The following is a 140,706-nucleotide window of genomic DNA, read 5'->3' as shown; positions in this document are numbered from 1 at the left end:
GCTCGTTTACAATGGCTCCCTTTTAGCAAAGGCTCGTTTACAATGGCTCCCTTTTTGCAAAGGCTCGTTTACAATGGCTCCCTTTTAACAAAGGCTCGTCTACAATGGCTCCCTTTTAGCAAAGGCTCGTTTACAATGGCTCCCTTTTAGCAAAGGCTCGTTTGCTATTTCTTATTTCTTAAAAAAATACGATCTACCTCTACTGACGTAACAGCATAAATACGACGTTGTTTTCGATGGAAAATGGCCGAGGTGTTCCGAAAGGTCTATCGGACAGTTTTTGATCAGATATTGGTCCTTTTTTTGTTTCATTTGTCATTTAATCTTTGACAAGTAAAATATAGTTCGAGATTATCTCACTGATCACATAATTATATATATATCAATAAAGAATCATTTATAAAGGCATATTTTGGTTTAAGCGAGTAGAAGTGGTTTGTGAAAGGCACAAAGGGTGTAGAAATTCACATGCAACAGTGGATGAAGTTATGGATGAAAAAGTGATATCCTAAGCTTTATATATATTTCACAATTATCAGTAACCGTCACGGTTAAGATATTCGAATAGTATATATTTCATAATGTTATGATCACGTTAAAAACCATAGCAACTTAGGAAGTAGTTCAAGCATATAAATCACGTTCGACATAAATGATATTTCATTAATGGCAAATATACGAGTATATCAAAATATATGCATGAAAGGAATATATTAAAACTAACGCGCATGAATACATTTTATGATAAATAGGTTTAAATTGTTTAAGGAAGTTTAAAATCTGAAACCGATATTTGCACATAATTTTTTATTCGCCTGCTGCACACTGCAGCCGTAATCCATATAAGGGTAGTTTTGAATAAGGTAAGAAAAACCTCTTTTATTCGGGTTGAAACATTAATTACCTAGCGAGTGCGTGTATAGAATATAAAATCTCCGTCGCCGTTTTGTAAAATTCACTATAAAGTCGATTATGGGAGTATATTGTTAAAAAAGGTAAGTCTATTTACAATTTCAGTTTTGCTGTTGATTACATACATTTTTAAAACATGTTGAATATGTTTTTAAAACATTCATTGACATTCAAGTAAAAATATTATGATGAATATTTTCATTTATCCTAGCGCAAGGGTTTGTGACGTCATTATTTACTCGGTGTCGAGTTTTAATTTGCCAGTCAGAACTCCTCGGCCAATTTTCATCGAAAACAGCCTCTGACATATCATGCTGGTACATCAGTAGAAGTCGATCGAAGCATTTTAAATAATAGCATTAATTAAAAGTAGTGTTGAATGTGTATTTTGTGTTACTAAGTTGAAATTGATTACCAGTGAGTTGTATAATTGCATAAATAATAAACATTCCCAAGAGTAAGATCATCAAGTTAAACTGCTAAATTTAAATTACTACGCGATCTACTTGCAGCGTATTCAAACTAAGTATATTTCCGACATTGTAAACCGTCCATATACATCAGAGGTTGTTTTCGATGGCAAATGGCCGAGGTGTTCCGAATGTAAACCGCCCATATACATCAGAGGTTGTTTTCGATGGCAAATGGCCGAGGTGTTCCGAATGTTAATTTGCATGGGGTATGTGCACCTGCAATTGGAATGAAATGTATCTTGGTCTAACAAACGTAATTGCCCTTAATAATGGTCAGTTGGACCACGGTTTGGGTCTTTCATCTTGTGTCTTTTCCGCTTCCACACCAGTTGAAGGATATGCCGAAACATGGAGTACGTGTCAAGTTTTGACGAAGTGCAGAACAAATTTAGGATCGTTTACAATGGCTCCTTTTTAAAAAGGCTCGTTTATAAAACTATATACTCTTTTAACAAGGGCTAGTTCACAAAGGCATCTTTTTAACAAAGGGTCGTTTAAAATGACTCCATTTTAACAAAGGCTCGTCAACAATGGCCCCTTTTTAACAAAGGATCGTTTACAATGACCACCCTCTAACAAAGGTTCGTTTTTAATGGGTCCTTTTTAACAAAGGCCCATTTACAATGACCCCCCTCTAACAAAGGCTCGTTTTCAATGGGTCCTTTTTAACAAAGGCCCATTTACAATGACCCCCCTCTAACAAAGGCCCGATTACAATGGCTCCCTTTTTACAAAAGTTCGTCTACAATGGCTTTTTTAACAAAGGTTCGTCTGCAATGGCTTTTTAACAAAGGCTCGTTTACAATGGACCCTCTTTAACGAAGGCTTGTTTACAATGGCTCCTTATTAACAAGGGCTCGTTTACAAAAGCCCTTTTTAACAAAGACCCGTTTACAATGGCTCCTTTTTATCAAAGGCTTGTCAACAATGGTCCCTTTTTAACGATGTTTAATCTACAATTTCTCCTTTCTTAAAAAGGTTCGCTAACAATGGTTCCTTTTAACATAGGCCTGTTTACAATGGTTCCTTTTTAACAAAGGTTCGTCTACAATGGCTACTTTTAACCACGGCTCGTCTACAATGGGCATTTTTTAACAAAGGCTTGTTTACAATGGCTCCTTTTAGACAAGGGCTCGTTTACAAAGGCACCTTTTTAACAAAGGTTCGTTAACAATGACTCCTTTTTAACAAAGCCTTGTTTATAATGACTTCCTTCTAACAAAGCCTCGTCTACAATGACTCCTTTTTAACAAAGCCTTGTTTATAATGGCTTCTTTTTAACAAAGGTTCGTTAACAATGACTCCTTTTTAACAAAGATTCGTTAACAATGACTCCTTTTTAACAAAGGTTCGTTAACAATGACTCCTTTTTAACAAAGGTTCGTTAACAATGACTCCTTTTTAACAAAGGCTCGTTAACAATGACTCCTTTTTAACAAAGGTTCGTTAACAATGACTCCTTTTTAACAAAGCCTTGTTTATAATGACTTCTTTTTAACAAAGCCTCGTCTACAATGACTCCTTTTTAACAAAGCCTTGTTTATAATGGGTTCTTTTTAACAAAGCCTTGTCTACAATGACTTCTTTTTAACAAAGCCTCGTCTACAATGGCTCCTTTTTAACAAAGCCTTGTTTATAATGGCTTCTTTTTAATAAAGCCTCGTCTACAATGGCTCCTTTTTAACAAAGTCTTGTTTATAATGGCTTCTTTTTAACAAATGCTCGTCAACAATAGCTCCGTTTAAACAAATGCTCGTCTACAATGGCTTCTTTTTAACAAATGCTCGTCAACAATGGCTAATTTTTAACAAATGCTCGTCTACAATGGCTCCTTTTAAACAAAGGCTAGTCTACAATGGCTTCTTTTAAGAAAGTCTCGTTTACAATGCCTCCCTTTTAACAAAGGCTCGTTTTCAATGGATCCTTTCTAACACTGGCCAGATTAGCTATGGCTCCCTTCAAACAAAGGCTCGTCTACAATGGCTTCTTTTAAGAAAGTCTCGTTTACAATGCCTCCCTTTTAACAAAGGCTCGTTTTCAATGGATCCTTTCTAACACTGGCCAGATTAACTATGGCTCCCTTTCAACAAAGGCTCGTCTACAATGGGTTTTTTATAAAGGCTCGTCTACAATGGACCATTTTTAACAAAGGCTTGTTTACAATGGCTCCTTTTTAACAAAGGCCTGTAAACAATGGCTCCTTTTAAACGAAGGCCTGTTTACAATGGCTCCTTTTTAACGAAGGCTCGTTTACAATTGCTCCTTTTTAACGAAGGCCTGTTTACATTGGCTCATTTTTAACATAGGCTGTTTAAATAGTGCCCATTTAACAAAGGTTAGTTAACAATGGTTCCTTTTTAACATAGGCTGTTTAAATAGTGCCCATTTAACAAAGGTTCGTTAACAATGGTTCCTTTTTAACATAGGCCTGTTTAAATAGTGCCCATTTAACAAAGGTTAGTTTACAATGGTTCCTTTTTAATATAGGCCTGTTTAAATAGTGCCCATTTACAAAGGTTCGTTAACAATGGTTCCTTTTTACATAGGCCTGTTTAAATAGTGCCCATTTAACAAAGGTCGTTAACAATGGTTCTTTTTAACATAGGCCTGTTTAAATAGTGCCCATTTAACAAAGGTTCGTTAACAATGGTTCCTTTTTAACATAGGCCTGTTTAATAGTGCCCATTTAACAAAGGTTCGTTAACAATGGTTCCTTTTTAACATAGGCCTGTTTAAATAGTGCCCATTTAACAAAGGTTCGTTAACAATGGTTCCTTTTTAACATAGGCCTGTTTAAAAGTGCCCATTTAACAAAGGTTAGTTAACAATGGTTCCTTTTTAACATAGGCCTGTTTAAATAGTGCCCATTTAACAAAGGTTAGTTAACAATGGTTCCTTTTTAACATAGGCCTGTTTAAATAGTGCCCATTTACAAAGGTTCGTTAACAATGGTTCCTTTTTAACATAGGCCTGTTTGAATAGTGCCCATTTAAAAAGGTTAGTTAACAATGGTTCCTTTTTAACATAGGCCTGTTTAAATAGTGCCCATTTAACAAAGGTTCGTAAACAATGGTTCCTTTTTAACATAGGCCTGTCTAAATAGTGCCCATTTAACAAAGGTTCGTTAACAATGGTTCCTTTTTAACATAGGCCTGTTTAAATAGTGCCCATTTAACAAAGGTTCGTTAACAATGGTTCCTTTTTAACATAGGCCTGTTTAAATAGTGCCCATTTAACAAAGGTTCGTTAACAATGGTTCCTTTTAACATAGGCCTGTTTAAATAGTGCCCATTTAACAAAGGTTCGTTAACAATGGTTCCTTTTTAACATAGGCCTGTTTAAATAGTGCCCATTTAACAAAGGTTCGTTAACAATGGTTCCATTTTAACATAGGCCTGTTTAAATAATGCCCATTTAACAAAGGTTCGTTAACAATGGTTCCTTTTTAACATAGGCCTGTTTAAATAGTGCCCATTTAACAAAGGTTCGTTAACAATGGTTCCTTTTTAACATAGGCCTGTTTAAACAGTGCCCATTTAACAAAGGTTCGTAAACAATGGTCCTTTTTAACATAGGCCTGTTTAAACAGTGCCCATTTAACAAAGGTTCGTTAACAATGGTTCCTTTTTAACATAGGCCTGTTTAAATAGTGCCCATTTAACAAAGGTTCGTTAACAATGGTTCCTTTTTAACATAGGCCTGTTTAAATAGTGCCCATTTAACAAAGGTTCGTTAACAATGGTTCCTTTTTAACATAGGCCTGTTTAAATAGTGCCCATTTTACAAAGGTTCGTTAACAATGGTTCCTTTTTAACATAGGCCTGTTTAAATAGTGCCCATTTAACAAAGGTTCGTTAACAATGGTCCTTTTTAACATAGGCCTGTTTAAATAGTGCCCATTTAACAAAAGTTCGTAAACAATGGTTCCTTTTAACATAGGCCTGTTTAAATAGTGCCCATTTACAAAGGTTCGTAAACAATGGTTCCTTTTTAACAAGGCCTGTTTAAATAGTGCCCATTTAACAAAGGTTAGTTAACAATGGTTCCTTTTTAACATAGACCTGTTTAAATAGTGCCCATTTAAAAGGTTCGTTAACAATGGTTCCTTTTTTTTACATAGGCCTGTTTAAATAGTGCCCATTTAACAAAGGTTCGTTAACAATGGTTCCTTTTTTTTACATAGGCCTGTTTAAATAGTGCCCATTTAACAAAGGTTCGTTAACAATGGTTCCTTTTTAACATAGGCCTGTTTAAATAGTGCCCATTTAACAAAGGTTCGTTAACAATGGTTCCTTTTTAACATAGGCCTGTTTAATAGTGCCCATTTAACAAAGGTTCGTTAACAATGGTTCCTTTTTAAATAGGCCTGTTTAAATAGTGCCCATTTAACAAAGGTTCGTTAACAATGGTTCCTTTTTTTACATAGGCCTGTTTAAATAGTGCCATTTAACAAGGTTCGTTAACAATGGTTCCTTTTTAACATAGGCCTGTTTAAATAGTGCCCATTAACAAAGGTTCGTTAACAATGGTTCCTTTTTAACATAGGCCTGTTTAAATAGTGCCATTTAACAAAGTTCGTTAACAATGGTTCCTTTTTAACATAGGCCTGTTTAAATAGTGCCCATTTAACAAAGGTTAGTTAACAATGGTTCCTTTTTAACATAGGCCTGTTTAAATAGTGCCCATTTAACAAAGGTTCGTTAACAATGGTTCCTTTTTAACATAGGCCTGTTTAAATAGTGCCCATTTAACAAAGGTTCGTTAACAATGGTTCCTTTTTAACATAGGCCTGTTTAAATAGTGCCCATTTAACAAAGGTTCGTTAACAATGGTTCCTTTTAACATAGGCCTGTTTAAATAGTGCCCATTTAACAAAGGTTAGTTAACAATGGTTCCTTTTAACATAGGCCTGTTTAAATAGTGCCCATTTAACAAAGGTTCGTTAACAATGGTTCCTTTTTAAACATAGGCTTGTTTAAATAGTGCCCATTTAACAAAGGTTCGTTAACAATGGTTCCTTTTTAACATAGGCCTGTTTAAATAGTGCCCATTTAACAAAGGTTCGTTAACAATGGTTCCTTTTTTAATATAGGCCTGTTTAAATAGTGCCCATTTAACAAAGGTTCGTTAACAATGGTTCCTTTTTAACATAGGCCTGTTTAAATAGTGCCCATTTAACAAAGGTTCGTTAACAATGGTTCCTTTTTAACATAGGCCTGTTTAAATAGTGCCCATTTAACAAAGGTTCGTTAACAATGGTTCCTTTTTAACATAGGCCTGTTTTAATAGTGCCCATTTAACAAAGGTTCGTTAACAATGGTTCCTTTTAACATAGGCCTGTTTAAATAGTGCCCATTTAACAAAGGTTCGTAAACAATGTTTCCTTTTTAACATAGGCCTGTTTAAAAGTGCCCATTTAACAAAGGTTAGTTAACAATGGTTCCTTTTTAACATAGGCCTGTTTAAATAGTGCCCATTTAACAAAGGTTAGTTAACAATGGTTCCTTTTTAACATAGGCCTGTTTAAATAGTGCCCATTTAACAAAGGTTCGTTAACAATGGTTCCTTTTTAACATAGGCCTGTTTGAATAGTGCCCATTTAACAAAGGTTAGTTAACAATGGTTCCTTTTTAACATAGGCCTGTTTAAATAGTGCCCATTTAACAAAGGTTCGTAAACAATGGTTCCTTTTTAACATAGGCCTGTCTAAATAGTGCCCATTTAACAAAGGTTCGTTAACAATGGTTCCTTTTTAACATAGGCCTGTTTAAATAGTGCCCATTTAACAAAGGTTCGTTAACAATGGTTCCTTTTTAACATAGGCCTGTTTAAATAGTGCCCATTTAACAAAGGTTCGTTAACAATGGTTCCTTTTTAACATAGGCCTGTTTAAATAGTGCCCATTTAACAAAGGTTCGTTAACAATGGTTCCTTTTTAACATAGGCCTGTTTAAATAGTGCCCATTTAACAAAGGTTCGTTAACAATGGTTCCTTTTTAACATAGGCCTGTTAAATAGTGCCCATTTAACAAAGGTTCGTTAACAATGGTTCCTTTTTAACATAGGCCTGTTTAAATAGTGCCCATTTAACAAAGGTTCGTTAACAATGGTTCCTTTTTAACATAGGCCTGTTTAAATAGTGCCCATTTAACAAAGGTTCGTTAACAATGGCTCCTTTTTAACATAGGCCTGTTTAAATAGTGCCCATTTAACAAAGGTTCGTTAACAATGGCTCCTTTTTAACATAGGCCTGTTTAAATAGTGCCCATTTAACAAAGGTTCGTCAAGAATGGTTCCTGTTTAACATAGGTCTGTTTAAATAGTGCCCATTTAACAAAGGTTCGTCTACAATGGCTCCTTTTTAACCAGCGAACTTAAACATGGCCGAGGAGTTCCGAATGATTCTGATTATCAGAGGTTTGGTAATGATAAACCTAACGCATTACATCATCGCTCTTGTGTACGAGAATGAGTATTATAGATTTCAAAAGGTGTTTTCTTCTAAAGAAGGAATGTTAGCTCAGCATTTTACCATATCTAAAATATTCTCCTGATGAAATGGAACTGTCTATCCTGGCATGCTATTATTTAGTGTATCATGTTGCCAGCCGGACGTCCCTTGCAGTACTTCGTTTTATTTTAGTGTGAAGGATTTTATCCACTGTAATGATCTGCCCTCTGTCCGTGCACATAGGCTTTGTTTATGGCCTAACTTGACAACGTCTAAATAATAGCATTAATTAAAATTAGTGATGAATGTGTATTTTGTGTTACTAAGTTGAAATTGACTACCAGTGAGTTGTATAATTGCAAATAAAAACATTCCCAAGAGTAAGATCATAAAGTTACACTGCTAAATTTGAATTACTACGCGATCTACTTGCAGCGTATATAAACTAAGTATATTTCCGACATTGTAAACCGTCCATATACATCAGAGGTTGTTTTCGATGGCAAATGGCCGAGGTGTTCCGAATGTTAATTTGCATGGGGTATGTGCACCTGCAATTGGAATGAAATGTATCTTGGTCTAACAAACGTAATTGCCCTTAGTTGTATGAACAATTGTCAGTTGGACCACGGTTTGGGTCTTTCAGCTCGTGTCTTTTCCACTTCCACACCATTTGAAGGATATTGCTGAAACATGGACTACGTGTCAAGTTCTAACAAAGGCTCGTTTACAATGGCTCCCTTTTAGCAAAGGCTCGTTTACAATGGCTCCCTTTTAGCAAAGGCTCGTTTACAATGGCTCCCTTTTAGCAAAGGCTCGTTTACAACGGCCCCCTTTTAACAAAGGCTCGTTTTCAATGGCATTTTTACAAAGGCTCGTCTATAATGGACCCTTTTTAACGAAGGCTTTCTTATAATGGCTCCTTTTTAACAAAGGCTCGTCAACAATGGCCCCTTTTTAACAAAGGCTTGTCAACAATGGCCCCTTTTTAACAACGGATAATTTACAATGGCTCCTTTCTTACAAAGGTTCGTTTACAGTGGTTTCTTTTTAACATAGGCCTGTTTAAAATGGTTCCCTTTTAATAAAGGTTCGTCTAAAATGGCCTTTTTAAAAAAGGTTCGTCTACAATTGCTCCTTTTTAACCAAGGCTCGACTAAACTGGACATTTTTTAACGAAGGCTTGTTTACAATGGCTCCTTTTCAACAAGGGCTCGTTTACAAAGGCCCTTTTTAACAAAGGTTCGTTAACAATGACCCATTTTTTAACAAAGGCTCGTTTACAATGGCTCATCTTTAACAAAGGCTCGTCTAAAATGTCTCCTTTTTAATTAAGGCCCGATTACAACGGCTCCCTTTTTACAAAGGTTCGTCTACAATGGCTTTTTTAACAAAGGTTCGTCTACAATGACTATTTAACAAAGGTTCGTCTACAATGGCTTCATTTAAAAAAAGGTTCGTCTACAATGACTATTTAACAAATGTTGGTCTACAATGGCTTCATTTAAAAAAAGGTTCGTCTACAATGACTATTTAACAAAGGTTCGTCTACAATGGCTTCATTTAAAAAAAGGTTCGTCTACAATGACTATTTAACAAATGTTCGTCTACAATGGCTTTTTTAACAAAGGTTCGTCTGCAATGACTATTTAACAAATGTTCGTCTACAATGGCTTTTTTAACAAAGGTTCGTCTACAATGACTATTTAATAAATGTTCGTCTACAATGGCTTTTTTAACAAAGGTTCGTCTACAATGACTATTTATCAAAGGTTCGTCTACAATGGCTTCATTTAAAAAAAGGTTCGTCTACAATGACTCCATTTAAAAAAAGGTTCGTCTACAATGGCTCCATTTAAAAAAAGGTTCGTCTACAATGGACCCTTTTTAACGAAGGCTCGTTAACAATGACCACATCTTAAAAAGGCTCGTCTACAATGGCCTATTTCTAACAAAGGCTCGTTAACAATGGCCTACTTCTAACAAAGGCTCGTTTACAATGGCCTACTTCTAACAAAGGCTCGTTTACAATGGCCTACTTCTAACAAAGACTCGTTTACAATGGCCTTCTTCTAGCAAAGGCTCGTTTACAATGGCCTACTTTTAACAAAGGCTCGTTTACAATGGCTTCTACAAAACGAATGTACACGTTGATATGTTCCATGTTCCTCAAATATATTTTCAACGTTTTCAAAGTTGCACTCTCAAAAATAGACGGTTTTAACAACTTTTATGTATTTTTTTTTTTTTGAATCCGCCAGTGTTTCTTAAATGTCTCGACAGCAGTGATACAAGACTGCTGACAAAGATCAGATCACAGTTGTGATTAATGTTCGAAAATTGATATAATGTGTGGGTTAAAAGCGTTCCTAACGCTTTAAGAAAAATGAATATAAACCCGGCAGTTTCCTAAACAATTTAGATCTGTTCTATTGTGAGCTTTTCATTGAAGGCATTGATACCAAAATTTGCTGATTATGATACAAAAAAAAGTTGTCAATTTGTAAGAGTGCGGCTTTAAGTTGTTAAGTTGTTAGTCTGGTTGGTGAAAAATGCATCCATTCATATAGCAGACGAAGGGAAAATGATTATTTCAGTTTATGACTATCTTTCATGTGCATTGGGTCCCTTACCTGCATGCATGTTGGCAGACGAGGGCATGGGAATTGACCCTCTCCAAACAGCTGGGCGATTTCATTGTTCTAAACCATTTGTTGCTCTACAAATTCAATTTTCAACTTTTATTTCAAATTAAGATAAAGTTGTTCTATGCAGAATAACATAAGCATTCACGCACAACAAAAAAATGAAGTCGATTCATCAAACCGTATCCAGCCGATAGCGGACACTTATCGTTTACTTTTCAGATACATATTGATTAAGATATCGGATTTACTGCTTTGTTTATCGGCTACAAGTCGGACAGCTATCGTATCGGATACTCATCGGGATATCCGCCATATAATCGCCATTGGACAGACAGTCTATGTATGTACATGTATATTTTATTTTGGACGCGCTTTATTTGTAAGAAACCTACAAGGCATTGAAGTGTTAAATTTTAGTGAGATTTATTTGAAGTTACAGGGTTACAATTCTGATATTTCTGAATATTTTTTGAATATAAGTACAGGGGCGGATCCTTGGTTTGATGTTAGTGAGGGCGTAAACTAGGGGTGTAGCCTTTTGTAATGGCCCTCGCTCAAAACAAAATTAATTGTGTTTAAAGTGTTGAGAATGGGGTTTGGGTCTCCCCAAGAAAATTTTAATAATTTCTAGTCCGAAATGGTGCAATTTGTCGTATTTCTTTATGCTGTTACCCCTTTATATCTCCTATGCCCCCTCCCTCACCCCTGGATCCGCTAGTGTAGTATTCAACTAAGTTCCAGCTGATTTTACGGTAATTTGTCGTACGCACGCTCGTTGATTACATGACCCCTGGATGAACACCTTTGTTGTATGTACTCTTAAAGGGACTAGATACCAGATAGTCCCAAAGTCGGTAAATACAGTATTTCTTCAAAACAAGCCTAGAATTGTTAATATGAGCTAGTAATCCCAACTTTAATACCTTAGACATGGACCCCGTTGGAAATAAGCTTTTGTACTTATGCAAAGCTTTACGGGTTATTCTGCGCAATGTCATTTATTATGTTAAACTTAATTAGGTTATAAATTAGAAAGCTTTATCATTAACACCAGAGGAAATACTTGTTTTAGTAGATCTAGTATTATGTATTTCATGTTAAACTTTCTGTGATATAACTTATTAGGATTCTAAATATCATGCAAATACAATATGTGATATACCTTATATTGATGTCAAATGTACTGTTATTGACATAGTGCACAAATAAAACTACTACTACTACTACTAGTATGAGGCCGATAATACATCACATTTTATGATTAAAATTTCGTCGCTATCTGAACTGAGTTTACTCACAGGCGCCTGGCTCATTGTCTGTGTCTAAAATGTTGGTCAATATTATTTTGGGTACTTCTTATAATTTAAGACACAAACAATGAGCCAGACGCCTGTGAATTTACCAGCATATTGGTTTCCCAGTTTATAGTGTGTATATTTAGCATGGGAAAGTCACGTGAATGGTACAGATAAATAAACCGGTGCTATTTTTAAATCAACTGGTATTTACATGGTAGACAAACCCAGTAAATTTCGATTTCTAAACATACGCAAACATTGCGAAAGATACATGTGTCGTAGGCGATGTGATACATCAGTGAGTAAAATTTAATGCGTTGTACGCAACGATATCAATTTTATGAAAGTTTTTGACAATTTTCTTTATTTTTTCTTACAATGGTTTCATCTGGTGTCTAGTCCCTTTAAGGAAGTAAATGTACAATTATGTTGGTCATTGCTCTGAGCCATTGGTTATAAAGAAACATTTTGATGCCTTTGTGGTTTTGTTATTATTTGAAAAGGGAATTGCACTCTGACTACATGTAATGTAAAATAAGTATCCGTAAAAACGTTTTAAATGAGTTACTAGAGGTTCTTAGTTTTGGTCTGTGTTTCAATAGAAATCGGACGTGAAAGTACTTTTTGTGTTAAAAGTCGCATTTCCAATATGTTTTTCAGTAAACATTTTACATATTATGTGTCTACTTTTAAAATTTTCCAAATGATACCCCAATTATATAGGTTCACCAAATGATTTGTTTTTGTTTGACGAAAAAGAGTTTGGAAAATCATTAAGAAAGTTAAAGCTAAAATACCGACGGCTGTAACCCTTCAACAAAATTAATGTTGATCATATGCTCAAATATTGTCTTTATAGTCCACGATTTTGAATAACGTTTGTAACACGATTCAACAGGCTTAAAGATTAAGATATCCTTATATGCGGTATAAATCTTTGTGGGCGTGAGGTTTTGCTGTCAGTTTTCTATTATTTTTTATTGACAGTACCGGCTAGGGTTAGCGGTTTAGCACCCCAAGCAAACTAGAATATTTGTTCAGACTTTTAGCGTGCTTGTTTCTGCAAATTCGATAATAAAGACTAAAATATAATATAAGTGTTTTCTGATACACTTCCGGGAAAAAGCGGTGCCAAAACATGAGCGAGTTCCATTAAGTTACAATAAGGAACAACAACTCTCACTCACAATCTAACTCGGCATATGTACGTAGGGGACACCCAAGTGATCACTTGAGTGGAACAAATGATCTGATCCAATCACACGCCTCGCCACGGTTCTATAAACCATGACCATATAAACACTCCACTTCATCAAGTAACCGATACAGACATATTTATACATGTATGAATTCAAAATAGTTTGATTGTGCTGAGGTCTACAATATACAATGTAAACATATGTTTATTTGCGATTTGTGTACCTTATTGTTAGAAAAGGCTACAAACAAACGACACTATTTAATATTTTGGAACTGAAATTAACATTTTAAAATAAATGGTTAATAAAAATATAAAAAATCCGGTATGTTTATTGCAACTAAAGAAAAATTGGGCGAATGGGATAAAATACCACCACACCACCACCACCACCACCACACCAATCGCACTATAAAAATAATAATAATAATAATAAAATAATAAAAATAATAACAATAATAATAATAATAATAATAATAATAATAATAATAATAATAATAATAATAATAATTATAATAATAATTATCAAAAAATAATAAATAATATAATAATAATAATAATAATATAATAATAATAATAATATAATAATAATAATAATAATAATAATAATAATAATAATAATAATAAAAATAATATTTTGAAGTGATTTGTTGCTATATACCATAAGTGTGTATATCAAAGGGCGACCAATGAATGGCTGAATTTGAAACGCTCTAAATTGATGATAGTGCATTAGAGAATGGGCTTCTTGTGATATGTGTCTTAAGACATAACGTTCTTTTTTGAGAATTTAAAATATCGTTGATTGGCTTTGGATCAAACTAATGTAAATAATTTAAGAAAATTATAATATGTGCCAGACACACCGTCCAGTTGCTCAACTTCAAGGTCAATGTCACACATGAATGTTAAGTATTTTATAGGTGCATATATCACTTACAGTGACATCCCAAGTTTTCACTTTGAAATGTACTCAGATCAATTGACCATTTTCCATCGCAAACAACCTCGGATGTATACGGACGATTCACATTGTCAGAAATCTACCTACGCTGCAAGTAGATCGCGTAGTAATTTCAATTTAGCAGTTAAACTTAATGACGTTACTCTTGGGAATCTTAATTAGTTATGCAATAATACACTTCACTCGCAATCATTTTAAACTAGGACATAAAAATACGCTAATAACACTACAATTACTAAATACTTTTTTTTTAAATTACGAACTACTTCTACTAATTTACCGGCAAGTATTCGAGGTTGTTTTCGATGGAAATTAACCAAGGAGTTCCTTATGCGATAAATACAAGGAAATAGAGATTCTGTTATACGATGACTCATACGACATCAAAAGCTCTCCAGTTCATGTACGCTGCTTTATGCCATTTCTCGTCAAACCCTTCCGTACTATGTAACTATGTAAGTCACATGGAATATACTCATTAAATGAGTAACATCTGAAGCCACTTATTAATGGTTAAAGATTGCTTTAATGCACTTAAAAGGAAAATGGTTTCATTGCGACTCAGTCGCATAACCATTTATTTTGTGTTGTAAGTTTTTTAGTGGTCTACATTATATTTTTGAAACTGCCCACTAACTCGGCTAGCCACTGTTTTATTTACCGCTTCACCTGATTAAAATCAAAAACGGCTATCTGCTGATTCACTGAAATAAGTGTACAGGCTCCACTTGTGAACAAAACATCAAACAACGTTAGAAAAAAGTTACGTTTCTCTTATAAAAATAAATGTTAAAATTGGTTGAACATAGCCACTGTTTCCGGTGAAATGACCATATTTGGTGTACGAGGACTATTAATGCGGTGAAAATATGAAAAAAGGTTGATCACGTAGATCCAGCAAGTCCCTTATATGACTGAAAGGGACTTTAAAAGGAATTTCTATCTACGATCAGCACAATAATCTAAGTTGTAATATAAAAAAGTATTTTTAAGCCAAATGAAATCGGAGCCTTAAACGTGATAAGTTATTATTTTGCGAGAAATCGATTTGAAATTGCATTTAAAGGGAATCAGCGTTCATTATTTTTTTCATTTCGAGTTTTAATTATATATAATGGGGTGATCATTATGTATGCTCTCGTCCGTCCATGTCGTGAAATGATTAAATTTGATACTTATTCCCCTCGAGCTCAAAGTCCGTATCCGTTTCCGTATTCCGTTTCCGTATACCGTATCCGCAATCCGTATCCGCCATCCGTATCCGCAATCCGTATCCGCAATCCGTATCCGCAATCCGTATTCGTAATCCGTATTCGTAATCCGTATCCGCAATCCGTATCCGCAATCCGTATTCGTAATCCGGCCGTTTCCGCAATCCGTATCCGCAATCCGTTGCCCGTATCAGCAATCCGTATCCGCATTCCGTACCACACAAACAAAATGGTGTGTCCTTATTTCTAAATTGTGACGTATTAATTTCCTGTAATTATGATGCATATCGAATGCGGACTCTAATTTTCAAGTGTTTACATTCGATTTTTTTTTGTACTTAACAACATGCGGAAAGACAAACTTGAATAGCCATGACTTTAAGTGTCCGGGCAATCTAAATATATCCGTGAGAAGTCGACGACTAAGAGTCGTTATGTTTAATTGTAATATGCATGTACACACTAATAGGAAAGTAGATGTGTTAAGTGACTTTCTTGCATCTCTTTAAATATTATAATATTTATATACACAAATTGAAATATAATAAAAAATGATTGATATTGTCATCATTACTTCGGACGTAAATAAAGTTTATTGTTGACGGTTTTTGGAACAAAGTGATCATTTTGTTGATCGATTATCATTCGTTGCTTTTCTCACGACGGTAAGATTATTTTGTAAACTGCATGAAATAAATTACAAATTACGAAGTGTGTTTAAAATTGGACTCAGTATACTAATGTATAAAGTCGGTGGAGTTTTCGGATTGGTCAAAGTTATCAAAAATGGTAATTGATTGGTCAATATTTATAGAACACTTACTATTCAAACAATCGAATTGTTTTAATGAACTAACTAGCCAAAAGATAATCTGTGGACAAATAATTAAAGTTTTAAACAATTGGCTACTGATTTTTAAAAAGATGTATTATACAAGTAAACGCTAACGTGTTTCATTTTTGTTCAATTTAACAACTTTTACAAACTAAATACAACCAAAGCGCATTTAAAGCTACACTCTCACAGATTGAACGTTTTGACAACTTTTTTTTCTTTTTTTCATGGAACGAGCCATTTTTGCGTAAATACTGCAAACCAGTTATATAGACTGCTGACAAAAGATCAGATCGCAGCTTTTCATATTTCCGTCCCAAAATTGATGTTTTATGCATTTTTCTTAAACCGTTAGTAACGGTTTTAGCCATAAAACATTAAATCTCACACTAACCATAACCATAAGATCAATGCTACAGACACCCTTTTTACGGACAAGTTTTTAGTGGTGTAATATTTTGTAAAGAACCTAATACACGGCCTGTAAACGCCAGCTCCACCACTTTACGGTGGTGCAAAAAAAGAGCTGTCGACACTTCCGTGGTGGAGCTGTGCCCTATGTTTACATGAACAAACGTGAGTATGACTTATATTTTATTTGATAATTTCATTTAACGGACATATTTCGAAAATTGGAGAATGTGGTACCGTGTAAGAACACTTCTACTGTAGGCTGGTTACTATTTCGTTTCAATATTGTGCAAACTGTGGTGCCAGAGCTTTTCTCCCGAATCAGACTTGTGCATATTTTGAGATCTGATTGCATAGCAAGTACATTTCGGTGCTTACACACCCCGTAAGAACATTCTCACGCATGCAAACATAACTGTTATGTAAAGTACCTATGCCGGAACACAATAAAACTAATAAGCACTTCTTAAAAAGGAAAAATGCACATATTTATAAAAGTGGTGGCGCTGTTGCCTTAGTGGTGGCGCTGTCGAGTAGTGGTGGCGCTATCGAGTATGTTTTGCGTATGAAGTATTATAAAAATGTAACGCTTTTGGAATGAATACAAAAGTTGCTATGTTTATCATTCATTGAACATTAGGCTGGTATGCATACTACTTGCGGAAACAAAACTCTCCGCGAATTATCTTAACCTTACTTAAAACTATTTCGAAAACAAACGGCTAGGTGCTGTTAATTTTACCATAGAACTATAAGTATCTACCATGTGTGTCCGGTTTTGAGGGAGGTATTCTTGCATACCGGACGTGTGTTTCCGGTCATTTGTCCAGTGCTGGAAAACGCATCTTACACCCCCCATGTAAGATGAGTTACGCGCAACGCGCTTCTTCTTATTTCTTTTATTGTATGGTTTATGAAAAGTACATTATTTCATTTCAATAAAGCGCAATCAAATAAATAAGTATGCAATTAATTAAAACAGATAATGAATAATCGTAAAAACGCGATTTAAATAGTTACTATTTGACATCAATAGTGATTTAAAATTACTGCGCTTTATGACGTCAGTAAACAAGGTTTCACGCGCTTTTTTGGTAAAATGTACGAAAGTGCCTTTTCTACGTCAATTCTTACACAAACTGATAATTTTAGAATTGCAAGAAAAAATATCAATCATGTTTTTCCGGTCCGGACCGAAAAATCCGTCCTTCGGTCACGCTGCGTGGCCTGTAACTCGGCAAGCCTAGTTTCCGGCTTACGAGCGTGCACTCGGGTCGGATTTTTCCATCCGTACCGGGCACACATGGTAGATACTTATAGTTCTATGGTAAAATTAACAGCACCTAGCCGTTTGTTTTCGAAATAGTTTTAAGTAAGGTTAAGATAATTCGCGAAGAGTTTTGTTTCTGCAAGTAGTATGCATAACCAGCATAATGTTCAATGAATGATAAACATAGCAACTTAAATATTTATTCCAAAAGCGTTAACTTTTTATATTACTTCATACGCAAAACATACTCGATAGCGCCACCACTACTCGACAGCGCAACCACTAGGGCAACAGCGCCACCACTTTTATAAATATGTGCATTTTTCCTTTTTAAGAAGTGCTTATTAGTTTTGTTGTGTTCCGGCTTAGGTACAATACATAACAGTTGTGTTTGCATGCGTGAGAATGTTCTTACGGGGTGTGTAAGCACCGAAATGTACTTGCTATGCAATCAGATCTCAAATATGCACAAGTCTGATTCGGGAGAAAAGCTCCTGGCACCACAGTTTGCACATATTGAAACGAAATAGTAACCAGCCTACAGTAGAAGTGTTCTTACACGGTACCACATTCTCCGATTTCCGAAATATGTCCGTTAAATGAAATTATCAATAAAATATAAATCATACTCACGTTTGTTCATGTAAACATAGGGCACAGCTCCACCACGGAAGTGTCGACAGCTCTTTTCTTTGCACCACCGTAAAGTGGTGGAGCTGGCGTTTACAGGCCGTGTAATAACTTGGCCAGCCACAGTTTATATCTACCGCTTCACCTGATTGAATTCAATAACGGCTGACTGCTGATTTACTGAAATATAAATGTATCAGAATATTTGAGATATACTGCCTTTTCGATCTACAACACAGTATGTTGACCACTTAATATATTAAAATATATTGATATTAATCGGTTTATTCCTTGAAAAAGCTTGAGGATAAAAAGGGTACATTTATTTTTGATTTTCCAATTGTCGTAAGCTAACTTCGTGCAGCTTTTTGTTATCGCTATTGAGTCTAAAAAAGGATCAATATCATATTACACATTTTGATATCAAATGCAACTTAGGGAGATGATTTTATATCCAGATGTATTTTATAGATGTGAGAATCCACTTGAAACGCAGTATATGACCACATCTGATAACGTCCCGCGTTTCCTTCTCTTGTTACCCACTCCAATACTAGGTGATCATGACTTTCAAAAAACAATATCCTTGAACTTGTATAGGGAAAATACTTAAGTACATGTTTTATCCTTAAGTTTTTCTAGGAATAAACATAAATGGTCAACATACTATTTTGTCAATTGAAATGGCAGTATTTCTGATACATTTATATTTCACTATATCAACAGTCAGCTGTTGTTGACTTGAAAAAGGTGAAGCGGTAGATATCAACAGTGGCTGGCCATGTTCTTGGGTATTTGACAAGCGGAGTCTCACATCTAACTTTTTTACCACGTGGATACAAAATCATCTATTCTAAATATATGACTATATATGAGAATATATAGACAGTACTAAGGGCATATTTATGAAAAAAAATCAATATCTTTTTACAATTTTTGGCATTGTAATTTTTAGTTTGGAATTATAGGATTTTTTTCGTTTTAAAAAAATGTGTTTGAAAATCCGGTGCCAAGTGAGTTCAAAAACCGAGTGTACTGCGTTATATTTTGTTGAAATTGGTAATACAATAAAGAATATACATGATTTGTCTCTTCGAATCGGGCCGCGCGTTTTTTAAAGGCGATATCCAAATGTGGCATCACATACCACATGACACAATGTTAGGGCTGTTCTTCCATGACTCCGTGTGCGCACTCCGCATACGTGTTCCGCATCCGCAAATCCGAAAAGGCAAATCCATTTTTTTTTCTTTTCCATGAGTCCATTTGCGCGTTTGCACTAAGGTCGCGTCCGAATTGAACGTGATTTTTCTACGCAGTCGTGGACTATTTGCGGACGGGACGCCAATATGAACATAAAAGAAAAAACAACAACAAAATAATAAAATCAGAGAATGTTCAATTCTGTAAGAGTAATGCACCAGTCAATTGTAACCACGGCCAACAGGTCCGGGGGTATACCGGGGGTAGCCAGGAAATGGGCTGTGTTTTTATCTTCTATGAGGCCCCATAGCGCCGGGTGAATGCGGTAGTTTTCTCTTCGCGCAAAAAAATAGCGGGGAATGGGTCTTACCTAGGGTCCCTGGAATTGTCAAAAACAACATAAAATTGACATGGTTGTGTACAACGCGTTGAATCTTACTTACTGATGTATGACATCGCTTACGACATATGCAACTTTCGCAGTTTTTGCGCATTTTCCAATTCAAAGTTTACTGCGGTAGTTTACCAATTTAATCCCAGTAAGTTTAAATTAGTGATGGTATATTTATCTGTTCATATATATTTATCTGTTCTCGTCAGATAATTATGACTTTAACAAGGAAACCGTTGTACGCTTATTTTAAACGGAGATATACAGCTGGGACAGCAACACAATTCATTCGGAACTCCTCGGCCATTTTTAGAAAACAACATTCGGAACTCCTCGGCCATTTTTTTAGAAAACAACCTCGAATATATGCCGGTACATCAGTTGAAGTAGTTCGTATTTTTTTTTGAATTATATCATTAATTAAAATTAGTGTTTTAGAGTTGTTTTTATTGATCTCAGTTTAAATATATTGCCAGTGAAGTGTATTATTGCAAGCATAATTAAGATTTCCAAGTGTTAAGACATAAAGTTTAACTGCTAAATAAAATTACTACGCGATCTACTTGCAGTGGACTTAAACGTACCTCTTTTTGAGTATGTAAACCGTCCAAATACATCCGAGTTTGTTTTCTAAAAAAATGACCGAGGAGTTCCGAATTCAACACGATTGTTGCGTTTATTATTTTAACCATGTTAAGTGATGTATAATCGGCCTCCTACTAGCTTGCATTGACAATTCAAGGCTTGTTTTGAGAAAATACTGTTCTTGCCGATTTGTTGACCATCTGGTGTCTATCCCCTTTACAGGGATGTGATTGACCTGGCAGCTGGAGGGCTGAAACCATTTCGGCCATGGGTTCTTGGGGAACTTTTGGGGTCAAAAGCACACTTTTTAGAAGCTGGGGTTTTTGAGGGTTCTTCTGACTTTAAATTTGAAGCAAACTGGGGTATCAACTCTGTCAACCAAAAGCACACTAGTAACTTTTTTAATCAGCTAAAAAAATATTTCATTTTTTTATATTTTATTTTATTTATTTTTTATGGGGGGGGGGGGGGGGTCCCTGGGCCATTAGATCCGCGGAATTCCGCGAATCCGCGGACAAATCACATCCCTGCTTTTGAAACCGTATTTTTCAACTATCAGGTTACAGTTTGGAATCGTCATAAAAAGTTATCAAATTCCCAATTCAACCCGCTTCGTGAAACATTATCAAATATTTTGACCAGCGTAGGAGAGCTGCTTTAATGACTTAATATGTTGTAGGTCATATTTCTTTTGATCGTCCGTTAATACCCCCATTCAAAAGATTTAAAATACTATAGCCTTGTGTGGTAAACATTGCCTGACCACAGCTTTTAAAGGCTTTATAATAACAGGTTTAAATATTGACCAATCATCTTTGAAATTAGTTTATCTGTCAATACACGTGTGTTCCCTTCGCCATAACAAGTTTCACATCGATATCAATACATGAACATTGAAATCTACCCGGAATAAACGCAGCGGATCCATAATCAGTTTTAACTGGCACGGAACAATACTGTCTGAGCAGTTATTCAGTCAATTTAGGATATTCAGTTCATTCGGTGAGCTTTTTAAATGTTTGTTTCTTTAACTAGGATTTTGTCAATTAATATTTTGGTATTTTTTTCGGTATATTTAAACCGACCGATTTTTCATGACATGAAAGTATGTTGGTAGATTTTTAAAGGCAACGGCACTTGTTTTAAGGAATTCAAATCCCCTTCCCATTTGTTGGAATTTATTTTCAATTTATAAACTGATGCATTAATGCTTTGTTGGGCTTTTCGTTTATATGAAGGAATACATAATTTATTTTATTTCTTCTTGTGTCGATTTTGTATAGCGAGATTTACGCTCGGGTTGACATATAAAACATCATTAATGTAATAAGTTAGTAAAGATAAATTTTATTTTTTACGTTATTAAAAATTCTCGGCTGGCTGTTTCTTCAAATGAATAAAACGTCTGAAATACCATGTTTATAAATGTTGCAAACATTTATATACATAAATTAAAAAGCTACCCACTCATATGTCTATAGAAGGGATTATCCACCGGTTCACTTATTTGCTTTATGTCTTTCCAACATGCATGTCATTTCGTAAGATGTATTTCAGATTTACATTTTACCTGTATGCCAGCTTTAGTACTATTGATTAATATGCGGACCGGTGATTATATTTTTGTACTTGGTGACGTACTCCGAGCATTGAATGAAAACAAGTTCATTCAAATTATACTTCAGTTCTAAGGCTTTATAAATACTAGTACGTAAATAGGCAAAATAAAATTATATGCTGCTTTTGCTAGCTTTTAATTTGTCTTTATTTATATAAAGTTGTTTTCTAAAATTGTTTTGATATACATTTTATTCTTACAGTATTTCAATATTTTTTGTCTGCTTTCTGCTATTTAAGACATAGTTATTGGAGTCGTATGCGGGCATTGTGGTTTATCTATTTGAAACAGCAGTCTGTCTGTCTATCACAATTCGAGTTTCAAAAGTATTAATCAAAATTCTTTAGTATTGTGCGCTAAAATTGGCCCTTTTAATCAACAGGGAATAATTAGTAAAAAGAAATTAAAGATAACTGCTCTCTGAGTAAGCAACCAATCAAAAACAACCAAGGGCAAACACTTGAGCCAGATACGCCGAAACACAAAATATGACAAAAAACTAGATACGCCGAAACACAAAATATACCCAAAGTAATAACAACTTTATCGAATCAGCCAATAAGAAATCAAAATGCACTAAGACTGTTTAATTGTTCATTGCTAAATACAAGTTAAAATAAAAGAATTCTATTGCTAAAATTGTTTACGGACACACGTTCTTTCTGGATTGCGATAAGGGTAACAGTTGCGGTTTATCTTATACATGATTGAACAAAATAGGTATTTTTCAACTTTGGGGTTAATACTACTAAAAATGTAGTGATTCGATGAACGTAAACCGGATATTGGCACGTAGAGTACATCTAGGGCTCAAACCGGATACTGACACATAGGGGACATATAGGTATCAAACCTGATACTTGCACGTAGGGGACATCTAGGGCTCAAACCGGGTACCCGACAATAAAGGTGATAAACATATGCTTTTAAGATATAATTTTGAAACACATTTTTATTCTTATTTTATTTCGAGAGTAAAACAAACATTGACACGTAGAGTTTATGTAAGAATGACTTTTTGGGGAATACACGCATATGCCCTTATTATTTCCCTATGATAGAATGAAATGAAACATAAAATAACTCTTCGTATTACTTTAATTTTCACTAGCAATTGCTTAGCACTGGGAACAAATTCTACTCCCCAGGTTAGCAGTATCTCTCTATTTTTAAGTCGATAGCTAATTGGTCAGCACTTAAGTACGACTGGAAGGAAAACAAAGCAGGACCGTATAACACCAAACAGCCAAGTCCGAAAACAGAACAGAACAAAACAGAACAGAACAATATTTTATTAGGCATAAACATTAACATGTTCGTAGCCAAATGCATATATATATACATTCACAATGTGAAAACAATATGTACACCATTCTTGGCGTTTTACTCGTTGTGTTTACCCGTAAAGGATGATCTATTCCACTTTTCCTTTTTTCGCAGGGAAATCAAATCATTCAACTTCAGAGATACTTTAAAGGGCTCGTTTCCGATACTCCTTCATTGTATTTGACTATTTTACAATGACCAATGTGATTTCTAGTTTAAGTTTATAATGCCTTTTGTAAATTTTAATTCTATTCAGTTCATTTCCGTGAGCACAGGAAGTTAGACTTTTAACGGCCGAAAAACAATGTATGGATTTAAGTAGACTTAATAAGTACAGACCATAAATATTGTAGCCTGGGGCATTTTATTCCGTCTAAGTTATAAACACGTTAAATCATAAACGTTTCATGTTGTCCACAGGATATTTGATTTGTTTCACTTCAATCGTTCATTGTTAGCATAGATGAAAACAATGGACAATATTGACAAGTTATTACAACATTAGCTACGCTGTGAGAAACAATATTGGAAAATAGATGCTCTGTTCAAACACGACTTGGGTGTAAAATTTCAAGGACTTGTGTGTGCTAAATATTTTATGTGTACACAGATTGACTCACTAACGTATTACTAATTGAATGGACGCTTAGTAAAGTCTATCCCACTAGAAGAGGATGTAACATTCCACTTACCCTGGCATTAAAAGGACTAGACACCAGGTGGTCCAAAAATCGGCAAATACAGTAGTTCCTTAAAACAAGCCTAGATCTGTCAATGCAAGCTAGTAAAAGCCCGATTATACTTCACTTTAATTGGTCAAAATGATAAATGCAACAATCAAGATGCTGTCTCGTCTGTGTTTCCCGGTTTAAAATAACGTATTTTAATCATACAATTTTATGACTACGGATAAATATATCGACACCTTTTTAACATACTGGGATTTACGTTGTAGAAAACCATAGTAAATTTCAAATTTGAAAAATGCGCACAAACTGCGAGAGATGCATGTGTTGTAAGAGATGTGATACGTCAGTAATACATATATATTAAATATTGCATGTATGGATTATCAGAATGAATACTTTTGCAATATAATATTAACAATCATGTTATACGATATCTTATGCTCAAGCTAATTAAACAGTACTGTATGTGAGGATGTCTTTAGGGGTGATTTATAAAATTATTCAAGTCTCTTATTTTAAACGCTTTAGTACAAAATCGCTAATCTTATTAACAGAGGTTTATCATCAGAATTAAGTAATGATTTAAGTTTTACCATACTCGGATTTCTGACATCATAGTAAAATCTAGGAATACATTCTGCCTTATATCATTAGACATTGAACGAACTAAAACAAAATCGAATTCATCTTAAATATTGTTTAAATAACACACTGTGCATTTCCTATCTTGTCCATGAATATTACTATGTCTCCCATGTTCAATATTTAAACATGTAAATAGGGACATCATATAAATGCACGTATCGTACGATTGCCTTTTCTCACACCCCAGTTTGATCACAGGTATAGATAAGAAGTACCCGTATGTAAAAATAATAAGTTTTTTTTACATTTTGTTAAACTGAGGTGGGAGAAAAAGCATCTACCATGGCCGATCTGCCGAAACTCGGTAAACCTTGTTTCCGCAAAACACCTAACGCTCGGGTTAACTCGGTAAACCTCGTTTCCGCAGAACACCTAACGCTCGAGTTAACTTGGTTAACCTCATTTCCGCAAAACGACCTATGCTCGGGTTAATTCGGTAAACCTCGTTTACGCTAAACACCATACGCTCGGGTAAACTCGGTAAACTTCGTTGCAGCAAAACACAATACGCTTGGGTTAACTCGGTAAACCTCGTTTCCTCAAAACACCCTACGCTCGGGTTCGTATGAACCTATCTCACACGAGTGCCCATGGATACTTTTTAAGGCATATTACACCAATTCGGAAATGCCTACTCATAGTTACATGCCTTATTTCTATTAAATTTACACATGGCAGTGTTTCAAAGAATGGTTATACCATCTCAGACCATATTCTTTTTTCCATATTTATAAGTTTTGAAGTAAAATGGTTTGTGATTTCAAAAAACAGGCTAAACATACTTGATGTACTTGATCTGCTATTTGTGTTTACATTTCAACCGCATTGTTTGTACTCGTACACCGGATGTGCGGTTTTTTTTCGAATACACAGCGGTTACGTTCAACCAATTCTTATATTTTTCTTATAAGAAAACGTAACTTATTTTATAACGTTGTTTAATGTTTAGTACACATGTGGAGTTTTCCCCTCATATATGGTGTTGAGGTTCGTGAAGGACTTCAAATCAGTGTTATCTTGCGAGTAAATCGGTCAATTGACTATAGAATATAATCTACCACAGTTAACCTAAAATGTTAAAATTATAGGAACTTCTTTTATGCGCAGTCTCCCTATGTCGCTTATGAGTTTATCAGATCTTGTCATTTTTCAGTTTAATTTCATCCCGTCCAACCATCCAGTATTTGTCTTTTGGAGTAACGATTAATTATACGAAATTAACTTAGTGGTGTCTGATCTATATTCCGGTTAAATGAAGCAGATAAAATAGATCGTTAAGATAAAAAAAAAATAATCACGTTATCCAATGTTTTGTATACCAAAACAGGGCGATATTTTATTTGCAGATAAAAAAACATTTTGAAATTATGTTGTCATGTGAATATTACTTTCAATTTACAATAAAGTGTCAATCTGTTTTTTTTTTAATTTGAGCAAACACAGTTTTATAAAACGTAATATTTGAGCATAGTTTTGCAAAAATGTTTATAATTGTTAAATCAATATGCTTTACAGCCGCGCTTTATGAGATAACGCCAATCATTTTATTGACAAGACCTCCTCTTTTGTTTATCGTTCTGAGAGCCGACAAGTCTAAAATGTGTGTAGGCTGGCCAGGTTGGGAAACTTTTTAAAACTGTTCTCATTTAAGAGGCACTCAAAAGTCACCGGGGTGCGTGGGTATTTGGCGGGGATTTCACCAGCAGTTTGTTATCGCAGGGCGGGGTATTTACCTTGGATTGGCTGGACCGAAAGTCAAAGTCCCCGCTATTCCCCGGACCTGGAGACCATGGTTACAAATGATTGGAGCGTATGTGAACAGATAAAATAAGCTTGATAAAACGGGTTTTCGAACTAATAGCTAATTAAACACAACATCTCCAGTTAAAAAAGCGCCAAAATATCGGGGTTTTTATCTTTAAACAAACCAAAAAGTTTTTGGTTTTTTTTGCATCAACTTAGATCGTGCCCAAGTTTCTATAAAATGATAAAAAAAATCGTAGAGAGTACCCCTAAAGCCCTTAATCATTGATTAATTTCAAATGAGTTAAGCAATGATAATGCATAAGGAGGATGCACACTTTTTACAGTAATTTGTCCACAAAACTAAGTCTTAGAAGCTGAGTCTTCGTCCAGGACCCATGGTTCTAAAATAGACAAAGAAACGCACTCAACAAATTTTAAAACGAATCAGGGCAAACTTTGAATTTACCATCTTTTCGTTCAAGGGAAGTAACCTTCCTTTGTCATGCCGAAGGAAGAAACATTTTTCAGATCTGCTTGAGTTCACAGTAACTCATCCATTCAGAAATCCTCGACCATTTTGAATTGAAAACAACCTCGGATGTATATGGGCGGTTTACAATGTCAGAAATATGTACACTTTAACTGCGCTGCAAGAAGATCGCGTAGTAATTTCAAGTTAGCAGTTAAACTTAATGACTTAAAACTTGGGAATCTTATTTTTGCAATAATTTTCTTCACTGGCAATTAATTTAAACTTAGATACACAAATACACGTTAAAGTGACACTCTTATTCAAATATAAATTTTGACTGATAAACCTTTTACTAATTACTAAATAATGCATCTATGGAAAATATTAATTATTTATAACAAGATTGTAACCTTGTATGTAATGGCAGAAAGCGCAAAAATATTAAATGATTGGTGAATGCTAAAAGATTTACTGTGGTCTTCTGTAGTATCATAAGGTATCATAAGGTAGATATACTGTGCTTTATGCTAATTTCTTTCCAATTAAACTCGGTATCCTTCATAAGAACCATTGTTTTTGACATTAATTAATCCTTTTTGGAATATTAAAACAATATTATTAACTGTGGTAACTCTTATCAGGGAGTAAGAGTGCATCTTAAAAATTATACGATCTACTTCTACTGATGCCCATTCGGAACTCCTCGGCCTTTTTCTATCGAACAACGTTGTTTTCAATTGAAAATGACCGAGGAGTTCAGAATGTAACTCATGATCGGAGATCCCCCGATACCATTACTACTGCTATACTTCGTTGTGTACCGTGGGCAATTCGGCAAGGAAAATATCTTGTTCATAAATAATAAATGAGGCAGTTTCATTGGGTTCGCAATGTACCAGATTCTTTCCTCAAAATTGATAACTTTACTCACGCCAACGCCTGTGTTTCAATATTTAGTCATGTTTTGATGTTGAAAGGAAATCCGTTTGTTTATCAATTGAGCAAGCCTTAAATTTCGTGTGTCCTGAATTTCAAATGCTGCCGGAGTTGGGCGGAATTTTTTCCCACTAACCCGACCGACCCCTTTTTCGTCCCGACCCTACACTTTTTTGCCGAAGTGTGAATTTTTTTTTTAAATTTCCTACAAAATGTACATTTTTAGCTCGACTATTCGAAGAATAAGGAGAGCTATCCTAGTCACCCGAGCGTCGGCGTCGGCGTCGGCGTCGGCGTAACCACTTATGTTTTGTAAGTTTTTGTAAGAGTTTGTGTACCACCTCAAATATTGACATATGGCTTTGAAACTTTGCACACTTGTTCAACATCATGCCCCTAACCTGTACACAGGAGGAGGTAACTCTATCAAGCATTTTGACAAAATTATGCCCCTTTTTTACTTAGAATTTACGTTAAAGTTTGCGTACCACCTCAAATATTTTCAAAGTCCATTGACATCTGGCTTTGAAACTTTGTACACCTGTTCAACATCATGCCCCAAACCTGTACACAGGAGGAGGTAACTCTATCAAGCATTTTGACAAAATTATGCCCCTTCTTCGACTTAGAATTAACGTTAAAGCTTGCGTACCACCTCAAATTTTTTCCATTCAATTTATGCAAATATCTCAGCACATCTTGTATTGCATTGAAATCTAATCTAACAGTGATCCATGCATGTTTCGCCAAAACTTTTTAATCCATACACGAAAAAGCGGCGAAATAGTCGAGCGCGCTGTCTCTATGACAGCTCTTGTTGAGTTAACAATTTCAAGGCTGACCATTTTATATCTATTTATTTTTCTGCAATAGTGATATACCCTGAAATAGGTCGGTTTGGTACAAAATTCCGGTTCTCAAAAAAGAAAAAAGATATTCCTACCTATCGTACTACCTGCCTGCCGACGTGACCACCTACCCACGTGACCACCTACCCACCTTTTTTATTGGAGTTGTAAGTGGGTACAAAATAATGAAACTACGACATTAAAATAATTCAATTAACGACTAGAACTGACTGCGATCTTTATTGAACCGCATACATTTAGGCGCATACGTTAAAGCTGCACTCTCACAGATTGACCGTTTTGACAACTTTTTATTGCATTAGTCTTGGAATGAGCCTTGCGTAAATGTCTTGAAACCAATGATATAAGACTGCGGATCTAGGAGCTGATCGCAGTTTTCATATTTACGTTCGAAAATTGATGGCTTAAAGTGACACTCTTATTTAAAATCAATACATACACATGTATAACAAACATCAATTTTGACTGATAACCTTTAACTACTTTCTAAATAATGCATTTATGGAAAATATTGATTACTGATAACAAGATTGTAACCTTGTTTTTAATAGCAAAAAACGCAGTAATATTAAATGAATTCTGAATGCTAAAAGATTTACTGTGATCTACTATAGTCTCATAAGGTAGAAATACCGTGTTTTATGCTAATTTCGTTCAAAATAAACTCGTTAGCCTTCATAAGAACCATTGGTTTCGACATTTATTCACCCGTTTTGGATTATTATAACAATATTAGTAATTGTGGTAAATCTTATATTAGAGTAAGAGTGCACCTTTAAAGCGTTACTAACACTAAAAGAAAAATGAAAATTTTCGGCAGTTTTCCAAACAATTGTGATCTAATCTTTTGTGAGTTATCTTGTTATATGACCGAATTGAAAGCATTGATGCCAAAATCTGCTGATTCTGAGACAAAAAAATGAAAGTTGTCAAATCGGTCTATCTGTAGGAGTGCAGCTTTAAGGGGAATATATGAAACTAACCTGTTGACGATAATGAATAATAATTTTATGTGATACTTAAAACTGTGCATGACTGCTGACAAACTATGAAAGTATTCTCAAGCGTTTTAAATTTCCTATCGTGTTTTAATGTAAAGGCCATGTTTCGAAATACTTCAATTTAAAAAATTATACGCCTAAAATAACTTTAAAATCGTTGTTTACCATTGTTGTTTTCAAGCACATATTGAAGAGTTTTAATCACCCATATTCTCAAGTTTAAACTCTGGCTAAATTTTGAATATTTCATTTAAGAAAATTATAATACATGTTCTAGTAATCGAAAGGAAGTTAGAATACATGTCCTAGTAATCGAAAGAAAGTTAGAATAAATGTTCTAGTAATCGAAAGCAAGTTAGAATACATGTCCAAGTAATCGAAAGCAAGTTAGAATACATGTTCTAGTAATCGAAAGCAAGCTGAGTATACATGTCCTAGTAATCGACAGAAAGTTAGAAGTAATCGAAAGCAAGCTGAGTATACATGTTCTAGTAATCGAAAGAAAGAAAGTTAGAATACATGTCCTAGTAATCGAAAGCAAGCTGAGTATACATGTCCTAGTAATCGAAAGCAAGCTGAGTATACATGTTCTAGTAATCGAAAGCAAGTTAGCATACATGTCCTGGTAATCGAAAGAAAGTTATAATACATGTCCTAGTAATCGAAAGCAAGTTAGAATACATGTTCTAGTAATCGAACGAAAGTTAGAATACATGTTCTAGTAATCGAAAGAAAGTTGGTATACATGTTCTAGTAATCGAAAACAAGCTGAGTATACATGTCCTAGTAATCGAAAGAAAGTTAGAATACATGTCCTGGTAATCAAACGCAAGTTTATAATACACGTTCTAGTAAACGAACGAATGTTGTAATACATTTATAGTAATCGAAAATCAGTCTAGAATACATGTACTAATAATCGAAAGCATGTTTAGAATACATGTACACATGCTAATCGATAGCACAATTAGAATACAGGTACTAATTATCGAAAGCAAGTTTAAACTGTAGTACGAGTTATCGAACGCAAGTTTAGAAAACGTTTACTGGCAGTCGAAACAAGATAAGAATGCATGTACGAGTAATCGGAATCAAGATAGGAATACATGTAGTAGTAATCGGGATCAAGATAGGAAGACATGTACTAGTAATCGGGATCAAGATAGGAATACATGTACTAGTAATCGGAATCAAGATAGGAATACATGTACTAGTAATCGGAATCAAGATAGGAAGACATGTACTAGTAATCGGGATCAAGATAGGAATACATGTACTAGTAATCGGAATCAAGATAGGAAGACATGTACTAGTAATCCGAATCAAGATAGAAAGACATGTACTAGTAATCGGAATCAAGATAGGAAGACATGTACTAGTAATCGGAATCAAGATAGGAAGACATGTACTAGTAATCGGAATCAAGATAGGAAGGCATGTACTAGTAATCGGAATCAAGATAGGAAGACATGTACTAGTAATCCGAATCAAGATAGGAAGACATGTACTAGTAATCCGAATCAAGATAGGAAGACATGTACTAGTAATCCGAATCAAGATAGGAAGACATGTACTAGTAATCCGAATCAAGATAGGAAGGCATGTACTAGTAATCGGAATCAAGATAGGAAGACATGTACTAGTAATCCGAATCAAGATAGGAAGGCATGTACTAGTAATCGGAATCAAGATAGGAATACATGTACTAGTAATCGGAATCAAGATAGGAAGGCATGTACTAGTAATCCGAATCAAGATAGGAAGACATGTACTAGTAATCCGAATCAAGATAGGAAGACATGTACTAGTAATCGGGATCAAGATAGGAAGACATGTACTAGTAATCGGGATCAAGATAGGAATACATGCACTAGTAATCGGGATCAAGATAGGAATACATGTACTAGTAATCGGGATCAAGATAGGAATACATGTACTAGTAATCGGAATCAAGATAGGAATACATGTACTAGTAATCGGAATCAAGATAGGAATACATGTACTAATGATCGGGATCAAGATAGGAATACATGTACTAGTAATCGGGATCAAGATAGGAATACATGTACTAGTAATCGGGATCAAGATAGGAATACATGTACTAGTAATCGGGATCAAGATAGGAATACATGTACTAGTAATCGGGATCAAGATAGGAATACATGTACTAGTAATCGGGATCAAGATAGGAATACATGTACTAGTAATCGGGATCAAGATAGGAATGTACTAGTAATCGGAATCAAGATAGGGAGACATGTACTAGTAATCGGAATCAAGATAGGAAAACATGTACTAGTAATCGAAATCACATGTACTAGTAATCGGGATCAAGATAGGAATACATGTACTAGTAATCGGGATCAAGATAGGAATACATGTACTAGTAATCGGGATAAAATAGGAATGTACTAGTAATCGGGATCAAGATAGGAAGACATGTACTAGTAATAGGGATCAAGATAGGAAGACATGTACTAATAATCGGGATCAAGATAGGAATACATGTACTAGTAATCGGGATCAAGATAGGAATACATGTACTAGAAATCGGAATCAAGATAGGAAGACATGTACTAGAAATCGGAATCAAGATAGGAATACATGTACTAGAAATCGGAATCAAGATAGGAATACATGTACTAGTAATCGGAATCAAGATAGGAAGACATGTACTAGTAATCGGAATCAAGATAGGAATACATGTACTAGAAATCGGAATCAAGATAGGAAAAAATGTACTAGTAATCGGGATCAAGATAGGAATACATGTACTAGAAATCGGAATCAAGATAGGAATACATGTACTAGAAATCGGGATCATGATAGGAATACATGTACTAGTAATCGGGATCATGATAGGAATACATGTACTAGTAATCGGAATCAAGATAGGAATACATGTACTAGTAATCGGAATCAAGATAGGAATACATGTACTAGAAATCGGGATCAAGATAGGAATACATGTACTAGTAATCGGGATCATGATAGGAATACTTGTACTAGTAATCGGAATCAAGATAGGAATACATGTACTAGTAATCGGAATCAAGATAGGAAGACATGTACTAGTAATCGGAATCAAGATAGGAATACATGTACTAGAAATCGGAATCAAGATAGGAATACATGTACTAGTAATCGGGATCAAGATAGGAATACATGTACTAGTAATCGGGATAAAAATAGGAATACATGTACTTGTAATCGGGATCAAGATAGGAAGACATGTACTAGTAATCGGAATCAAGATAGGAAGACATGTACTAGTAATCGGAATCAAGATAGGAATACATGTACTAGAAATCGGAATCAAGATAGGAAGACATGTACTAGTAATCGGAATCAAGATAGGAAGACATGTACTAGAAATCGGAATCAAGATAGGAATACATGTACTAGAAATCGGAATCAAGATAGGAATACATGTACTAGAAATCGGAATCAAGATAGGAATACATGTACTAGAAATCGGAATCAAGATAGGAATACATGTACTAGTAATCGGAATCAAGATAGGAAGACATGTACTAGTAATCGGAATCAAGATAGGAAGACATGTACTAGAAATCGGAATCAAGATAGGAATACATGTACTAGAAATCGGAATCAAGATAGGAATACATGTACTAGTAATCGGAATCAAGATAGGAATACATGTACTAGTAATCGGAATCAAGATAGGAATACATGTACTAGAAATCGGAATCAAGATAGGAAGACATGTACTAGTAATCGGAATCAAGATAGGAATACATGTACTAGAAATCGGAATCAAGATAGGAATACATGTACTAGAAATCGGAATCAAGATAGGAATACATGTACTAGTAATCGGGATCAAGATAGGAATACATGTACTAGTAATCGGGATCAAGATAGGAATACATGTACTAGTAATCGGGATCAAGATAGGAATACATGTACTAGTAATCGGGATCAAGATAGGAATACATGTACTAGTAATCGGGATCAAGATAGGAATACATGTACTAGTAATCGGAATCAAGATAGGAATACATGTACTAGAAATCGGAATCAAGATAGGAATACATGTACTAGAAATCGGAATCAAGATAGGAAGACATGTACTAGTAATCGGAATCAAGATAGGAATACATGTACTAGTAATCGGAATCAAGATAGGAATACATGTTGGATTATTCGAAAGCATGTTAAGAATGCCTGTACTGGAAATCGAACACAAATATTGTGTACATGTGCTTCGATCATTTAATTGTCAGCTCTTATTTCGCTAAAACGTCCACTTATTTGGTCTTTCGTCAATGAATTTGATGGCTGTGAACCCCTTAAGGAGCGTTTCTCTTGTAGAGAAAGAATGCTTGAATTGATAACAAAAACTATCACCAAAATGTTCAAAGTTAGAGGTTTTGGCAATTAAATGAATAGATCACCTTTTATCCTACTTTTGAACAATCTGTCCAGAAGTCTAACAGTCGCGCATTACATAAGATAACCGAAGTTCTTAATTAAATATATCAGAGTTTTATCGGAACGCAGTTCGCAGGGTTATCTACATACAACATGTTCAATGTCGCACTCAATTTTGACCTTGCGTTTTTGTATTTCAAGTACTATGACAACATGCAGTTTAAAGATATGATGTTAGATAATTTAGTATGTTTGGATGTAAACGCTCTTAATTTATCTGTTTTCGAACATGATTTTGGTCACGTATCACGTGCGCATCAAGGGTGTTTGTTCTTGACTCAAAGATCCCAATTTCTTAAATTTTAAGCTTAACAGTCTTAAGTGTCTTATTCTTTTTCAGTCAAATTACTTAGTTTAACTTGATGTTACAGTTTTATATAGTTTATCATGCTTACCATACAGATTGTTAGCTTTCAGGGTTTGGAATTCATGGAAATGATAATATTTCCAAAATATTCCAAATCAAAAATAGTGCAATTAGCTAAATCCTATTATATATTGTTCGATAACTTTGGGCCTAGTCCAGTAATGACTATCCTTGTCCTTAGGCATTCCATTCAGCCTATTGGTCAGTTAAATATACATGCCAATCAAAACACTTAGTTTCTACTCTTAAATTTATGAATAATTTAAGATGCTTCTTGAATGCGAACCCAGGTCTGGTATTCAATATTCAACTTAATTTAATATTATTGTCAACAATCTTAAGAGTCTTATTCTTATTCAGTCAAATTACCTCATTTCACTTGATGTTACATTTTCTATCGTCTACAATGCTTACCATACAGATATTTATCTTTAAAGGCTCGGAACTCATGGTAATGGGAGTTTTTCACAAAATATTCCAAATCAAAAATAGTGCTAGTATCTTATTGTTCGAAAAATGTGGGCCTGTTTCTGCACCATATTTTAATACGTTCTAAAGAGCAATGACACTGACCTTTTTCTTCCATAGTGGTATGAAGTTTTGTAAATTTGATTGTATCGAATGCCTCTTTTCTTTAAAGCTTTTTACATAATTAGAGAAAAAAATAGTATATAACTATGAAAGAGTCTCATATTATGTCTGCTAAATTCCCGAGGTTCACAAGATGATTTATTAAAAAGAAATGTATAGGAAATACCAACAAAATTCCAAACTGGTCCACTGACTAACTATATGCTAATCAGGCAGACCAGTGGGCGGAGCATAACATCAATGTTCTTTAATGAAAACTCGCAGATAGTTACTCGCTCATGTTTTATAAAATACATGTTTTGTGTATGTCGAAATTAAGTGTTGCAAATCATTAGGGGCGTTAAAACTTAAATGCTAAAAGCTTAAACCCTTCAGCAAATGTTGATATTTGCTCAAATACTGTCTTTAAGGACCATAATGTTAATGTTATTCAATGTGTCATTGGTTTTATTGACATGTTCACGTGATGTTATTAATTATATGGTTAAAATGCCAAAATATAAACTAAGTGTTTTCATATGCATTACCGGGCAAACATTTGTTATCAAAAGCTTCTTACTTAAAATAATGTAGTCATTAGTATATAAATCAAAGGTATATATACATTTGAAGTACAAGTATTCAGAAAGTCATGTGATATGCAAAATTCGCAATGACGTTGTGTGCGCTATATATATATATATTACTTAAATTATACTTCCGGTTTTGATGCATTTTGTAATTGCATGTGTTATCATTCAAGACGTTGAAAAGATCAAACAGGTTAATACAATGTATATATATATACAAGGTTCTAGTTCACGACAAGCTCATTCACATCTATTGTATTTTGACCGATGTCTTGAGTCAATGCCAAAGGTTGAAAATAAAAGAACCATCACTATGAGAAACAAAACGCTTTCACTTCCCCCTTTTCCCGTCTTCTGTAGATCTAACTTCTTTTTGGTGAAGTAAAATAAAACACATTCCGTGCCCTTTATTTAAAACGGCTTTCAGGCGAAGTAAAATAAAATGATTTTCGTGTCCTATTTATCTAGATCTGTTGGTCTGGTAAGGTAAAATTGTCCATAAAAGCACCATACTTAAACAAAAAAGCATATATTAGAATCCGGTACCGTATAAAATCGCGGAACAAAATATCAACACTTTATTAGATGTACTATTGTCGTTTTCCCTCAAAAGTCAAGGTCACGTGACATGAGCTCATGGGCATTTTTTCAGTGTACCTGCCATTAATCAACGCGGAAAGTTATTAGGTTTCAATAAAAGTAAAGGAAAGTAAAAAAAAAAACTAAAATCAATTGCTAAATAGTGTACTGTGGCGCCCTTATATTCGCGGTACATGTACATGAATAGTAGAGATCGCCTGAACGAAACAGAGCGGCGGCGCCAGGGCAATTAAATATGTATATGTATCATTTATTTAAAATGTATATCTAGAGAAAACACACTTAATAGCCAATTAAATACATTATTCGTGTTTTCAGGCATAACCATGACCCGTTTCGCTGCATGCGGTAAGATCTCGCGGGCTGGTACGAGATTTTCCGAGCAAGTGACGTCACTCTTTTACGCGATTGGCTCGTCGATAAAGCACGTGCTGGCATGCGCACTGCTTGTCTTTTGCATCTACTTGGTAAACTTGCTATTCGGCACACAAGCAGATCAAAGTCACCTGAGGCCCCTGGAATGGTACGGGAGGTTTTGGTGTATAATCCTGTATACTATGCGATGTATACCTTACCTGTCAGTGCCTTTCGCCATCACTAATCTACTCGGTGAGTACGATAATGAATGGTGTTTTAACTGTTGCCTGCTCCGTGGTCACCAGCCATACCCGTATACCCGACTGTAAATAAATATTCTTGAATCTTGTATCTTCACTAATCTTGTAATAGCCTGGGCTGGTATTCATAACACATCTTAAGGTATGACGTCACCATTGCGTCATTATGTACTTCCGTTGTGTGGAAAATTCTCAATAAAAAAATAATGTTTTTAATGACCGAAAGACATGTTTTCACATGCTCAATACACTGTAAATCAAAAATATGATTATTCCTGAAACTTTTATACCTTGAGTATCTATTTTTGATTTATCATTTAGAATAGAGATTTAAGCATAAACTGCTACCTTTTTTTATTGGCTTAAAAGGTAATTTAAAGCTTGTACTTTAAGAATATATATGTTTATCATAGTCAGCATTCGCTCGAAATGCCTTTAAATGTTGTCTAAAAATAATCATTTCACATTGAATAATAGAGGAAATGACAATGGTTGTGTGTAACCTTAAAGCTGGCACTCTCACAAATTTACCGTTTTGACAAAACAAGAATTGTCTTGGAATCAGCCATTTTTCTTTTCGTAAATTCTAACAACCAGACTGCTGACAAAAGATCAGATCGCAGATTTTCATATAAACGTTCAAAAATTAATGTTTTATGACTGAAAGCGTTACTAACGCTTTTTGAAAAATGCATAAAACATGCAATTTTTGAATATAAATATGAAAACCTGCGTTCTGATTTTTGTCAGCAGTCTTATATCACTGGTTTCAATGCATTTTCCCAAAAATTGACTCGTTCCAAGACATAAATATATATAAAAAAAGTTAACAAAACGTTCAATCTGTGAGAGTGCAGCTTTAAGTTATTTCTTAACTTTAGTCGATTCGTATAATTTTCATTGTCAAAATAGAAGCAGAGAACAACTGTTTTTAAAATAGGAGTATGTATTTTTGCATAAAAGCAATGAAAATCAATTATTTATCGCATTTTTTATTTATTATATCATACTACCAGTGAGATACATACATGACTTAAGTAAGAACAAGATTTAAGATGTTTTATGAATCGGTCGAAGCTGTGATATCATTGAAGTTCCAGACTTATGGAACCAAAGCAATATAAAATGATCTTGTCTTTAGTTTTAGAAATTATCAGTTTTTAGCATCTGCTCAAATATATTGATCACAAAAAGAAACGATGTATAAATATTTGCCCTTCTAGCCGTGTCACTCATGGTTACTGACACAACAAACTTAATGGCGCGGTACATGGACTAGTTACCGACACAACAAGTCTTCAAGTGCTATTGATTACCTATAATATTACAGACAAATAAACACTTTGCTCATTCCTGATTTTTTTTCTATTCAAATCCAAAAAAAAACCTCTAGATGGTAGAACTGCAATGTTTTATCTTCTATATGCCAACCACATCGGCATTGTAAGTCTAACAGCAATATTACATCGGTGTAAACTAGCAAAAACCATCGTTGTTCCTCAAAACACTTGTAGGAATATGCATGGACTTGGACCTCGTGAAATGAAAGGGGCTAGACACCAGATGGACTCAAAATAATACATCATTTTATTTGATTTAAAGAATATTTTGTCTCTGTCTCAGCTGAGTTAACCCGTTTAAAATAAGCGCATAATGGTTTCCTAGTTAATAGTGCATAAATTTAGCATGTGAAGGCCACGTGATCCGTACATATACACATATCGACGCTTTTTAACCAGGTTTTCACATAGTGAAACCTGGTTATTAGAATGGCGAACGTTGTTGTTTGGGCGGGCGGGTGGATTGGCCGGGCGGCGTCAAACTCACCTATGAAACTGAATAACGTTAGTAAGGGATGACATATCTTGACCAAACTTGGTCTATAGAAAGAGTTTATGGGTACCTTTCATGGGATTGCGTTTGGGGTCCCTAGATTCAAGGTCAAGGTCACTGTTACTAAAAATAGAAAAACGGTTGAAACTGAATAACTTTAGTTAGGGTTGACATATCTTGACCAAACTTGGTCAATAGGAAGAGTTTATAGATACCTTTCATGGGATTGCGTTTGGGGTCCCTATGGTCAAGGTCAAGGTCACTGTTACTCAAAATAAAAAAAAACGGTTGAAACTGAATAACTTTAGTTAGTGATGACATATCTTGACTAAGCTTGGTCTATAGGAAGAGTTTATGGAGTCCTTTCATGGGATTGCGTTTGGGGTCCCTAGGTTAAAGGTCAAGGTGACTGTTACTAAAAATAGATAAATGGTTGAAACTGAATAACTTTAGTAATGGTTGACATATCTTGACCAAACTTGGTCTACAGAAAGAGTTTATGGATATCTTTCATGGGATTGCGATTGGGGTCCCTAGGTTCAAGGTCAAGGTCACTGTTACTTAAAATAGAAAAACGGTTGAAACTAAATAACTTTAGTTCGGGATGACATATCTTGACTAAACTTGGTGTACAGGAAGAGTTTATGGGTACCTTTCATGGGATTGCATTTGGGGTCCCTAGACTCAAGGTCACTGTTACTAAAAATAGAAAAACGGTTGAAACTGAATAACTTTAGTTAGGGTCTACATATCTTGACTAAACCAGGTATAAAGTAAGAGTTTATGGATACCTTTCATGGGGATTGCGTTTTGGGGTCCCTAGATTCAAGGTCAAGGTCAATGTTACTAAAAATAGAAAAACAGTTGAAACTGAATAATTTTAGTCAGGGTCTACATATCTTGACTAAACCAGGTATAAAGTAAGAGTTTATGGATACCTTTCATGGGATTGCGTTTTGGGTCCCTAGATTCAAGGTCAAGGTCACTGTTACTAAAAATAGAAAAACAGTTGAAACTGAATAACATAAGTTAGGGTTGACATATCCTGACACAACTTGGTATAAAGGAAAAGTTTATGGATACCTTTCAATGGATTGCATTTGGGGTCCCTAGGTTCAAGGTCACTGAACATTACTAAAATAGAAAAACAGACACAGGCTGAAGTTCTTCTGTCAATCATTAAAAACCTGGTTTCGTCGCATTGCGGCGTTTCTTGTTTTTAAATTAAATGGAATTTACGTGGTAGAAAACCCCAGTCAACTGAAAAATACGCAAAAACTGCGAAAGATACATGTATCGTAGGCGAAGTGATACATCAGTAAATAAGATCCAATGCGTTGTACACAATGATATCAATTTTGACAATTGTCCTTTCTTCTGCACTTGTGTCTAGTCCCTTAAAGGTATTTTACCGTAATAAATGTAGCAGTAACTAAAGATAGACATAAAACTCGAATACACTGATGATATATCCTTGTGAGTTTCTTTGCACACATGATATAAATTGAATTGTCCTTCCGCAACTAGCATCCAATATGGCAGCATATACGAATTGTATTTCTTTCATCTTTAACATTTTTTTTTTATATCAAATAAGAATCATTATTTGTGCAAGTGTACTAAACTGGCTACTAATATTATTATGGCACCAGGAGCAAAAAGACTGCTTATTGGATCTGATTCTCCCGTTTTTTGTTTGATAAGTAGCACACATCTATGTTACAAATGATTGCCGTTAATATCGTTTATGTTCAAATCGTTTCAGGCATAGTCACCATGAACACATTCCCCCGCCCTCCAACCCTTAAAGTTGCCCTGGCCAAAATCCCGTTCATGTGTTTCCGGGTGGTCACTAGGGGTTCGTACCCGGATCTCGTCAGAACCAACGTGGAGAGAAACATCAAAACTTGCTACAAGATTGGCCTGGATAATTTCAAGTTTGAAGTTGTCACAGACAAAGCTTTAAATCTCCCGAAATCTTCCTTAGTCCGCGAGCTCGTTGTGCCAAATGAATACCGAACCAAGAATAATTCGTTGTTCAAAGCCCGCGCCCTACATTACTGTAACGAGCCCGCAGTGAATATTTTGTCGAACGATGACTGGGTGATACATTTAGATGAAGAAACGCTGCTGACAGAATCTTCGACAATCGGATTGGCTAATTTTGCTACTCAAGGTGAAGGTGACATTGGACAAGGTGTGATTTCTTATGCAAATGAGGAGATTGTTAATTGGTTAACAACCCTAGCGGACAGTGTACGCGTGTCTGTTGATCTTGGAATGATGCGTTTCTCATTCCGGAAGTTAGGCTGCCCTTTAATGGGATTTAAGGGGTCGTACATCATAGTTCGTGAATCCGTCGAAAAGGATATCGGATTTGACTTTGGCCCTAAGGGCAGTGTAGCCGAAGATGTTATGTTTGCACTTATTGCATGGGGAAAAGGGTACAAGTTCAACTTCGTTGAAGGCGAAATGTGGGAAAAAAGTCCATTCACTATTGGAGACTATATCAAACAGCGAAAGCGTTGGTTTGTTGGTCACGTGTACACACTTCTCAGCAGTGAAATTCCTCTAAAGTGTAAGCTGGGTATGATCCCTACGGACCTAGGATGGTTCCTTCTTTTTGGAAATATTTTAAATTTGCCATTATCTATCGTGTTTCCAGTTCCGCTTCCGGTATTTATGAACGTCATTGCCGGAAGTATGGGTGGAACTATTCTATTTTTGTTCGTGTTTGGTTCAATTAAGTCGTTCAGTATCAGAAAGCACGGTCTCTTCAAGAAAATTCTTCTCATATTTGCGAATGTCCTAATAATCCCCTTGGCGGCTTGCCTAGACGCCATTGCCTCTCTTTACGGCTACTATACCCGCGACTCGGGCGGTTTCCACATTGTGCTAAAGGAAACGCAGAAGACACAGACGGACAGAAACCAACAAAACGCCCAATTGCGATTGGACGTGGTTTAAACTGTCCACTTAAACATTTTGTGGTATAACTCGAAGTAAGATTTTCATCCTAAAGACATCGATTTTATGTAACAACTGTTGCTAAGTCCACGACAATGGAACCATCAGCCTCGTCGTTAAAATAACTTCAACCTCGGCCAAATTAGACATAAAACACAATTTTAAGTAATAATTACTAAATTTGTAACACTACGCACAATCTTTCTTAAATCGTCTGTGAATTAAACTACGTATGTTTCCATTTTAATTAAAATCAGGACTTGAATGTTTTCTTAAATTACTTATATTGTGAAGCAGCTCCTGTTCTATTAACTCGTTATATTGTTTAAACTGGCTTTACGATGTTTACTCCTGGCACCTCCAAGTTGAATATATTGTCCCATTAATCCAAAGAAATTGTCTTTGGAATATATTTATTTCGTTGTTCTTAAAACACTGACATTATTAATGTTTGTATATAAGAAAAATACAAATGTAAGGATTTAACAGTTGTTTGTTTTATTTTTCTTTAAATACTCAATAAATACTCATTCTCATTCATCAGATACTTGATAATGACCAATGTTCGCTTAGCATTATCCGTTGTGAGTATACCACGTGATAAATTACGTCATAAATGTTACGTTGGAAGGCAATGTTTTGCTTCAAATGAAGTCTTTAAACAAAGATAACTTTACTATTTAAATGAGATATAACGCAGAAAAGAAATGTCAAAAATGACAATTATTGAGAGTGCAGCTTTAATGATAAGATTAGAATCCAAGTATTTTGATTGGAATGTAAAAATAACCGGCCAATGGAGTGGATGGATTCAGTGATGCGTGTTAAGGGATGCGAATTAGGATAAAGAGATGGTTTTTAAGATACATGTACTATCCAATTTCTAAAAGGCAAAGACTATCAAAATTAAACTATATCCAATTATTATAGCAAAAGCTGTGGAACCACTCTACAGGTCATTCATCGCATTTTTCGCGGCCCTTTGGGCACAAAATTACTCCTTTGGCGGATGTCCCATCAACCGGTGGCGGCAAAATTCCCTCGTTTGGGGTGCGGGGTGATATAGGAATCCAGTGGATTTCACGTGAAATCCACTCAAAACGTGAAATCCACTCAGAACTCAGTTATTTTAATTAATAAATTTTTTTTGTATACATATTAGAAAGTGCCTCATGAAGGGTTTATATTTCAAATTTTATTGAAATTGGTCAAAAAATAAAGAAGTTAGAGCAATTTTTCATTTTTTTCCAAAAATAGATCGGAAATCGAGGTGAAATCCAGATTCCGATAGGTGAAATCCACTCATAACTCATATACTACTCAAAGTTTGCTAAGCACCAAAACTATACACATGCATACCTTATACTACATTTGAAATACAGTTTTGAAAAGTATTTATACTTTTAGATAGATGATTTATTTAATGATGTCGACAGTTTTTAAAGGATTTTTTTTGTTCTCTGTGACTTTTTAGAAGTTTAGTAGGGTGACCCTTGAAAATAAAAAAAATGATTGAATGTGAAATATTGTAAATTTGCTAAAAAAGGAATATTGTAAGCTGGTATAGGATTAATATCGGGTATGTGACCCGTTGCTGTTAATAACAGCTTCACATCGCCTCCTCATGCTCCCTATAAGGTTCCTGATGGTTCTTTGTGGAATATTGTTCAATTCTTGGACCAACATAACACTAAGCTCCTGGAGACTTCTTGGTTGGACCTGACGTGCTGAAAGTCTAACCTGTAGCTCATTCCACATGTGTTCGGTGGGATTGAGGTCAGGGGATCGTGCTGGCCAGTCCATACGTGTTATACCCTCTATGTACAGATACCTCTGTACAATATGGGCAGTATGGGGGCGGGCATTATCGTCCATTAAAATGAACTGATCACCCACTGCACCAGCATAGAATCTCACCTGGGTATCCAGGATCTCATATGATACCGATGGGCAGTCAGTGTACCTTGGTTAAGGACCACGAGATCCGTGCGTCCATCCCAGCTGATCCCGCCCCAGACCATAATGGAGCCGCCGCCATAGCGATCATGTTCAGCAATGTTTGCCGCATGGAATCTCTCGCCTGGTCTCCGCCACACCCTTGCACGCCGATTGGTGTAATAAAGGCAATGTCGCGAGACGACTTCTGCGAGCCTGAATAACCACAAAACGGTCTTCAGCTGCAGTTGTTGCCCTTTCTCTCCCACCAGCATGTCTCCTAAGTGGTGTACCATACTGAAGAAACCTCGCCCAGGCCCTGGTGACAACTGTATGGTGCACACCAAGGGCCTCCTCTACCTGGCGATGGGTAGCCCCTTGTTCCACCATCCCAACTGCCCGCCACATTTCTCCATTTGACAAATGTCTTCTAACATTTCCGTTTTCCATAATTAACTCATACAACTTCAGATTTTTAAGTCGAAGTGAAGATTAAATACCCTACACATTTCGAGTACATGTTTTCAATGCACCTAAAAAACGTGAAAACCGAGGGGTACATCATTTCCATGCCATGCACGAATGATTTACCCGTTATTGACGCTTATGTGTACACTGGTAATCATGTCAATACATCACCAAACCGTATCCAATAAGCATATCGCAAATATATTAAATGCATACTTCATAGTGGTGTGGGCATTTTTTGGTGCTTAGCAAATTTTGAGTAGTATAGTATATATGCATTCATAGCCAAAACAGTGAAAACTTAGATCTGTAACATACTATGTTAAGCAAACAGATTTGACCCTGATAAGACAGCTCATTGAGATGTCTTATCAGGGTCTACTCTGTGTGCAAAGGCATGCCAAAGGGTTTCTGAGGTAAAGGGTAAACATCACAGAGACAAAATATCAATTTATTAGATTCAGTGATTTATGCAATGCATAAAACTATGTCTGTGATAACCTTATATGTTTTATATCTGGAGCTCTTTTTATCTAAATGACCACAGTTCCTACTTTATTTATTAAAAGCAAACTGATCAAATAACCCAGATAAGAGATCGCCCCTTCATTCTTCTATCTGCTTTAATTATAGTATCGGGCACCTTACTAAGTGTAATGTCAATGGTTCTTCATACAGAAAATTAATTTTAATCCTTTAAAACATTAAAATCGAAGGTCCAAAAATGAAACGTTTTAATATGACGTTCGGTATTTGAGAGAGACGAAGTATTTAAATCCATTCACTCAGCATAATGATTCACGCTTCGTCGGCATTATTTTGCCTTAATTCGTCCGATTCAAATAAACCTTGTATATGTGTATAGATAGTCTTTTGAATTACGAAAATCTCGGTGCCAAAACTGTTATTCTCGGTCGAGGCATTATTTGTTTTACGATGGCCCTTTTACGATATCTAAACAACCATACAACTTACCGAACATTTAGCTTCAAGTCGGACATTTTCTCGCTCGCCATGTAAATCGATGAAAAGACTTTTTATTGTTGTTTGCGAATGGGCAACTTTAATGACACTACAACCGTCGAAGTGCGAACATTTGTCTATTTTTATGGCTATCAAATGCGTAACAGACGTCGTCTGCGCAGGGCCAGCCATCTTCGACACGGCCGTATAAAAAACACGTCACGAATATAATATTACTGTCGGATAGCGCGGTTTACTCTTCGGCGCCGGGACCGGGAATCCCGGCTCACTTTACGCTAATAATAAAAAACGGTCTTTACGCTATAAAAAAAAAAACGGTCGGGGGGTAAAAAGTAGGGTCGGTCGGGTGACCAGAAACAAGACATTTTTTTTATTTGGCCTTAAAGATGGATTTATAAAAAAATTTATGCGGCGTGAAGACGGATCTGTATACTACATTCTCTGATGAGATGCAAAACATTTGATTTCTTCATTCGGAATACCTCGGGCAATTTTCATCGAAAACAAACTCGAAAGTATATTGGCGGTACAATGTCAGAAATCTTAATATTTAACCTCGCTGCATGTAGATCGCGTAGTAGTTTCAATTTAGTAGTTAAAGGGACTATACACCAGCTTGGCACCAAAAAAGTTTTTTTTCTGTGACGAATCTCAGGACAATTAATTAATAAAATGTTTTACTCTTTGATATCATAATTGTAAAAAAATACCAAAATGTAAAAAAAATCGAGTCGGAGACCGGGTTCGAACCGGTGTCGCCAAAATTTCAGTCCAGTGTTTATCCACTGTGCTGCGAAGGCTTATCCTACACGGTTAGAATATTAAACTAGGTAGACATACCTAGTAATCATTTTTAATAGAAAATAAGAAAAAACTGCGAAAAGTAAATTAATTGTAAACTATGTGGTACTTCAGTTAGTAAGTTTCAATGCATTGTACACATCGATACCATTTTTATGTCACTTCGACAATTTTCTTTTTTGTTGTCGCTATTTCATCATACGGAGTACAGCCCCTTTAAACTTAATGATTTTACTCTTGTGAATCATAATTATTTATGAAATATTACACTTCAAAGGCAATCAATATAAACTTAATAATACACGGTAAAACACTCCAATTAATTAAAACTATTATTCATTTTTTTATTTTTATTTAATTACTTCTACTGATGTACCGAAGTACATTGTTTTTGATGGAAAATGGCCGAGAAGTTCCGAGTGTGATTTCTTTAGAAATCTCTTCACCAAAGGACCAACCACAACCCTTACGTTCGTCCAAAGTACAAGAAAATTTTATATTATACTCCATATTACCGTTTTAAAGGCACACACTTTAGGCTGATGCCAAATGGTTTTTTTTTAATTATAGTGCATTTTCATGTTTGACTCACCTTTTTAAGTTGCTTTCAATTCATTGACTAATACCTACGTCTAAATGAGTATTGACATACAGTCGAAACCCGTTTGCTCGATATCCCAGGGACCGGCCAGAATACTTTGAGCCTCGCAAATATCGAGCCAAGCGGGAATGTTTACATAGAGTAAAACAAAATGGGTTCTTTACATCAATTTCGAGCCAACGAGGAAATCGAGCCAAGCAATATCGAGCCAACGGATTTCGACTGTATGTGAAGTGATTTAATTGACCTTTAATTGACTACTGTGTTTATCAAAATACAACAACACAACAACTTCTACTACTAATACATGTTATACAGTTTCTTTAATGTAATAATACCATTGAGAGCTAAAACTTAATTTTAAAATAACAGCATGCCTTTGCCGATTAGCATAAAGACGAACGCGAACGAATGGGATAAAAAGGGAACCAGAAATTTGGTATTCAGCGACTGCAGGACAAATGACATAAATCCGGAAGTGCATACTCGTTGTTATGTGCGTTATTTCTTTAAATTGACACGTGACAGTGATTCAAAGCATAGGCTATTGGCTACCTTCCATATTTATAGGATTTGAAGCTGAATGGTTTGTGATTTCAAAAACAGGCTGTTGCTGGATTTCTTGATATTCTTTTTATTGTTTACATTTTCACTGCATCGTTTGTCCTCGTACACCGGATATCGGCATTGTACCGTATACACAGTGGTTACGTTCAACCAATTTTCTTTTTCTTCGGAGAAACGTTACTTTTTTTCCAACGTTGTTGAACGTCTAGTTCACAAGTGAGAAAAATACAATTGGTTGAACGTCACCAAATTGTAAATGTAAATGTAAACAACAAAAATGTAAATTGACGTTTCATGGATGAGTGTATGTTCTTTAAATCATATTTTGTTACTGAAGCAGTTTCAAGTTTCTCGAAAAACAACTAACATGTCTTTAATATAGCAATAAATATATTTCAAGTAGTTGTTGAAAAGTCTTCAAAAAAGGGTTGAAAAGTTCAACCAGGTAGGGGTTGAAAAGTCTTCAAAAAAGGGTTGAAAAGTCCAACCAGGTAGGGGTTAAAAAGTCTTCAAAAAAAGGTTGAAAAGTCCAACCAGGTAGGGGTTGAAAAGTCTAAGAATTGAAAAAGTCTTGGGGTTGAAAGTCCTGTCCCAGACAATTTAAACATTTTATTTCAATTGAACAAAAATGTCTGCCTATGTGAACATTTGCTTCAGTTTATAGAGTCTTGCTTATAAATAATAAAACATACACGAGTTGAATGCACATACATAGTGCATGTTGTGAGTCTGGTTTAGTTATTTATGGGAATTGTATAAATGTCATGAAATGTAATGAAATCAATGACTTGAAGCCATCGATATATCGATTTGTCTTGTCCTTTACCACAAGCGTTTGAATGTATTCGAGGATATATAACTATTTAATCATACGAGGGGTGTCACATAAATTCGCGGAATTGTATAACAACTTTTGCAGTACTGGTTATTTTTAACAAAAAAAATCAGCATGACCATATTTCATATTTGGAAACATAAATGTATAAATATCAAAAGCTTGCAATAAACATAAATCCATTATCGGATGTACAGAATCTACCCATCACGCAATACCCGGAGCACAAACGACGTCGTGGACATCAGCTGACGTCACAATTAAAGTCCCTTGTTAACCTTTTCAACGTAATCTCCATCCGTGTTCACACAATTCCGGTGTCTGCTGATCCTTTTCTGGAATGTTTCGTATATGTCATTGTCACTGCGGGCACTAAGTGGGAAGGCACTAGCGGATCCAGGGGGCGCCCCAGAGTGTGTTCGCCCTAACCTCTCCCAAGTTTAAATTTTATTTCAATATAGGAGAAAAAAAGTAATAAAATACAACAAAAATGCACCATTTTGAATAAGAATTTTTTTCTTGAGGGAGTAGCCCCCCCCCCCCCCCCCCGCAAACGCTTCCAGCAAAATAGATTTCGATTCTGAGGAAGGGGTGCAAGCAAAAGATTTCACCCCTATGGTACACCCCCTCTAACGTCGAATCCTGGATCCGACCCTGGAAGGTAGCATGGGATGGTCGTGTGGGGTTCGTTAACTTTAAGCGTCTTGTACCGGTCAACTGTACATCTTTAACAGGAAACAGCTAGATTATCGATATACTGATTTCCGTCAGCTTATGCCATGAGTAAACAAACTATAATGCTAACACTAAAATAAACATTTACCACACGTCTAGGCAAATAAAGTTGTCCCTTGGGCGCAATCTCGAGGAGTACCTAATAACCCCTTCATGTTTCCCTAAGTGAGCAAAACACACAGTCATAAGTGGCTATATTGAGTATGGATGATCACCACTTGCTGTCTCTGTATAAATACATGTTTAACATCTTATAACAATAATAATAAAACTCCCATTCATGTGACACGGTACGAAAGAGGTTGGTGAGATGTTACACGCTAGACAAGAGGGTGTTACGTGGTACGCAAGAGAGTTGTACGCAATACGCAAGAAAGTCGTACGTGTTATTCAAGAGATGTGTACGCAATAAGCAAGAGGATGGTACGCAATAAGCAAGAGGGTGGTACGGGGTATGCATGAGAGTGGTTCGCAATACGTAGAAGTGTGGTACGTGGTATGCAATACGCAAGCGACATTATGTATTCAAGAGAGATGTACGCAATAAGCAAGAGAGTGGTAGGCAAGAAGCAAGAGGATGGTACGTGGTATGCAAAAAGGTTGTATACGCAATGTGCGAGCGTGTGGAACGTGGTATTCAAGTGAGCGGTACGCAATACGAAACAAGCCTGTAGGTGGTACGCAAGAGACTGGTACGTGGTATGCAATAGGGTGGTACGCAATACCCAAGGGAGTGGTACGCGGAAAACAAGAGAGTGGTAAACGGTACACAAGTGGGTGGTATGCGGTACGGAAAACAGTGGTATGCGGTACGGAAAACAGTGTTACCAGTGTTGAAACTAAAATACTGACGACTGGAACCCTTCAACAAATGTTGATATACCTGTATGCTCAAATATCGTCGTTGAAGTCCAAGATTTTGAATAGCGTTAGTAACGCGATTTAAAAAAAGCATTTAATGTCAAAAATATCCTTGAAAACGAGTTTGAGTTCTTGTGGGTGGGAGGTTTTGTTGCCATATTTCTACTTTTCCTTTCTGTACCGGCGTTGATACGTACCCCGCTAAAAGCAGATTATTTTTTATACTTTAAATGTTGTTTTTTCTGCTATTTTGGTTTCAAAGCGTACACTATTTAATATAAATGTTAGATGCATAACATGGAAAAATAGTACCAAATCATGAGCGAGTCTCTTAAAGGGCAGGTTGTAATGCATCTTTTGTGTCTGAAAATTGCAACTGCACTCAAATCAATACCACATACATCAGAATGCATTATGCAGAGCCACATTATTGGACTGTTTATCACGTCATGGGATACATCAACAGCTTATCAGTATTAAAAGATAATATTTCCACATACTGGCAACTACAAGGCCACTAAACGCCAGCTCCACCAAATAATCCTATAAATAATTGCTGACTTGAAAGGTTTCTAATCGCGGAGAGCGCTTTAATGTTATCATGATTCCACAACAATACCTCGGCCCACAAGCATAGCTTAATATTTTAATTCATGGCCACTAAACGCCAGCTCCACCAATTAACAGTGGTGCACTGTCGACACTTCCGTGGTGCAGCTGTGCCCTGTGTTTACCTCTACCCACGTGAATGTGTTATATATTTTATTTGATAATTTTATTAAACGGACATATTTCGAAAATCGGAGAATGTGGTACCGTGTACAAACACTTTTACTGCAGGCTGGCTGTGATTTCGTTTCAATATATTGCGAACTGTGGTGCCAAGAGCTTTTCTCCTGAATCGGACTTATGCATATTTTGAAATCTGCTAGCATTTCAAGTACACTTCGTTGCTTACATACACCATAAAAGTATAAATCATACTCAAGTGTGTAGAAGTAAACGCAAGGCACAGCTGCACCATTTTTTTCGCACCACCGTAAATTGGTGGAGCTGGCGTTTAGTGGCCGTGAACTAAATATATTAAGCTATGCTTGTGTGTTGAGGTATTGTTGTGGTATCATGTTACCATTAAAGCGCTCTTTGCGATTCGATTCGAAACCTTTCAAGTCAGCAATTATTTATGGGATGATTTTACCTCGTAGCTCGTTTCAAACGCCATTGATTGCCATGATATATTCATGAAAACGTGATTATTGATACAGGCACTGCCTTGCGTATAATTAATGCGATTGTTATCGTTAAAATTAATGCTCTTTGATAATGCACCAATCAATGAACTCACCATTGAAAAGCAGTCTAAAGACACCGACTTCCTCTCGTGGGAGTGCATTACTCCATACAAAGTCCCACAGACGGTTTCGCCCCCACACCCCTTAAATCGTTCAATGATTGAATACATTAAAAAAGGTAGTTAAATACGCCAAAAACGATCATTTACTGTAAATATTTCCTTGAAGGAGTCGTCCCGAGACCCCCCCCCCCCCCGCAAATACTTTTAACCGAAAAATGTGTGGTTCGGAGGAAGGGGCGCAAGTCAGAAGGTAACGCCCCCGAGTTCCGCCCCCCTGTGTCCTATATTTCATTCATACTTCTAACTCGTTTATTAAGTGACTGGATCCTGTAACAATTATTCGAACAAATATATCCTAAATGTAATACATATACGCGAATATGTTGTACCATTATACTTTTATACACTTTGCTGTCGTTAACGAATTAAATGTGTTTTGGCTTAAACATCTGGACGGAAATTTCGTGATTCTTGCCAACCATTTGAACGTTACAAAATGTCACTTTTCAAAAAGTTTTTCTACGAACAAGAGACTCTTACGTTCAATGGCTACAAATAAGAATAGTTCACAGAATACTATCAACAAAATCGTTGCTTTATAAAATGAAATTAGTTAATGATAATCTATGTTCTTTTTGTGGACGCTGTGAGGAAATTTTGCTTCATCTGTTTTGGGGATTGTAATTAAATACAGCCTGTGCTCCAGCATAACTTACAAAAAAATAATTCCATTAATCCGAATATTACCATAGATAGTATGTTTGTTTTGCTAGGGTCTGGAAATTATAATTTTAGCTTTGACTTATTGTTCCTTGAATTCAAAAGATTCACTTTTCTCTGTAAAAGAAAAAACCCCACATAGTTCCAACAGTATCAGCGTTTAATTATAGCCTTAGTCCGACTCTGAACATTTAAAAAAACCACAAAATTATCATTATTATTACCAAGGAAAGTTAAATTGGACAGTTGTAGAACGTTTTCTAATGTAACTACATTTCTAATTATTATGTTGTACTAGAATAATAATTCAATATATAACTTACATTGACAATGTGTGATATACTTGCATGGTTTGCGTGTGTTTTTTTTTGTGTGGGTGTTTTTGTGTTTTTTTGTTTGTTTTTAATTATTATTTTCTTTCGTTTTTTTCCTCTTCATGGCAATCATGGATACATCTTCGGCGTTTAAAACGCTAAAATATAGAACAACTTATTATTGAGTGATATTTACTAAAATCATAAATCACTCAACATAAGATCATCAACTTAGAAAGTTTTTCAACGAAAATTTGAGCTAGCATTGATGGGTAGTAATGAAAGTTGTTGTGCGGGTAACTTATGTAAAGAACTACCTTTGGATTGCCTTTGAGGGGGCTGGGGGTAGGGGGGGGGGGGCAAAATCAATGTCACTGTTACTAAAAATATAAAATTGGTGGGGTCAAGGTCGCTGTTTCTACAAATGGGAGTTGATGGATAGTGATGAAAGTTGGTGTATGTAGCTCTTGTTAACAGCTAGCTTGGGGTTGCTTTTGAAGGGGTGGGGTAAAGGTCACCGTTTCTAGAAATAGAAAAATGGTTTTCGCCCTATTACTTAAAAATGCACTCTCAAAGATGGAAAGTTTAGACAACTTTGGAACGAGCTAATTTTTGAGAAACTCCATGGAAACCAGTTATATAAGACTGCTGACAAAAAATGAGATCGCAAAATTTTATATTTCAGCTAACAAAAATGATGCTTAATGCATTCTCAAACCATTAGTAACGGTTTAAGCCATAAAACATTAACTTTCGAACAGAAATATGAAAATCTGCGATCTGATCTTTTGTCCGCAGTCTTATTTCAGTAGTTTGTAGATATTTACGCAAAAATTTGCTCATTTCAAGACAAAAAAATAAAAAGTTGTCAAAACGGTATATCTGTGAGAGTGTAGTTTTCAGGCTGCTACTTTTCCTATCTCATACAAGAACTTAATTGGCTACACTTTTTTCCGCTACAATTATTGTCGAGTTATACGCCCCAATAAAAGCAAACAATGAAATATTATCTTTATTTGATTGCATGCCGGGCATACTTAAGTATTCTTCGAAAGTAGTGTTTTATATTGATCATTTTCCAATCAATGAAAACATTATGGCGCCTCCTCGATTCAGACACATCATGTCAATATTTATCGATGGGACGTTTTTACTGTATTTCCCCATTGATTGCTCATTTCAAACGACAATGACCCTCATGGATTATTAATTAAAGCAGCACTCTCACAGATATACAACTTTTACAACTTTCTTATTTTTTGTCTTGGAAAGAGCAAATTTTTGCGTAAATATCTGCAAATCAATGATAAGAGATTGCTGACAAAAGATCAGATCGTAGATTTTCATATTTCCGTTCGAAAAGCTTTGTGTTTTAATGGTTTACTAACGCTTTAAGAAAAATGCATAAAACATCAATTTTTAAACTTAAATATAAAAATCTGCGATCTAATGTTTTGTCAGCAGTCTTATATAACTAGTTTCCATGGCTGTTCGCAAAAATTGGCTCGTTCCAAGACAAAAAATAAAAAAAAGTTGTCAAAACGTTCAATCTGTGAGAGTGCAGCTTTAAAACTTGACTACGTCTTTTTGATGCAAATCGTTTGAATAAATGCACTTCAAAATATGCACCTATAAATCTTTGGCCCCACAACCGATTGGCGGCAAACCCTCTTGATTGTTCATAAATGCAATCTTTGATAGTTTTTTTTCGCCTCGCATTCCTGTGGTCCCAGGTGGTCATGGCATCAAACGCCTTTTTTAATGCATTATCACGTTTAACTTATTTGACTTTAATAATCAGAACAGAAAAAAAAACACACGCATGTAGCGATATTTTAGCATTTTTCAACTGGGGATTTTGTGATAACTTAGCTACTTAAAACACATTTATAAAGGCGTATAATTTTGTCTGCAAACAAATCATAGGCTTTTTTTTATTTAATCATTGAAGTCAAAAGTGTTAAACACGGTAATGCATTAAAATCAAACGTTTTGTTTTTGCATCAATTTTATGTTCAGTGTGTGTATACCACGTGATAAATTACGTCATATATGCTACGTCGGAAGGCAATATTTTGCTTGAAATAAAGACTTAAAACAAAGATTACTTTTCTGTCTATGCCGCTTAAAGAGCCCCACATTTGTTTTATTACCGGAGCTCGATAGGGTGATGAGTTTTACCAAACACTTAGACAAACCTGTATCCAAAATAATGTTTTGACAGTGCTCCGTCAGACGGCCGTTTTGAGAAAAGGTTTGTCGGTGTTCGAAGAAACTTAACTCTCAATCAATCTCTGGTTAAATACCGAAGGCAAGGCTCCGTAAGCTGCGTAGACTGCGCTATGTTTCATTTAAAATGGTAAATAAATAGTGAAGATATGTTTGTTTAAAGTCTTTTTTCAAATCAAAATATTGCCTTCCGACGTAGCATTTATGACGCAATTTATCTCGTGGTATACACACACTGTATATTGTGCGCCTTTGTGTCGTCTGTTTAACACAACATATAACAAGCAAATTCGTTGAATTGATATCCCCCGCCTGATTAGGAAAAGTTCATGGATTGGAAATGAAAAGTAGGTGAAATATTCCTATATGAACATGGTATATGGCTGCAGAGAAATGGATCGTTATGAACGTTGGATATAAGTTTGAGTTTGTTTAAAATTATTATCATGTGTTCAGTCATACATGTTTGAACATAATCCGACCAATCACCACCTGTGACCCACTTTGACAAGCGATCTACATCCTGACCAAGTTTAAACATAATCTGACCAATCAATACCATGATATGGTTCCTGACAGGATTTTTCCAGTTTTATAATTATACCTCCAAGAGTTCATCAAGGAAAACATTTTGATTAAGTTACATGAATATTTGACCACGTATAATGCCTCTAGTTTGTTCAAAGATTTTTCTAAGATTTAACCTAGTGACCTAGTTTTTGACCCCCTGTAACACACTTTTACAAGTGGTCGAGATTTGATGAAGGGTAACATTTTCTGATCAATGCCTACCAGATACGGCTCCGGACGGACGGACGGAAGCACACATACGGTGGTTTGTTTTGATACATAGTAATGTTATTTGTAATTAGTATCAAAGATGAAATAGTGAGTTTCTATAACATCAGTGTATCAGTGTATACTCGATTGTGACGAAAGCTAGTAGATTATAAAATCATTCTCGAGTCCGTTTCCTGGGCAGAAACCAGAACTGTGTCCTTTTGCGAGGCCATTAGAAAGTACCCCTGGTGGGATCGAACCAACGACATTGGGTGAGAGGCTGACACCTACACAACTTAACCACACTCATCCCTATAAAACATGGTTATCTAAGGGTTGCTATGTGGGTTTTAAAAGCTTTACATCAATGCATCAATGTTAAAGTGACACTCTTATTCAAAACCAATACATACACATGTAAAACAAACATAAATTTTGAGTGATAAACCTTTAACTACTTACTGAATAATGCATTTATTGAAAATATTAATTATTATTAACAATAGTATAACCGTTTATTTAATAGCTAAAAATGCAAAAATATTAAATGATTGGTGAATGCTAAAAGATTTACTGTGATCTATTATCATCTCATAATGTGCAAATACTGTGTTTTATGCTCATTTCTTTTAAATTAAACTCGATATCCTTCATAAGAACCATTGTATTTTACATTTATTCAACCTTTTTGGTATATTAAAACAATTGTATTAATTGCGGTAAATCTTATTTGGGAGTAAGAGTGCATCTTTAAACGAATTCAAGTGTGGCAAATCATGAGGAGTGTTTCTACTAAGATACTGACGGCTTGAACCCTTCAGGAATTGTTGATACATGCTCAAATATTGTCTTTGAAGTCCACAATATTGAAATTCATCAAAAGTGGTTGATTGCATTTTTTCACGTGGTGCTACCAATGATTTCTATAAAGGTTAAACATAACATTTGCATGAGTCCATGTTGGGTAGTGGATCAAGTACCGATATTCTATTTTTCCTTTTCTGGTGTGTGTTTGCTCAGCATTACAACCAGTTTTTTTTATACTTGAATTGCTTTTTTTCAGCAATTTTAGTATCAAAGAGTAAATGAATATGATATTAGTGTTTCGGGATGAATTGCCGAGAAAAAAATACCTTTGGTGCCAAAACATGTGCGATCAAAGTCCCTTTAAGCGCCCCTCAAATTTCAAATCGGGTAACGAAGACCAAACACTGAAACATTTCAAAATGTCACTTTTGATTTTGTTTTAGGTACAGTCTTTATCGACAATAAAACTTGTGTTCTTTGTGACAAAAAAGGTGTAATAAAGAATAAAGCAACTTTTACAAAGGAATATCTTATCAGATAGTTGTTGAAACTTCGATGGTATCTTAACGTAAAGCTCATTCAACAAACATAAACGCATATTAATGTCGAAATGGCTTCCTGAATAAGAAAGATATACATGTACAATAAAAAAGCGAAAAGTAGTCATGTGTGCACCTTTTTAAATGGGCGATCCAAAAATCTGAAAATACATTGTTTGCATAGAATTGTCAATGCGAGATTGTAAGAGGACGGTAAACATCCCTCTAGATGGTTAGAATAATAAACGCAACACTCCTGTTGCTGTCTCATCTGTGTTTCCCCGTTTAAAATAGCGCATAATGGTTTCCACTTTAAATCATATCTGTTCATGAGTACAGGTAAATATACCGACGCTATTTTAACTTACTGGGATTTACGTGCTAGACAACCCTTGTTAATTTCGAATTGGAGAAATGCGCAAAAACTGCGAAAGATGCATGTGTCATAAGCGATGTCATTCATCAGTAAGTAAGATTCAATGCGTTGTACACATGTTCAAGTCAGGTTTTGACAATTTTCGTTTTTTTTCTTGAAATTGTATCATCTGGCGTCTAGCCCCTGCGTTAATTCATATGCTTTTTTTTTGCAAAAATCTGATGAAATGTTTATTTTTCGTAAAATTTGCTAAGCTTTCAAAAGACCTATAAATTCATGAAGGCCATAATACTATGCACTTTTTACGGTCACCATAAATATTTTACCTTAGAAGGGCATACAAGTTGACATTAAGATATTGAAAGCGTGACAAATAAAAGGTTTTTAGATAATAAAAACGAGGCTTGGATAGTTAATGCCCGCCCTGTTCAAATATTAGACAGTTTGTTTTCTGGTCCTTCCTTGCACGATTTATGACGGCATATCCATTAATGAAATATAACGAAAGTTAATGTATTTGCATACACTGTTACAGGATGCAAAAAGCATTTTAAAGAACCCTTGATAGAAGATATCCCTCAAAACGAGAGCCGGTAAGACGTCAGGGTACTTTACAGCGGCACTCGTATTTAAAATCAATACTTACACATGTTTAACAAACATTAATTTTGAGTGATAGACCTTCAACTACTTTCTAATTAATATATTTATGGAAATATTTATTATTACTAATATCAAGATTGCAACCGTGTAGTTAATAACTGAAAACGCACAAATCATAATAATAAATGACTGGTGGGTCCTATAATATTTACAATGAACAACTATCGTTCCATGAGGTAGAAATAGGTGTGATTTTGTGTACCTTTCCTTCGAATTGAACACAGTATCCTTAATAAGAACCACTGTTTTCGATATTTATTCATCCTTTCCGGTAAATAAAACAATTGTATAAATTGTGGTTCATCTTGTTTGGGAGTAAGAGTGCATCTCTAACTTTAAAACAGCTATACACATTTATTTTGATTATATTTTTGACATCGCCTACACTTCACTGGTCGATTTGGTCTAAAAGAAGTATCAGCCTATCGACAACGCACAACATAGGGCCATGGGATATTTCCTTGGTGTTCACCGCTTTACGCCGATACTCGCCATGGTCGGTGACACCGGTTGGCTCCCAAGTATGTACAGGCGCTAGCACTCTGTGTCCAGATTCTGGAACAGGCTTGCGCTTATGAATGACACGCGACTTACCCAAAAAGTGTTTAAGGCTGATAACAACAATCATATGCATAGGAATAATTGGACAAAAGAAATAAAGGAAATATTCTATGCAGTGGGACTTTCAAATGCGTTTGACAATAAATCGTATATAGCGTTTTTCTATATCATTTTTTATACAAAAGGGTAATTGAAGCTATGCTAGAAAAATATCAATCATGTGTGTCCGGCCCGGATACAAAAATCCGACCCTCGGGCACGCTGCATAGCCGGTAACTCCGCAAGCCTCGTTATATGGCAACGCATGTGCCCTCGGGTCGGATTTTTCTATCCGGAACGGGAACACATGACAGATATTATTAATCCGACCCTTGGGCACGCTGCATAGCCGGTAACTCCGCAAGCCTCGTTACCTGGCAACGCAGGTGCACTCTGCTCGTTTTTTTTCTATCCGGATCGGAAACACATTACATATATTATTCTGAAATGCGCGCCAAATTGTATGCGCAGGTTATTAAAAGTCATTTCGGTAATGAAATTGTTTTCCAGCTCTGTGTGCGCTGACGTTTGATTTGGAGTTGAAAGCGGGCTAAAATTGAAAAAAAAAAACAAAAAAAAATTAAACAGTGGAATATAATTTATATTTCACTGATTGATATCGATAAGACACTGGAAAGCATATGATAAATTACTTTGGTGCAAATCAATGTGAGTCTCTTTTAAAACCATTCACAACTGGTCGACGCTTTAATGCAGAAGAACCGTATTTTGTTCAGAAGTGTTGATTTGATAATATCATTTTTTTTTATCTCCCATCCCAGATAAGTAGATACAAATATTTAACCATGATCGAAATCCTTATCTTTCCCACGGGCCTTGATAAGAAGTTCCCGTATTTAAAAATAAATTAAAATATATTTTTACTACATTTTGTTCAACTTAGATGGGAGAAAAAAGCGTACTACTATTCCATGGCAGCTCATCCCCAACACTTGCGCAAGGTGTTCTACAGAAACTCTCTAAACCTCATTTCCGCATAACACTCTACGCGCTGGTTTTGATGAACCTTTCTTACACGAGCGGCCATGGAAGATACAATTTATCTTCCTGCAATTTGTTTATCAACGAAGCTTATGTTTTAGACTTGGGATTTATTTTGGAAAATCTAAGGGACACAACACCTATATATGTTCCAATTTACAGACATAGTTTTAGTTCTTTGACGACATCCACTAAGTAAGAAGGGATATTATTATGTTTCCCTATAATTATATACATAATAGTAGTTATTACACGGACAGCCCCATGGTTTGGCATAAGCGGGAAACAACTGGCTGACGGTTTCCTCAAGAAGTGGAACTTTCCTAATTGTGTTGCAGCCATTGATGGCAAGCACATATCCATCAGAAAACCTGTCAGCTCTGGTTCCTTATATCCTAATTATAAGGGTTTCTTCAGCATCATCTTGTTGACCATTGTCGACTTAGACTACAAGTCCGTGTGGTTACATGGGTGGTGAGTATAAGACCACTAAAAGTTTACTACATTTGTAATTATATAAGTTATATATATTTATTGCTATTTTCAATGAATACTGACAATCATTCTGTATTTCAGGATATGGTTCTAGTGGAGATGCCAGGATCTATAATGCATCAGAATTCTTGGAGATGGTGCAGGGTGGTTCCATTGAAATTCTATACACACAGCCCTTTCCCAATGACACCGTCAGCATGCCCTTTTTCTTGGTGGGGGATGACGCCTTCAGCCTCAGTGAGCACATGCTGAAACAGAGAGCCCTGACCGGAAAGGAAATAATTCTAAATTATCGGTTATCAAGGGCAAGTAGGGTATCAGAAAACGCCTTTGGCATTTTGGCCAACGGATTCCAGGTAATTATTTCTTTATTTTGCCAAACATACAGTCGAACTTCCGTTACAGTTCGACTGTAATTTCAATAAAGAATTATTTTTGCACGTTAATTTTTTACGCATGGCAATATTTGTCTTTGGTCATTTTTGACACTCCTCTCAAAGATGAGCGACATTCGATCCACAGTGAGGCTATATGTCAAGACATGCTGCATTCTTAGAGCATACAAGGACTGTCAATATCAGGGGCCACAACACAGCAAGCAAAAAAGGGAAGATTGTGAGAAATACTCTGAAACACTGGGTCAATTCTCCAGCGGGAAATGTGCCATGGCAAGACAGAATGATGCAAAATAAGAGGTTAAAACTAAGTGTAATTTAGTGGAAATAAAATTAAAAATAATAATGTATTTTTGTTTTCGAAAATATAATTGCTAACTCAAAGTCTAATAAAAAATAAAGAAATGTATCAAAATATTAATTTCAAAATATTGATAAAGAAAAAAAAATAAAAATATATATATATATATATATATAATAATAACCTTAAAAATGGTATGGAGTCCGAGAAAGTTAGAAGGCAAATTGACTCCACCTGGTTTTCGCCTGTCCTGTATAGCGTCCGGTAAGGGCCGGATGCAGAAATACGCTTTCGGAAAGCTTCGGACGGCTTCGGAAGCATGCGCAAAGTTGCGCTTTGGTTTGCATGTTTGCGTTCGTAGTCGCTAACGGAAAGAACAAAGATTGTTCGCGCGACCCAACGCATTTTAGCGAATAACAGTAACCGTTCGTAACACTTCGTAAATCATTCGCAACAAATACTTCCCCTACGTTTATGTAACAAATTTTCAAACAGTTTCAATTAAAATTCGTTAGAAATGACAAATTTACTCAGTTCGCCAGGCTGTGTTTAATGGATTCGCCTATGTGTGAGCAAAAGTCTTCCAGCACAACTTATCATCCACCAGTTCATCAAAAGCCGATTGAGGCGGAGAAAGGGAGCCCGAGGACGTCGCATCTGGAGAACACCATGGCTGTATACCGAGAGACGGCGCCAATTTGGCAGCTATGATCAGCCCATGGTTGAGAGATAAGAGATTTTTCTAGAACATTTAAGAAATTTATCTGCATGCCAACTGAACTGAATAATGAAGTATTCGAGAGGGCCCGTCATCGCCCCTGGTCACAACCAGGTACAGGGAGCCCTAGCTTGGATCCTGGTCTTAAGTTAGCTACCACACTAAACCACATTGGTTCTGGTGCCAAGTACTCAGACATGCAGTTATCCTGATGGGTCGCTGAAAATGCCGTTTCTGTAGTGGTTAGAGAGGTATGCCATGCTATGTCCGAGGAATATGTTCAGGAGGTTTTGACAGCCCCTCCACAGATGAAAAAGGGAAGCAACTGGCTGATGGTTTTCTCAAGAAGTGGAACATTTCTAATTCTGCTGCCGGACAACGAAGATCTGGTTGTGTGCGTCCTTGGCTGCATGCCAAAAGAAGACTTCTATATGGCCATTTTGACCGACTGCTGGCTGGGCTGATAATGGAAGATCAACAGTCATTCCGAATGAAAAATGAGTCAACTTGCAGGGTCATATATAGTGACGTGGCCGACGAAACTACAACGCGTCTAAATTTGAACGGAATGAGCGAGGACGTAGTCGGAACCCTTCCGACGCCGCATGCACGAAATATGCGCGCACATAGAACTCAGTAGGTATTTCACCAACGTAACATGCAAGGTAGTGGCGCGGACGAAACATGAGCGTGACATTTTAATATTTTCTTTGATATTCTCGAAGACCACGGAAATGTCGCGGAGTCCTAGCATTTTTGAGAACTTCAAGGCCGCAGTGGGAACTTCGTTTGGTGACAGTGGCATCAATAATATTTATGCGAAAAACTACAGAAACAAGCTCAGTAGCAAAAAAAATAAACATAAACCCGCTTTAATGGTACTGGGTAAACGCCAAAGACATAAAACATAAAAACAAAAAACCACGAACAAGTAACATGGAAGAACAGCACAAAACTCCACAAACAGTAGAGTGCATATATACTATAATATATAAAAAAAACTAGGTATGTTTATCAAGGATTTTTAGGTACCGCCTTGGAACGGCCAGTAAAATGTAAATTTACTGGGGGTTTAAACCAGTTTAAGTGCACAAACCTCACTCTTATCCCAACTATCCTAAATAAAAATGACACACAATCACACATCATATAGAGCATAGGTGAAGCATTAATAAACCTAGACTTTAATAGTTTTACTGCCAGGAAATATATAAAGCACACAGAAATTGTGTGGGTTTGTTTTGTCCCAGCGAGTAAATTTACTTTCTACACTGTTCTATGTATAAAAACAAAAACTATTTGTCGTTATCATATTAAAATGTCACAAAGAATAATCAGGCTCCAATTACTCAATATCTTAAGTCCATTATATAAAGAGAAAGCTTAGCTCACTATTTTTGTTTTGGTATGACTTGTGTTATGTTCTCCTTTTAAAGAGTAATGAGAGTTAACTAGTCCAAATACTAATGATAAACTTTATAAAATTCTAATAGTTTATACAACCAAGTTAAAGCTTCATTTGGCTTAATGAAATAAGACACTTAAACCTAAAATGTTTATTTCGAAAGATATGCTGATATTGCTGTGTCCATGACAACAATTTTCATCCTAAAATGACGGGAAATTATTCATTATATTGTCTCTAGCCTTGTGACCTTGCCAATGACCTCTTCGGCTCTGGTAACATTAAAACAAACCCGTCTACTTTCTTCTTTTTAATCGGTAGTATCCCATTTAAACAGTAAATTGCTTTACTTCATGATTAGGTTACCATGGTGTTCCACAGCAATTCAAAGATAAACAAAAATCTTATGTTCGTTTTACTTGCACAAACAATGGCTGAATTTCATAGCCTGTTTTTAACCTGAACCTTTATTCCACTAAGTCCCCCGAGTAAATGTTTGCAGTATTCACGAAAAAGTCACCACTTATAATCGTCTGCACGTGTTTGCTATTGTTGTCTTCCTGTCGTTTCCACGACGACGACCTACTTCCTAAATGGCGGGAAATCTTCCGTCTGCATGCGTCTTTAGCCTCGCTCTGTTCCTTGGGTGGTGTCCTTGACCTCACTTTAGATTTTGAAATAACATGAGATCCGTTGCTAGAGTCTTCTTTTCCTTCATCAGAATGTTCTTTTCGGCTGTCTTGATTTTCAGCATCTGCTTTATCAGTAGATTTCTCTAACTGTTCTTTGTTTGTCCAGGTCTTTTCGGCTGCAGTTGCCATGGTATTAAGACACTTGTTTATACCTAGTAATGTAATTTTATTTATTTTTTACGCAATTATGAAATTAAGTACTTGCAATTATTGTTGCTTCAGCATTCAGGTATCGTTCCACGTTTTTAAATTATCTGTCTGCTTCCATGACGATTTTGTCACAAGTTCAACTTTCATGAGGAAAATGCTTGAACTTTCACTTGACTATCGTTGAATGCTGGAAACCATGCATAAATTCCATTGAATACTATTTTTATTCTTATCATGCCCATACGAGGGCCGTGTCTGGTATTCTCTGGTTCGTAAATATGACATTAAAACAATCAATCGTAACAACTCGTCATCTCCGGCGAGCTCGGACGATGCCGAGCGTGATGCGATTGAATATAAACATCACCGAAGTTAGCCGATCTACGGCTGAAAATACCGAGAGTGGAAACAGATGTTCTCCCAAAGGAGAAGCCATTGATTCTGGTCATGTATTTAATTAATCCGTTTCTGTACTTATATTGAAAAAAACATGTGGTGCAACAAGAAAATAATTGAAATGTCAAGAAAACATTTTATTTATCTAATTGGTAATAATTGGTGCGGTAGGGAGTCCATGTCAAGCGAAGCCGGGCCCGGTTCCTTTTCGAAGGACTGCAAATAATGTTTCAAAATTGCTAACATTTTGCCTTAAAGTCTTAATTGAGTTTGTCTTACCAATTCTTTACCAAACTTTGTCACAAAGTGTTTGCGCTGAGCATTTTGTCTGAATAAAGCTCAACAACAAGCCAGATGGCACTCCTTGCACTGGATTCATATATATAGCCCCTTGCATTGTCAGAATCGTATCAACTTTTATTCATAATAGAGCTTTCTTATCTTATAGTCACCGAAATTGATCAGAAAAACAAGATATGGTGCAACAAGAAAATAATTGAAATGTCAAGAAAACATTTTATTTTTCTAAACGTCTTTGTGGTCATCATGGGTGCGGTAGAAAGTCAATGTCAAGTGTAACAAGGCCCGGCTCCATTTCGATGGGCTGCAAATGATGTCTCAAAGGGTTTATATTCTCTCTTCAAGTTTTAATTGAGAATTTCTTAACAATTCTTTACCAAACATAACCACAATGTGTTAGTGCTGAGAATACTATCTGATTGAAGGTCACAATGCTGATGAAAATGTAATGTGGGAATTCACGATAAGTGAGAATGAGGAAGAAACCAGCATTGCTTGTGTACGTACAAGCATCCCTAATCACTTTCCATGGTAACGATATATTGTATACTTTCAAGAAGTTGTACATGGAAGCCAACATGTTATAATATATTATCGTTTTTAGCTTTATTTTGGTGAAATAGATCATCAAAATTGAGTTATCTCTCAAATTTAAGGCCTTTCATTAAATGTATAAACCGACGGATCTGAACCGAACTCTTTGAGAATCAAGCTCTAATTTCCAAAGTGAGTGATAGAAAAAGAAGACGTCACAATGTGTACGAAACAATATTTGTATTTCTATAAAAAAACTCATTTCTGATATTTTTTTCTGTTGAAAGGAACACTAAAATAGCATACAGGTATATGCATACTGCTTAAATATGCGTGTAATCGTACAGGTGCAATAGAATATTCCTGTAAAGGTTAGGTTGTGAAAATATAGCATTCGGTAGTCCAAATCTTATTATTCTTGTAAAAAAGGCATACAACTATTTTCATTTTAAAGCTGAATAATGCTAATTGTTTTCAATTGAAAATAGCCTCTTTTGACGACATTGGGTATGGGCCACATGCTCCAGTGCTCTAGCCAGGATTTGAAGAGGGCCAAAAAAAATACCTGTGTTTCCGGTAACCCGACCGACCCTATTTTTTCCGCCGACCAATATCATTTTTAAGACATGAAAGTATTTTTTTACATAGATAACGTCATTATTTTTGTTGTTTGTCTGTGTCTGTCCCCCGAGACGCTTTGTCAACAGGAAAACAAAATGGCGGAGTTCAGCAAACCCTGTCCGATATCTTCAAATTGGCAAACGCATGTGTTTGGTCCAAACACGTGGTTGATCACAGCAGACACATTTTGCTGTCTTTATAATGCAAATATTTAGGATATAGTTCGTGGTGTTATTTATCCATGTCCAATATAAAACTTACTTTTAACGATAAGGCTTTGCGTATATCATGCAGGCTTCTTACGATTAGGCTTTGCGAATTCATGCAGGCTAACTGCGAGGTTCCAATACTCATTTCATTAATCGTTACAATATTTTATCCGCAGTAATTTTATCAATGGTTATTTATTTCGCCTTATTTAAGTCCCATCAACTGAAATCCAAAAAAATAAATAATGAATTAACAACACATTAACTTGAGTGTGTCGGCTGCATATCTAACGGTACAATTTGTGACGTCAGACCACCAGCAGTAGATTAAAAGCGCGTGGCTATGTTTTGTATTTATATCAGTCAGTCGGATACCATACGATCCCATTTGATTGCCAGGATTTCGTCTACGCTGGTAAAAAAATACCATATAATCGAAAAAATAATAATCAATAATCGTCGTCTTAATCTTAAAACAATGACCGAAATGTTGAATTCACTACAAATATGAATGAAACTTTGATTGTATGAAAATAAGATACCTAAAATAAATCCAATTTTTTTTATCCGCGTTTACTTGTTCTATTATTAACCTACCTCCATCTAAGAGAGCTCACATTTTACAAGAAAATCGGCTATTTTCTTCAAGAAAATTAACAAATTTAGTTGATAATTGACTGTTTGGCTATAACATTATCACGGATTTGTTGAAATTGAAGTGCAGGATTTGTTCTAAAATCCGATCGCGTCTCATAAACGAGTCTTGTATACAAAAAACACCAGATTTCATGCGCAAAATTAGCGGGTAAATACGGTAGTCGAAGGTAAGGAAATGATTTCAGACATTAAACAATTTCGTTTTTTTTTCTGACTTTGTGTTAATTATGAAACATTTAGATAAAACATAATTGATTTGATGCATAGGGGCTATTATGATAGGACGCTTTTCTGGTGACCTGTATCACGTCGAGTTCGGTGTGTAAAAACGTATCCGTCGAGACCGCAGGTTTTCACCAGATAATCGATTTATCGTAATAATCTATTTAATATGTACCTGTCAATTAAATTATTTCTTTTTTATTTTTCAGTTTCAATTTGATTTAAATTTACCGCCATCTGTCAAATGCACGTATGGATTCGAATGTGTTACGTAGTTTTGTGTAATGAAGTCAAGGGAGGCTACTACAGCGAAACGAAGTCAGAAGTTACAGAATTCACTTTATTGAGCAAAATAAGAACACAGTATTTTATGTTTTAGCAAAATTAACAAACTGCTAATACGAAAACAATTATTAAATGTCACAGTACAATACAAAACAACAACAAAAAGTACTTATTTTACGAGTATGTATACAAACACTAATCGTCATTTCCTGTAGATATAAGGCGGCCATTTTTAACAAAGTAAATATAAGTGGGATTTTTTGACGATCATAATTTGCAGAATTGAGTGAAGTTCGCGAGTCAATCGCTATTTCTTTCGATGACGGGAATTCTCATTCTTTGTGTTGGCGAGCTGCTCATATTTATGATAATAAACATGGAATGCAACAATTTATGTACTTCGAAATGGCAAACAACTAGCAACTGTAGTAGCTCTCTAGATAGATTGGAAGTGTTCTCTGCTTCGTGTTTATCCTCATGGTTCTTTGAAGAACATGAGAACAATGTGCCTGAATATTGACATGCTTCTTGAGCGTGAGTAAAGTTAGATAATTTTATGTTTTTTTAAAGTTGACATGTTTTACCAGTTTTTTTAGTCACGCTATTTTTAGCAACGCGAAAGTAGTTCCGAGATTGCACACGGTACTAGCATAATGCGGAATCAGAAAACGACAGTATCATGATACGGCTATTTTTAATACGGCGTGCTGTATATTCTCTAGTGGATATGGAAAATGAATTTGATAGGCACATAACAAAACAGAATATTGCATGAAATCGCAACTGTAAAAAAAAAATCCGACCGACCGACCCTATATTTTCGCCATATTACTTGAAACACAGGTATTTTTTATTTGGCCTTAGGTCAGAAAGAACACTTCTGATGTACATTGAATGAGCTTTAATGGGGGCATTTGCAAGGGTCAATGCTCAATTTATATTGTGTATGTGTTGTAACTACTTTCAAAACTAATAGTTTGTTATGAATACCAATTAGCTTTTGTAAGTGTCAAAATTAAGTTTATCTGTTATTTTGATACTTATTTCAAAAAAGGTACTTGACAATATGACCAATAAATGCCAAATATAGTTTATTATCATCAAAGAGGGTACTGACAAACAAAAGGGCAAAGCGGGACAAAGTGAAAAGGCAGCAGGATGCCAGAAAAAGGCAGCGGGGTGCTCCCACTGCCTATTGTGGCCTAGCTGGAGCACTGTTGCCCCACCTTATCCGATTCAGAATAAAACTCGATCGAGAAAAGATAGTGTACGAGAATGACACTTTGCTCGATATCATTATAAGAAAAGATTCCGGCAATTTCTGTTATATATATATTTATTCAAATAATCATTACCTCCAATATTTATTTTTTCATGTACAGTGTCTATGTTTTTTCAGAGGTTCTCGAAAACGTTTATTGAAGACGACGACGTGGTGTCGGTTGTTTAACTGTTAAAAAAACAACGTTTGTTCATTTACAATGTATGCAAACATTGAGGTCACTTATAGTTCATTGCCTAAAACAAGCCAATCACTGAAAGCCAAGTATTTTATGCACTCTACATGTATTTCATTGATTAGTCTACTAACATCAAACATCTACTAACAGTCAAATAACATGACTATACTCATATAATGAGACAGGGTGAAAGTCTGTACGTATTGCAAGGAAAGGTTCGTGACAAACCTCAATTTAAAGAAACATGGGGGAAATAATTACCCTTTATAGGAAAATTGAGATTGTTTTGTATACCTAGTGACCCACATTTTCTTTTTTCATTTGAAAAATATTTTATTTATTTTGAAAGATATAATGTAAAACAAATACCCACAATAATATCACAAACACACTCCGTCGACCTTAAAGCTGCACTCTCACAGATTGAAAGTTTTGACAACTTTTTTATTTTTTGTTTTGGAACGAGCCAATTTTTGAGAAAATGCATGGAAACCAGTAATATATAAGACTGCTGACAAAAAATTGGATCGCAGATTTTTATATTTAAGTTCAAAAATTGATGGTTTTTGACCGATAGTAACGGTTTAAGCCCTAAAACATTAATTTTCGAACGGTAATATGAAAATCTGCGATCTGATCTTTTGTCAGCAATATTCTATCGTTGTTTTCCAGATATTTACGCAAAATTTAGCTCTTTCCGAGACAAAAAAAAATAAAAAAAAAAGTTATAAAAACGGTATATCTGTGAGAGTGCAGCTTTAAACCATTGCCTAAAAGGTCGTTCACACACACTTTCGAAAAATAAAGAACAAAAAACTGCAAGAGCTTTATCTGTATGAATATATTTACTGAATACATACACTTTCAACTGATGAGTTCACCAGGAATAATTTTCGCCAATGGCTCTATAAAAATGACTATACGTACTATCTTCTTTGTATATATAATACCTTGATGCACATTATAATAGATGGCAGGAAAACATTCACGCGATAAACGTTTGAAAATGCATACAAATGTCATGGTAAATACATTCGTAACCGTACTAATGAGATGAAAATGATACCGTATATCTGTAATATGGTAGGTCTAATTATATCCCATACACGCATGTAAACGTGTATCACAATAGCAAGGATTGTTCTAAATTCTAATGTTATCGGGAAAACGCCTCATTTACTGTTTCATGTTTTCAGCATCTGTGGTTATAATTTATACAATGAAATTGAGATGACGATGATATTCAAGCATGATCTATATTGTTGCTAATGGTGAAAGTAAAACCTACTAGATGTGATTTGCGATTAACTAAACAAGAGCTTTATAATTGATTCGGGTCAGTTGTTTGTGTTAGTGTTAGTATTTGATGTGTTTATATAGTTTTAAGAAAAACATTGAGTTTTTTAAAGTTTCCAAATCAACCGGGAAACAGTTATAAGCCAAGAAAGGATTTTATTCCAAAATGGCGGAGGACGATAAATATTCACTTTTAAACGTTGTAGGCACTGCCTATCCGGATTACGGAACTAAAGAAATGAATGGACCTGAAACGCCAGAAAGCATCAGCGAGTTACATGATTTTGAACAACAAGAAAACAATAAAGCTGGAGTATTTCGATCCATCGAGTCACTTTTTTGGCGTTGCTTTGGACAAATGACCCCTCGTTGTCATGGAAGTGACCCAGTAGAAACGAGAAGAACATTGACGACGCTGTCTGGAGTTTTCGCCCCTGTATCAATGGGCATGCTAAGTCTGCTGCTATTTCAGAGAGCAGGTAATGCAGTATGATCGTGTGCTTTCTTTATTTTATAACTCATTCAATAACTGAACCACCACAAGCAGAAATATGTTATTTTTCTCTGTGCTAGAGTTCATTAGGTCTGCCCGCACCTTAAATTGGCTGCATCATGGCTTGACCCCCCCCCCCCCCCCCTCCCGCACTCTCTTGCAGTCACAAAGGAATTTAATGGCCTAAATGGGGTCCTCATCATTGAATAAGGTACACCGCCAAAGAGAATAATTTAGACCGTATGAATTGGTTGCGTCTAACAACGATAAATGCCATTAACTCCATTTGGAACACCTAGGCCATTTTCCGTCGAAAACTACATCGAACGTATGTGGACGGTTTACAATGTCAGAGTTCTTTACATTTAACTACGCTTTAAGAAGATCTTTTAGTGACTTCAATATAGCAGTTGATTCAAATGATTTAACCATTAGGAATCCTAATTAATGCAAAAATACACCTCATTGGCAACCAATTTGAACTTCATGATAGAAAATACACCTTAAAACACTACAATAAATAAATAATATTACTTACTATTAACAGTGAACTGCATTGTTGCATAAATCATTGAGATTCCTAAGATTTAAGTCTTTAAGTTATATGTAACTTCAAATTTTTGTATAATGACACCCGAGGTTGTTTACGAAGGAAAATGGCCAAGGTGCTCCGATTGTCAACCGGTACCAGCAACAATATTGCCGCTTACAACAAGGGGGCTCGACAAACAACAACAGGACAGCGGCTATATCATTTAAAATAGAACAGCTGTTCTGTTTGGTATAATTATCTTTTAAATTACTCTGTTCGATATTTTCCTCTTCTTATCATGTATAAATCGATCGGTGGTTGGTTTTACTGTGGTTGTATTTTTTCATTAACTACAATATGTCGACAGTATTCGATTTGTCAACATATTTCACCGGCATTGTGCTGTACTTTTTATCTACTAGTATATGCAAACGTTCAAGAAAGTGTTTGAATTAATTACTCCCAGTCAGTTTTAACAACGACAGAAAACGACCTTGTTGCATATGACTGCATCAGTATGCGGGTTACTATGGCCGGGCATGCGGTTTCAGCGTTTGCTATGTTGGATCATAAGACGACCGGAAACAAATGGAAGGCAATTTCTACGACTGCACTCGGAGGAAGCAGAAAAATGAATCTACATAGAAGTGGCTATTGGAGAAAATACCTGTATGTTTAGTGCTAATATTAATACATTTATATGATTCCGGAATTCGGCATGGATATAAAGAGTTTGCAGGAAACCCAGGAAAAACTTTGTTGAACATATCAAAGTGAGCAATAAGAATCTTTTATTACTGTAATATATACTTTGTATACGGATCCATCTCATATGGTTGTTTTTGCTGAGACATAATATTATCGAATCAAGTTTAAGTTATAGTATAACGTAGCCTTTTGATCGATTGTGCAACCTCAATCAAACATTCAGCAAATGGGCGTACTTACTCATATAGAAACATTGTAATTATGTAGGATTTGCTGTTCTCTCTCGTTTGTATACCCACTTAAATGTTTATATTTTTGAATACAGTACTGAATTGTTTATTAAAATATATTTTGGTGATGCTCTTTAAACTACCAACTTTATTATTAAGATTGTTTCGTACTCATGATGTTCGTACCAGACTCATAAACATTCACCAAGACGAAGACACCAATTGACCGTCTGAGTTATCTATTATAAGTCGGACTCATATTCTAGTAAAAATTAAAATATTTATTCCATTTCAATTTTATCACACTATTAAGCTTCAGTTTTTTCTGTACGAGTTTCAATATTGTTTCTGTCCCCAATGTATGAATTACCGGTGGTTACCTATTACCAGTGTAATCTGAAAAATCTGAATATCTAGTTCATGAAGAGCACTTCCAGTATCCTTTGTTTACAATATCTCTTGGTATAATGACGATGTGAAACTTTCAATAAATATGCAGTTACTAAGGTTACTAAACCCATTTATTTCATCAGAAACACAATTTTTGAACATTTCTATTCATATAAGTTACAATAAATGAATTAATTTTGAATAATTCACAAAACAAATTTTTACAGTTGGTATCCATCTTGTTGATTACGTCACTGAGCATGTGCTACTTGACTAAACTTCTGACTTTTCAATGTTGAATAAAGACACCAATATTGAATTCCAGTGAGTTTTCCACTTGTAAGAGAATGGTGGTGGCGTCCTTTGATAGGGGTAAATTAACATAACTTTGGCAAAAAATATTAGCATAATTCATATAATGTTCACTTGTTTTTAAACTTTTTATTCAACTAACCTATCAACAGTCTTATGAATGGCATTTTATTGCTACAGTTGATAATGTAAAGAGGTCAGCTGAGTATGCTTCTAAAAAAAAATGTTTTTGGGGGATATTTTTTTTTTAAATAAATTATCTGCAAACTAATGATATAGGGTGGCTGACCAAAAAACAGATCATAGATTTTCATATTTCCGTTCGAAAATTAATATTTTATGGCTTAAACCGTTATAAACGGTTAAAGAAAAATGCATAAAACAATTTTTGAAATTAAATAAAAAAATCTGCGAATTAATTTTGTGTCAGCAGTCTTATATAACTGGTTTCCATGGATATTCGCAAAAATTGTTTTGTTCCAAGACAGAAAATAAAAAAGTTGTCAAAACTTTCAATCTGTGAGAGTGCAGCTTTAAATTGTAATCTACACAAATGGTCAACAATTAAAAAAAAATTAGAAAAAGAGATAAGTTTTATATCTAGGATCGAGGGTTTTTTAGCAGACATTAACTCACTTATATTTTAGGCCATGGCCGGGAAGGAAAAACCAAAATGCAAAGAATGAAGTGATTTACAAGCATGAAAATAATTGGTTATTAATTGGTCATTGATTGGTTTTTGACCTCACATAATAAGTGAAAGTTTCATTCAGATTTGCAACACTGCATCGTAACATCAATTTCTGAAAACTAAAAGATGTCGTCCCAGTATCTAGTACATACCGTATTTGATTTTCAAAACATATTATAACAATTTATATCACAAATGCTGCAGGGATCCGTAGAATTCCTAAAATTGCGTCTATTGTTTAGACTAAAGGGCATTATGAAATAATTTGTGACAGAATACAAAATTATATATGTAAAAAAAATGGTCATTAAAGGGACTGTGTCACAGATTGGCCCCCCAAAAAGTTTTTTCTGTAATGAATCTCAGGACAGTTATCTAATAGAATGTGTTACGCTTTGATATCATAATAGTAAACAAATTACCAATATGTAAAAAAAAAATTGTGTCGGAGACCGGGTTCGAACCCGCGTCGTCAAAATTGAAGTCCAGCATTTCTTCCTTGCATCAAACAACTAAAAAGACATGTTAATAATCATTTAATGTATGTCTCTGACAGTGCCCGAAAAACTGAAACATTGCATTAACTGAATTCTCTTTGGTGTTTTTGCTTAAAATTAAGCAAAGGGAGAATTAAGGTTTTTAAATTTCCGGATTTTCTTGCTTAATGATAATTAATGAAGAAGAAGTTTCCCCTTTGCTCAGTGCTGTTTTTTTAAGTGAACTGAAATTATTTTTTCCGGGAAAAAACCTTGAGCAAAAAATAAATAAAATTGGTGTTACCTTGTCTTGCTTTTTGTGTGTGTGATATACCGGTATGTTTTGCAAAGTAAATAAATTGGTGATCAAAACTGCAGTACCATTTTTATACATGTTTTCCAAAACTTAATGACGTAAAGATCTTGTGATCAAAGTGATTTTTGTAATCTTTATTGAAGTATAATTATAAGGGCATAATTAAAGTGAAAGTTTTAGATAATGTGTGTTTTATTTGTGATCAAAGTGATTTTTGTAATCTTTTATGAAGTATAATGGCATAAAAGTGAAGGTTTTAGATACATGTAATGTGTGTTTTATTTATTTTAAAAATCCTTCTTTAGCATACAGTTAGACCAAAAAAAAAATGGTTTGGTTAGGGTTACATCCTTTTCAAAAACAGGTTGGTTAGGTATGTTTTTTATTTATTTATTTATTTTTAACCAGGTTTTTACAAAGAGTAACCTGCTTATTAAAATGAGTACTTCGTTGTTCGGGCTTGCGCGTGGGCGTTTTACGTCAAACTTACCTATGAAACTGAATACTTTTGGTTAGGGTTGACATATCTTGACTTAACTTGGTATTTTGGAAAAGTCTATGTAGACCTTTGATTGCGTTTGGGGCCCCTACAGTCAAGGCCAAGGTCACTGTTACGAAAAAAAGAACTACTGTTGAAACTGAATGTTTAGCTTTAGTAGGTGTTGACATATCTTGACCAAACTTCATATAGGAAGAGTTTATGAAAACCTTTCATGGGATTGCATTTGGAGCCTTTGGGGTCAAGGTCTATTTCGTAGTTAGGGTCAGGTTACATGAACCAAATGTATTTTTATTTAAGCCTTTCATAACTTGGTTTTACAATACTTTATTTTAAAAGTTTGAGTACATTTTTACAGTAAGTTTTTATGAATGTAAATTAAATTCAGTATTTTAACTTTTTTATCGTTATGCATAATTATAGTAGTGTTTTAGCCAGGAATTAAAAAGGGCAGGGTGGGCCAAAAAAAGGGCAGGGTGGGCTAAAATAGGGGCATGGTGCTTTCTTAAATGGGAAAACAATGCGCACAATATTAGCTTTGTATTGTTGTAAAACGACCATGTACCTTATCAAAGCACATGCATGTTCATGCACACATTGTAGTAATATCCCTACAGAATACTCTTGATTCTTTTTTCTTGTTCATTTTCACTTCAGACACTTTCTTTACCATCTCGAGTTGTTGTCACCAGGGCTCTCACAAGGCTGATTTTTTGGGGAAGTCATTTCTCCCACTAGTCAAATTAGGAAGAAGTGGGGAGACTTTAAGGAGACGAGATATTGTGCCATGCCACAAAACTTTAAATTCACATTTACTTTGATTGCTTTTACTAGATGGAATGTTAAAAAAGTGTTCTTGTTTGGCCTATCAAAAGTGTACTTGTCTAGAGTCTCCTTTTTGCAATGTAAAGTTTACCTCCAAAAAAGTGTATAAAATAATAAATACAAAAATTCAGAATGGCCTTATATATGAGATGTTAAAAACATTTGAGTGCAGGGGGCGAATCTTGTTTGGTACGATCAGGATAGGGTACGAATGTCACATTCAGCTTTGCTGTTGTTTACTTGTCTTTGGTTAAATAAATTTTAATATGCTGACATTTTAAAACAAAATGACATTTAAAATCTCTCTCCTTCATGAAAAACTCACTAATACTTAATAATAGAACTAGAAAATCGAAAAATAAACTCCGAAAAATGTTATGACAAAATGGCGGTGACTCGCCGAATCTTCTACTTTTAAACATCGTACAAATGAGGAAAATACTGTAAGTAAACGCTATATAAAGCAAATAAAAAAGTTTTGAGATATCAAAACAAATTTTCATTACGAACATTCAACACAAAAACTATCAAATATTGGTCATGAAGTCAAGTATTTGATTTTCTTAGCGCCACCGTCTGTTTTTCAATGACCGTCTGCTTCAAACGAAACACTGTTCTAAAAAGTGTGCCTTGTTTTTACACTGCAAGTATCAATTGTTTACTAATACTTGACAACTTTTTTCATCCTTTCTTCGCGTTTTCTATCGCAATTTAACAAACTTTTAATCATTTGACCAGTGTCTTCTCTGATTGGTTAAAATGGGACATTTCGATAATTGGATGATAGACGACCCAATTGTGTGATTAGGAGATTACCGATTATAAATTGCTAAATTAATTAAATTTGTAACAACATCGGCATCAAAGATCGACATTTAGAGGTACAACTTCGATGTCTCAGACAAGGAAAAATGTGTCATAATGAACATCAATTAGCACCCTGATTATAAGCGTGAACTACCGTTAATCAGACCCGCGGTGATGCCGGTCATGTGCCTTAGATCGCACTGATCTGTGACAGATTAGGAAACGGCGACATTGACCAATGAAATACTTTTAGGACGTAACTTTGTGATAAACAACGATCTGAATGGCCAGAAGAGCGCAAGGGGGCGGGAAAAATATGACAGGGCGTGTAAAAAGGGGCAACGGGGCGGGGTAAAAAAAGGGCAGGGCGGGCCGCCCTTCCATTCCGCTTTAGCTAAAACACTAATTATAGTTTGTGGTCTGTAACAAACAAAGCATGCTACTGTTGAAGCTGTTCTCATTCTTGTTCTCAATTTTCTTTTATCCTGTGGTTATTAATTAGGCCAAAAAAAATAATTATGTGGTTAGGTTTACATCTTGCCAAAAATCAGATAGGGTACAATGTAGGTAGGATTTTATTAAAATTATTAGCCTTTATGTTAAAACTTAAAGATACTATACTCCAGATTGGCCCCAAACAAAGTTTTTTTCTGTAATGAATCTAAGGACAATTATTTAATAAAATGTTTTACTCTTTGATATCATAAATGTAAAAAAAATAACAAAATGTAAAAAAAAATCGAGTCGAAAACTTAACCAGTGTTGTATCCACTGTGCTACGAAGGGTTACTCTAAATGGTTGGAATATTTAAGCTAAATACCTAACTTGGTTATATTACGTGATAACATTGACTAGGCAATCACGCATAAGGAATGAATTCTTCTAATTAGACATACCTTGTAATCTTTTTTAATGGAAAAATACGAAAAAAGTCTGCAAAAAATAAATTCATTGTAAACTATGTGAAACTTCAGTTAGTAAGTTTCAATGCATTGTACACATTGATACCAAGTTTATGTCAGTTTTCGACAATTTTTTTCTTTTTTTTCGCTATTTCATCATACGGAGTACAGCCCCTTTAATTGACATCATTGGGTATAAAGCTTTTTAAATTACATAAAAATTATTAAATCAAACCAATTTTCTTTTTTTAAGAAAAGTGTTTTTTTACGGACAGACAATAAAAATGGTAGGTTCAGAGGTTACTTCATAGGTAGAGTTGGTTAACCTGAACAAGAAGTTCTTTTAAGGCCACAGTCATTTTCTAATGCATAAGTTTTTGCCAAAAAATGTGTTTTCCCCAAAAAATTTAAGTGTTTTATGACAGAGTTGAATGAAAAAAGTGAGAAAAAATAGCTGAATTCAAACATAGTGGTATTTGTTTTCATGCAATTATTTAAAATACTGACAGTATCATTAAATTTTGATTATTTTTTTTTCCAGTTTTGAAGCTGAAGACAAAGACATTTAATGGATCCAGTTGTTCCAAAAGATACAATCTTGTTTAATACAGTGCGTGTGTAAAAGGAAGAAAAAATAAAGCCCAAAATAGTTAATTGAATGATGCACATATTTCAACAGTGATAAACGGGTAAACAAAGATATAGCTTACATCATACACTTGATATGACAATTTATTTTTTGTCCTTGAACTAGGCTTGTTTGGTTCAGTATAAATATGGTACGCCTAGTATCACAGCTGATTTAAGTACAGTATATGAAAGTGAGAGTACTACTATAGCTGTACGGGAGAATAGATTATTAAGTACATTAGAAATGGTAGATCATGTGTTTAAACTTGCGACCAAATCATGTCACATGTATGACTAATACAAATGTATGTACATCTTGTTTACTTATTTCAATGTACATAAATGACCTGTAAAAACCAGAAGAATCAGGCTTAGCATTGCTGTACTATATAATTATAAACATTGTGTTAACAGGTCATATGAGTTTGTTGTATACAGTGGGAAAAAGGGAGTATTAAAGTAAATCATACTCGGATAATGTGAAAATGACATATTAAGTGGTTTTAAGTGTTCAAATACAATTCAGATTGATAAAAATCGGCTCGTCAACACTGTGAATAAGCAGTAAAAAGATGGCATCTTTGCTGATTGAGAATAGAGGCGAAGGAAGTTCCGTTCTCGGATCGGAGTTTGTAAACAATGAGAATTATGGGAGTCATGCTAGTATATCAGATGATGGAGTAAGCCAAGCAAACAGTGATGATGTCCCTCTGATACATTCTCCGATGGTTTGGCGACTTCCAAGACACATGAGTATGAGGACCATATCTGTCTCAGAGAACGCGCGGAGGACGCTGAACACGTTTTCGGGAGTTTTCTGTCCAGTTGCTCTCTCAATGTTCAGCACATTTCTCTTCCTTCGAATAGGTACCTACGCTATTGTTTTTCACAGTCTAAAAATGTCTTTGGTGTATAAATTCTGATATGGTTTAAGATTATTATTATTTTTTTTATTAAATTATATAAGTTTTTTTATTTAGTCATAACATTTTCTGCTTACAATGTATATGTGTTATGTTATATTTATCAGGTGTATTTTATATGCTTTGGTGTCAGCATTTTTATACTCCTGCATTTTATATCCATCTTTTCTTTTTGGTGCATATTTTTCTTTGTTTCCATCTTAAAGAAGCCTTGTTGTCTAAATCTTCATCTTTCATCTTATGTGATATTGTTTTAGTCTTTGATAATTGTTCGGTAATAGTTAACCTGCACCCGCTACTGGAGTTATTGAAATTATACATGAGCGCAAAGCCCGGGTTGTATACCGGTTAATTCTAAAATGAGGGTTATGGTACCTGTTTTATACCATGTTGCCAAAGACAATGTTCAATAACTTGCATTATGAGTATATTAGTGAAAGCCCTGTTATTTATCCGCAGGCTAGTTATTGCATGATAAGGCTCCACCTACCCCTGTTTACTGCATGTTCAAATATTGGAGTTAATGCATAGTAAAAACAATCAAAAAAATCCAAACTTTGTACAAACCTTTCAAAGTGATACAAATATTATTATCAATATATCAAACACAATTTTGAATGATAAACTTTTACGTACTTAATAATGCATGTACCGAAAATATCATATAAACTGATAACAAGAATGTAACCGCAGGGCTTTTTCTATAGTACCCACGGGTCCGACTATCGGACCCATTCCCATTTAGCAATATATAAGATATTTTTCCCAATCTTCAGAAAAAAATCCCAATCCAAAAAAAAAATTTTTTTTTTTTTTTTTTTTTTTAGAAATTATTTTTACCTGTACTGGTTCATTTTCAACATACTAATAAATTATGTCCTGTGAAGTTTTTTTTGGTAATTGAACTCAGAAATCATTGATTTTCATCACATTCAGAGATCGGAAATATGAAATATTATCTGTCATGATTTATTGCAATAGATATTTACACCCCAAGGATTGATATTTCAGCCATTGTGGGTCTTTTAAAGGAAAAAAAAAACTAATATTAAATCATTACCTAATTGCAGGAGACTAGACAGCTTTTTCTTTTAACTGTAAAATTTCCCAAAATGTCTAGGGTCTTTTTCCCAAAATGGGCAGAAAAAGCCCTGAACCGTGCTGAGGATCAAAAGGGCACATTGTATCTGAGGCAGTTAATAATTAAAGCTTTATGAATTTCATAGAAATTGTTAGAAAATTGTACCAAATATGTGAAGTTTGTTTGAATTCATAATTACATTTCAAGTTAATATCAAAACAAAAGAAATATTTGATTTTCTTAAGCATTTAATTCTTTGAAAGCGAAGGGTGCACATTCTGGTCTCCATGAGGGCAAAAGGGTGCCATCAAAAAAGGACAGGGTGTCGCACCCTCATATAACCCTCTTGCTAAAACCCTACTTAAATCAAACTTATTTCAAATCATGTGAATTGATATCAAGTTGATGGCCTGAGCACTTAACATTTAAAAATAAGTCCTACTGAGGTGATGACCCTCGGTGGGTCGGTGGACCATTTAACAGACACATACCGTTATTTGGCTTATTAGTGCTTACTGGTAGATTGTAACGGATGATATTTATGATCATGAAGAGTTTAAATGTAAAGATAAATTCACTTTTAAATATCATAGCTTTAAAAAGTTCATAATATACTTGAGTTTGCAAAATCTGATCATTGTGGTTAAATACTTGTTAAAAAAATTATGACTTAAAATGTTAGTGCTATCAGCTTGATCTCCATATGCAAAATAAATTTTGATGTGTCTTTTTACAACCTTTTACAGTGTCCAATAAATTGCAATATATACGCATCATACCATGCTACAGTGCTCAAGCCAGGGTTTGAAAAGGGCAAGGTGCTCGATCAGATAGGGCACTTTTGATGCTCATTATAATGAGTCCTAATGGGGCACTTTGCAAGGGTCAATTTTCAATTCATATTATGTATGTATTTACCTACATTCAATACTAAGAGTTTGTTTTGATTACCTTAGCTGCAATCTTAACTTAAGTATCAAAGTTATGTATATTTATTACGTTTATACTTATATCAAATGTCAAATTAATATCAAAAATAGTTCACAATCATAGAAGAGGGCTCTGTCAAACAAAAAGGCACAGTAGGGTACAGTAAAAAGGCAGCAGGGTACTGGAAAAGAGTAACAGGGTGCTGTCCCCTGCTATTTTAAGGCCTAGCTGGAGCACTGTCAAACAAAAGGGCACAGTGGGGTTCAGTAAAAAGGCAGCAGGGTACTGGAAAAGGGCAACAGGGTTCTCTCCCTGCTATTAAGGCCTAGCTGGAGCACTGTCAAACAAAAGGGCACAACAGGGCATAGTAAAAAGGCAGCAGGGTGCTGAAAAAGGGCAGCAGGGTGCTCTCCCTGCTATTTAGGCCTAGCTGGAGCACAACATGCTACATAAATTGCACAGCGAACTTGACACATTGGTACAAAACAGTTACTCATGACTTGATCAGACCTTGAGATTAAAATAGACATATGTCACGCTTCACGCTTTTTGTTTAAAACTCCAATCACTAGAGTCGAGTGTGCTGTGCATTTACAATTACTCATTATTTGTTAGCACTAACTACCCTACATCCATTTCAGGTCCTGAAAATTTGCCAAACTTTATTTTCTTCTAACCAAGGACCCAGCACCCTTAATTGATTTTTTTTTTCGGAATAAATTAAAGGTTAAATTTGTTGCTGATGATTGTTGATTTATTTGTTGTTTGTATTGACAGTTTGCTGCACTGGGTACTTCACTCATTTTGACCCCAATTGACCACTCGCTCAAATGGTTTAAGCACTTAAGTGGTCAGGTCAGTCACAGCTGCATGACTGTATTGGCCTACTTCATCTTCATAACTTCTGACAGTGTTTATTTAATTTGCAATACGTTAATTTTTTTTGTAATATTACATTAAAACACTAAGCTGCTTTCCATTAATTTCAGGACAAGCAAATAGCCAATTTTGCTAGCAGGAATTCTCCTAACCATTGTCAAATTGCTATTGGCTAATTTTATTCTTCAAAGCCAATTGTTTATACATGTATAATGCTTGTTGGATTTTTTTATTCAGTCAAAGTTAGCCAAAATATATACATTGGGAACTATTTATCCAAACAAGCTTATTTTTTTCAACTAATGTAATTAATTAGATCTCTAGCAGTTGTTGGACCTCAGTGGTGGAACTCATTACCAAATTATTTGAAGGACATTGCTAATGAAAAGCAGTTTAAGTCAAAACTAAAGACTTACATGTACTTGTTTGGGCGGTTTAACAATTAGAATGTTGTGTAAATGACTATATCAAAGACACTAAACTCAAGAGTGACTATACGAAGTACTTTTAAAATCATATCGCATATAATATTTCTTTAATATCATTGCTAATTTTGTTTATGTATGTATGCAATGTTTTGTTCTGATATTGTACAGCGCAACCGAATATTTTATACATTTTTGCGCTATATAAATGCTTTGTATTTGTATTTATTTGTATTTGTATTTATTTGTATTTGTATTTATTTGTATTTGTATTTATTTGTATTTATATTTATTTGTATTTATTTGTATTTGTATTTATTTGTATTTGTATTTATTTGTATTTGTATTTGTATTTATTTGTATTTGTATTTGTATTTGTATTTGTATTAGATATGCAAACAAGCAAGGAGATACTGTGACACTTGTGACAAGTTTATAAAGGTTTTCATTACAATTGGATGCTGTTGACCATATTCATTGAATTTGTAGCCAAAAGAAGTCATGGTGATAGTGTGTAAGCTTATTTATTCTTGCTCTTTGGCCTTGCCCATTTGGCAAGTGCTCAGATAAGATTGTTCATCATTTTAGGTTTTCTTTAACGTGCACAGTGTATATTACTGTCAAATGGGACCCCCATTTTACGTCCCTCCCAGAACGATTAATGTTTTTTAAGTGGTACGTAGAGGATTCAAACCTGCAACCCCTAGATTGAAAGTCCCGAGTGTGTAACCACTAGACCATGCATCTGCCACAAAAAAGTAATTAATTACAACGTTTATAAATACAATAATTAATAAATAATATTTTGACCGATCTCAATCTATTTCAGGACTCGTGATTGGCCAGGCGGGCATTCTGATCACCATTGTCCAGATGCTATTGGCCTACTTGATCCTGTTACTGACAGTGTTCAGCATCTGTGCCATTTCAACCAATGGAGCGGTGGAAGGGGGTGGAGCCTATTGTATCCTTTGTCAAGAAAAATGGCGTACTTTTTAGCATTGGAAAAAAGTATGACATACCATATTCTTTAAAAAGAAATGTTTTACTGTCTTCTAAAGGTTATTTCCCCTTGCAAAAACTGTGTTCATTTTTCCCCCAAATCTTAATATTTTTCCAATACAGTCGAAAACCCCGCTGGCTCGATATGCTTGACACGATTTCCTTGTTGTCTCAAAGGACCAATTTTGTTGTACTCTATGTAAGCATTTCTGGCATATCAAGCAAATGGGTTTTGACTGCACCATACAAATACAATTACTTTCTGTGAATGAGTAGATAAGTTATGCATATATGGAAAACAACAACAAATGATATCTACAAGTCCAGCTTTAATACAGTAATGTGTATGCATAAAATGTCTGAGTACATGTATACATGTACTTGCAATTGTATAAGGTATTTGGGCATGATTTTTTTCTCTCCCAATTTTTTTCTATTTGGGAAAGGAAAAATCCCCCCCCCAAATCACTGGTCAATATTCTATTTAACTGAGTAGTTGGTATTCAGAAGGGAATTAGCTTACGAGTTATAGGAGGGTTGTTGCACCCTGACCTTTTTTGATAACATGAGTCTGCCTATCATCAGCCTGTGCACCCTTTTGCCGTCTTAAGATTGAATACTTTTAATACATAATCAAATAGGGCCTTTGTTTTGTCTTAAAAAGTTGTTATATGATTAAAAATACATACAAACTTAATATATTTGGCAGTTGAAATCTAAATTACTTCAATTTAACATTTCTTACATTTGTTGACAAATTAATTATATATTTACTCTACACCCTGATATAATGTGATCTTTTCCCCTTTAGCACCCAGCCTGCTTTCTGCAATAGCTGCCCCCTTTTTAAAACCTGGCTAAAAACCTATGTTCTGAGTAACCAGTTCGTTTCCCATGATAATTTGAATATTGTCCCATAAGTAGGCCAGTATGAATTCATTTTTCTCACTAGTATATAGAGGCCTCGCTGTAAATTACCGCTATTATTATATTATTCATGTTCACATGATGGTCATTATTTTGTAGCATCATTGTTGCAAAACAGCAAAATATGATCTGCATCAAGCAAAAATGGATCTTGTAGTATTTTTTAGCTATATTTTTTTGAGTTATCAGCAGTCTTTGAAATAATTGTTAAATAAAAATATAAGAGAAAAAAATTGAATGTACAATTGAATGAACAAGCTCTATTTCCTATATTAGTGCTTGGTTTCAAAAAGCCCTGCTGTATAAAAAACAGAATTTGAGCAAACCCGAAAAGCTTTTTACAAGTGCAGGGCTGATGCCGACTTGGGCTTATTCTAAATACTGTATTAGTTATTGGCAGACTATATTAAACATGTTTTACACAACAACGAAAAATAAAATACCTGGAAAGTACTCACAACATTAAAAATAGTACAACATCATGAATGCCACCATTTTTTCCACCATGACCTCATATTTCTTGCTATTGTCATATTATGATAAGAACTTAAAATCTTGTGGTTCATGTGTGCTGCCATTCTTTTTTTAGTCACACAATGTTGAGTGTGAAGAAATTTACGATGATGTCATATATTTTGCTTTTGTCATAATTACGATAAGACTTGTTTGCGCTTGTTGTGGTCCATGTGTACCTATACATTTTATCATTTTTAAGCTACAATATATTTTTGGAATGCCTTAAATGTTGATTCTATTGTTATAATAAATCAGATTTATGCAATTCCTTAACCCCATCCAGACATGATAAGTCGTGCGCTGGGCCCTGAGTTTGGAGGCAGTATTGGTTTCCTGTTCTATGTGGCGAATGTACTGGCGTGTGCGCTGTACGTGACAGGTTTTACCGAGGCGATCATGGAAAACTTTTCACAAGGAGGTGAGAATAACTATGTGGTACACCTGTGGTCATAAATTAGTGGACAAATAAGGGAACTTGGATAGGGAAAGTAGAATTTGGCTAAGCATGTGTGCCCCTTGGACTATATTCAATAAACTCTTATCCTTATCCTTAGACATGGCTCAATGATTCCATTCAGTGTATTGGCCAGCTATTTTTACAGTCCAATCAAACACTCAGATTCTACTCTTAAATATAAGTTAAATCTGAGTTGCTATTTAATATGGCCCCTGATACGGTTTTGAATGTTTTGTGTCAAGATATTTAGCCTCTGGTAATGAGGTGAAATTAAGGTCATACAAACTGATACTTATAATAGATGGCTAATAGATGGCTTGATTTTGCAAGTGTTTAACTACACTACCAACCATGCATTTTTTGCAGATTTTGGTAATCACCGCGATTTTTCCTTACTGCAGACGTTATGTTTTTTATCTATTTTTCACTATACCCTGCGGTATACTGTTATTGTCAATTATTGTGTTCAACTTTAAAAACTTTTTTAAAATGACGAGTTGTCCAAGGAAGTGAGATTTAGTTTGTATTACCCCTATGGTCATAAATCAGTGGACAAGTAAGGAAAATAAAATGGAAACAGTTGATTTGTGTTAAGCAGGCTGGTTTTATTATTTACCATGATAATGTTAAGAAAACTAAGCCTGTCATAAACAACTTTTTTTGGGACAAAGGTTTTACTGGGTAAACATTTTTTTTAAATATGGGTCAGACAAACAGAAGAGACCAGTATATTGTCAAAAACAATTAGTTAACAGGTAACATAAATTCATTGAACAAACGTGGTCACAATGGATCAAGGGGTTGATCAAATTTATAATTGCTGCCATTCGGTCCAAAACGAAAAATGTTTCAATGTAAAAATCAGTGTAAACATGCCAACAATATTACAGGGTATTGCTTGGCTAGGATAAATTCCATTTTCAAAAGTTCTTTTAAAGCTCATATATATTTTTGAAGAAAAAATGAAGTTGTTATGATAGCCTTGGGATTTTTACGGTGTCAGTGAAGCCGTCATTCAAAAACTTTAACATGGGCTGTTACTATTAAATTGTTTAAAATATTTGAATGCAGCTTGGTATACATTGCCAGAGTCAATACCCACATGGTTATACACACAGACCAATAAGTCTTGCTTTAATAATTGTCATGTTATACCCTTTTTTACATGGCAATTGTTCTGTGGCAGTCTTTGTTTTGTAAAGCAGTGGCCATTTATGGCAAATATCTTTAAAAAAATCATGATGTTTAAATTTTCAGAATCAGTCCATGACTTGATACCTAGTGTTAATGGTAAACTGTGTTTTTATTGGTTATTGGAATCTGAACTAACCTCTTTTGTATCTCTGTTCTCAACATTTTGAGAATCCTGCATTCATGCCTTTATATTTAACAATTTATATTAGTGGAATCTTTATTGTCTTCAGTAATTCAATTGGTAATAGGCAATGCTTATATAATTACCATGAAATATCATGTGGCTAACAGTTCCAGTTAAGAGGTTGTGGTACGTTTCTTGTACCCGCGCTTATAAATATATCATTTGGATTAGGCCTAAAAAATTGTTAAGTGTAAGATCCACAAAACTAATAGGTTTTCGGCCCCTCTGAACCTCCACAAGGGCGCTGCCCTGGACCCATAAGGGGGTCTTTCACAGTTCCCTTAACCCCCGGCAGAAAAAGGAAAACAACTTTTTAGAACCCTGAGGGAACCCTGTATATTGCTGTTGTTATGGAGCTTTATTCTCTGTCAAAAACTAATGACGTTTTTTCATGAAAAAATACTAGGTCAGCGGCTTTTTTTTAGGTAGGGTCGGGTAACCTAAAAAACACAATTTTTTTAAGGCATAAGCTGGTAAAGTTAAGGTATTGTCATATCATTTGTGTCATTGTTCTTGACATCTTTGGCTTGGAAAAGCTTAAGAAATGGACATAAATAAAAAGACATTCAAGATATTTCAATGAAACTTGGTACGCATGTTGCCATTGACAATTTGGGCATATGCTTGGCAAGACCTGTAACTCGGGCTTTCATTGTTGAGTTATGTCCCTTTTAAACAAAAAAACACACCAACACAGAAGAGTGCTGGCATTCACTCCACAGTGATCTTGCTGTGTACATAACATCATCTTGGAATATTTTCTGGTTTGAACAAAAGCATGCAGAAAGCAAATTATGGAAATGTCATTTGTCAAGTCAACTAACCCAAAAGGTTTAACAGGACTTCTACACATAAAGTTAGCTAAGCATTTCCAAGTATCTTATTGTTCAAGTAGTGTTTCGCAACCTCTTTTTGGTAGGTTTTGTGTGTTATATCGTGTATAATGATGTCTGTGATGTTTGTATGTTTTGTCTCACATATTAAGTCTTCTTTATGCACCAGTCAATTGTAACCACAGCCCCCCAAGGTCCGTGGAATATGGGGACTTTGACTTTCTGTCCAGCCAAGCCTGGGTAAAATCCCCGCCCTGCCGGGACGAACTGCTTTTAAAATCCCCGTATTAATAAGTGTATTAATATTCATGAATGGCATTAAATGCATATTAATATTTATGAATGGCACTAAATGTATATTAATATTCATGACCGAATGGCACTAAATGTATATTAATATTCATGAATGACACTATTATTGCTAGAATTGCTTAATGTTAAGAAGTCAATTCTCCTGTAAAAAAAATAAAAAAAAAATAAACAAATGAGATTTTTTTTTTACTTGGGCAGGGTAAAAAAATATACTTTTTGGGAGGTGCCGAATTGCACACAGTGGCTTGATGGGCTTGTCCACAGTGGCTTGATGGGGTTGTCCACAGTGGCTTGATGGGCTTGTCCACAGTGGCTTGATGGGCTTGTCCACAGTGACTTAATGGGCTTGTCCACAGTGGCTTGATGGGCTTGTCCACAGTGGCTTGATGGGCTTGTCCACAGTGGCTCGATGGGCTTGTCCACAGTGGCTTGATGGGCTTGTCCACAGTGGCTTGATGGGCTTGTCCACAGTGGCTTAATGGGCTTGTCCACAGTGGCTTGATGGGCTTGTCCACAGTGACTTGTTGGGCTTGTCCACAGTGGCTTGATGGGCTTGTCCACAGTGGCTTAATGGGCTTGTCCACAGTGGCTTGATGGGGTTGTCCACAGTGGCTTGATGGGGTTGTCCACAGTGGCTTGATGGGCTTGTCCATAGTGACTTGATGGGCTTGTCCACAGTGGCTTGATGGGCTTGTCCACAGTGGCTTGATGGCTTGATGGGGTTGTCCACAGTGGCTTGATGGGCTTGTCCACAGTGGCTTGATGGGCTTGTCCACAGTGGCTTGATGGGCTTGTCCACAGTGGCTTGATGGGGTTGTCCACAGTGGCTTGATGGGCTTGTCCACAGTGGCTTGATGGGCTTGTCCACAGTGGCTTGATGGGCTTGTCCACAGTGGCTTGATGGGGTTGTCCACAGTGGCTTGATGGGGTTGTCCACAGTGGCTTGATGGGCTTGTCCACAGTGGCTTGATGGGCTTGTCCACAGTGGCTTGATGGGCTTGTCCACGGTGGCTTGATGGGCTTGTCCACGGTGGCTTGATGGGCTTGTCCACAGTGGCTTGATGGGCTTGTCCACAGTGGCTTGATGGGCTTGTCCACAGTGGCTTGATGGGCTTGTCCACAGTGGCTTGATGGGCTTGTCCACGGTGGCTTGATGGGCTTGTCCACAGTGGCTTGATGGGCTTGTCCACAGTGGCTTGATGGGGTTGTCCACAGTGGCTTGATGGGCTTGTCCACAGTGGCTTGATGGGCTTGTCCACGGTGCCTTGATGGGGTTGTCCACAGTGGCTTGATGGGCTTGTCCACAGTGGCTTGATGGGCTTGTCCACAGGGGCTTGATGGGCTTGTCCACAGTGACTTGATGGGGTTGTCCACAGTGGCTTGATGGGGTTGTCCACAGTGGCTTGATGGGGTTGTCCACAGTGGCTTGATGGGCTTGTCCACAGTGGCTTGATGGGGTTGTCCACAGTGGCTTGATGGGGTTGTCCACAGTGGCTTAATGGGCTTGTCCACAGTGGCTTAATGGGCTTGTCCACAGTGGCTTGATTGGTTGTCCACAGTGGCTTGATGGGGTTGTCCACAGTGGCTTGATGGGGTTGTCCACAGTGGCTTGATGGGGTTGTCCACAGTGGCTTTGGGCTTGTCCACAGTGGCTTGATGGGCTTGTCCACAGTGGCTTGATGGGGTTGTCCACAGTGGCTTGATGGGGTTGTCCACAGTGGCTTAGGGCTTGTCCACAGTGGCTTAATGGGCTTGTCCACAGTGGCTTGATGGGCTTGTCCACAGTGGCTTGATGGGGTTGTCCACAGTGGCTTGATGGGCTTGTCCACAGTGGCTTGATGGGCTTGTCCACAGTGGCTTGATGGGCTTGTCCACAGTGGCTTGATGGGCTTGTCCACAGTGCCTTAATGGGGTTGTCCACAATGGCTTGATGGGCTTGTCCACAGTGCCTTGATGGGGTTGTCCACAGTGGCTTAATGGGGTTGTCCACAGTGACTTGATGGGCGTGTCCACAGTGGCTTGATGGGCTTGTCCACAGTGGCTTAATGGGCTTGTCCACAGTGGCTTAATGAGCTTGTCCACAGTGGCTTGATGGGCTTGTCCACAGTGACTTGATGGGGTTGTCCACAGTGGCTTGATGGGCTTGTCCACAGTGGCTTGATGGGCTTGTCCACTGTGGCTTAATGGGCTTGTCCACAGTGGCTTGATGGGGTTGTCCACAGTGACTTGATGGGCGTGTCCACAGTGGCTTGATGGGGTTGTCCACAGTGGCTTGATGGGGTTGTCCACAGTGGCTTAGGGCTTGTCCACAGTGGCTTGATGGGCTTGTCCACAGTGGCTTGATGGGGTTGTCCACAGTGGCTTGATGGGGTTGTCCACAGTGGCTTGATGGGGTTGTCCACAGTGGCTTGATGGGCTTGTCCACAGTGGCTTGATGGGCTTGTCCACAGTGGCTTAATGAGCTTGTCCACAGTGGCTTGATGGGCTTGTCCACAGTGACTTGATGGGGTTGTCCACAGTGGCTTGATGGGCTTGTCCACAATGGCTTGATGGGCTTGTCCACAGTGGCTTGATGGGGTTGTCCACAGTGACTTGATGGGCGTATCCACAGTGGCTTGATGGGGTTGTCCACAGTTGCTTGATGGGGTTGTCCACAGTGCCTTAATGGGCTTGTCCACAGTGGCTTGATGGGCTTGTCCACAGTGGCTTAATGGGCTTGTCCACAGTGGCTTGATGGGGTTGTCCACAGTGACTTGATGGGCTTGTCCACAGTGGCTTGATGGGCTTGTCCACAGTGGCTTAATGGGCTTGTCCACAGTGGCTTAATGGGCTTGTCCACAGTGGCTTGATGGGCTTGTCCACAGTGACTTGATGGGGTTGTCCACAGTGGCTTGATGGGCTTGCCACAGTGGCTTGATGAGCTTGTCCACAGTGGCTGTATGGGCTTGTCCACAGTGGCTTGATGGGGTTGTCCACAGTGACTTGATGGGCGTGTCCACAGTGGCTTGATGGGGTTGTCCACAGTGGCTTAGGGCTTGTCCACAGTGACTTGATGGGCTTGTCCACAGTGACTTGATGGGGTTGTCCACAGTGGCTTGATGGGGTTGTCCACAGTGGCTTGATGGGCTTGTCCACAGTGGCTTGATGGGCTTGTCCACAGTGACTTGATGGGCTTGTCCACAGTGGCTTGATGGGCTTGTCCACAGTGACTTGATGGGCTTGTCCACAGTGACTTGATGGGCTTGTCCACAGTGGCTTGATGGGCTTGTCCACAGTGGCTTGATGGGCTTATCCACAGTGACTTGATGGGCTTGTCCACAGTGGCTTGATGGGCTTGTCCACAGTGACTTGATGGGCTTGTCCACAGTGGCTTGATGGGCTTGTCCACAGTGGCTTGATGGGGTTGTCCACAGTGGCTTGATGGGCTTGTCCACAGTGGCTTGATGGGGTTGTCCACAGTGGCTTGATGGGGTTGTCCACATTGGCTTGATGGGCTTGTCCACAGTGGCTTGATGAGGTTGTCCACAGTGGCTTGATGGGCTTGTCCACAGTGGCTTGATGGGGTTGTCCACAGTGGCTTGATGGGCTTGTCCACAGTGGCTTGATGGGCTTGTCCACAGTGGCTTGATGGGCTTGTCCACAGTGGCTTGATGGGCTTGTCCACGGTGGCTTGATGGGCTTGTCCACAGTGGCTTGATGAGCTTGTCCACAGTGGCTTGATGGGCTTGTCCACAGTCCACAGTGGCTTGATGGGCTTGTCCACAGTGGCTTGATGGGCTTGTCCACAGTGGCTTGATGGGGTTGTCCACAGTGGCTTGATGGGGTTGTCCACGGTGGCTTGATGGGCTTGTCCACAGTGGCTTGATGGGCTTGTCCACGGTGGCTTGATGGGCTTGTCCACGGTGGCTTGATGAGCTTGTCCACAGTGGCTTGATGGGCTTTTCCACAGTGGCTTGATGGGCTTGTCCACAGTGGCTTGATGGGCTTGTCCACAGTGGTTTGATAGGCTTGTCCACAGTGACTTGATGGGGTTGTCCACAGTGGCTTGATGGGCTTGTCCACAGTGGCTTGATGAGCTTGTCCACAGTGGCTTGATGGGCTTGTCCACAGTGGCTTGATGGGCTTGTCCACAGTGGCTTAATGGGCTTGTCCACAGTGGCTTGATGGGCTTTTCCACAGTGACTTGATGGGCTTGTCCACAGTGGCTTGATGGGCTTGTCCACAGTGGCTTGATGGGCTTGTCCACAGTGGCTTGATGGGGTTGTCCACAGTGGCTTGATGGGGTTGTCCACAGTGGCTTGATGGGGTTGTCCACAGTGGCTTGATGGGCTTGTCCACAGTGGCTTGATGGGGTTGTCCACAGTGGCTTGATGGGCTTGTCCACAGTGGCTTGATGGGGTTGTCCACAGTGGCTTGATGGGCTTGTCCACAGTGGCTTGATGGGATTGTCCACAGTGGCTTGATGGGCTTGTCCACAGTGGCTTGATGGGCTTTTCCACAGTGGCTCGATGGGCCTTATTCACAGTGGCTTGATGGGGTTGTCCACAGTGGCTCGATGGGCTTGTCCACAGTGGCTTGATGGGGTTGTCCACAGTGGCTCGATGGGCTTGTCCACAGTGGCTTGATGGGCTTTTCCACAGTGGCTTAATGGGCTTGTCCATAGTGGCTTGATGGGCTTGTCCACAGTGACTTGATGGGCTTGTCCACAGTGGCTTGATGGGGTTGTCCACAGTGGCTTGATGGGGTTGTCCACAGTGGCTTGATGGGGTTGTCCACAGTGGCTTGATGGGGTTGTCCACAGTGGCTTGATGGGGTTGTCCACAGTAGCTTGATGGGCTTGTCCACAGTGGCTTGATGGGCTTGTCCACAGTGGCTTGATGGGCTTGTCCACAGTGGCTTGATGGGCTTGTCCACAGTGGCTTGATGGGATTGTCCACGGTGGCTTGATGGGGTTGTCCACAGTGGCTTGATGGGCTTGTCCACGGTGGCTCGATGGGCCTTATCCACAGTGGCTTGATGGGGTTGTCCACAGTGGCTTGATGGGCTTGTCCACAGTGGCTTGATGGGCTTGTCCACAGTGACTTGATGGGCTTGTCCACAGTGGCTTGATGGGGTTGTCCACAGTGGCTTGATGGGCTTGTCCACAGTGGCTTGATGGGCTTGTCCACAGTGACTTGATGGGCTTGTCCACGGTGGCTTGATGGGCTTGTCCACGGTGGCTTGATGGGCTTGTCCACAGTGGCTTGATGAGCTTGTCCACAGTGGCTTGATGAGCTTGTCCACAGTGGCTTAATGGGCTTGTCCACAGTGGCTTGATGGGCTTGTCCATAGTGGCTTGATGGGGTTGTCCACAGTGACTTGATGGGGTTGTCCACAGTGGCTTGATGGGCTTGTCCACGGTGGTTTGATGAGCTTGTCCACAGTGGCTTAATGGGCTTGTCCACGGTGGCTTGATGGGCTTGTCCACGGTGGCTTAATGGGCTTGTCCACAGTGGCTTGATGGGCTTGTCCACAGTGACTTGATGGGGTTGTCCACAGTGGCTTGATGGGCTTGTCCACAGTGGCTTGATGGGCTTGTCCACAGTGACTTGATGGGCTTGTCCACAGTGGCTTGATGGGGTTGTCCACAGTGGCTTGATGGGCTTGTCCACAGTGGCTTGATGGGCTTGTCCACAGTGGCTTGATGGGCTTGTCCACAGTGGCTTGATGGGCTTGTCCACAGTGGCTTGATGGGGTTGTCCACAGTGGCTTGATGGGGTTGTCCACAGTGGCTTGATGGGGTTGTCCACAGTGGCTTGATGGGCTTGTCCACAGTGGCTTGATGGGCTTGTCCACAGTGGCTTGATGGGCTTGTCCACAGTGGCTTGATGGGCTTGTCCACAGTGGCTTGATGAGCTTGTCCACAGTGGCTTGATGAGCTTGTCCACAGTGGCTTGATGGGCTTGTCCACAGTGGCTTGATGGGCTTGTCCACAGTGGCTTGATGGGCTTGTCCACAGTGGCTTGATGGGCTTGTCCACAGTGGCTTGATGGGCTTGTCCACAGTGGCTTGATGGGCTTGTCCACAGTGGCTTGATGGGCTTGTCCACAGTGGTTTGATGAGCTTGTCCACAGTGGCTTGATGAGCTTGTCCACAGTGGCTTGATGGGCGTGTCCCTGTAGTTTTACTAGATGTAACAATTGTTAATATAAGCTAAAAACATTGGTTTCAATGCCTTATAAAAGGTAAAAGTTGAATCTCTGCATTACTTATTGAATTTCTCAGGGAAAGCAAACAGAAATTCTCTCACTGGAGGTTATTGATTTACTATAAACGCCATGTTAATTATACACAGTCATGTATGTATCATTGTTAATGAGTCAGCCAGTTTAATGTCACAGATTGTACAAAGATCAGAGTAATACACCTGATATGTATATTGATCTGTTTAAGTGTATATTCGCAAGATAATAAAGATATCTACCTATTTAATTAGGAAACATTTATTTAAGCACTTTTTAAGAGCATAATGGTGACCTAGGAAAGCTCAGATGTTGTTCCTAGGTGTCAGGAAGTTTCATAAATGGTATTCCCCACAGCAAATAATTTACCTTTATTGTTTGATAATACTGGTTTTTATAAAGCAGGGCTTTTTGAAACCATGCACTAAGAAATAGGTCTTGTTCATTCAATTTTTCATACGATTTATTTCTTATATTCTTAACCATTTAATCAGCTCTGAGTTGGACTGCCAGTTTAATTGTTTAGTAAATGTTAAAGGGACTGGACACCATGATGAAACAAGTGCAAGAAAAAAAGAAAATTGTCAAAAACTTGCATAAATTGATATTGTTGTGTACAACGCATTGAGTCTTATTTACTAATGTATCTCATCGCTTACGACACATGTGTCTTTTGCAGTTTTTGCGTATTTTTCCTGCGTTTTTCTACCATGTAAATCCCGGTGAATTTAAAAATAGTTTTGGTATATGTATCTGTTCTTGTCACATTATTTTCGCATGCTAAATGTACACACTTAAAACTGGGAAACCATTATGCACTATTTTAAAGTGGTAACCTCAGATGAGACAGTGAAAACATCTTTTAATAATGTAAAATGATGTATTATCGGCCTCATACTAGCCCGTATTGACAATTCTAAGCGACTTTTGTGGAAATGATAATATTTGCCAATTTTGGAACCATCTGGTGTCTAGCCTCTTTTAATAAAGGAGCTACTGATTTATAAATAAAACAAATTGGTTTCAAATGTTTTCATCAGAATCTTTTTAATGGAATGATCAGAATCTGTCCAGCAATCCCATTGGCAGAGACATAGGAGTATGGTGCATAAAATGGTTGCATTATAAATTCTTGTATAAGGCAATTTGCTCCATGATAATTGCTTTATAATTATGTATGAAAAATGTTTCCTGTATGGTATTATAAGCACTTAACTTGATACTTACATATTTGTATTCCTATGTAGATCACAGACTAACATATTGCTATCATTAGCATGAATGGAGGACTTAACATGCTGTGGACAAAACATCCCCATTTTAGACTAGGTTGACAAAACGGCCAACATCATTTTGACAGGGTGGACAAAACATCCCAGATCATTTTGACAGGGTGGACAAACCCCCCCAGATCATTTTGACAGGGTGGACAAAACCCCCCAGATCATTTTGATAGGGTGGACAAAACATACCAAATCATTTTGACACGATGGACAAAACATCTCAGATCCTTTTGCCACTCAAAACCCATTAACAGTTACATGTAGACAACTACTATTTACATTTAGAAATGATTTAAATATTTGTGAAAAACCTTTAAATTTTGAGATCTATTATGCAGGATAGGATGTTTTGTCCACCATGTCAAACTCATGTGGGAGATTTTGTCTACCTAGTCAAAAAAGACATGGGATGTTTTGTCCATGGGAGGTTTTGTCCATGGGAGGTTTTGTCCATGGGATGTTTGGCCCATCCCCCATTAACATATAGCGCATAAATTTACATTCATCTAAGCATTATAAATGTCATTGTAAAGGCATAATTTTGTTGCTCTATTATTATGGGTAATCTCTGAATGAAACAAATTGCCAGAACCTGTTTATTATACTTGTCTAAATACACTTTGGGGGAGGGGTATATAGGAGTCACAGGGCTTGTTGACCAATTTTTGACAGAGTTATTGCCCCTTTTCAATGTAGATTTGCTACGATGTCAGGACAGTAACTCATGAGAGGGTCGATAGGTTTAAATACGGTTTCCTTTAAATGTGTAAAACAATAAAATACTATTTAACATAGTATTTGCCAAAATTTTGTGCCGAATGATATCTTGTGACTGTTTTTATGGTAGAATGGATTTATTTGAATTTCGAATTCATGTTTAACATAGTAATATATCTTTTAATTTGACTTTAGGTACAATCCACCAAATTTTAACAGAGTTATGATCCCTTTTGATTTAATGGTGATTTAATATAGCAACAACTATTATATATATATAGTATATAATGAAATCATGTAGTTAATGCTCTGAGGGACCTGAATGTGATCTCATAAATATAATTTTTAAAACAGTGATATATAATTATTAATTAGGCAATGTCCATCATAATATAAGAATTAATGAATATAGTCATACAAAAACAACAAAGAGCCACCACATGTTATTAATCTTTTTTTTATTGTCAAATACCGCTGCCATAAATTTAGAATTTTATCTGAAAGCAGAAGGCATCAACACAATTCTTTGGAATTACATTATAAATAAAGGCTGTTTGCAAAAAATAAACTTGTCAATCAGTTAATTAAAGAAAGCATGGTCTCATTGCAATTTACCGTAGTAAAGATGACGAGATCATGTTATATACTGTCTAATTTTGAACAGTAAACACCCAACATTTCAAAAAACAGGTTTTACGTTGCATATGAAGTCACTGCAATGCGTAAACATAAAAGTGGCACATCCAAATGGCTCAAATTTCAGTTCAGGGAAGTTTTTCTTTTCAAATTTAACCTTTCTGGTGATACTTTATAATACACAATAAGTAAATAATATCACACTTTTTAGTGAAAGTACAAAAATGCGTTTTTCTATGTCATATTTTTTCATAAAAAAAAAACAACATTGTAGATACCTGGTTTGCTAGAAAAAATATCAATCATGTGTGTCCCTGGCACACCTTGTACCTGGCAACACAGGTGCCCTCTGTACTGCTTTTTCGATCTGGAACGGAAAGAAATGACAGATATTATTATTAGGGAATTGCTTATTCAATTTGCAAATACTCCCTGCATTGCAACAAATATTTCATTGACTTCAGAAATTAGTCATGCTTGATGGTTTAACCAACTTCTTTCTCCAGGTACATATGTGTCGGCGACAACCGGTTTGCCGACGGATGCCGACGGGGCTTGGTGGAAGTACCTCTACGCCTCAGTTGTGCTGCTTATTTGTCTTCTGGTCTGCATGGTCGGAGGTTCCCTGTTTGCCAAAACACTCACCGTCATTCTCCTGGTATAGATTTCATATTACCTGAATTTTATCCTAAACTTTCTACTTCACCATCTTTTAAAACGGGCATAATATTATGGGTAACGGGGTTAGTAGGTACCCGATATGGAATATAAGGGGCAAAGGAAACCATATCTGGTGAAAACAAAGCTCGAGCTCAGTTATGGTTTTTCTGAGCCCCTGTATATCCCATATTAGGTCACCTAACTAACCCTGTAACATAAGTATCACGTCGAAACCTGTTTACATGTTTAAATTTTTCATTTATTCATTGGAATATTCATCAGAATTGGAAAATATATGCCGTTTTGGTATGATAAAAATGTAGTGACCCAATATGAAAAAATATGGGGTCACCATGTGACCAGTCCTGGACAAATGGCGTTGGGTCATTGAGGCATTATATAGGATGATGCAAATTTTATTTTTTTAATTGAATGCATTATTACGTTTAACTCATTTGACTGTAATGATCATAATAAATATGATTCATGTACCGAAAAAAAAAAATATTCCTAATATTTAAGTGCTGTTAAACCTGTTTTGTGGCCACGTAGCTATTTATTGGAAGGAATAAATAAATAAAGGCTAATATTTTTTTAACTGTACACAAATCATATGCTTTTTTGTTTCGATCAAAGTCAGCTGAGTTTAACATAAAAATGCATGAAAGGATTTTTTTACATTGACCTATATTGTAAGCGTACTTCATTTATTCCTTTTCAAATTTACCATTATGTCAAAAGGTTCTCCTCAAAGTTTGTTCTAGATGCTTGCCACATTTTAATGTTAAGCTTTAGAACTCGAGTGACATATTTAATGCCATCTCAGTGTTACCCTCCTGTTGTCCGCCCGGTTAGCTCAGTCGGTAGAGGGTTGGACTGTTAATTGGACAACCCGGGTTCGATTCCCGGGCGGACCAGGTCACTTCTGTTGTGATTGGTTATGAAATTCTTTCTACGACCATTTGCACTGCACCACTGACCCTGGCATGTACAGAAGTTGTCAGTTCCTTGCAGAAGTGAAGGCACCTAGTACTGGTTAATCGCCCAGGATAGGTGTGCGGCGGTTGAACTGTCACTCTGGGACCCTTCAATGTGCTTATGCCGGGACCCGGAGTATAAACTACTAACACCACCACCCTCCTGTTATAACCTTATCTGTTTTTCAAAAAAGAAAAAAAAAAGTTTTTAGATATTCACTTGAAATTTACCAGTGACATTATGGATATTATTGTTAACAGCCATAAGTTTGTCTTAAATGATAGTCTAATCATGCCCCATGATTGACTGAAAACCACCGTAACACAAATGAACTTTGGTCTCCACTTTTGTATTTCAGATCACGATAGTGTGCACCCTGTCTGTGTTCATCAGTGTGTTTGCGGAAAACAAAGAAGAGCAGATAGGAATTCCGAAGGAGAACACACGCTTTAATTCTTCCAACTTAACGTTTGCTTACACGGGACTCAGGGCGAAAACATTCCACCAAAACGCATTCTGTGAGTTGTGTATCAATTAAAACAAACACACAGACTTCTAAGCATTAAACTTTTACTGTCTTCTTCAGAAAATACAATTGCAGAAATTGCCAGTAATTTATTTTTCCATTTATTTCTGTCTGTAAATTGTGGAATTATGAAGTTATATATTAAATACATAATACTCATATGATTTACTGACAACTGACATCAACTTATTATGAGTGCTGTTGACAATTACAATGTATGCTGCATTAAAACATAAACATAATTTAAAAAGTAATAGATGAAATTGTCTTAGTATTGGTGAACATGTCATAAAGGTCCTTATACTAAAATTATTGTCCTGAAATTTGCAACATGTTTGAGGTATTTACATCAAACTTGGCACACAATCATGTTGCTTAAATATTTAAGTAAAAAGTGCTATTGTATTGGCAATGTGTGTATTTGCAATCTATTAAAAACAACAGGCCTATTGTATTTGCAATGTGTGTATTTGCAATCTATTAAAAACAACAGGCCTGTTGTATTGCTAAGGTGTGTATTTTTAATCTATTAAAAACAACAAGCCTATTGTATTTGCAATGTGTGTATTTGCAATCTATTTAAAACAACAGGCCTATTATATTGCTAAGGTGTGTATTTGCAATCTATTAAAAACAACAGGCCTATTGTAATGGCAATGTGTGTATTTGCAATCTATTAAAAACAACAGGCCTGTTGTATTGGCAATGTGTGTATTTGCAATCTATTTAAAACAACAGGCCTATTATATTGGCAATGTTTGTATTTGCAATCTATTTAAAACAACAGGCTTATTGTTTTTGCAAGTTGTGCATTTGTTCCTATCCATATTATACTGTCCGTGTAAATTCAATGTATGAATACTTCTTTTCCAGTGCGTTACACGAACGCCTCCGGAGTGGACATCGAGTCTTTCCAAGTGGATTACAGCACGGGAAAAGTGATGAACTTTGAAACAGTCTTTGCTATCCTGTTTAGCAGTGTCACTGGAATCATGAACGGGGCCAATATGTCAGGTAGGGGCCATTATATCAGGTAGGGGCCAGGTAGGGGCCAATATGTCAGGTAGGGGCTTGTTTTAAGTAGGATTTAAATGGTAATTTAGTATTGTCAAAAGTGGGTCATTTGCTCCAAAAGTTTGCAATTATCGATTGATGAAAACAAACAAAGAGAAAAAACTTAGAGAATAAATATGTAAAAATTGTACTGAAAATGATATAGCAAGCTTTCTTGACCTTGAACTATTGCAAAATTGGTTATTATATGCTTGATTTCGCTTAAAGTAAATACCAAAAATTAAAGCCGCAATAACTTGTCTATGACGTGGTGTTGGCCAATTATTTTAATATAAAAAATCAGCAAGCAATTCACCATTGAAATGATACCTACATTATATGGGGTCACCAAGTAAAATAAAACAATATGGCCAATGGAATGATAAAATGACTTAAACACAATGGTAGGTGGGTCAAATATCTTAAGCACAATGGTAGATGGGTCAAATACCTTAAGCACAATGGTAGATGGGTCAAATACCTTAAGCACAATGGTAGGTGGGTCAAATACCTTAAGCACAATGGTAGGTGGGTCAAATACCTTAAGCACAATGGTAGATGGATCAAATACCTTAAGCACAATGGTAGATGGGTCAAATACCTTAAGCACAATGGTAGATGGGTCAAATACCTTAAGCACAATGGTAGGTGGGTCAAATACGTTAAGTACGATGGTAGAATGGTCAAATACCTTAAACACAATAGTAGAATGGTCAAATACCTTAAACACAATGGTAGATGGGTCAAACACCTTTAACACATTTGTAGATGGGTTAAATACCACAATGGTTGGTGGGTCAAAAACCTTAATCAAAATGTTTGATGGTTCAAACATCTTTATAAGCGCATTGGTAGAATTTGTGTTCAATTTCAAGTTCCAGGACGGTAATAAATAGTGATACCATGATATTCGCTGTAAATGTATGCCATCTGTTGCCATATGGGATGGCATGCGATATAAAATAATTATGAGCTATTACCTGTAATAATAGATCCCTGAGGGCATTCAAAGTTGAGCTTATGTCACATACCATTTAACATTCAACAAACAGCAGCTGTGGTCAGTCATCCCTATTTTGAACAACAGACTTATAATACATAATATGTATTTAATACTGTTTGCGAATAAGCTTAGCACAGCATGCATATCAAACAACTCTGCACATCAAACAGACTCAAGGATGATACTAAAAGCTATCAGCTTTAGCCACAATCCAACTCAAAGAACTGTTTTCATTTATACATAAACCTCGCAATGCCTTTTCATCTGCATAGAACTGGACAACATTTTTAGCTCGAATTTTCAAAGAATAAGGAGGCTTTACTGCTTGCCTTCACAACGAACGCTGAAGTTCTTCTGTCAATCATTGAAGGCGTGGTTTCGTCGCATTGCAGTGTTTCTTGTTTACTTTTTTCACATATTACTGTGTTATTGTATTCATTTCTAAGACAAAGAGGCATATAGTCGAGCACGCTGTTAACAGCTCTTGTTAACAAACTCATAAAAACCCTCAATGGGATTTGAACCCGCAATCCCTACTTAGGAAGCAAAACAAAGGCAAAATGATTACCGGCTGCGCTAGCTCAGAGCAAGGGCAGTGTGTCGGCGTCCAACTAGGAGCTTTCATTGTGTATAGAAAATTAATTCAATTCAGGTGAGCTGAAGGACCCTAGCAAGTCTATCCCGAAGGGAACGCTGGCAGCCATATGTTTCACGTTCTGTACCTACTTTATACTCGTCATTCTTGTCGGAGGCTCCTGTTCCAGGTATGTACAGTCCAATATATACAATTATTGATAACCATATTTAATTCAAGAAGGCTGTGTCTTTTTGCATTCTGTGTCTCTTTGTGAGACTCGTATGTCTTTTTTGCTTTGACCTTTTTTTTTTCAAAAAATTCACTAGCCTTGCTTGTTTATTTTATGACAGTCAAAGCCATGTTAAGTACTGTTGATTGATTTTATTTTGTTTGGTCCTTTTTGTGATTTTTTGGTGTTGGTTAAATTGGAGCGCCATTTTATAAACATCACTAATTTAATGTTCGCTATGTCTTAAATTTACAACCTGATCTGTTTGTGAAACATTTCAAATATTAATAACAATTTGAGCAATTTACATTAGTCCATCCTCAACAAGTCTAACAGTGTACTTATACTATACTATTATTTCTCTATTGCAGGGACCTTTTGATCAACAACTACCTGTTTCTCCAGGATATCAACTGGTGGAGTGGCTTTGTCTTGATTGGAATATTTGCCACAACCCTCTCTGCAGCTCTAGGGAACCTCATCGGGGCCTCAAGGATATTGGAGGCCCTGGCTAATGATCGGCTGTTTGGTGAGAATGGCTTCGGTGATATTTAACTTTTAAAAAGAGCTTAACTATCAAATTGGGTTCTTGGCGGTCTAAAGGAACCTTATTGGGGCCTCAAGAATATTGGAGGCCCTACTCTATGACTGTTTGTTTGGTGAGAAGGGTTTTGATGGGATCTTATTTTAAAAAGGAGCTAATTATCAAATTGAATTCTTGGCAGTAAAACACAACCTTTTTTGGGGCCTCAAGAATATTAGAGGCCCTGCCTTATGACCAGCTGTTTGTAGAGAAGGGTTTTGATGATATTTAATTCTGAAAAAGAATGCATTTATCAATTATATGGATTCTTAGCGGTCCAAAGGAACCTTATTTTGGCCAAATAAGATTATCATTGCTCAATGGGGACACGAAGGACTGTCACGTGGGTGGTTTAATTCATTTCAAGCACAAATGCGAAAAACGGTACCAATTTATGACCTTTTCTATTTCCAGGAATTGTGTTAAACCCAGCCACAAAAACTACCAGAGGAGGTAACCCATATGGGGCTGTGCTGATTTCTTGGTTCCTTGTTCAGGTTAGTATGTATGTTGGATAAAGTGTTAGTTTTATTTGAGAACACAGTTATTTGAGCTTGAAGGTATCATACATGGCATATCCTCCGGCGTGGGGGGCAATCCCTCAGATAGTTGATCCATCCCACAGTCTCCCATCGGGGGATGAACATCCTGTGGAATTTTAAATGAATAATGAAATAGTTAATAATTTATGCAAATTTTATCACAGGGTAGAATTTATGCATCATGTTAATGGTAATGCCCTACATACTCTGAAACTTAATTAGATTTTAGATTTATTGTGTGTATAAACTACAGTCGAAACTTGTTGGCTCGACTTATTTTCGCCTGTCCCTGGGAGTTAAAGCAAATGGGGTTCGACTGTACATTAAATCAATGAGCAAGCCCCCCTGGGCCAGTATTTAATATTTATCTTATCCTTATCCTTGACATTTATCAGTAATTCCGTTCAGCCTATTGGTCAGCTAAATATACAAGTCAATCAAAATACTTAAATTATAATCTTAAACTTAAGTTCAATCTAAGTTGGTTATTGAATATGGCCCCTGGCCCCAGGGCTGATGTCAAAATCTCCTGGGGGCCGTTTCAATGAAGAATTTTAGTCGTAATTTCAATTACCTTAAATCGGTATAAACGACACAAATGGCAATACATCATATTGTTCTTATTTTTTCCTCCCATCTTATTTCATTTCTAATGATGGTTAAAGCTCATTTCACTCAAATTTGAAGCAAAATAATCAAACTATGGTACTAAAATAATTTCAATTTACAGATAAGATCTTTATTAAAATGGCCCCCTGGTTTTTGGAGCACAATCCCCTTGGAAGGTCTATAGAACTATGACATGTATGAAGTATACATAACTGGCATGTTCCACTTTGTGGTTTCAATGACATGTATGTAATACCAGTAGATGCAGTAACTACTTGAATTACTTGTTTTATTTAGAGCCATTAAAACAGAAATGTTGAGAGTAACCAGTATATTCTCAAATATATTATCATTCATATTTCAGCTGATATTGTTCACTTGCTGTTCTCTTGTTAAATAATGCGATAAAATTTATACTTCAGCTGGTATTATTGGTTGGTTCCTTGAACGCAATAGCCCCGCCAACCACAGTGTTCTTCCTGCTCTCGTACGCCTCGACCAATCTCGCGTGTGCGGCCCTGGATCTCGCCTCGGCACCAAACTTCAGGTTAGGTGGAAATGAGTTTAATTGGATAAGATCCATCTGTACATATTTCCCTTAAAACTTACGTTCATAATACTCTTGAAGCACCAGTCATTCTAAATAAGAAAAAGCACGAATATATTTCACATCAAATGTTTGTCACAACTTTTACAGATTGTTGTCCACATGCTGGACATGCTGGTGATTTTAGTATCCAGAAAGTGCAGCCTTTTATGAGAGATTACAAAATAACCGTAAAGAACAACCAGTCAAATCAGTATAAAACAATAAAAGCTATCTGGTATTGTTGACATGATTATCACATCAAACCAAACTTACGTCACAATTGAATGTCACAATTGAACATGCAATGTTTGTTTAGCAGTATGACAAATATGTTGGGATCTCATGATTTCCTATGGTATATAAATAAAAACGATATAATCTAGGGTTTATCAATATAAAGGAATGTTTATATGATTAGTTAAAATTATCATTTATCACTTCATTCCAAGAACAAGAACATGAAAAACACTAACTTTGTTACACACTACTAAATTTTATTGAAGGTTACACACCAATAAAATTTTCCACAATTATTTGTCATATTCAGGCCAAAGTATTTTTCCTGGCATACTTCCCTTTTTGTTATGTTCCAAACACAACACTCTTTAGGTAACACCATTAGACTTCATTGAAGGTTACGCACCAATAAAATTTTCCACAATTATTTGTCATATTCAGGCCAAAGTATTTTTCCTGGCATACTTCCCTTCTTGTTAGTTTCCAAACACAACACTCTTTAGGTAACACCATTAGACTTCATTGAAGGTTACATACCACTTAAACTGTCCACAATTATAATTTCAGGCCAACGTTTAAGTACTTCAGCTGGCATACTTCCTTGTTGGGCTTGCTTGGTTGTATGGTGATGTGTTTCCTTATATCATCTATCTACACGTCCGTGGCAATCATCATCATGCTAGTGTTGATCATAGTTCTCCATCTTCGATCTGTACCGAGCGAGTGGGGATCTATAAGTCAGGCCTTGATTTTTCACCAGGTAAGCTCTTAAGGGTTAATCATTTCAGTATTATTTTTTTCAACACTATTTTTACATTCAGCAATGACCGGATAAAGTAGTGTCTGTTATGATTTAAATACAGAGATGCAGTAAAGCTGAGTCTTTGACTCGAAATTAAAGCTAGGAACTCTCATTTTGAATAAAATATGTGTCCCAAGGACCCCCAAAATTAACATTATTGCAGTCAAACCCAAATACTGGTAGCCCATATAATGACCCTGATTTGATAAACATATGGAACACAGAATCACCAGCTGAAAATCTTAAGAAAAGCCTGGTTAAATCTGTTGGAGTTTAACCTAGTTTGGCTCTTAACTAAAACTTATGTTTGAGAACTTACATTAAATAGCTTGATGGAATAAAAACTATCATTGAAGACAATATAACAATACGTATGTTTTAATTTTCTTAAGGTACGAAAATACCTACTGATGTTGGACATCAGAAAGTCCCATGTCAAGTACTGGCGTCCACAGATTCTTCTGATGGTCTCGAGACCCAAACAATCTCCAGAACTCATTGACTTTATCAACGATATCAAGAAGGGTGGTTTATACGTCATAGGGCATGTACGTAAAGGTCACCTTGACGACTTCAAAGAAAACGACCCATTGTATGAGGAAAACCTCCGGTGGATGAAGTTAGTGGATCGACTACAGATTAAGGCCTTCGTTGAACTGACCCTTGCTCGGACGATATGCGACGGGCTTCATAATTTGATACGCTCTGCAGGGATTGGAGGCTTAAAGACAAATACTGTGTGTCTGGGATTTTACGATAATCACACGCCAGAGGACGCATTGGCCAAGTTCCATTATCGAAGAAAGCGCTTTTTCGGAACGGTTTCACATACAGGGCAGCCATTAGATGTCGGGGAGAATTTTAGAGGGACAAGAAATGGCGATAAAGACTTGGCTGGTACAGAGTATGTGAAGATGATTGCTGATTCACTGAAAATGCACAAGAACGTGATGCTTTGTCGTCATTTCCATCAGCTTGATAAAGAATCCATTAAAGCAACAAAGGGGACTTTGTTTATTGATGTTTGGCCTGTGAACTTCTTCCGACCAGAAACTGCAAGTTATTTTGACAACACATGTCTCTTCCTACTTCAGCTTGCTTGCATCATCAACATGGTCCCTGGCTGGAAATCTAAAGCACGCCTTAGAGTTTTCCTATTTGTCAACGCACACTCCGAAAATGCGACGAACAAAGAGCACAAACTAGAAAACTATTTACGTCAGCTACGAATTAATGCCAAAATCCAGGTTGTTTCATGGGAATCCATCGCTCAAAGCATGGTTTCAAAGGAATTTGATCTCAGTGTCAATTATTCCGAAAGTCGCATGCAAGAATATAACCACATTTCCACAGACTTTCTTCAAGCGATAAATAAAACAATTGTGTCGTTTTCAAAAAGAACTGCCGTGACATTTTTGTACCTCCCGCGACCTCCAGAAGAGAACGTTGATTACGAGCGGTACCTCGCGCAGTTGGATGGACTTTCGGACAATCTTCCACCCACAGTGTTTGTACATGGCTTACATCCGGTGACATCGACTACGCTTTAATGATAGGCAGGGGACTAGTTGCAATTTAAGAAAATTTACTTCGTATCTCAGTTGATTTGATGTTCCAAGGCACTAAATGTCGGTTGATATTGATAACAAACTTTGAGTAAATTCTTTTGAGGTCCGTAAGATGAGAAAATTATTTTACTATGATATTAATATTCAGTGTGTTTGGTGGAAATGCCTTCTGATTTAATGAACAAATTTCTAGCAATTTTTCTTGCAATTATGGTTTGTGTAATAATTATTTATACATGTGTATCTATATATATATATATATATATATCACTTTTTTCTTTATTCATCAAATTTAGTCTAGATGATAATAATTATATACATTCAAATTATGTGCTCCTACCATCGGCGTAGCTCCAATAGGCACGGTAGGCCCGGGCCTACACTTCTTTTCCAAAAATGAAAAATACAAAACGTCCAAATCTGCAATAATAACTGAAAGGTAAGGGGTGACAGCTTAATTAACATTCAAGTGAACACTACATGTTAACTAAGCATGTTTTTTCTAATAAGTTTTGTATTTCAGTCCTGTTATTGTACATCATAAGCAAGACAACAATAAAGTTTAGTGAAGTGCATTATAATTTTACTCCAGATATAAGCTAAAACGCACCATATTCGATCTGGAGTAAAAACAAATCCCGGGGGAGGTCCCCCAAACCCCCCTACCAAGTGGGCCTATACTTTTTAATAGGCAAAGCTACGCCCCTGCCTACCTTGTGGGAGTGTTTAAAGGCCGACACTATACATTAAGGTTGATGGAAATATTCTTTTTTTTAAATAATTTATATGTTGTTGAACACATTTGACTTGAATAATCAAATAAAAAAAGCATATGATATGAATACAGATGAACAAATATAAGCCTTTGATTTTTTTCTTATTAACAGCTACGTGGCCACAAATTCCACAGTTAAAAAAGCGCCAACATAAAGCTAAATCAATATATTTTATGGGACACGAGAACATACATTATGGCATGTGCCGGAATAAGAATTCTGGCTTGTTGAATCAAAAGTCCAATGACTGCTGTAATTTTGTCTTGGTAATTTAACATACAGGCGAACCCCATTGGCTTGAAGTCCTAGGGACCAGCGGAAAATACCTCGAGCCTCGGGGAATTCAAACCAAGCTGGAATGCTAACCTTCCATATTAAAAAAATAAATCCTTTACATCCATTTCGAGCCAAGCGAGTTCGAGTCAACAGGGTTTGACTGTATTGCCATGATAAAATACTCAAAGTTGTAAAACATTATAAGATTGGACAAAGGAGATTAAAGTGGCTACAAGATTTCCATACTTTTTCCTGTATACTTGTTTGTTTTACATAATAATATAATATTTGCACTTGTGGGTCTATTGCATTGATTAATGGATAATGTTTAAATATTCATAATTTCTGTATGATTTATGTGTCCTATGAAAACTGATGGTGTCTGTGTAATTCAGTGATTGTTGTATTTTGTCAGTTAGTCTTTCTTGTTGCCATAAATTACCTTGTCAGATGTTCTCTGTATATGTAAAGATTTAATTGATGAAAGTTTTGTTAAGAAGAGCGAATATGCATGTTTATTTTGAAATGTATATATGCCACAGAGTTGTATTCATGTTCACTCATTATTCCATGGGCTTATTTTCATTGTACACTTATAATGCCATGGGGATAATATTCATTGTTCACTCATTATTCCATGGGATTATTATTATTGTACACTCATTATACCATGGGTTTATCTTCATTGTACACTTATAATGCCATGGGGTTATTTTCATTGTACACTTATAATGCCATGGGCTTATTTTCATTGTACACTTATTATGCCATGGGATTATTATTATTGTACACTAAATTATGCCATGGGCTTCTATTTATTGTACACAAATTTGGCCCTGGGTTTATATTAATTGTACACTAATAATGCCATGGAATTTTATTCATTGTTCACTCATAACAACATGGGATTATATTCATTGTACACTAGTTATGTCATGTCATTAGATTCCTCATTCACTCATAATGCCATGGGCTTATATTCATTGTTCTCTTATTATGCCATGGGTTGATATTTATTGTACATTTACTATGTCATGTGATTTTATTTATTGTACACTTATCATGTCATGTAATAATAATTATTTTGCACTAACTACACCATGGGGTAATATTTATTGTACATCCTACACTGCAATTCTGTGTGCCTTTGACATTTTCATGTAGAACATCATTTATTTTTATATTTTTCATTCTCATGCTTTAAATACAGTTTAAATGGTAGCCTACAATATGATAATGAAATACTTTCAAAGCCTATCCTTTTGTTGATGATGAAATTACTGTTTGTCGTCTTAAATGAAAAAATGTATATGTCTCTAAACATATCTTTTTTTATAATAAGCTTTCTGGTGGATTATGGAATTTAATCAGTGAAATAAAGCTGATATTTTTCGGGTTTTATCAGCGCAAAATCATTTTGATATTTTTCTCTCTTTTGAAAGTTTAGTCTGCTGTCACTTCAGCATCAAATTAAATCTTTAATTATAAATGTAGCTTTAAGAACTATTCTTAAGCTTGTAATTTATCTCTGTTTTCAACCAGAATACAATACATTATTTAATATACGCATGATTTTCTGCTTTGATTATTTGGAAGAACACTGTTTGCTTTATGATGAAGCATGCGCCGGCAATAAAACTGCAATCCCATCCTAAAGTTTTTGTTTTGTGTTTTATAAAAATCTGTTAATATACCATTTGGTACTTACATCATTGAACTTTATGTATAATTCACAGAGCGCCGGCATTGCCCTTTTATGGGGAATCTGTCTCTAAGCTTTAAGGTAGGAACACGGGTCTTTCGTGCGACACATTCTCATGCTATGGCGGTCGCTACATGGTGTGCCATATAGAATGGACACCAACTATTAGCTGTTAGGCATATACCGCAAGACAAACTAAGTTTAGAAGGTTGCTGTGACATAGACCTTGACACGGGTCTTGTGCGTGACACATATGTATGCTATGGTGGTAACTTCTGCCAAATAATTTCAAAATATGACCATGACTGAGAAAGATATGGACTGGACAAAAACATGACGGGCGGGTGACATGCCTATTTCCTATATGGTGTAACAATTTGATGTATAATAGTCAACTAAAGACAATGACAAGTTTGAAAATTTAAATTATCAGATTAATTTAGCTTGCATGATTCGCGAATACATATTACAGACCCATCGATCAATTAGCACGATCTTATAGCATGTGCAAACGAAATTATTATTATATTAATTTTAGACGAAACATTTAATTAGTCCAACAAGTGTAGTCCATCTTGTTACATATTGCACCCGTTGCACTTTTTGAAGCGGGGTTTAATAAATAAATATGTTAATATCATAACCATTGCACCCACCAAAAAATTCGGGTGTAAACTTTGCGACACGCAAAATACATAAACAATAAAATACATGAGTACCACTACATAGTCATATTTATTTAATTCATGAATTATTCAAACGCATTTAGAATAAAAAGATATTTTATTTTACAATCTAGATAATTGTTGTCGAGGATTACAAAAAAGATTTACGTTACGGTCACATGTTGTTAAAATAAAATCCCAACAATTGGTCCCAACATGTTAAGATGTAATGATACATTTTCCTAGATGATTTGCCACTCAATATTATGTGCTGAAAGTCTTTATGACTCGAGAAAAGAAAATGCAATACAATCCATCAAAATATTAACAATATGGCCACAGTTAATATATAAATTGTCTGGCGTTTCCCGGCCGACTAGGGAGGGGAGGGGGGTTTAGCCTCTGCAGAGGTCGTATTGTTTTCCGTTTTTTTAAGCTGTAGACCGGACATGCTTAAGTACCACACATCGAAATCAGGAATTGTCAAATCTACGTTTTGACATGACATGTTAAAAGAATTAATGCGCCGGAGGTACAAACTGGGACGTATGATGTTATACGGTTGAAAATAGTGCGAACTGAAAGAGCACTTGATTTAAAAACGTTCATTAGATTGCAACGAAGTTTGAAAGCAGGCCAAATAATCTTAATATAATCTTGGCGAGGAACCGAGTGGAATAGATAATTATAGATAATAACGCAGATCATGAAAAAGAGTTGATATTAAATTTCACGTTTCAATTTATTTACTAAAAATTACACTAGCAATAAACTTTCGAGATGAAAGCAATGTTCATTTATCCTAATACACATAGGTTTATCCGTCCCTGTAATTAAACTATTCCATTTTATTCAAACAAATATAAAATTACGTTACCTATTCTTAGGAAATGACAGTCACTTGTCGTATACATTTTGGGGTCACTCAAAATATATTGCATGTGAACATAATTGCAATAGACTAAAATCACGCTTGTCGCTACAGCATTTCAACGCCGTTAACGGTACATTTGAAATGTTTCCCTATTGCAGAATATTGTTTAAGTAATAGCTAGATGACAGCAATCTATCAATCAATCGATCAATCTATCAATCAAGATTAAATTCAAATGATTAAACATAGGTCTTTATGATTGCCTATCTGCAATGTCATTGGCTGAAAATGTAAAACCATGCTGTCTTCTGATGCATGTTCCCCATGAAACATTATGTTGAGAGTATACAACGTGAAAGTAAATACATGTAATTAGTAAACTTTTATCAGACTTGCTCTTATTTGCATAATGTTTATTCAGTTTAAAAGATTGCACTATCTATATTATCCTCTTAATTAAAGATAGTGTACGAAGACGTTCTACTTCAATAACTAATTTTACTTCAATAACTAACTTTGCTTCGTTAACTAATAAGTATATCACTAACATTAACATGGGTCCCATAAAATGACTGAAACTGACGGTTTCCGGATATTTTAATTTGTGTGTGCGGGGTTGGAGTGTATTTGCCCGTGTCCGTCATAAAAACACAACTTGTGTAGGGCGTCAATAACTAATAAGTATATCACTAACATTAACATGGGTCCCATAAAATGACTGAAATTGCCGGTTTCCGGATATTTTAATCTGTGTGTGCGGGGGTGGGGTGTATTTGCCCGTGTCCGTCATAAAAACACAACTTGTGTAGCGCGTATCTCCAAATGCAAAACCAGAGTCATTAAACATTATTGAAATGTTAACCAGTCTGTGAAGTTGAGCACCTAATGAAAAGCGTACGGCTGACTCCAATGCGAGTGATGTTATGCCACGTGACTTAAACATTGCATAAAAGGCATAGTATCTTGTGTCACCCCATATAAACCATAATTATACATAAAACATAACAGAAAGGTTAATCAGCATGTCTGTTGCTGTGCCAAGCCAAGTTATGGCCCTCGTTATAATTAAAATTAACTTGGGTTTATTTATATATTGATTTATTTTTTTGTTGGCGAGGGGAGGGAGCGTTGCTGGAGGAAGTACAACGTAGCCGGGTACCGTCTACGAAGAATGGTAAAAAGGCACTGGCTTGTACTTTAGCGAATAATAATAGTTTGACTAATCTTCTAAAATATTTATTTTGGCAATCGGATATTCGAATATTCGATTTAAATAATAACCGAATATTCGAATCAATTTTGCCATTCCTTTGCATCCCTAAAGTTATGACATACTAAAAATGGAATTAGTGCTTCACTCACCTAAAACAGAATCAGAATCGGAGTCATTTAAGAACCTGATAAACAAGGATGTAAATGTGATGCACGTCTTCATCTGATGTAATTCTGCATGTGATGTTGTGCATCTGGGGTCAAGGATAAACATTGATATCTTACGCAATGTTCTTGAATAATGGAAAATGAAACAACTAATGTTAAAAATGATCCCTTTTTACATTTCGAACATTAATGCCACAGAAACGACATTTCACCAACTCGACACTTCTTTAATCAATTGTACTTGCAACATAAATAGATAAACTGTGCATTCAAGTATTTATGTTTATATTTATAGAATAGATATGATAACCCCGTTTATAATCGTTTGATTTGTCCTTCATTATCAACATCCTTTAAAGATGCACTCTTACTCCCAAATAAAATTTACCACAATTAATACAATTGTTTTAATATACCAGAAAGGATAAATAAATGTCGAAAATAATGGTTCTTGTAAAGGAAACCAAGTTTAATTTTGACAGAAAAGTGCAGAAAACACGTTATTTTTACCTTATGAGACTATAGTTGTAAATCTTTTAGCATTCACCAATCATTTAATTTTTTTTTGCATTTTCAGCTATAAAATACGTGGTCACAATCGTGTTATCAGTAAATCATAAATTTACGTTAATGCATTATTTAGTAAGAAGTTAAATGTTAATCAATCAACATTCATGATTGTTATACATTTGTATGTATTGATTTTGAATAAGACTGTCACTTTAAACGCACTGTACATTATAACGTGTGAAACAGTCACATGAGTATGACAGCATAGAGTCGTATACTTGTAATGAAACTAGATGTTTATACTATTCAGTGAATTGTTTTTTAAGGTACCGGGCTAATGTGTTAAGATAGAGTTAAAATGTATAAAAAAATCTGTAAATCAAAGCAGTGAAAATTGAATTTACATCCAGTAAAAAGAACGATTTCAATAATGAACATGAACGAGAATAGAGACAAAGAGAGATCTGTTCTCGGATCGGAATACAGAACTAATGAGAACTACGGAACTATCAATGTGTCAGATGGCGATAGACAAGCAAACAGTGACGATGTTCCCCTAATTCATTCCCCGATGGTCTGGCAACTTCCAAGGCAAAAGATGCACGCGAAGAAACAAGGCGTTTATAACACAGAAAATTCGCGAAGAACGCTGAACACGTTTTCTGGAGTCTTCTGCCCGATTGCCCTGAACATGTTTGGCACCATTCTATTCCTTCGAATAGGTACTTACGCTTTTGTGTGTCATTCTTATTAAGTGCGTGTGTATTTATGCTTTTGTTGTATTAATCCGCTTACATTGTATATGCTATTATTATTACCCCATACATTTTATATGATTTTGATTTCTGACGTGCTTTTACCCATATGTTTTGAATCGAATACATGTTTTCTTTCCCGTACGACATGAGATTCTTCCTTCAAGTAAGTCTCATATTGCTGTTTGAAGATATTATGTAAACTTACTCTGCCAGATGACATCTTGCTGTATCAGTATATTAGTATTCATTTTTGTTAATTCTGCTATGCTATGGATCTTATCAGATAATAAAATCTTCTTCTTCAGCCATCATACCTGGTATTCGTCGGTAAGAATTCGTGTTGTTTTATATGCTTTTCAATAGTACAATGGTAATTATTGACTCATCAATAAGAAACACACCGGAACTTTGGTTAAAATAGATATTTAAAAGTATGAGTTGTTAAAATGAGGTAACTTTCAAAGATATGTACTTTTAAAAAAAATGAATACACATGGTTGCGAAATCTGTTTTTTTAAAGGCGATCAGTAAGTGAATCTCCATTGCAGGTCTTGTGATAAGTCGTGCCGATTTTTCATCTATATTACTGTCCTATTTCATTCTGCTTGTGACTTTGTTACAGTGGTCGAAATTTGCATATATTCTTGATTTTGCAAATCAGGGCTTGTTGAAGAATGTTATGCCAAGCAATATCCCACTAATAAGGGTTTTATAGTGCTCATTACAACGTCCACTTAATGTGAAACACATTTATAGCCTACACAAATACAGTGGCCGCAATTTCTTGATTTTTGAAAACCCCCAGAGCATGCTTAAGAATGTTTTGGCAAGAACTGTGTAATAATAGGGGCTTGTTCATTCAAAATTTCAGTTTAAATTATTTCAGATACATTACCATTTATAACTCTCCATCTATTTCAGGACTGGTGATTGGCCAGGCGGGTATTGTACTAACCATTGTCCAACTGTTGTTGGCCTACCTCATCCTGTTGCTGACAGTGTTAAGTATTTGTGCTATATCGACCAATGGAGCGGTGGAAGGGGGTGGAGCCTATTGTATCTTTTGTAAAGCTATTTTCTTTTGAAATGTTGTACATAATCCATTATATGTTTATGTACATGTACCTGGATTTTGAAAGCTAATGCGGTATAAAACTGAGTACTTTGTTTATGAACTGTGTTATCATCATTTAAATATTGTCCCGCTGATAAGACAATTTATTTATTTTCCTAATGTGAATTAAATTTTTGCTTCAATATCCCAATACACATGTTTGTCTTATCAAAATGTAAGAAATAAAAATAATCTTGGGATAGAATGCTGAATTTTTTCTAATAAACATTATTGCAATTCCTTAACCCGCGTCCAGACATGATAAGCAGAGCCCTGGGTCCGGAATTTGGCGGCAGTATTGGTTTTCTGTTCTTTGTGGCGAACGTTCTGTCGTGTGCCCTGTACGTGTCTGGTTTTACGGAGGGGATCATGGAAAATTTCGCGCAAGGAGGTGAGATTCGATTGGGCTAATGTAATCATGGAGTACCAAGTGGCTCAAAGATGTATTATCAACAATGGTAAGGACACAAAATAAAGCTACATCTACAGCTGTGGCTATTAATAAGACACATGTGTCATCATATACCATTGGACGGATAAGGAAACTTTGATGAGGACAGTATTTCTAAGCAGGATTATTTCTGAAAAGAGATAAGGAGCTTCTGGTAGATAGTGAGATAAGGTCATCTAAAAATATTGCTATAGATTGTTTTAATTTTGTGATCGTATGATATTTTGCTAATTCCATCGCGTAAATTATTCATGAACCAAACTCCTTACAAGGAAGTTAAATTCATTTTGTTTTACATTCATGTTCATAGACCTGTGTACAAGTAAGGAAGTTTAGATGGGGATCAATTGCAGTCTTGGGAAAAAAAGAAAAATGTTTCCAAAAACACGTTCAATCAACAGCCATATCTTATTTGTTACTGTGGAGTTATGATCATTGAATTGTCGAATATAGAACTAATATATTGTTTCTGCTCTCACACCTGCGCTAATCCTTACAATGTTTATGGGCATTTGCAATATCTAGACTAAGTTCGATCAACTGCTAAGATTATACTGTAGAGTTATGGCTCTTGATTTGTCAAATGTGGACCAAATTTACATTGACCGCTCTCTAACTTGAACATTTGTTATCCAATATTCACTTGACTAGGTTACAATCTTTAAGGGTATATTATCTCGAGCTAGTTTGATTAACAGCCAGTTAATACTCTTTATTCTATGTTTTAGTGGTTTATATTGACATCAGTCTTACTCATATTTAATAATTGTTGCATCGTTTTACGAACCAAAAAGTGTGGAAAATAGAATTATTTGAGGCTCTGGCAAATATCTTTAAAAATCACAATGTTTTAATTATCAGAAACACTCCATGTTTTGAGAGTGTTAATTTCGTTAGTATAAAATTCAATTGATTTTTGTTCGTAGTTCTGTTATAAACACTTTAAAACAAGCTGCATTCATGCTTTTGAATATATATAGGTTGTGTATCGTTACCATGCGTATGAATGCGACATGTGGAAATTGTCCTAGCTTGTCTGTTTATCGAAAATAAAATATAAAGATAGATAAAGTGTCGTGGTCATCGGCTGCGAAATGGCGTCGAATAAAACCTTAACTAATAACCCGTTCAAGATATTCATATAACATTTTGGAAACATGTTGCTAGTTACAACATGTAAAGAAATGCCCATTACTTTTTTCAATAATTATCGACTAATGCCCCCTTTTCAATCAAGAACAAACAAGCGTTGGCGTTTGGTCCTTAGTACTCTAAAATGTTGTATATGAAGCATTAGCATTTAAAACAATTTGCTCTATAATTGCTTGTGTTGTCGCTGTTTGTAGTTTCAGAATTATGGAACAATAGCCAAACACTATTGATTTGATAATAATGTTTTAAGCTCGGTTGTTATGACAGTTGTAAGCTCATATAAATCACACTCAAGTCTGTTTCCTTGATAGCTACTATTACTGATGTCCTTTATGAAAGGACAAGAGGAGGTTCCCCTGGTGGACACCTATGCCAGAAGACCACTTTCTTCCTCGTTTATGATTTAAAGTGAACAAACATAAATATAAAATTGATGATTAATGTTTATCCATTTCGCTGTCCAGGTACGTATGTGTCAGCGACATCAGGTTTGCCGACGGACACGGACGGGTGGTGGAAGTATCTGTACACGACAGTTGTGATGCTTATCATGCTGCTGGTCTGCATGGTCAGCGGGTCCATGTTTGCAAAAACACTCTCCGTCATCTTATTGGTGAGGTTTTTATTTCGACAAGGTATTGGTTCAGCCTTGATGTCGTTCCTTGCCTTGACCTCATTGTTCATTAACCTTGACCTTGACCATTACTTAAAACAGTCAAGAGCTTTATGTGAACTTGCATACATGCTGCCAAAGTCAAAGCACATATGCTAGGTAAGTCTGGCCTTAATAATTGTCAAGCTGTGACCCTTGTTTAGCTTGCAACAACAGGCAAGCATTTTGAAAGATATTATAAATATGTATATATATCACGCCTCCAAAATAAATGACGCAACGCCATTGGGCCAGAACTGGTCACGCGGTGACCCAGTAATTTTCCATATTAGGTCACCAAATATATATCGTACCAAAATGGCGTCTATTGTCCGATTCCGATGAATAAATGACAGACGGGATTAGTACGTGACCCCGTAACTTATATTATGAAAAAGGTCCTCAACAAAGCTTGTTCAAAATGCATGCCATGCTTAAACAGCAGGGATCATATGACTCTTAAAGTGTTGTTATTATATTTGACGTATCTAATATGCAAGTGTTTCAGTGATAAAACACTTGACTTTAAATCCAGAGTTTCTAACTTCTGATGGGCTGTCAAATAGGGGACCTGCACGTGTTTAAGAGCTATATATTAATACGCATAAATAGTGCCAGGGTTTCTCTGTACAATTGTATGTTCACTATGCCGCACAACGTTGTAAACTTTGGTATCGAAATTAAACATACAGACACATTTTTATTTTCAAGATCACAATTGTGTGCACACTGTCCGTGTGCATCAGTGTGTTTGCGGAGAACAAAGAGAGGGCAATAGGGATTCCAAGGGAGAACACACGCTTCAATTCCTCTGATGTTACATTCAACTACACGGGTCTCAGGTCGAAAACATTCCACCAAAACGCCTTCTGTAAGTTGTCTATGACTGAAAAAAAAAGCTTAGACTTCTTAGCATTCGACTAATTGTCTAATTTAGAATGATTTGAAAAAAAATGTGTCAAAGCTCCAAGATTATTGCAAATACAATCATAAAGCTTCATAGGTATGTTGTATCAATAAAATACTTGTTCTTCAGTGCGTTACACGAACGCCTCCGGAGTGGACGTCGACTCCTTCCAGGTAGATTACAGCACGGGAAAAGTGATGAACTTTGAGACTGTCTTCGCTGTTCTTTTCAGCAGCGTAACCGGAATTATGAATGGCGCCAACGTGTCAGGTATATTAAGTATAACATGTTGTTTGTTGTTTGGTACGAATAAAAAGTGTGTTGAACATTGAGTCAGTATTTGTTATACCTTAAAGCATCGTTAACGGAATCATGAACGGGACCCACATGTCAGGGTTGATCATAACATTTGGCAATGTATGAATTATAATTGTGATGGACCTTGACACTTTCTTTGCAATTCTCTAAATCAGTTTAACCGGAACTATGAGCGAGGTCAACAATTAGTTCAACCTAATAATGTCAAACATTTTACCGAAACGTGAATACATTCTTCTTTTCTGAAAACGAATGTGTCATGAGATTCAAATAATATTACCTTCGATGCCATTTGAAACAAAAGGCTATGAAGTCGTTACGGAACAGTTACAAAGGCCTAATCTCAATCTATACATTTTTGTACTAAATGGCAAGTCATATACGATTCTTTTGTTTTTAATTCAGGTGAGCTGAAGGATCCTAGCAAGTCAATCCCGAGGGGAACACTGGCGGCAGTATGTTTTACGTTCTGCACCTATTTCGTTCTCGTCATTCTTGTTGGAGGGTCTTGCTCCAGGTTTGTACAGTCTAAAATGTTAATAATTTAATCCCGAAGGGAACCCTGGCGTTCGAATATTAGACGTTCTTCACCTATTTCGAACTTGTCATCATTGTCGGATGATCTTACTCCAAGTTTGTACAGTCTCAAGACTTAACCCCGCAGCGAACCTTCGCGGTCAAATGTTACACTTACAGCATTTATGTTGTTCTCCTTGCCCCAGGTTTATTCAGTCTTGAGCGTTAACAAGTTAATCCCGAAAGGAACCCAGCCGGTCGAATGTTATACGTTTTGCTCCACACTTGTCATCCATGTTGGAGGATCTTGCTCCAGGTTTATACAGTCTTGGGTTCAAACAAGTTTATTTCAAGGGGAAGCTTGTCAGCCGTTTGTAACATGTGATGCACCTACCGTGTACTCTTCATCTTCGTTCAAGGCTCCAGTTCAATGTTTATACAATCTAGAGTATAAAGTTTAGCAAGTAAATCTTGGATGGAACCCTGACGGCCGTATGTTGCACGTTCTGCACCTACTTTGTTCTCGTCTTCCTCGATGGAAGCTTCTGTTCCAGGTTTGTACAGTATTCAGTATGAAAAAAAAATACGGTTTACACCATTTCAGGTCGTTTGTGTTTTGTTTCACTTGTTTCACTGACTGTTTTATCATTTAAAGGTAAAGCAATTTTGGTGAGAGTATGGTTTATTTGAGGTGTTTGTATTTACGTATGTGGTCTAAGTTTGTTTTTGGTGTTGTATTTGTGTATATGATGTTAATGTGTTTGTGTCTATCGTTTGGGCCCTTGCATTGTGCCCCATAACAGGGTAAATGTTTGAGTTTTCCACTACTAGGTTTGTCCCTGTAAGTTTCATTGTATTATTGCATTTGATTAAACTCTTGGCAGTTATATGCTGCATGTTCTATACCTGATTTACACCTTCCACCCACGTGACGGGTCCAGCTTGAGGTATGTGGAACGCAAGTATATAATTGTTGTATAAGTCTGTTTCTTTTGCCTTCACCTTAACATTTTAGATACAGATGTTCTTAAATGCAAAGTTGTGCTTCAAGCTATGACTTAAGCTTTATTGAATAATTTATTTTCAACAATTGCGTTGAGGGTGGAGGAGTCAGTGTCATCCATAAATTAAAAAAAAACACAGAATATTTACATTAAACAAAGTGCACGGTCTAATGTTACCCGTCGTCAAACGCGTAATATGTAGCAAGGCCTATTAATATGGCTTTGACTTTTGTGGAATAATGTTCTATGATCGAAAGAGGGATACAAATGGAAAGACATTGTAATCCACTTGAAATGATCTTGTTTTGCACTCTTGTGCCATAACAAAAAATCCTATATTTCAGAGACCTGTTGATCAACAACTATCTGTTTCTCCAGGATATCAACTGGTGGAGTGGCTTTGTCCTGATTGGAATATTTGCCACAACCCTCTCAGCCGCTCTAGGGAACCTCATAGGGGCCTCAAGAATATTGGAGGCCCTGGCTAATGATCACCTGTTTGGTGAGAATGGTTTTGATGATATATAGTTTTAATTAGAGTTATTTGAGGATGGGTAATGACCAGCTATTTTGTAAGTGGTGGTTTGGTATTGGTACATTTTGTTTTAATAGAGTTTATCTTACGTTATTGCTTAAAGGAGCACAATATAGGTTTTCAATTGATATATGTCAATTTTTGTTTTATAAAATGCATTAATGTGTTTATTGTTTTACTTTTATGATCATCAAAAAATCATATAATTTGTTTACAGTTAAAACAATATAAGCCTTTTACTGGGCTTTTACGTACGTACATATTCCAAGGTTGTTTTTTTAATCTGTACACACAGTGTATGCTTTTTGTTTTTATATTTTAAAGGCCTAGTTAAAGGAATGTTTGGGATGATAATATCCTGCTGTGCATCTCCTGTAAATTGCACTGGTGACTCAATAGGGGCCATTTCCTGCGTATTTATTTTTTGGCTCAGGGCCATTTAGGGTTGACTCTTTTCGAGTAGATAATAGCATTGTCTCACTAATACACATAAACAATATGCAGAGCTGATGTATTAATTAAACCGATTGAAAATATATCATAAACAAAAAAGAGTGATAAGTTTTTAAATTGTTAAATAAGTCAACCTGTTGGTCTGTTTAAGGTAAAAATGGCAATACACTCGCTGACAAGCTAGGGATCCTCATGTGGACAAACGAATAATAATTTGGTTAGAAGAACTGAATGTATTACTTTATATACTATGGGTATTGTTCTCTCTAAGCATTTACTTTAAAACAGACTTATAAGCAATAAGCCAATGGCAAAATGCATAGGAAATTTCGCAACCTGCTGTGACACAAGGGTAAGTAACAGGCTATGCATAGCTGGGGGTTTAACAGCCAGACATTCTATAAACTAGGGCCTTAAAAAATAATGAAAGGGGATATTCACCACCATCCTCGCAGTCGGACCAGGGAACCTCATCGAGGCCTCAGTTATATAAGAGCTCTTGCCAAAATGACTAGCTTTTAGGTTAGTAGAACCGAAATAATTAGTCAAGCTTGATTACTTTAAGAAAAAAATAAAAGGGCATTGACTTACACATTTTATATTTCTGTACAGCAAATATGTTGACTTAGAACAAAAACAGATTTAGTAACCGTTCTTTTTCCAGGAAAGGTGTTAAACCCAGCCACGAAAACTACGAAGGGAGGTAACCCGTATGTTGCTGTGCTGATTTCTTGGGTGCTTGCACAGGTACATACATATTTGATAAAAGTACTGTTTTGATTTGGAATTCTGCTTTCGTACAATTATAAACTATTTAAACAGAAAGTTTGTCGGTAGCCAAAACATACTTTTTAAATACATGGAACTCCGAGATTGCAATTTCCTGTAACATGAAAATACCTTAGCCGTAACAATTAATTTCTGGACGAATCAAATGAAATTGTGCGCAGTCATTTTTTAATCAGTCACATGAAACTGTGGCATTAAATGTCTTACTCACTTCATATTGTTTTCGCCTTAGGAGATATATAAAGTCATTTTCTTTTTCAGATCAAGTCGTCTGTATTTTTTTCAAGGTATTGTGATAGCCTTGCTGTCGGCGACGGTTCTTCGTTATGTAGAAACGTTCTCCTTTGACAGTACTGAAACATAATTATATATATACTCATATCCAACTGATTTTTATGTTGTCATTGACATTATGTGTCGGCTTTAATAACTGTTATAGTTGGTCTGCCTGTTGATCAAATTGAAAAGGGCTAGCTCTTTTCTCACGGATAGGAACGGAACAAGTGTTGATGCACTCTTTTCCGTTCCGTTCTGTAAAACATCGTTACCAAAAGATAATGTTCAATTGTGTTACCTGGGGACCTCATAAACTCATGATATTATGTGAAAGGAAATTGATTCACGATCATTAATTATTATTGCTTTTTTCAGCTGAAATCGGGCGCAAAATGACCTATTTTGTCATCTTTTAAGTCAGGCTTACTTATTATTTTATTATTGTAGGTGTATTTTTTTGTCTGCAAATCCATTGGTACCGGATTTTCAGCTCTATTTTTTAATCTATATTTTTTAATGATTTCAAACTAAATCTTTTTCATAAATGTGCACTTTGTACAGTCTGTATTGGATTTATTAGTTTTTATTTGAAAATCCGGTGCCAGTGGCAAAACCCTTTCATTTGATACCAAAAAATTATGAAGTCACCAGGCATCTCCAACTCACATATTTCACATCCATACTTCAGCTGGTACTATTGATTGGCTCCCTAAACTTGATAGCCCCGCCAACCACCGTGTTCTTTCTGCTTTCCTACGCCTCTACCAACCTCGCATGTGTAGCCCTGGATCTCGCCTCTGCACCAAATTTCAGGTGAGGCGGAACTTACCCCAAAGTCAATCGGAACTCCTCGGCCATTATATCGAGAACAATCCGATGTTGTTTTCGATAAAAATGGCCGAGGAGCTCCGTATGACACAAAAGTTTGCTATACAAATTAAACAAGGTAGACATCTGACGTAAAAATAGACTGGTTTCATCTGAACAATTGGATATTTGGCTTAACAATAAAGTTTATTAAATGGCTAGCCATCCAAATAAGATGAAAACCCCCACTACATTATTATTTGTATATGTGTTAGGCGTTCTGGTTTATAATTATTTTCAGGCCAACGTTCAAGTACTTCAGCTGGCACACTTCCCTATTGGGCTTGCTGGGAAGTATGGTGATGTGTTTCTTCATATCCTCCATCTACACGTCAGTGGCGATCATCATCATGCTGGTGTTGATCATAGTTCTCCACCTGCGCTCCGTGCCGAGCCAGTGGGGATCTATAAGTCAGGCCTTGATTTTCCATCAGGTAAATACGTTTAACGAATTAATTGAACCATTTAGGAATAATAAATGTTTTTCCACCCTACCTGAAAAGATGCAAATACAAATATGTTTTTTTCCGATGAAATGTATGTTGAATGCAGTCGAACACAAATTATTTCTTACCAAAGCTGGAATCTTTACCACTGAGCTCATATCCACTCGTTTAGTCTGATTCGGACTCAGAAATGCGTATTCTCAAGTGTCATAAAATATGTTTAATGGAACTGGTTTTGACTTGACCTTTGTAAATAAATGTTACATATTGTATTTGCAGTAGTTTTACCATGTATGCTCCGTGAATAACGATTGTACAATAAAATAAATATTTGCAACTGATTCTTAAGTCTCAAACTCAGACTCAACATATAAGTGAATTTAAATCTTAAGGTTTTCAGGGTTTACCTTAAATAGCTACATGGAATAAAACACACTATTGAAAACAATACAGTTCATTGTAAAACTATTTAAGGTTCGCAAATACTTACTGATGTTGGACATCCGAAAGTCCCACGTCAAGTACTGGCGGCCACAGATCCTTCTGATGGTATCGAGGCCCAAACAGTCGCCCCAGCTCATCGACTTTATCAACGATATCAAAAAAGGCGGTCTATACGTCATAGGGCATGTGCGTAAAGGTCATATTGATGACTTCAAAGAAAATGACCCACTAAATGATGAGCATTTACGTTGGATGCAATTAGTTGATAGGCTACAGATTAAGGCTTTTGTTGAACTGACTCTGGCTCGAACGGTATGCGACGGTCTCTATTACTTGATACGCTCAGCTGGAATTGGTGGTCTGAAAACAAATACTGTGTGTTTTGGGTTTTATGATAATCACAAGGCGGAAGATGCACTGGCCAAGTTTCGTTATCAACGGAAGCGGATTTTCGGAGCGGTGTCAAATGCGGGACAGCTGTTCGATGCCGGGGAGATTTTCAGGGGAACAAGAAAAGGGGACAAAGACTTGACTGGCACCGAGTATGTGAAGATGATTGCTGATTCACTAAAACTGCACAAGAACGTGATGCTGTGTCGTCATTTCCATCAGCTTGATAAAGAGGCAATGAAATCGTCAAAGGGGACTTTGTTTATTGATGTGTGGCCAGTAAACTTCTTCCGACCGGAAACGTCAAGTTATTTCGACAACACATGTCTCTTCCTACTTCAGCTAGCTTGTATCATAAACATGGTCCCAGGCTGGAAATCTAGAGCAAGTCTGAGAGTCTTCTTATTTGTTAACTCACTCTCCGAAAATGACAACAACAAGGAACATAAACTTGAAATATATTTACGTCAGCTGCGCATTCCTGCAAAAATCCAGGTTGTCTCGTGGGAAACCATAGCCCCAGGCATGATCACCAAAGACAGTTTTGATCTTAGTCTCCACTATTCAGAAAGTCGCATGCAGGATTATAACCCCATTTCCTCAGACATTCTACAGGCGATAAATCAAACAATAGTATCATCTTCAAACAGAACTGCGGTGACATTTTTGTACCTTCCCCGACCTCCAGAAGATAGAGTTGATTACGAGCGATATCTTACGCAGTTGGAAGAAATATCGGACAACCTTCCGCCAACGGTGTTTGTACATGGAATACATCCTGTTACCTCGACTACACTTTAATGTAAAGACAGGGACTAACTGCATGTTTTTAAAGACATCACATTTCTGACAACCGATTGCTGTTGTGACAGAATGTCGTTTTATGTGGATGTCGAAGCTTTCAAAGTGAAATTAGTTTTATTTGCGATACATGTTTACTACTGTATCAACATTCGGATTGTGCGCAGATGATGGAAATGTCTTCTGTTTAAAAAATAACTTTCCATCAATGTTTGGCCATATATTTATTTATACATGTACATGAATGTTTTATTTTTTATTTTGTCGTTATGCTTTAATGTATTTCAAGCTAATAAAGAAAATATACATCGTATATACTTTTACCGTGTGTGAGGGTCGATGCTTAATATTTGTATTTAAACTTTAAAGCGAATGACATTTCCATCAACGACAATATCAATTTATTGAAATACTTCTTTTTTATTACTTCCAATAGATTAAATTGTTGCTAGCTGTAGTATATTTTTTGTATGTTAACATATTGTTGTGACACAATGTCCTCTAGCAAATATTATCGGTTCATTTATGTTTAGGTTTTCAGAAGAGCTTCATTATGGTTACCGGCAGTTGTCAATCAGACATTTTGAGAATAGCTAGAACAGTCAATCTGCTAAGGCTGGCTCGAAGACTTGAATGATAATTAGCAAATATAAACTCATATTATATATAATGCTTCCGTAGTCAAAATATTTTGAACAAGGTCAACTTCGGCCGCTAGTGGCTGAATTAAGTACTGTCTAAAAATTGTTGAATTACCTTGTTTACAAACATTCCGTCACAAGCGCTTGACCTAGCTATAATTCACAAAAAACTCTTCATTGACAAGCCCTTTTGTGGCTTCGTTATTGTGATGCGAAGTTGAAAGTTTCACATGCTGTCTAAAAAACTTATCTAGAGCTTGATCATCAAACCTGTGAGTATGTAGTTTGTGTTAAATCGGAGGATATGCGGACCGAGTTTGCGACAGTCTGCTTCTTGTTAAGCCCTGAGAGTCTGCAATGTTCTCGCTTGAGAAAAAATAATAAAAAAGACCACCTGGCAACAAATAAATGAATAAATAGTTATAAACAGCAAAACCTGTATTATCGGACTTGGTTATGTTTTTTTTTAACTTTTAAAAATACGGTTGAACTGCTAAGTGTACACGAGTTGAATTGGTGTGGAGTGCTACATTGACTAGAATTGTTTTTAATCAAAATCCAAAAACTGTAGGTTATACTGGAAACAAGGGGTTACGTTGTTTGCATGTTTGTGTAGCGTAATAGCGCAAATTCATAGTACCACATTAAACGCTAACTTACCTAAGCAATGAGCTGATTCAAAACACGATATCTGATTAAAGTACAAAAAGTTAACCGATAGCATATGTGTGCGAAAGTTGAAACCCCATCCACCCAAGTTTTATCTGGTTTTAAATACGAGCATTTCTATGCAACGACCTTAATTAAAATAGCGTTATCCGCGAGGAAGGCTAAAATCTAGCCATGGGGTCCTTGGTGGCGATCTACGTGAACTTACTTTTGCATATAACTTGCTTGTATAACAATCGACAAAAAACGGCTTGAGCAACGCAAATCAGGATTTTTTTACAGAATGTGCCAAATATAATAATTGTTCAAGCATCAACAAAGAAACAATATCGTATTGCTAATACAATTGATAGCTCAAAATCTGATGAGGTTATAACTACAAAAACCTGGCTTGATTCAATTGTCACCTGCAATCAAATTTTCCAATAATATTAAACAGGTTTTGGGAAAGATAGAAAGGAAACGGCAAGACGATCCTGGTGTCTGCAAAATTGTAAAAGAAACACACTTATCAACAGACGTCCCTGAACAACAAATCGACTGCGAGATAATATGAGTCCACTTAAATGTCATAAACTTTATTACTATACATGTATTTTTACTCCATCTGTACCCCCAAAACAACAGGTGAAAACTACATCCTTAAATTTATCGACTTCGTCAACCGAGGACCAAGATCAAAGATGCAATGATGATAGAAGTGATCTTAAAACTGTCATGAAGAGACTGGAAATCATTATCCAAAGTATCACTTTCATCTGATAGACATCTAAACAACAATTAACTGGCCAAGAATATCGAAAAGCCTACAACAAAAAAAACAAACATCTACACATTAGACCTACTTATTACAAACTGTCCTTCAAACTGTAGCCTCAATTTTAGTAAAAAAAACTACCTTTGCCCTTCAATTTGTTTAACTATGAGTCTTACTGTTTTAAACGATTTTATAAAGATAGAAATCCTGACTCTGTTAAATTTAAACTTCACACTGTTAGTGAAGAATACATTTACAAGGAACTATGTAAACTAAATTGTTCAAAAAGCACAGGGTTAGATAACATTCCTGCAAGCTTTTTAAAAGATGCTGCACCATTTTTAAAGATACCAGTAACATTTCTGATAAACAGCTCTATCACAAGTAACATTGTACCATCTAAACTCAAAAATGCTAAAGTTAAACCATTGTTTAAGAAAAACAAAATATCTGATGTTTCAAACTATCGACCTGTAAGCATACTATGTATAGTTTCAAAAATCTTAGAAAGAGTTGTATACAACCAACTAGAATCTTTTCTTGTTAAACATGGATTATTATACGAACTTCTGAGTGGTTTTAGATGTAACTATTCAACTGACTCCTGCCTAAATCATTTGACCGACCATATACAAGAACAAAATTCCAAAGGTCTATATACAGGAATGATTATGCTGGATCTACAAAAGGCGTTTGATACCGTAGATCACAGAATTCTATGTCAGAAGTTAAAAGAAATTGGTGTGGATTCAATTGAGTGGTTTCAATCATATTTATCTGGACGTAAACAAGTTGTCAATGTAAATAATACAACGTCTGAATTCATGAACATCATATGAGAGATGGTTTGTGAGAGATGGTTTATTTTGAATACATGTTCAATAAGCCACATGGCCCGTGAGAAAAACAAAATACACGATTTAACATTTACAAATGACATAGCAAGTGGAGCACGTAAGGCTTGTTTAAATTTTACTATAGATTTTACAGCTAACGAAGGACATGGTAAGAGACAACGTAATACTTAAAGGTGCAAGTCGACATCATATACGGAGAAGGTGTTCATATACCTATACTACTACATACAGTGTCAACAAAGTGCAACATAGAAATCTGAGAAAAGTGAAATTTTTACACATTGTACATTTACACATTTCAAAAACAAAATTATCGATCTTCAATACATACAAATCAAAGGACAAATTTACCAATACATAAAATGAAATGTAAGGCAACATATTACAACAGTAAAAACAACAAGAAGAAAAAAAAATGGAAAAAAGAAGGTTGTTTATATTTGTAAACTTTTTCTAAATTTAAAAGCCTTATCTACGTATGTGCATAACTTTCTGAGTTTAGTAATATTAGTACTTTCGAAGAGTTGTTTAAGTTTATACATACTTGGATTGGACCAATAATATTTTGCAATGTATCTTTTACGGAGTTCAGTATATAAATTACATTCTATCACAAAGTGATATTCGTCTTCCAATTCATTGCATGTAATACACTTTCTGTCTTGACGTGGAATACAGTTTGGACGATGCCATCGACCTGTTTCAATAGACAGATTATGAGATGAAAGAAGTAACCTAGACATTGCTATGGTTAAACTATTACATACGTTACATTTTAAATAATACTGAAAGCCAAAGGAAACAATGGATTTAAAGAAAGTGCTGCGTGGTGAATTTTCAATTCTCGCGTTCCAGTTTTGTACATTTGTATCACACAAACGTTGTTTAAAAATTCTTACAAAAACATTTGCATCACCAACACCCTGAGCTACCCAAACTTCATAAAATCCTAATGATGACAATAAATGTTGAAGTAATGTTACCCACGACACCTTATTTGGAAGCAAATCAGCATCAGTTTTTAAAACTTCGTAGACAATTTTACAATTATCAGGTCGTCACTAGTTAGAATCTTTAGCCAGTACTTAACAATTCTAATATATCTATTGTATGCTAAATCAAATCGACCGAGTACACCGTAAACAAAATCATTCTGTGAACAGCGTTTTACCTGAAGAATGCGTTTGCAATACTGTGTATGGATACGTTCGATAGTATTTGCCTTATGAAAACCCCAAACCTCGCTAGAGTAATTCAAAATAGGTACAATCAGCTTGTCAAAAAGGTCGAGTCGGTGTTTCACGCCCACGTTAGGAAAATTGTATAAATATTTATTAAGTTTAAAAATAGCTTTTTGTGCTTTGCCAGCTAGAGTTACTTCTGTTTTACTAAAAGAACCACCCGAGGAAAAGACAACACCTAAATAAGAAAGAGACCTGACTATTTCAAGAATTTCCCCATTGAATGAAAACTGTAGATTCCTTGGCAAAATGCCACCCTTTCTGAAAACAATTATTTTGGTTTTCTGGACATTTATTTTGAGTTTCCATCTACGACAATACTCATATAAATGATCTAAACCGTTTTGCAAGCCTTCTGGCGAATCAGAAAAAACAACAATGTCGTCAGCGTATAATAAAATAAACATTTTTGTCATGTACATCTCGATACCATTAAAACCATTCAGTACTAGATGCTCTTCAATATCATTGAGAAACATTGAAAACAAGAAAGGAGACAACGATTCACCTTGACGAACGCCTAAAAAGTAATAAAACTCTTCGCTTAACTTGTTGTTGAACCTAACACGAGATTTAACACTTGAGTACATACTTTTAAGAATTATCATCATTTTACCGCGAATACCAAGTTTTATCAGTTTAGACCAAAGATTATTGCGTTCAACATAATCAAAAGCTTTGCTAAAATCTATGAAACTACAATACAATTTTTAACCTGATTGATCATATGTGTAATTATGCCATGTAGGGCGAATATATTATCAGTAGTGCCCATTCCACTGCGAAAACCGGCCTGAGCCTCGATGTAAACATTGTAATTTTCAGCCCATGATGTCAATCTGTTATTAAGAATGCGGGTAAAAAGTTTCCCCAAAACACTCAATAAAGTAATACCCCTGTAGTTTTCCGGGTTATGAATAGATCCTTTTTTATGTAGTGGCACTATATAACCGTCAGACCATGTTTCTGGAAAATGTCCAGTTTTAAAAATAACATTAAATAGTGAGTGTAAAAAAGGGTTTAACACGGTGTTTCCATGTATAAAATATTCATTTATATAATTATCTGGACCAGCACTTTTACTGAGTTTTAATTGTTTAATACCTTGATTTATCTCTGCTATACTAATTTCAGCATCTAATTCCAAAAACATAACTTGAAATTCGTCGCGTACGAATCGTTCATTAAAATACATGATATCCTCATCAGCCTGGAAAAATGGGTCGCCAGGATTGTTAACTGCTTTAAAATACACTTCAAAAGAGGACAATGGTATGTCTGGAGGTTTTACATGTGCTGACTGTTTCAACATTTTCCAGTAAAGTTTAGCGTTATTATGTCTATATTGCTCTAAAGTGTTTGTTCTGTCGGCGAGGTATGTTTTCTTACAGGATTGTATAGTACATTTGTATTCCGACCGAGCATTAACAAGAAGCAATCTATTTTCATTTGAAGGACAATTGCGTAATTTGTTTAAAAATGTTAAAAATATGCTTCTTTTTTGACAGCATTCTTCAGTAAACCAAGGATTATTTCCAGGCTGTGTTTTATTTAAGTTGTTAGCATTATGATAAATAGAAGTTTTAAAAAGACCATCAGTAACATTGTTCATAAGCTTGGAAAACTGTGATAAACTAGAATCTACGTCACTACCCGTCGAACAATTATTTGTAAAAAGAGTCAGTGCATTCAGTTCATCAACAAATACATCGGTGCTAATTCCATTTATATAATTATTCGTAAGATTAACTTTCCACTTATATCTAGAATTAATCTCTTCATACTTTTCATTTTCTACGGTCTGATCACGTGATAAAGCGTCAATGTTAACGGTATTTTCAAATGCATACTCAATTAAACAATGATCAGATAAGGAATTTGGGTCATGAACGGTAAATGAAGTAATGCAGTCAAACACGGATTCCGAAACTAAAACATAATCCACTAAACTGCATCCTCTCGACCCTACAAAAGTAAATTTACCAATCCCCGCGTCCTCGCCACAACGACCATTCACTATGCGTAAACCTGTTTGTTTACAAAAATCTATAAAAGCAGTACCGTTACTATTGGTGTGACCTTTATCTTGAGAGAATCTAGGACGGGATATGTCAACCGTATAATCGTCAGGTAGTATAAGCAGGTCATTATTTAGGTCAAAGTCAATACAATCGGAGTTATCCGATGTACGGCTGTTAAAATCACCAGACAGTAATATATTACACTGACCATCCGTATAATTGTGAATAAAAGCTACAGAGTTTAACAATCTGTCAAAAACATTTTCTAACTGTAAGTTAAATCTTCCGCTACTCTCTGGTACAACATAACATAAACCGATAAATGAATCATTATCTAGAAAAAAAATATTGCCGTCAAGCCGTATCCATAAAATGTCATCTTCACTTTGGAAAAACAAACTTTTATCATTGACATATGTATCTTTTACATAAATAATTATTCCACCGGAATCACGTTTAGAGTTTTTACTTTTTTTCCTATGTAAACAAAAATGCTGAAAGTTTTGTACATTTAAATCAATAGATTCATTAGACCATGTCTCAGTAAGTATAACTATGTCATTTTTATCAAATATGGAAATAATTTCAGGACAATGCAGTTTGTTACAATATTTAGACACTAAACACTGTACATTAAGGACGGCTATTTTAAGGTTAACCTTCTCCTGCCATTCCTAGCCAGAGTCAGCACCTCCTAATGCCACAGATTCACCACCAGGGGCAGAGTTAATGTTTGTACCCGGAGTAAGTTGAAGGTTTACACGGCGCGCTGTTACTGACTGTGTCCGACGTGGACCCGGCTTACGTCTGGTCGTTGATCTAGGAGTATGTGAACCATCCTTACCCGGCTGGGTTTTAGACTGAACAGTTTTTTGTTTTGTACCATTTTGTTTAGGGGTGTCACGTGTTTCCTTATGTTTAAAGAGTGATGGTACAACAATATCACGTGGCTGCGGAAAGTCGGTCACTATGTCTTTCTCGTGACTTTTGGATCGTGCCGTTGGAAAGATTTCATCAGGTGTAATTTGGGCTGTATGTCCTGAGGCATCAGCAGACGGTACACTCTCTGCCGCCACAACGTTATCTGGCATAACATCAAACGCAGTTTGGGGTGGGTTTCTAGAAGGAGAAACTGATGTCCTGTCTATTGGCGACAAAAAGTTGTACGACGTGACGTCACATTTTCCATGTGTGTCCAGTATGGGAAAATCAACCAACCTGGACTGATTAAGTACAGAGTGCCAGTCGGGAAACTCATCTTGAATTACACGGTTACCACAGAGGAGTTTGGCCGGATAAACGATACGCACGCTGGACCCGGGGTTATCTTTCTTTGCGTTCTTAAACTGCCCCCATAAGCGTTTCCTGGCGTCAACAATTTCCTTTGGCATATCTCGATCAATGGAATAACCAGGGCAATGTTTAAGTGTTTTTGCATTGGACATAATATGTTCTACATCATTAAAGTTCATAAAGTTTGCAATAGTTGGCCTAGTATAGCTTTGACCCATCTTAATGGGGCCTAATCGATGTGCACGAGTAATCGCTACTCCAGTTGTATCAATTTGCAGCGTGTGAGCTAAAAACTCCATTAAAAGCACCGCACTGTTTTCATAACGGGTCTCCTTGATCCCTCGAAATATAAGATTATTTCGTCTGCCACGTGCCTCGATATCAATGGATTTATACGAGAGCGTTTTGAGAAGTGTTGACTGCTGGTTAATGACCGAGGAAATACCGTTAGTCTTATCACCGGCAATTTTCATGTACTGATTGGATATTGATATTAGTTCACGTGTACTGGCTTGATCACCTTTCAAATTCAATATTTCTTCAAAAATCATTGATAGTTTGGTATTATTACTTGCATTTTCAAAGTCCTCGCCTGTAAGAACCGAACTAGCACTAGTAGTATGGCGCTTCCGTTTACTAGTATTCTTGGCCGTAAACTCCCACTCACCCATATCATCGTCCCGAGAAATATCTACCTGGGAAAAGTTAGCCGCCATTTTGTACCCCGTTGAAAACAAGCACGAGAAAAATGTAATGCACTCGTACACACAAAAAACAGTATTTTTCTCCAAGACAAAAGTACAGAACAGTTTTGCGCAACTAATACTCCATGTATATACTCTTTATTTTACAAAATATCCATTTCATATTAATTTTAAAAGGTTTTCACTTGGAGTGCATAAAATCCGTGACCACCCAACGCCATCTTGCTACGTCATCTCTTGTGGCGTTCCTCAAGGAAGCATACTTGGACCGTTGCTGTTTTTATGCTATGTCAATGATATGAGTATAAGCATAAGTGAAAAATGTAAATTAATATTATATACAGATGATAGTGCTATCCTTTTCTCACACAAAGATCCGTCTGTTATTAGTAATGTACTCGGCAAGGAACTTGAAAACTGTAGTAAGTGGTTAGTTGACAACAAACTGTCTTTGCATCTTGGAAACACAGAATGTATTTTATTTGGGTCTAAAAGAAAACTAACAAAAGTTGATAGCTTTAATGTAAACTGCAATGGCCATATCATAAAACCTAAACAATCTGTTAAATATCTTGGAAGTATACTGGACAATGATCTCAGTGTTGCATCTATTGTTAACAATATTGTCAGTAAAGTTAATTCTAGGCTGAAAGTTTTATATAGACAAAATCGTTTTTTAGATATGAATCTAAGAAGATTGTTATGTAACTCCTTAATACAATGTCATTTTGACTATGCATCGACATCTTGATACAGTGGTATATCTAAACAATTCCAGAACAGATTATAGGTCACTCAGAACAAAGTTGTCAGATCTATTTATGGCTATGATTGTAGAACTTCCCTGAAAGCCTCGGCTTTAAGTAATATTGGATGGCTTAATATAGAAAAAAGGATAAAGCAACTACGACTAAACCATGTACATAAAATCTTTAATAGCAAATGCCCATCATACTTACATGAACATTTTAATTTAGTGTCATCCACACATTCTTACAACAGTAGACATAGTGCCACAGGCTAACAGTTTTATATTAAATACTTTCTTTTATCCAGAACTGGAACAGTCTTCCAATAAAGTTAAAAGAATTGAAAAATAAGAATACTTTTAAAAAAGAAGTGAAATCACATCTCATTGTTGGTATGAAATGTGCAGAAATGGAAGATTTCCTATTTTATTAATTGTTATTCATTTAATCTTGCATATCAGTTCAAAGATTTTTGTCATATTATGCTAAAGTGTCATATGGTTTTAGCAGTCGGTTGTATTATAACTGTAAAAGTTCGATTTAATCATTCTTTAACTGGTCAAGAGTAAATGCATGTAATATTTTTCTATCCATCCATCCATCCATCCATCCATCCATCCATCCATCCATCCATCCATCCATCTATCTATCTATCTATCTATCTATCTATCTATCTATCTATCTATCATGTCCACAGAACTGACATTATTACGGCATTTACGGACATGACGCTGTGTACGATGAACTTGATATCACACCAGTAAACCTCAACAAAACCCACGTAAGAGCCACTGTTTAGTTTAGTCCTGTACTTATACTAGTACTTTCAATTCACTTTACACGGTTTACCAAATTATTAAGTAAGCACGCAAATCTATTTTTCATGTCCCCGTAGCGCAGTGGATAGCGCGCTGGACTTCTAATCCAGAGGTCGCGGGTTCGAATCCCGCCGGGGATGCAATCTTTGTTTTGTCAACCTGTGCATTTCGAAAATAGTTTCTTGACTACTGAAGTTCAATTACGCTGAACACGAATCAAGAAACCGACAGTACACTTATTGTGTATCCTTAGGCCCAGGGTATAAAAGAGTGAAGCAGGAAAAGCAAAATACTTTCCCAAGCGGGTAATAGAACCTAGGCCGCCGCGGTGAGGTCGCGGAATCCTAACCACTACCTCTTCGGAGGGATGATTGTACGCCTTGGTGGCAATGCACTATAATAAATACATCAGTTGAAATCCATTGGATAAATATGACTAACAGCTCAAAGTCGATTTTGTCCAATGTTTGTGATGTCAACTAGCTGACACTCTAACATCGCTTCCTTGATAGTATAGTGGGAGAGATGAGTGTACACCCTCGTGGCAATGCACTATAATACATACATTAGTAGAACTCCATTGGATAGGTATAAATATATGACTAACAGCTGAAAGTCGATTTTGACCAATGTTTGTGATACCAACTAGCGTACACTTTAACATCGCTTCCTCGATAGTATAGTGGTAAGTATCCCCGCCTGTCACGCGGGAGACCGGGGTTCGATTCCCCGTCGGGGAGCATTTCCTTTTATTGTATGTTCATGCATTTGTGGAACTGGAGTTTATACGTCTGTGTATATATCGTTTTGAACATTGGGCATCTGGCGTTCAAATCGGTAGTTCCAGAATTCGAGTATATCTTTAGTAGTTTACGAGTTTTACTTATACTAGTTCTTTCAATTCACTTAACACGGTAGAAAACTTTCAGAATTTGGCTGACCCTACCCTCATAAACGTTACTAGCAAAAAGTTCACAGACATATATAGGACATTGGAATAGTAGCGTTTAATGTACAAGTCACACACACACACGGCGCGGATAGCTACGTATATCCACGGATAGAAAATTCATGTGAACCTAATTCTACGAGAGTAAATTTGAATATTGAGATAATTATTCAAATCGAGGTTTTGTTATTGATATAACCCCATCACAACCTTTAAATTGTCTTCAAGTATTAGATTTTCTCGAACATATCGTAAGGGTTGATGAAATATGTTTTACATAAAAATGCATAGAAGTGTAATGAAAGAGTGTAACGTATTTGAATAACATCTAATAGTCGGTAATTTCCTATATTTCTCATATGAACTAGCGTGTCGTAATGTCGCTTCCTCGATAGTATAGTGGTAAGTATCCCCGCCTGTCACGCGGGAGACCGGGGTTCGATTCCCCGTCGGGGAGCATTTCTTTTTATTGCGTGGTCGTGGGTAGAAATGCCACCGGAAATGCCATATCCGTTTTGTCTGCGAGTGAAAAACTTACCAAGATTTCAAGAGTACCCTCAATCTACATCTTTAGACAAAGTGTATGAAATATGCATCACGGAAAATGAAGCCATTCAAGTGTAGGGTATTGCGGTGATAATTTCAATTACACTTATTTGTAAAAAGATAAAGTGAAATATAAATGGCAAACAAACGTACTCATGGAAAACATTTTTCAAAACATCTTCGAAAGAGAATCTTCTATATATTATTTATAAAACGCTTGACTAAACATGGACAAACGGTAAGTAGAGGGAGAAGTAACAGGAGGAGTCGTATAGCATTCCTTAACGACAACGTCGGCCATTGACCAACACAATACTGCACGCAAATATGCTTAAAAATGACCACCCATGAATTTTACACTATCTCCATGCATAGGTTTTATTTATTTCTTCGATGTTAAATTTTGATATTTGATCAAAAAGAGATCCCTTGAAGATGCACAAATATTAGACTATCAGAAAGAAACATCAACTGTCGGGTAAAGTGCAAGTATAGTTTGGTATGGCAAACACGATATTTGTTTCCGATTTCACTTTCAACAAATAAATTGTAGGTAGGCAGGCAGGGTTTTGAATTTCAATATGCTTGAGTAACGTTGTGTATGTTTCATTCTGAAAAACGTCGCCATTTTATTTCGAAAACAAACAATGTAGATTTGTTGCGCCTAATTACAATTTATAAGCATTAGACACGTATCTACATGAGTATATTGAAGTTTATGTATCAAGACCACATACATTTATATGTAAACAGTGAACAACCACAAGAATTATCGAGTACAAAACATATCCCATTGATGATATCATACTATTTCAGTGAGATATGCGGTATGCATCTTTATTCCGTTTAACCATGCATTCATACATTTATAATAAAGCTATGCTTAACATGTTGTAAAAAGATAAGAATTAATTCATCATAGTTTAAATATCACAGTTATTTGATTTTATCTTTGGATAGTTTGGTATATATCTTCTACAATAAAATAAACAAAGTACTATTACGTGAATATTTCATTGTTATTCTGAAAGCAATAAGTAGTACACTGAACCCTCAGTTTCAACATAATGTTACGAAATATACTCCCTTTTTGCCAATAGTCTACACACTAACACGGTCGCCAATGATTGCTGTTTCCATCTTTAAGCTTATTTGATTTGTCTTTAAAAACAATGTTTCCATCATTGCTTGGATTTGTTGTTTTTATAAAACTGCAAAATACGAATTTGTCTTTAAAAACAATGTTTTCAACATTGCTTGGATTTGTTGTTTTTTTAAACTGCAAAATACGAATTGGTGAGGGAATCGTCAGTATTTCCAACTAGTACAAATGAAGCGTTCCACTGAACGTGTGCTGTGGTTTGTGGTACTGTGGTTGGGTTGATCTGTACTAGCATAAACTGTCGTCCGTACAATAGGCCGACTGGCTGCAGCATTGGTGGCAACATATAGTTCGGTTGCGCTGATGTCATTGATTTGGCTTCAAAATGAATTGGACCATTTATTGCTGGACAAGTTTTATTTATGTTTGTACTTACTGTAGTGTCCGTTTCAATAGTATGCGTTGGGTTAGCCATTGTAAAGTCAACAACTTGGTATCGTGGTATTACCGGTAAAACTGGCACTAGTTTGCATTTTACTAAAGGTTCACAGCTCACACGTACAACGCATGGATTCTGTTTGCGTTGTTGTAAAACATTTTTGATTGTTGTCCCTAGTGATGTTTGGGTTTGTTCATGTTTTACGCCCGCTGCACAGTGATTCTGCTCAAGTTTCGTAGACACGGTTTACATTAGCACTTTGCAATGTCTGGTCGTCAATACTGGTAGATTGATCAACGTTCACTCTAACTGCTCCTTTCTTCTGACCGAGTTTAGTGGACAGAGGTTGAAAAATATCCGGCTGTAATGTATGACTATTATTCTTATATTCAAGGAATGTGGTAATTTCCTCCAAACACTTCGAGTAACCAGCTAGATATTCGCTTTTACCATCACTTGGTGGAGTTATGGAATTCATTGCATCAACATCTGAAATTAAATACAAGCTGTGTTATATTTTAAACCGGTTTAAATTATACCATTGCACTATTTTCTATTAAAATTCAGGGAAGCATGGCGTTCTAAACTTTGTCTATTCCACTGAAGCTTGAATTTTCATTTAAACTGGTTAAGTTTTGTTGTTATATTAATGGAAACATTAACTCTTTACCAGAATGCAAGACCAGGCGGGATTTTACAAAGTCCACCGTCATTTCTAAGATGTCAGCTTTCTCTAGTTTTGATGGTCTGTGAGCCTGAAAAGGTAATGCTTTTCATAAATTTCAAATACAAAACATCCTTGATAAAATAGAAATACAAGGGCCATGCAAGAATCTGCTTTGCTTTCAGTTCCGTGAAAGGATTATTTATGCGATATTTGTACGATTTGTCTCATTTGTAACATTATATGGAAATGATTCAAGGCAAAAATGAAAATAGTATGTCAAAGAAGTAAGGTTACAATCAAACTGTAGAATCCAATGTAGGCTCTCTCAGGGGCGCTACAATGATTTCACGTTAGGAAACTGACCATATTCCTCCTCATCAAAAGTAATAAACATTAAGTACCGTTAGTTGCCCTTATACAATTGCTGCGAAATTTGCCCACTATTGACACTCTATGCAGTTTTACTAATGTCAAACGCATTGTGTATTATAACCCTTTTCGAAAAGATAGGTTTATCGACCCCTAAGTACTCTCCAAGCGGAAATAAGAACTCGCTAGAACGAATATCATTTGATAAATGATATTTGTATGTATGACTCACATTTTAAAGATAGAAATCGCCCATAGAATGTAACTCAATACGTATTGTATGATTCTTTCATCAGAAAGTATATAAATTGGACACACTATGATTTAAATGCGCAATTTATCAGCCATTGAAGAGTGTCATAGGTTAATATTAGGTGAATGTGAAGATGTTATTTATTTGACAGAGTTCATATTTTCTGTCATGTAACAGGATCACCCTTTTAAGGTTTTCTTTCATTAATAAAACACCAATGTGATACATTTTGAACATAACCACAATGAAGGTCCTACCAAAAATATGACTTTTGCAGTATAATATATTTTGGTGTATTTAATGAATATTCATTCTACCATATTGTCATAAAGAGTTCGCGGGACAACGTTACATTAATGGAGGGGGGGGGGGTACATTAATGGAGGGGGGCACCAAATTGTGAGTAACGTTCGTTAAACAGGACAAAGATAGAGTAATATAGTTCGTTAAACAGGACAAAGGTAGAGTAATATAGTTCGTTAAACATGACAAGGAAAGAGTAATATAGTTCGTTAAACAGGACAAAGCTAGAGTAATATAGTTCGTTAAACAGGACAAAGATAGAGTAATATTGTTCGTTAAACAGGACAAAGATAGAGTAATATAGTTCGTTAAACAGGACAAAGATATAGTAATATAGTTCGTTAAACAGGACAAAGATAGAGTAATATAGTTCGTTAAACAGGACAAAGATAGAGGAATATAGTTCGTTAAAAATGTAATATTGTGAAGCAACTATTCGGGTGACAACTGTTATTTTAAAATACATCTACAAACATCGTAGATCACAATCTCAGGGTTGGAAGATGTTATATGAAATTTAAGACCTAAGTTATACCTCAAATGAAGAAATGACAAAGATCATGCGAATGTTTACATTGCTTGCTATTGTTTTCACGCACCTGCTACAAATGAATTTACTTCAGCCACTATACTTTAAGTTTTGCTAAACTCAAGTTTGTACATATCCGTTTTTATTTTGTTTTGACAACGTAAGCATGTTTTGATTGTTATAGTTCATTTAATATATATGAGACTTTAAGTATTACATGCCCTTAACTACGTTCGTTGTAGCCATGTAAACGGAAAGTGTTAACAATATGCCTTGTATATGAATATTATATAAGATGTTTGTTATATTATCTCCATCAGAAACTGATTACCACTGATTACCACCGATTAACAGAGGATGTATGCATATGTTCTTTATAAGAAACCAGAATACGTACATGTTTTGCATTGCTTAAATTAGTTTGAAATCAAAAGCATCTTACAGTCTTGTTTTTAATTTTATACATTGCTTATCACAATGTCAGTAAACAGTACCATTTTTAAACTTTTAAATTATTATTTTTTGGTATTAAAATGGGTGCGCTTAATGTCTAAATCACAACTTTATAACGAAAATTGAACCAAACGTAACAGCACAGGTAAATTGAGAACACAAATCTAATTACTAACAACTAATGCATTTTAAATGTGCCTCGGTTGGAAAGGCGTTTTAGCAATAGGGAACATTATAGCTTTAAACATCTGGATTTGCAATTAATGATGTATTCTTTGAGTGTGACTCAGCACTCAAAAAATGGCGAAATTTAGATTTGCTGTGCCTCTTTAAACTCGTAGATCATTATATGAAATGCATCATTTAATATGCAACATAAAGAGTGACAATTACAAATACCTTTTACGTAATGTACTCTTTTAAAACGTATTATGTTTGTAAAAAAAGATATTATCTTAAAATGGCAATTGATATTGTTGCGATCTTGTGACCTTGCATATCAAATATTACTTACTTAATGTTTTTGAACATGCTGTCGTATTTTTCTTAACCTGTCATTACCACGTTATATTCCAGAATTTCAAAAAGTCTTTAATGGCGCACAATATAATTTGATTTTAAAAAAGCAGCTTATATATTAATATGTGTTGAATTATTTCAACCTAAGTGTATCTGATCTTATGTTTTTTATCTTTCATCATATTAACCTTATCTTTCACAAGTTTCCACTGCCGTGTTGCGGAAGCATCTGAAGAATATATTTCAGGTAAAGTGTTTCATCCTAAGTTGAATCTTATCTAATGTTTTTTTTTATCTTACATCAGATTAACCTTACATTTCACAAGTTTCCACTGTCATGTTCCGGAAGCATCTGAAGAATATATTTCAGATAAAGTGTTTCATCCTAAGATGAATCTTATCTAATGGTTTTTTTATATTATATTATTTTAACCCTTACATCTCTCCTGTTTGCCTCCAGCACTATTTCCTTTAGCTGCGACAAACACTCGTTGATGCGGGTCCGTAGTTTCTTCTCGATCAGAGGCTTGTTCAGCTGAGATCAGATAGTGACTTGCACAATTCGTGTTTTCTCCATGCCATTAGTGCGTACGCGTCGTCTTTTCTCGATCAGGGGCTTGTTCAGCTATGATCAGAGAGTGAGGTGCACAATTCGTGTTATTTCCCGTGACATAAGTAAGTATTCATAGTCCTTTCTCGATTTTAAGCGAAAAAGATTGACAGTATGTGTGTCTGCCGTGCACTAACTTTGGTGAATCGGCAGACTTCCGTAATTGATTTTAATCAGGCAAATCGGTATAGTTAACCAAAGGCTAGGTCAGTACGCAGAATAAATGGGCCGTCTGTCTGCAAAACCCCCAGACCAACTTGTTTTGGTAAATGCGTACGAAGTAATGGTTAAAGGTTATTACGTTTTGTGAAATACCCAGCCCCTGTTCAAATCTACCATTCACCCGATTTAACTTAATAAAGGCTGACTGCTGATTTACAAAAACTATACAGCGGGTTTGAAAAATACTGCCATCCTTTTAGATGAAATAAAATTAAAAAAAACAACATTATGTAACCTTATTTACATTCGTCTTAAAAAGGCAATGTTTATTTGACATACTATCATGTCAGAGATAATTCCCCCTTGAAAGGCTACTTCTACTCATGCAGTAGTTCATCGATGATCTCAAGTGGTCTGATAACACATTCATGATCCAGTTATACTCAAAGTAAAGGCATTGCCCATATAAAACTCTGTTTGGGCCTGCGTTTTCTAAAGGATTCTAAAGGATTAAGTAAATTATTTTAAGTCATAAGACGTAGTTATTATTTTTTAAATAAAAATGCAAATATTCTTCCAAAGAATAACAGGGGGCCTAGGAAGGATGAACTATACTTTGAATT

The 140,706-nt window shown here is 36.1% G+C and overlaps 3 protein-coding genes and 3 non-coding genes across 11 annotated transcripts; all 6 read left to right on the top strand.

Annotated features, from left to right (window-relative positions):
- Positions 1-734: 734 nt before the first annotated feature.
- LOC128203351 (beta-1,4-mannosyltransferase egh-like) lies at positions 735-42,267 on the top strand. Of its 5 annotated transcripts, XM_052904739.1 has the most exons (4): positions 870-995; positions 10,704-10,824; positions 36,683-36,973; positions 40,580-42,267. In XM_052904739.1, exons 3-4 carry the CDS (start codon positions 36,691-36,693, stop codon positions 41,779-41,781), a joined length of 1,485 nt encoding a protein of 494 aa, XP_052760699.1. In that variant the 5' UTR covers positions 870-995; positions 10,704-10,824; positions 36,683-36,690; the 3' UTR covers positions 41,782-42,267. The 5 variants fall into 5 exon arrangements, with proteins under 5 accessions (XP_052760701.1, XP_052760700.1, XP_052760699.1 ...); XM_052904741.1 differs by lacking the exons at positions 870-995; positions 10,704-10,824 and adding an exon at positions 735-863; XM_052904740.1 differs by lacking the exon at positions 10,704-10,824 and having other exon boundaries at positions 868-995.
- Positions 42,268-68,998: 26,731 nt separating this feature from the next.
- On the top strand, positions 68,999-108,071 carry LOC128246812 (solute carrier family 12 member 9-like). Of its 2 annotated transcripts, XM_052965265.1 has the most exons (13): positions 68,999-69,567; positions 81,968-82,102; positions 83,867-84,001; positions 85,298-85,330; positions 95,927-96,078; positions 97,417-97,576; positions 98,458-98,598; positions 100,293-100,404; positions 100,818-100,975; positions 101,444-101,526; positions 102,603-102,727; positions 103,574-103,766; positions 104,201-108,071. In XM_052965265.1, the coding sequence occupies exons 1-13, from the start codon at positions 69,255-69,257 to the stop codon at positions 105,356-105,358; spliced, it is 2,898 nt and encodes a 965-aa protein (XP_052821225.1). In that variant the 5' UTR covers positions 68,999-69,254; the 3' UTR covers positions 105,359-108,071. The 2 variants fall into 2 exon arrangements, with proteins under 2 accessions (XP_052821225.1, XP_052821226.1); XM_052965266.1 differs by lacking the exons at positions 68,999-69,567; positions 85,298-85,330 and adding an exon at positions 76,812-77,767.
- Positions 108,072-111,842: 3,771 nt separating this feature from the next.
- On the top strand, positions 111,843-123,745 carry LOC128246813 (solute carrier family 12 member 9-like). Its single transcript, XM_052965267.1, has 12 exons — positions 111,843-112,281; positions 113,239-113,373; positions 113,688-113,822; positions 115,499-115,647; positions 116,398-116,557; positions 116,723-116,863; positions 117,317-117,428; positions 118,776-118,933; positions 120,084-120,166; positions 121,173-121,297; positions 121,593-121,785; positions 122,272-123,745. The coding sequence occupies exons 1-12, from the start codon at positions 111,990-111,992 to the stop codon at positions 123,430-123,432; spliced, it is 2,844 nt and encodes a 947-aa protein (XP_052821227.1). The 5' UTR covers positions 111,843-111,989; the 3' UTR covers positions 123,433-123,745.
- A 9,504-nt stretch (positions 123,746-133,249) lies between these two features.
- Trnar-ucu (transfer RNA arginine (anticodon UCU)) lies at positions 133,250-133,322 on the top strand. Its single transcript has one exon. It is a non-coding gene; the product is annotated as a tRNA-Arg (tRNA).
- Positions 133,323-133,850: 528 nt separating this feature from the next.
- Positions 133,851-133,922, top strand: Trnad-guc (transfer RNA aspartic acid (anticodon GUC)). Its single transcript has one exon. It is a non-coding gene; the product is annotated as a tRNA-Asp (tRNA).
- Positions 133,923-134,516: 594 nt separating this feature from the next.
- On the top strand, positions 134,517-134,588 carry Trnad-guc (transfer RNA aspartic acid (anticodon GUC)). Its single transcript has one exon. It is a non-coding gene; the product is annotated as a tRNA-Asp (tRNA).
- The last annotated feature ends 6,118 nt before the right edge of the window (positions 134,589-140,706 follow it).

This window comes from Mya arenaria, chromosome 9, assembly GCF_026914265.1.
Source record: "Mya arenaria isolate MELC-2E11 chromosome 9, ASM2691426v1".
Lineage (NCBI taxonomy): Eukaryota > Metazoa > Mollusca > Bivalvia > Myida > Myidae > Mya > Mya arenaria.
The sequence above is the reverse complement of the archived record's forward strand: the minus strand, read 5'-3'. Positions and strand labels throughout refer to the sequence as shown.

Excerpts from the sequence above, each read along its gene's own strand:
- LOC128203351 (XM_052904741.1), top strand. The coding sequence starts at position 36,691 with ATGACCCGTTTCGCTGCATGCGGTAAGATCTCGCGGGCTGGTACGAGA. Across the intron at positions 36,974-40,579 it reads CGCCATCACTAATCTACTCG|GCATAGTCACCATGAACACA; the intron begins GTGAGTACGATA and ends AAATCGTTTCAG.
- LOC128246812 (XM_052965265.1), top strand. The coding sequence starts at position 69,255 with ATGGCGGAGGACGATAAATATTCACTTTTAAACGTTGTAGGCACTGCC. Across the intron at positions 100,405-100,817 it reads GTCGGAGGCTCCTGTTCCAG|GGACCTTTTGATCAACAACT; the intron begins GTATGTACAGTC and ends TCTCTATTGCAG. Across the intron at positions 101,527-102,602 it reads TTTCTTGGTTCCTTGTTCAG|CTGGTATTATTGGTTGGTTC; the intron begins GTTAGTATGTAT and ends TTTATACTTCAG.
- LOC128246813 (XM_052965267.1), top strand. The coding sequence starts at position 111,990 with ATGAACATGAACGAGAATAGAGACAAAGAGAGATCTGTTCTCGGATCG. Across the intron at positions 117,429-118,775 it reads GTTGGAGGGTCTTGCTCCAG|AGACCTGTTGATCAACAACT; the intron begins GTTTGTACAGTC and ends CCTATATTTCAG. Across the intron at positions 121,298-121,592 it reads GCCTCTGCACCAAATTTCAG|GCCAACGTTCAAGTACTTCA; the intron begins GTGAGGCGGAAC and ends AATTATTTTCAG.